This window comes from Lagopus leucura, unplaced genomic scaffold (assembly GCF_019238085.1).
Source record: "Lagopus leucura isolate 7727_CA_CO unplaced genomic scaffold, USGS_WTPT01 Super-Scaffold_100009, whole genome shotgun sequence".
Lineage (NCBI taxonomy): Eukaryota > Metazoa > Chordata > Aves > Galliformes > Phasianidae > Lagopus > Lagopus leucura.
The window spans coordinates 7,720,148-7,862,938 of record NW_024962266.1 but is presented as its reverse complement, the minus strand read 5'-3'; the positions used below and the strand labels follow the sequence as shown (position 1 = coordinate 7,862,938).

At 39.4% G+C, this 142,791-nt stretch overlaps 5 protein-coding genes across 12 annotated transcripts; 4 read left to right on the top strand and 1 right to left on the bottom strand.

Moving 5' to 3' along the window:
- Positions 1-24,386: 24,386 nt before the first annotated feature.
- Positions 24,387-42,106, top strand: ZBTB41 (zinc finger and BTB domain containing 41). 4 transcript variants are annotated; one of them, XR_006179446.1, is made up of 12 exons: positions 24,387-24,458; positions 25,099-26,334; positions 27,621-27,828; positions 28,548-28,617; positions 30,791-30,938; positions 31,585-31,714; positions 33,558-33,653; positions 34,214-34,320; positions 35,745-35,850; positions 36,952-37,040; positions 37,718-38,488; positions 38,683-42,106. XR_006179446.1 is itself a non-coding variant. In XM_042874020.1 (11 exons), exons 2-11 carry the CDS (start codon positions 25,215-25,217, stop codon positions 38,359-38,361), a joined length of 2,718 nt encoding a protein of 905 aa, XP_042729954.1. In that variant the 5' UTR covers positions 24,387-24,458; positions 25,099-25,214; the 3' UTR covers positions 38,362-42,106. The 4 variants fall into 4 exon arrangements, 2 of the variants coding, with proteins under 2 accessions (XP_042729954.1, XP_042729955.1); XR_006179445.1 differs by having other exon boundaries at positions 37,718-38,761; positions 39,619-42,106; XM_042874020.1 differs by having other exon boundaries at positions 37,718-42,106.
- A 1,191-nt stretch (positions 42,107-43,297) lies between these two features.
- Positions 43,298-73,332, top strand: ASPM (assembly factor for spindle microtubules). Its single transcript, XM_042873725.1, has 29 exons — positions 43,298-43,600; positions 46,546-46,689; positions 47,657-49,010; positions 50,604-50,705; positions 51,340-51,486; positions 51,653-51,898; positions 52,055-52,122; positions 52,631-52,772; positions 52,850-52,980; positions 53,505-53,680; positions 53,780-53,925; positions 54,002-54,087; positions 54,830-55,048; positions 56,031-56,247; positions 56,334-56,479; positions 56,571-56,699; positions 58,078-58,272; positions 59,156-63,781; positions 65,124-65,273; positions 65,587-65,753; positions 66,120-66,279; positions 67,263-67,412; positions 68,155-68,253; positions 69,089-69,280; positions 69,725-69,917; positions 70,690-70,844; positions 71,691-71,867; positions 72,841-73,013; positions 73,093-73,332. The coding sequence occupies exons 1-29, from the start codon at positions 43,298-43,300 to the stop codon at positions 73,196-73,198; spliced, it is 10,299 nt and encodes a 3,432-aa protein (XP_042729659.1). The 3' UTR covers positions 73,199-73,332.
- A 3,636-nt stretch (positions 73,333-76,968) lies between these two features.
- Positions 76,969-81,555, top strand: LOC122181196. Its single transcript, XM_042873573.1, has 9 exons — positions 76,969-77,008; positions 77,117-77,568; positions 77,697-77,878; positions 77,953-78,442; positions 78,715-78,751; positions 78,868-78,970; positions 79,716-79,768; positions 80,331-80,418; positions 80,576-81,555. The coding sequence occupies exons 1-8, from the start codon at positions 76,969-76,971 to the stop codon at positions 80,351-80,353; spliced, it is 1,380 nt and encodes a 459-aa protein (XP_042729507.1). The 3' UTR covers positions 80,354-80,418; positions 80,576-81,555.
- Positions 81,556-89,181: 7,626 nt separating this feature from the next.
- Positions 89,182-98,567, top strand: LOC122181457 (coagulation factor XIII B chain-like). Of its 3 annotated transcripts, none has more exons than XM_042873953.1 (12): positions 89,182-89,427; positions 90,384-90,584; positions 91,034-91,219; positions 91,641-91,817; positions 91,929-92,105; positions 93,750-93,929; positions 94,206-94,295; positions 94,918-95,100; positions 95,555-95,758; positions 96,254-96,436; positions 96,805-97,016; positions 98,063-98,567. In XM_042873953.1, the coding sequence occupies exons 1-11, from the start codon at positions 89,358-89,360 to the stop codon at positions 97,014-97,016; spliced, it is 1,863 nt and encodes a 620-aa protein (XP_042729887.1). In that variant the 5' UTR covers positions 89,182-89,357; the 3' UTR covers positions 98,063-98,567. The 3 variants fall into 3 exon arrangements, with proteins under 3 accessions (XP_042729887.1, XP_042729886.1, XP_042729885.1); XM_042873951.1 differs by lacking the exon at positions 98,063-98,567 and adding an exon at positions 97,845-97,997 and having other exon boundaries at positions 89,184-89,427; XM_042873952.1 differs by lacking the exon at positions 98,063-98,567 and having other exon boundaries at positions 96,805-97,997.
- CFH (complement factor H) lies at positions 96,928-132,458 on the bottom strand. Of its 3 annotated transcripts, XM_042873948.1 has the most exons (24): positions 132,274-132,458; positions 127,695-127,877; positions 125,648-125,753; positions 124,253-124,329; positions 122,971-123,165; positions 121,543-121,713; positions 120,077-120,256; positions 118,770-118,961; positions 117,328-117,507; positions 115,794-115,970; positions 114,561-114,740; positions 113,200-113,373; positions 111,646-111,828; positions 110,227-110,409; positions 108,849-109,022; positions 107,978-108,154; positions 105,080-105,286; positions 104,410-104,586; positions 103,588-103,764; positions 102,405-102,581; positions 101,650-101,832; positions 100,729-100,929; positions 99,775-99,962; positions 96,928-99,512 (listed from the first exon to the last, which is right to left on the bottom strand). In XM_042873948.1, the coding sequence occupies exons 1-24, from the start codon at positions 132,332-132,334 to the stop codon at positions 99,489-99,491; spliced, it is 3,927 nt and encodes a 1,308-aa protein (XP_042729882.1). In that variant the 5' UTR covers positions 132,335-132,458; the 3' UTR covers positions 96,928-99,488. The 3 variants fall into 3 exon arrangements, with proteins under 3 accessions (XP_042729882.1, XP_042729883.1, XP_042729884.1); XM_042873949.1 differs by lacking the exons at positions 96,928-99,512; positions 99,775-99,962 and having other exon boundaries at positions 100,841-100,929; positions 101,650-101,849; XM_042873950.1 differs by lacking the exons at positions 96,928-99,512; positions 99,775-99,962; positions 100,729-100,929; positions 101,650-101,832 and adding an exon at positions 101,856-102,318.
- Between the last annotated feature and the right edge of the window lie 10,333 nt (positions 132,459-142,791).

Below are 142,791 nucleotides of genomic sequence, written 5' to 3'. Positions count from 1 at the left end.
TGGAAGTGCTGGTGCTTGTGAGTGATTGCAGAAAAGATGCAGTCATCCATGAGGAACCAGCATTCCTTAGCCTGATTCAGAGGCACAGTATAAAAGATGTGCAGGGCTAGAAGAAGACAGGAGAATCTGTTCCTCTGTTGCCTGGATGTTTATGGTTAATAAAAGTAAGGAAAGAGTTCTTCTGTCTGTAGTAAAGATGACACCACGAGTCTCAATGAGGCATAATTAAATAGCACTGGCAAGTTGTCCTGTGGGTTTCTGCTAGAATGGCTTGTTTCTATGCAAACCCAAAGAAGAAATGATGCAACTCAGGATGCAAACATGTTTCCAACTGGTTGCTATGCATGTTATACAGAAATCTCTGTGAATTGCAATGACAGTGTCTTCCTGATTTTAGTAGTAGTGGTGATTTTTCCCTCAAAGTTAGATTTAAGAGCTGAGATCTAATGAACAAAGCCTCATTGTCACAAGCAAGTTAAGCCTTAGTGAAGATTAAATAATGTAGTGCTGTTTATGATCTCAGGTATCTCAAAGAACACCATTCTCAGTCAGCTTGAAGTGAAGCCATTCTTGACAGCAGCCACAAATCCCTGGTGTTGTAAAGCAGAGCCATGCAGGCCCTACTGGACAGCACAGCAGCATCTATACTGAAGCCAGAAGGCTTTTAAAGTTAAGCTAGAATAATCAGAACTGTAATTAGCTCTGTTGGATGCTGTACGTGGAATATAAGTACTGAAAACATATGCAACTCTTACTGGAGTAAAATAACTGGGAGGCAGGGATGAAGGTTGGGGATACAGCAGGTCCACTGTCAGCCATTTCCACTGGGCAGCAAGAATGCTTGCAGAGGTCTTCAAGAACAGAAAGTGCCCATGTGAATGTCATCAGGCATTTCCCCAGACAAAGTGCAATATCTGAAGGTTCTTATATGGCTGGCAGACTGTAATGATTCATTTGGTCTAATTCTGCTACATGTGTAGAGTTACGACCTCTTCCTTCTTTCCATTACTTGTCGGATCACTAGGTCAGTCTGATGAAAAGACTTCTATCCAGATTCCTTAAAGGTTTTTAGAGCCAATCCTTTCTTATGTTTCTACTCAAGACTTCCCCCTAAACACATCTGTTTCTTCACCATCATGGGCAAAGGCAGAAGGTCTGGGATGTCTACTTTTTCTTTGGAAAATTCAGTGTTCTTTGGAAACAGTCAATTGAATACAGAAATAGAAATAGTTTTAGGCATCTTACTCCTCTTGCACTTGTCCATGCGTTCCAGAATGCGTAGATGTAAGACTAAATTGAATCAGACATTCAAGGCATACTTAAGAGAGAAGAGTACAGATAGTTACATCAAGCAGAGGGCATTTTTACACACACTGAGGTATGCAAAATGTTCAATACCATTAGTAGTGAATAAAGAAATACAAATGTCAGCAGTGTTTAATGTGAGAGAAGGGATGTGTTCAGCTGGAAAGTCTGAAATGGTGTTTCTTGCAAAACGTGTGCCAGGTATTTTCTTTTTGCAGTTGCATTGTAGAGAAACCTATTTTCTTTCAGTTCTCATGGGATATATTTTCCAAATAACTACACAGGTAGTGAGCAAAGAGTTTTGGGATTATTGTTCCTACCAACACATTTCTTACATTTTCCAATATTTTAGGATAGAAACAACATGGAGCTTTAATTTCAACTTCATTTTAATTACTGTTTTGTAGGCTGTACTGTTTTGTAGGGACAGAGCCTACAGGAGCCACATGTGTCTTCTCACTTGATATCTCTGATGTAATCTCACATACATTGATGTCATTCTCTGGCTTGGTGTATCCTTTCTCTGCACCATAGCTACCCAAGGAAGGCAAGGGGCTGCTGGAGCAGAGCAGCTACAGTTGCACTGCTGTACATTATATCAGACATCTCCAGTGTTTTTGCCCTTCTTGCAATTATAGGAGTCAGCTGACTCTAAAGAGAACTGTGAGCCCCATGGCCTATAGACTTGTCCATTGCAATCAAATTGCATCTCATGTGGCCCATATTCTACACTATGCATGTAATCCTCAGCTCTGCTATACTTCTTTATCCCATCAAGAGAATTACATGCATAGTTCTGCAGACTTGTTGCTGATAACAGACCCTGTTCTCTTTTTTCTGCAGTGTGGGCACTTGACTAAGATCAGTTCAGGTTCATGTATGGCCAGCTACAGCAAGAGCACTGCTACAGTTGTCCCTACAAATTGTAACAAAGCTTAGTAAAATACATTTCAGGGTATTGCTGCATACAGATGTCTTCTCAAGAGCAGATTTTTATAATGGGACTTCTGGATTCCGTGCTGTGATTAGTTCATCAGTGGAGGTTACTTAACTTGCAGTTATTGGATCCTTACAGGCTGATGGCTGTCTAGTTTTCTCCATCCTTGCCTTGACTCTCTGTCAAATTGTTGTTTTCAAAGTTTTCATGTCACAATCTAATTCTGGGGCTTCCTTGTGGAAGGAGAGCTAGTGAAGTGCTCTGCACTGTCCCTGCTAGGATTGTCAACAAGGGAGAATGGGAAGCTGTCAAGGACGGTGTGAGCAATATACACTGTCTTTCATCTACTCCTATAGCTCCCTGGGCAGCCTGGATGTGAATCAGAGCTGTTCTGAGCTTAACTACTTTAGAGAGCAGTTGTGGCATTCCCACAACAGAGAAAACACAGCAGTACCTCTGAGAAATAAAGTAAGGGGAATTTCAAGCCGTGCTGTCCCTAGCCAAGTCCTTAGGCTGGGCTATGCCAGTTAGTGTGCTTCCCACAGTCTTGCTCTCAATCACTGTGATTGAGAACACTTTAAAGGAACGCATCCTGTTTTCAGACTTCCTGAATAATGCAATTGAAGATGCTTTCTCTGTCTCTACTCCAGGAAAGGTTAAGGGAATAGGATCCTAGTATTCGGAGCCTTGGGCAGCCAAGCAAGAGCAGTGAAAAAAAACAAGGACTTCTCCCCTAAGCATCCATCCAGGCCACAATTATTCCAGCACAGCATTTCCCAACAAAGGCTGTACCAGGCAAGAGCCCTGCCTGGGCACTGCCTCTGAGCCTTGTCTGCTGGAGCAGGGACGTCGCACACAGCGGGTTAGCATCCCATGCCCCTTTTCTACCCACAGAAATATTTAGCCTTAGAAATATTTTGCTTTCTGTCCCCGTTGATGAGATTTCAGGCAGGCAGAAGCTGCCCTAACCCTGAAGTTGCAGCAGCCACCGTGGCAGACTTGTTTTGTTGATGCCTGGAGAGGAGAGTGTGCTGCCTCGGCCCCCAGGAGCCCCGTGGAGCTGCAGTGGCAGCTGCGTGGTGCGTCACCGCCTGCCAGGCTGCCCGCAGAGTGCCTTGTCGCTCGGCGTCTTTGTCAAAGGGCTGGGGCGGTTTCTGCTGACCCATTTTATGGGTGAACAAAATATAATCAATATGAAGTAAACAGAAGAGTCTCGTTGGGAAAAGGTTTATCTGAGTGTTTTGCTGTTTGCTGGACTGTCGACTTTCACGTATTATCGCACTGTGAATGGCTGAAAAACAACAGAAAACTACAGTGGGAACTGATTGGTGAAACATGTTGGTTTCTAAAACCAACGGATTAATCTGTAGTATCAATCTAGAAAATAATATCCATACCTTGTCTGTTTGCTGCCTACCCTCTGTGACTCCAGATGAGTCAATTACATTTAAAGGCTTTCTGTAGAAAGTAATGTTAATACCAGGGCCTTTCTTTCTCTTCTTAGCACCGCAAAGAGTAAAAGGAATAATTAGGGTTGCTTGGAGATGGAGGCAATCAAATTCTTTTTTATTTATTTATTTATTTATTTTAATACTGGGATGTGAATTATAAAGGAAACAAAAAGAAATACTCTTGAGTCCCTGGCCGCAACCTCCTGTGGTAGGATCAAAGGCACTTAGACTGCTGTTTCTCAGTTGTATTATTGGATGGAGTATGATGTGTATCCAGGGTCTAGGAGAACAGTCTAATGTGTATTGCTTGGTAGCTGATGCAGTAGATATATTTGTTTGTTTGTTTTCTAAACTTCAGTTTTTAAAAATATGAGTTTATTATCTAAAAATTAAGCTTTTCTCAAATGAAACATTATAGTGAAGAATTCCTGAATGATTATTTATTATTGCATGTCAGGAAATGCCATTTGAGTTTCCTAGGAGTATTCCTGGTTTCTGTATTGCTGCAGTAGATTCTGGTCTTGAATCACGTATTTATAAGGAATAAGGAGCTGTCTGCAAAATTAAGGTTCAGAGGGCAGTCAGTTTTCTATTCCTCTATAGGCTTCTTGCCATAAAAAAATGTTCTATTCGTAATCTATTTATTAGTCTTTCCTTGCATGGTATTGTGAATTTATTCAGTGTCCTTAAATTGCAAGTAAAAGGATAAATAATTTGATTAAAAAATCTGGAAGTCACAGTGTATGGTTTCTAGCACCGAGGCTATCTACCCCCATAGAAATGAGTGCTTTTGATATTTGAAGTGCCAGTTTAAATACCAGAAAATTAAGAGTAGATACTTGCTATCTCAAAGGCTGGGAGTGAACTATTTCCTTGCTGAAATTTCAAAGTGATGTTGTAGTCCATGCACTGAGCAAGGCTGGCACAGGGCTGCCCCTGCTTGGATCAGCACTAATCCTCGGTGCAGTGCCATCTGCTCACCCTGTCCAGGAGCTGTGCCCAGCTGGGTCTGGCCGTGGCATGGCTTATGTGTCCTGGGGCAGTAGTGCACTGGGTTCCTATAGACACCCAAGTTGGTGCTGACTGCCCCATCTGTGTCACATCAGCTTTAATCAGCAGTCTGGACACTCTCTGACAGATATTTATCTAATCTATTCATCAAAAAGCTCTGATAGAGAGATTTGATTATCCTGCAATTGGAAAAGTTCACTGCAATCTCACCACTGCTTGTGGAATCTATGGCTGCAGAGTGCCTGCCCTTCGGAAGGTCATGGCAGCAGCCGATGGGTGTTGATTACTATTCTCTTTGGTGTAGGAAACACTGTAATCACACCCTCTGCCAGGCTTCTCTTGCTATGACCCTTTCTTATAGGTGACATCTTTCTAAATGTCTCCCTACTTCTGCTGTCCCTCTTCAGCATTTCCCTAATTGCTTTTCTTTCTTACAAGCTGGATGTAGTCAGTACTGAAGGGTGCACTGATTGCTCACCCTTGTCTTGCATGTCATTTTCCTGTTACCACGTAGTGGTAATATATTTGCCTTTTCATACAGTTTTTCAGTAGGAAAGTATTTGATGTGGTCACAAAGACTGTTTGTTCAAACAGTTCAGTTTTGTAGTACTTTAAAGAAATACTATCATTATAGGTGTGGAAAAGTTCCAAAATCTAACAGTAGTTAATGACTGCAGATTCCTGTCTCTCGGTTCTGTAACTGAGACAAGGTAATAGGCAGGAAAGAAGCAATCCATCTATACCAGAAACATGCACTTTAATCCCAAAATTAACTAATAAAGCTAAAAGATTTTAGAAAATCGAGTGCCTCAAGACTGATGTTGGCTCACTCTTGCTTCCACTGAGATAAGAGATGCCAACAGAGCTATGCTGTTTAAGCTCACTGAGGGCAGCTGTGTTCTGGTCATGGCTAAAACCTGCCCCACTGCAGAACTGGAAGAGTCTGGCTGACTTCTCAGTCTGCAGCACAGATCTGTCCTTATGTGTCTATGGTAACATTGGATTTAGAGACCTCTACACCTCTTAAGGACAGCTTTTTTTTCCTTCTTTTTTTTAAAAAAAGAAACAATAAAATAACATCTGGGCCATCTGTAGAATGAATTAAAGAACAGCTTGGGTTGGAAGGAACTTCAAAGTTCACCTAGTTACAAACCCCTAGCTGAGGGGTTGTTGCCAGCTATCAAATCAGGCTGCCCAGGCCGCATCCAACCTGGCCTTGGCACCTCCAGGGATGGGTCAACCACAGCTCTCAGGGCAGCATGTGCCAGGGCCTCACCACCCTCTCTGTGAAAAACTTGCCCAACATATAATCTGAATTTCCATCCTTAATGAACTTTCCAAATTATTTAAAAAAAAAAACAACTGGGATCCAAAGGTCACCAAATTCCCATGCCAGTGCTCCTGGGGCTAACTAGTTGTAGCTGTAAAATTTGGCTGGGTGGGCCTTTTGAATAGTTTATGTGTCTATTAAAACATTGCTTATGTCTTCTGTTCACATGGCACTTGAAGTGCCTGGCACCAGATTCTCCTGTACAGTGATGCTGTATCAGTGTTTCAAAATCAGTCTGTGCAGCTAGCTGAGCACAAGTGACACACGCCCTTTTGCCCAAGCTCTTTTCTTTCCCATCTATCCCTTCCCTAGTAGATTGGTCACAGGGAGCACTCAACTTGGAAGCTGCTCTGTTGTTGAAATGGTAGATCCAGCCTTAAGGATGCCCGTAAGAACTGGAATTAAAAGTCTCAAAAACAAGTGTGGTTGGAAGGTTTTTAATGTCATGTTTATGCAAGTGGAACAAGGTTGAAGAAGTTACTTCCTTGTTGAAAAATGATAGGGCATTAATCTCACTTAGGATGCTAGCAGGCCTCTAAATAAGATTTCCTTTTCTTACGCAATACGGGAACAATGTACAACAGCTAGAACAGGGGGAAAGCTGTAGTGCTGCTGGTGCTCAGACATTAGAGGCTGTGGCCCTGGTGCAACACTGCTCAGTGCAATAATGAGGACCTGCAGAAGTACAGCATCTGCTATGAATGCATTGACTGCATCTTAACAATAATCCATTGGAAAGCTACTTGCATCATTGATTGTGCAGGAGGGACTAGTGGTATGAGCAAAACCACAAATCTCTTTATATGAAGAGCTTTATTCCTAATGTAGTAATTAAGCATTAATTGGAAGTTTAGTGAGTAATGGGAATAGTTGCAGGAAACTAAAAGAACTTGTCCACGGGGAAAAATTGCATAGTGCCAGCATCTCTGGGGAGCAGAAAAGAATTGCAGAGAAAGCTTGGATGTTTTTTTCACATTAATCTCAGATGAAATTCCATTCCTAATTTATTAACATTTTGGGGAAAAATTATGAACGTGTATTGAAGGCTTACATCCAGTACACAGTACTCATAACCATGGGAACAAGGCACAAATGAATTTATAGGGCTGTAGCATCATTCTCACACTAAGGGAATGGGAAGGACTACTTCACAATGGCCATTTTAGACATCACCTGAGAGTAAAGTCTTTCCAGGCATACCGCTAATCAATATACCAACTGAAGTAAGAGATGCTTGAGAACCTTAACTTCCAGGAAGATGCATTCTCCTCTATAAGAACCTTTAAACAACCTTATTAGAGATAAGTCAGCATTGTGGTGTTCTCTAGGACTTGACTATTACTTCCTTCCTTAAATCCAGAAGTTGACAATTACTTCGTTTTTTCATAAATCTGATTTATTGATTGTCAAAAGCGGACACAAATAGCAGCTGAAAAAAGAGGCAAAATTAAATCAATTCTCTGGTGCATCAGGCAGCAGGAATTGTATCTGGTGTAAATTCACTTCCAAGAAGCTAACAAGATAAAATTTAAGATGGCCAGAACCCATTTTCTTTAACACCGCAGCAAACAGGAATCTTATAGTGATACCTTAGAAAGTGGGTTGATATTTCAGGATGTAATTCTGCATCACAATTAAATGTCAAATGTTTTAATACATGTATAATTAAGGAGGAGGAATTACTGCTTTCAGACACCATTGGGTTTATGTCTAACACTTCATTTGAAACACTAGCACAGTTATGATTGTTACACTGTCCTTAAGAGACAAGAATGCCAGTGTCTCTCTCTAATAAAGGTTTTGCAACAAGGCAGTTTACTGCTCACATCTATTAATCTGTTGTTGGGGGTACCTGGGACAAGTCAGTGTCGTAAAAACCTACATCCAGATGTGAGTTCAGTCTTGGGTTTTCCTATGCATACTTCAAAGCTCTTCTATGATAAAACAAGAACAAGTAAAACCTGAAACTTTCTTCTTAATGTATTTCTTAGGACATGTTACTTTCCCTTTTTGATAACTTCACTTAGAGGAATGGGTTTGGAACCAGCTGACTTTAGTTCCATCCCTACAAAATTCTGTTTTGTCAAGCACAAGTATTTCTGGGAACTTATATTTGTTGTACCTGACAGCATCATGCTGGGGCTCTGGGAGGTTAACTTAACGAGCGGCCTTTCTAAAAGCATTTTAGATAATTAGAATTAAAGAAAAAAAAAACTGTATTGCTTGTTGGAAGACTGATTTCCAGGTTGAAATCCTGTCACTGTACAGTTTGATGTTGTGTCACATAAATGTAAGATATTTTTATACAACTTGTGATTTCAAAAGGAACCATGTGTGACAGCGCTGTTATAGAAGCATTTATAGAAGCATTATTTGCAACCAGAAGTCTCTAATAAAAGCTTATAGTCTATTTAATGCTAAATATTGTACAGAAATTAAAGAACATTTTCTCATAATATACACCTGGGTACACATGAACTATTCTGATTGGACAATTTGTTCAAATTTCTTTAGTTCAACCTATTATATTTTTGCTATATTACTTAGAATATTTTGGTTTAATGTAAGAGCTTTCCTGCAAAATGCTTTAATTTCATTGCAACTGTTATGGAATGACCTATCACCCTGTAGTGTCCTACCTGTATGGGACACCTCAATTCTGTGTACCATTTTTCATCTCAGGAGTGTGGATGAGAAGGAAGAAATGTTATAAACCTATATGAAAATGTTTTAGATAGTCTTGCCTTCTAAATGCTATTTATTTCTCGAGTCATTTAAAATAGATTATGATGAGAGACTTTAAGATGCACCTGTGATTAGAATATTTTAGGGAAAAACTAGTCCAGTCAATTGACTTGCAAAAAAAAAAAATCTAAAAAATAACAGCTTATATGATGTTTATACACATCATAAAAACAGCTACAAATGGTTTTTAAAATTGCATCTCTGTTCTGCTTCACATCGTTCTCAGCCTTTCTCAGCTTCTCAAATAATATTTTCTAAATAAGTAAGTAATAAAAATCAATTCTTCTGCATAGACCTGGTTGGTCTGTTCCCAATTAAATTTTTATTAGCAGAAACTCAGCACTTTCATGTAACATACAGATTCTTGAGAGAGAATACCTATCAAGGTGATTATGTGCACTGCACAGATACAGATGCTTCTGAGCTTGATTCTGGCTGCTGCTGTAGCTGCTCTATGCTGGTATATCAAGTTGTATTACATCAGTTTGCAACAGGCACAAATGTACCTAGGGAAAAGTGAGTCCTCAAGAGTGAAAAGCCTGTAGCTGGAGACTGGCCATATGGCCATATACCAGAGACAAAACTCATGCCACCTCTGAAATGTCACCCAGCCAGCTCCTGTGTTAAGAAAAAGGTGTAATACAACATATCATTACTTTCTCTCCTTTGGCATCCTGTGTTAAGCAAAGCTCAACCAAAGCCAAGACCTGTAGTTACCATTTTTTGTTCACTGGTGCCTGGGGGGCTTTTTTCTTGTTTACATCCTAGCAATGTCTTCTTTGTGTCTGATGTTTTCAATGTGAGCTTTTCAATTTTATAAACATCTAATTTGTTACCTTCCTTCCCATGGCCTTTATTTTGTTCAAAATTCCATGCCTCGTTTATAAATGAAATTTAATTATCACCGTTCCTGTTTGTAATTAGACAGCAGAATTTGCTTCAGACTTTCCAGTTGTTCATCTTATAGTAGACTGATTTTTAAAATTGCTATTTATTAGTGCAGGATCTATTCTCTCTTTCCAGAAAATATCCTCTTGTGAGATAACTCAGAACATTTTGGCTTAACAGATTCATATCAGTATATCTCTAAAGAAAAGTGCAAGAATAAAGCTATTTTTCTGTGACATCTCATATGTCATTTTTACTACATTTTAAAGTAGGTATTTTTTCAGTGCCTGTTGATCTAACTGCATCTGTTTGCTTTTCATCCTCTAATTTAGCTCAGGCTGTAAACTGTCCAAGTAACAATTTGAGTGATGCAGCAACAGAAGGTGACCCAGATTACACAACACTGTACGCTAATGCCAAGTCTTCTTGTCTAATGGCAGCTGCTCAAAGCTTTGTCTTATTGCAATTCACATTCAGCATACACAAATCAAACAGCCTCCTCAGACAGACACGCATCCCGCCTGTCTTCATTTTAAGCATGTTTAAGAGCTGCTGCTTTACATAAACATACACCAGCTGAGGCCACTTAGCCTCCTTGGATTTGATTTAGCCAACATCTCTCAGCCCTCTGAGAAAATTGCCAAGGAAACCCGCTGCCATTCCCAGCACTTTGCATGCTTCTCTTTTTGTGGAAGTTTGCTGTAAATATTTTCTCTATTAAAAGTAGTTGAGTTTTCATACTCTCTCAAATATATTAGTTGTTTAGCAACTGATTCCTTTGGAGTTTTAATCAAAAAGTCAACATTTATATCATAAAATAATGTGTACTGCTAAAATACGTAACTTGTACAGATGTAGTAAAATATTAAGTATTTAAAACAGCTAAGTTTACGTATACTGGGTGAATGGTATCAAAATGCAGACTTCATAGCTAAAATTTTATCAGAACGTTTTACTGCTACGCTTTCAGTATGTGAAACAAAATAATAAAAAATGCCTTCGTTCTTTTAAGGCAAAATATTAGTATGAAAATCAGGAAAGCCAACGCACAGTGAATTTATGCAACTTAGCTTTCTAGAACCAAATCTTTTTGGCATCTCCATCAAATGTTTAAAGTCTTCTGACAACAGAAGCTTCTTGCTGGAAGCGCACGTCTTCCAGTCTACCCAGAGGACATGTCAGAACAATAAGAAAAAGAACCAATCTTACTTTTTAAGTGAAGGAGCAGGAAAAAACTGAGGTAGAAGACGAATAGAGAGTTAATTCTTGAATGAGCCATGTTCATCCTGATAGGACATCCTCTGACAAGTTGTCTCTTCTCCAAAAGGCTGGTGCTGATCCTCACAGCTTTCTCCTCATCTCCAGCACTAAGGTGCCACCAGCAGCACCGAGCCCACCACAGCCCATCGTTGCCCGTGGCCCTCAGCAGCCTGCTCCCTGCAGACTTTGATTTGGAAGGCAGTTGTTCTTGTTAAGGTTTTACTTCAGCAGGTCCGAGTGATTTTTCAAACCTGGTGCAGATTTGTGTGCGAGCTGGACTGGAGTCTTGCCCGGCTGTCAGCAGCGGGAGTGTCACAGTCTGTGCGGTGTGTGGCTGGCAGGGCAGGCAGCACTCTGTGCATGGAAAGATAAAGAGCCTCCTGCATCATCTTCTGCTGAAGCTCCATTACATCACGTTCCTTCTGATTCAGAGTATAAACGCTTTGTGCCTTTTCACATGAAGTCTGCTAACAAAAACTTTGTGTTTTCTGCATTTTTTTTTTCTGTGTCATATCTCATTAGCAGACGAAGTAAAAAGATGAAACACTCCCACTTTCAGTCTTTTTGTAGTCATTTATTACTTGATTCTCTTCCAGAATCTTAGTTACTTAGTTAATTTGTTTGTTGGGGGAGGGGAAGGGTCATTGTGGTTTTCTTGTTTGTCTTTTAAACTGCTTTTAGTTTGTTTAGGGGTTTTGTTGAGATTTTCTTGTTTATTTTGTCTTTTAAGTTGGTTTTAGTTACTTTTGTATTTTTTTTTTTTTTTTTTTTTTAACGAAAAAATATAAAAACTTGGAAGCACTATCAGGACCTGCTCTCTCACTGTAATTTTGAAGTAGGAAAGCCTTTCATTTGCAAAGTCAGGGAAAGATGGAGTTAGATGGATAAGAGAAGGGGATGGTGCCAGGGGCCAGACCACTTCTTTCTGGCCACATCTGCCTTCAGTCAGCCCAGTGATGCAGCAGGAGCCTCCCCCCAGGCTGCTATTCCTTCCTTGCTGCACTGCAAAGGCACAGGCGATGCCCTTTCTGCTCAAAGGTGCCTCCATGTCTGATGCTCATCAGCTGACCTGCAGCTTTGTTCACAGAACGCAACAATATCGTGTAAATGTGTATGCTGATGTTTAAGTTCAATAGTCTGAGTTGCCTTTAGGATAGCCAAAAGAGGATGCCAAAAGAGCTGCTTTTTCATCCTGTTTGAATCTTCATTCTGCCTTTCTCAATGCCTATTTCAAATTTTTTTTCTTTCTCATGAGCGATTCATATCCCAACGTTTAATGATGAGCAGATTAAATTAACTTACCACTGCTCCAGAAGTTGCTGAAAGAGAAGGGTTTGAATTTCTGTGGTGTTGGTACTTTGTGAACATCATTTGCATGCAGTGAAATGTAACATCCAAATGTATTTTTGATACTTTCTCAATATCTCTTCATTTTGATGAGATTCTGCAGTTAAATAAGTTGTAGGTTGTGCCACTTTCTCGGAGAAAAGGTCTTGTGTTGAACATTCTACTTTACCTAAGTGCTGCCCTTTCTGTTCTGATTGCTCCCTTACAATAATTACAGTGCAGTGTGGTATCAGACTATACACACCAGTGTCATGTCCTCCAAAATATTTTGCTGCGTCTCTGGCAGGCAAACTTCATCACCTAACATTTTTTGTTGCCTGATACAAGCACAGTTTTCAACTTTCAGATGACAGCAGCACTAATTAATGGCGTGTCTTTTGCCTGTCACTGCTAGATGGTGAGACTGTTTACTCGTCCAATTTAAAGTGCAATTTTTATTAATGTGATTCTGTGCCAAATACAATTACAGGTGATTTTCTTAAGTAATTAATCTTTTCTAGTCTGCAAAATGCTGCAGTATTTTTTAATCTAAACTCTAAAGTGAACAGAACTAGTGAAGCTAAATATCCCATATAAAATGTAAAATTCCCTTGAAAGTAGTTGATGCAAATTTACAAACCATTTGTAGCTGATTAACCTGAACTTTTTTTTAGAAGGCGCTTTTTGGTCATTGGCAATGAAAACACAGGTAAATAGTCAGAAGCAGATGGATGATTTCATGGAAGAGTGAAACCATGATACAGATAATGTTGCCTAGAGAGACACTGTGGATGTGCAAAACTTGGTGGCACAAGGTCCTTCCCGGGCAGACTGTTTGAGCTGAGCCTACTTTGAGCAAGTGAATGAACCAAAGATCTCTGGAGGTCCTTTCCTACACATATCATCCCGTAATTTTCTCAGCATTAGATTTTCTGCACAAGCTCCAGCCTGTTTTAGATCAGTTCCCAGTTTTGTATTCCTAATGCAGAAAATCTTCTGCTTTATAATATGCTCTTGTCATTGTTTTTTTGTTTGTTTTACTAGAGTCTTTGGTTTTCTTGCTAGTATTCAGCCACACTCTTTATTTTCATCTTCTGTTAAGTACTTGCCAAATTTCATCACAGTTATGTGCTGCTGTTCACCATTGGTAGAATTTCACTTTCTGAAAAATCTATGAAACATGAGGCATGAAATCATCTCACAACTCAGTTGTGATGTCCCTTGGGCCTTCAAACCACTAGCAGACTTCTCAGCCTACACTGATTCTCTCATTCAAGCTGCCCTGTTGAATTCAGATAAACATATGGAAGATGCTTTGACACTCGTATGAGAAAAATGAGCAGAATTTGATCTATAGAACTATAGCTGTGTCTAAGGTACATTGTGACAGATTTATTTTAAACCACACATTTTTAAGAGAAAAGCAGTAGAATTATATTTATCTCCAGCTAAATGCAGGTGCCCCCTGTATGAATTTAACAGCATGTATAGATAGTGTCATCATGATTGGGGCATTAGAACATAGTTCTTATGAACTTCTTGGGAACTCAGGATAATGGAGCCTGTTAGAACAATGAATCTGACAGTCCATTTTCCTGTTCATGATATTGATACCATCTTTAATAAGCACAGCTTACGTTATGTTTAGACTGCAGTTCTTAGGATGATTATGAATGGACAAACCAACATGAATAAGGTTAAAGAGAGAGTTGCATTGTAATAGGAAGTTGTTTACTTCATTAACAAAACTGCTACAGATTTATTTGCATTTTAATTAAGCATCTTGCATCAAGAACAATTCTACGTGTGTGAATTTCACAAAACACTTTCAAAGTTTACTGTCTTTAAGATACGTTAGGAAATTTCTTTGGCCATAGATGCTTTTCCACAGATAAATTCTTTATAATTATATTTACCTTAGGTTAGTCTGTGAATATTAGCTTTGAGCTTCCCTTGCTCTGTTGTTAGCATGTACCATTATTTTTTGTCCCCTTTGTGAAGTCTTGCTTTGCTCTTTTGCTCCTCCTTGGCCTGAGCAGAACACATCCTACCTACCAGAAGGCCCAGGCAGAGCATGGGCTTTCTGTTTTACCAATCTGCAGACTATAAATGGCTTGCTGAAACTAAGGGGTTGTATTTTACAATGCAAAATTATTTTGCAAGCTCTGCCTAGCCTTTTGCTTCCTTAAACACAACATACGTTTTGATGTTATGAGCACTTCGTTGCTTTTCTGTTTTCCACATAGCCATTTTCCAGCAAAGTAATCTGGGATTTCTACCTGCTAACGTAGAACATGAATGAACCGGAGATTACAGAATTGTCAAGCCAATTCACTCAGATAAATCTTGTTTGGGCTGTGACAGAAATGGTGGGAGCAATGATCCAACCACTGCTCTAACGGTGCATTCAGCCACAGAACTACAAGCTGTGGTTGCTGGCAGCGGTGCATGCTTTGGGTCAACCACTAGTCCAGGTCCTGCTGTTCAAATCATTGCATTTCTGGAGAGGATTTTAAGCTGCTTTATTTGGGTTGGTTTGTTCGTTTGTTTACATACAGAGCCTCTCCTGAGTATTTTACACTGAGCCAAAACAAACGATTCTGTAAGGAACTGCAGGATTCTCCTGGGACTCGCGGAGCTCTGTAGCGTGTGATTCACTTACCTCCATCTTTGATGAAATTTGCCAAATAACATCTATTTATTGTATAGCGTGTGGCTAATACCACCAGGGAAGCAGTTTCACTGGCAGATGAATGCAAGGTCGGGCCTTGTCAACACAGATGAAAATTTGCAATTAGTATTCTGTATCTTACTGCTAATGGACCATCTAATCAGGAAGTTTGTCAGTACCAATAATCTTCCTGTGAGCTCCACGGTTACAGGAGTACTTGAAAAATGAAGCAAACGATGTTTTTACAACAGCACTGATATGTTAAGTGCTAAATAGTTAGTGAATTTATATTTTACCTCTGTGCTTTTCACTCTAGCAGAATAATTTGCAGGTAGTGCAGTTTGCAATGGAAATGCAGAACACAGTACTCATCAAAGAGAATCAGTTGTAACAGGGAAATAGAGAAGTTTCTTAATTTTTTCCAATCTCTAATATCAATTTTTCCCCTTTTTTCCATTCAGTTATTGTATTGCCTATTTGCATCAACGTTTTTAAAAATGTCTGATGATTTGAGGCTTTTTAATTTACAGGTTACTAGTTGAAGGATGTGACTTCCAGAAAGTGCAAAGCAAAACTTCCCTGCAGGCATCTCTGAAGTATCTCAGCATGGGTCTTGGCAAGTATTAAATTCCTCTTGAAAATGTTGGCCTCTGTGCTAAAGCATTGGAGAATATTGTAGTAACAGTAGGTAGTAGTAAGTGCCCCAAAGGGATATCAAGTTCCTACTAAGTATTGGTTAAGACAGCATTCATCTTAATGCCAATGCACTTCTTATATGGCTGCACTTCTGTACCAAACTACATTCTGAAAGACTGTCAGTTTGAATTATATTGTTCACAAGGTAAAAATGAAATATTCTGGCTTCCAAACTTGTGTTGATTTAGAATATTTCACACCTATTTTATTCACTAAGTGTGACTCTGACTTCAGTGACGAGGACATACATGTAGGTGACATGATGTCACCCTGTTCCCATACCACTCAAAGAAAAACATCCCCTGGATGTAGATGGCACAGCTGGACCTCTGAGCATCATGTTGGATGTGATGGGGCAAAGAGTGGGTATTACTGTTATAATTTATCTATGTTCTGGCAGTATCCAGAGGCCAACTTATATCACCAGGTGGTTTGCTGCTGACTTCAGTCCCTTAACTGCATCTTAAATTTTCTGGGGGGGGGGGAAGGGAGGATATGCTGATATCTTTGCACATGCTGAACTTTATCTTGTTTTAGGTATCAAGATTTCTTTTGGTAAAAAACAAAACAAAACAAAACAACCATTTTTATTAGTAACTTCTTCCAAAACAGCTGTGGTTACTATGTTTTTTTTGTGCCACCAATAGCTGCTGAGAGATTTTTTGTCTTAGAATCCGTGACTTTAGCAGCTGTGTTCACCACACACTGCTTTGTGGAAATCAGACTTCTCCCTACAAGACTTTTGAAGACTTTTGCCTCAGGTCCTCAGCTAACCTTCAGGAATAACTCACATGCTTAAATAATGGTAGGTGCTGAGCTCTTCTGAAGACGTTGTCCTGAATGTTGCTAAAGAGTAGAAATGAACTGTAGCTTAAAGACACAGTTCATACAGCTCTCTCTTTTCTTAAATAAGATTAATCAGAATGAGTGATGAGTGGCAGAATCTGACCACTGAAGAAGGGGTCAAATGAGCCTTGTCAACCCTGACCAACTCCACTCAAGTCAGACTTCAGTATTAATTTAATGAAGTAGATTATTAAAATATATCTGTACACAATGCTCTCTTTAAGTAAGGCGAGAAATCAATATCTCAAAGTAAATTATTGCTCTGAATTGCATTTTGATATGATCATCGCAGCTGGCTAACTCGTTAAGCTATGGAATTAAGTTTCTGAGGGCCATGCATGCAGAACTTAACGTACATGTTGTTTATTAGCAGCTGTGCAGACCAGTAGTCTGATAGACTGCACCATTTGTGACTGATTAACGTGATTCTGTAAGAGATTCTGTAGCTATTTGGCATTTATCTAAGACTATATTCTTCTACGTTTCAGAAGTCCCACTGATTCTTAAAGTAGTTGTTTCACTTGTAATTCGAAACGGGGAAAAAAAAACCAACTTTTGTACGTGGGCAAAATAGATGCAAATCTCACAGGTTCTCTACTGATAATAAGTAAAATGTATCCACCCACATTTATGCACAAAAGTAAGCACAAGTAGTTTGGGCTGTATGCTACTGTAAATGGGAGTTGTTTTCCAAAAACTGAGCAACAGTATGAACATATGCTCATCTCTCTCAACAATACAGTCTTTGAAGCAGAGCTGATGAGGGATTTTTGGAGCCTTTTAGAAGGAAGAGGTGGGTTTTGCTTGTTTGTTTTAATGGTCTTCTATTCAGAATTATCTGGAAAAATGTTTTCGCAATTCTAAAAATATAACCTTCTGGCTCATTGTTTTTTCCCTTTTGGGCAAGTAAAATAATTTTTCAAGTGCTTTCAAAAATTTGAAAACTAAGTTAAGATTCCTCCAACCAAACCTTTCAGTTAATCCAAATCACTTCTTATGTGAAATATTTTCAGGGTAATAAAGATTTCATTCTTTGGTTTAACAACAGGAAAGTATTTTCAGAAAGAAAGAGAAGCATCTCACTTTTATTTGGAAGTATCTTCTCCCTGTCTTGCTTCAAATGCTCTACTGTAAGCCAAATTTAAAAAATGCTCATAAGAAGAAAGGCGTTAGCTGTGGGTCTTTAAGAAGGGCACCCAGGCATCTGTCAGCCCTTTCACTCCCAGAACAACATCTATAGTCATTGTGGGTGAGACTGGTGACACAGCACTACTGTTAACAACAGAAGTGTTGCACAAAATTTTGCACTTCAAAATAATCTGAGAGAATTCACATTCATTCTTCCAGAAGAAATGTTGCTGGCCTTTTATTTAGAGGTGATACAGTGCTGTGTGAATTTTTCCTGATAAAATAAAACTAAAACCTGGTTGTCTCCATCAGCTTTTTTACTGGGGAAGTATGCTTTCTGAAGTGAAATAACATCAACCTTGGGAAAATAAGTAGCCACAGCGAAAGAGACATGTACAGCTATCCTGAAAACTAGAATGCACTGAAATGGATTTAGACTCAGCATGCCACGTTGGTACATTCTTGTTTGTTTCATTCTTATTTTTATTTTAATTTAGGAATGTCACTGTAACAAGGTGATTCTTACTGAACTGTTCCATAGTGTTGTGCTTTGGAATGACAGAATGATGCCATTATACTGCTACTGCATCCATTTTCACATTTTACAAACTCTGCTGTTATGTGTCTTGTTTAGGTTATTTTTTTAAATACCTTTTCTGTAGAGATTTTGTGTGCAAACTGCTTTGGCTATTGGATGCATATTGGATTGCTGTCTAAGCAGAATTAATTAACATTTTTCTTCTATACTGCTTGCTTGCACAATGCATATGGTAACTACTCCTTTTTGACTCAAAGCAGATTTGCTTTTTTAGGTTTTTGGGTCCTCACTTATACCCTAGTGATGCTTCAGAAACAAATGTAATACATTCATTATGTGGCTATTTTTTTTTTTTTTTAAATCATAATGAGCAAAGTAATACAAGGCATAAGCTTTCTAACAGCAGCCTTTCATCCTGACTGTAAATGCACTGGCAGTGCATCATAGCTTATGTAAGTTGGGCTCGGGTGAATGAACACACACAGCTAGAAACACTCATATAATCCTAAAACATTCTTCAGTTTTTAGAATTGGATGTCTCTTGGGGGAAAAAAATGTGTTGTAAATTATACATAGCCTTAACTTTATAATTCAATATAAAAAACATGTAAAAATTATATGGATCGTGATTAGGGAGAGTACAGAATAGCACTGTAATCTCCTTCTACACCTTGAAACACCTTGCTTCTATAACAGAAATGGATCTGGATTGCCTGACAACCGTAACCATGTGAGGGCTCAAGACAAGGGAAACAAGAAGGGATCTGAAAAGCCCCAGTCAGCACTGAGCTGATAGGCCTGTCTGACTACATTTTACTTCTAGCTGTCCTTGTAATTACATATTGGACATTATCAGGGGACAAAAGGGCTTAAATAATGTTGGTAATTTTGTCAGTTTCACATGCTGCACTTCTAACAACATACCACTGTTGTCCTTCTCTTTTTTTTGCCCCAAATTCTGTTTTCTGCCAGGCAATGTAAGTGTGGTGCAACTGTGTGACTGAGTGGTTCAAATACCACAAAGCATCTGTCACATCCAGGCCAAGCAGCCACAAGTTGGCTCTCATTGCACAACAGGTGCTGCGTTACTTGTATAGCAAAAGTCATTTTGGAGACTGTAAAGGAATTCTGTTCTGATATCATGGAGAGGCATGTGAAAGAGCTGCTTTGTGGAAAGAAGCATTACTATTTTATTTGTAATTGAACATGTTTATGTCCAGGCATAAGTAAACTGCGTGTGTTGCTACATTCTCTAAACAAGTTATGCTGGATAACTGATGTGCGGTATTTAGCTCACGTGAAACTTAGCATTAACATGAATAGATTGCTTATAACATTAAAGACAGGGCTAATTTAATCTTATTATAAACTTGGTTATTCAAAATTAGTTCTGTACCTTTTCCTTCTATCATAAGCAATGCACTCTTTAGACCCAGGAGGGCCACAACTCAGTAATAATCTGAACAAGAATTGGCCTCGGCACACTCAATTATTCAGCTCTGAATCCTTACAGTAAAATATTTAATCCTTCGGTGCATCAGTCTAATTCTGTGTTAAATATGCCCTCAAGTTTCAAAGTAACATAAGAAACTCCCTATGTCTTTGCAAGAGTACTAGATAAAGGACCTAGGATCCTAAGTGTAAATCAGCACAAGACCTTCACATGAGGCTTTTCCTGGCAGAACTCCTAACTTCATGTTCTCTGTAAATCTGAAGGGCTAGTCTGACCCTCAGGTTTCCACAATGACAGAGAATATATATATTAAAAGATTACTAATTTTTAAAGAAAAGCAACTACTTTTCTTAGGGGTGAAAAGCAATGTCTATGGACAGCATGGAAAGACAGAGACCAGAAAGGCTCTGACTCTTATTCTATGGCCCAACAAACACCACCAGGTCTCACTGCAAAAAAAAAAACAACACTCCAATTACCTAGCACTTCTACCCAATGATTTAATTGGGCCTGTCAACTAGGGATAATTGGTTTCTGGTTGACTGAAAAAAGTGACAGTGACAACAGCTCTCTGCTTCCCTTCATTACTGAAATTCTTGTACTATATCAGGGCCTCACCACACAGGGCATTCCTGCAGCATTTACAGGTCCCTTGTTGTGCAGGGCAATGAAAACACAGCAATGTCAGACATGCAGAAAACATTTTAAGCTGTTTACCACATAGTTTTTCATGATGCAAGGATTTTTGAGCCAAGATTGTTTCTGTAGAGTGAAGTCTGGTTTTGCTTGTTTTACTGGAAATTTGATAGTACTGTTGCAGCTGTGACAGTCCAAGGCTATAAACAAAGCGAAGTTTATAGGGAGAGGCAATACCTTCCATTAATCCGGCTGATATCACTGGAAAAATAAAGATAATTTGGAGCACATTAACTCTTCCTGAGGTCATATACCCAAAGCTGGTCTGGTTTTACTTCAGATGGTCACGTATGCTATCTGAACTAATAAAAGTTGTTGCATTTCTCCCCAATTCTTGCCTTGCTTATAGGAAAATAAGACTTTGATCCATCCACTAGTGATGAATTAGCACAGAAGCTCTAATTTGTTCTTTTGAAAACATGGTTAAAACAATTGATGTAAATCCTTGCTTCTTTTCACGGCTTCAGAATGGGGACCACAGCTTTAAACGACAGCAATTTTTGTAGCAATGCTTGAAGTTTTCCATCAGCAGAGGAGAATACCAGGTATTTCTTCTGCTGAGATTTTCTCTCATTCAGCTTTTCACAAACTCTCCTCCTTTCCTGTAGGCTGTCAGGCACCAGAGGAGCTGGTGGAGCAGGGAAAGGCAGCAGTGCCACAAGTACATATACAGGTGATTTCTCTTTATCTTAAGGCTTCTATGACTGGTGTATTTTTCAAACTGCAAATGGAATGCAGCAAATCCTTAAATCTTCCTGTAGACTTTGAATCCATTGGTTGCTTAGTTTTCCAATGGGCTGACTTTAGGTTTTCTCAGTTTCATAGTTCCACATACAAATCTTAAGTGTAAACAACAGTGGAGCTATGATGATGATGAGTCCTAGTCATGCATTGATGTATACAACTACTATTCTTCCACAGCATAGCTCTAAATAGAAACTGAGAACAAGCCTAATGTTGAGAAACATTTCAGTACAGACTTTAAACTTCTGCCTTATTCTGACAGCTCTGAATTTCTTGTTCCTTCTCCATAATAATGGTCTAAGGTCTGTGCTGGATCAGAGTTCCATGAGGAAGTCTGCTTGGTGGGGTCTGTAATAGCTTTCTGCCACGTCCATACTGCACTGACCCCTCACAAAAAAAAAAAAAAAAAGAAAAAAGAAAAAAAGGAAAAGAAAAAAAGGAAAAGAAAAAAAGACAGCAAAAGCCAAGTCTGTTGTTATTAAATCCATACTTTTGATAACACATTTGAGAGTGAAGTCTCCCTTCTCAGCAGAATCTGGAGAGAGCCCAAACAGGGGTACTGATCTGCCCTTCTCTGATTCAGCTCCTTGGATGGAGTGAGGCAGGCTAATAGAGTAGGAGGCAAATCTGACCTCCTCCTTTACACATTTCAGTTGTTGCTCTTTGAAGAGGAGATGAGGAGAAGCCTGATCAACTGGATTTGCATTCCAAACACCTCTAACAGTATGACAAGCCTCCAGTTGATTAGCACCCCACAGAGACCTGAATTGAGAGATTGGGGTGGTAGTTTCATGGCCTACTTGATCTTTCTTGGCAATGGTTCCAGCTTTATTCAGCACTGTTGGCTAGAAAAACTCTTGGAGTCTCTAGACAGTCTCATAACCCTTTCACTTCAAGACTAATTTAAAACATTTGTGTGTATGTGGTGGCTGTCGATAAAATACAGAAAAATTTCAGACTAGAGGAAATATAGGTTTTGTGGGTTTCCCGTAGCCCACACATTACTGCTGAAAGGAAGGGAGAGAAGACATCTCTGGGGTACAAAAAGCATGACTGACAGTCTGGGTCATGTTTCAACAATGTCATAGGAAGTGAACCCACAGCAAAGTAGCTCTAAAATTCCCAGTGAAATAGGCACTTGCCTAAATAAATGTCACAGCCAAAGCGAAGGCAGCAGTTTAGAATGTTTATGCTGCTAGATTTATAACTGGGTATTTGCAGTGGATAGCTGTTAAAGAATATGTTGGAAATAAATGGGAATTTCTTAGTGAGGTCTTAAAACTTGCAGCTCGATTCTTGAAATCAGAGATGATTCTCTTTACGCTTGTTGTTTAAATTGCACTTGATTCAAGTATCTGTCATAGTTTCGTATCTTAGAAATGAAAGTTTTGAGCTGAAGAACAGGTATTTTAAGATGAAATTTCATCTTCTAACATCAAACTGTCTTGCACAAAGCTACTTCACAATTTCCAATATTTTAAGAATGTTTCTGATTAAAATACTATTTTCTTGGAGAAATCTATGCGTGTATTTGCAAATCACAGCCTCACAGACGTGAGCGAATGCTTTTTCTTTGACACTGTTTCTCTTTATTTAACATAAAAGCCAGTCTTTTTGTCTACGTGAATATTCCAGTAAGTAGCAAGAATATTCAGCATGAATAGGTACTGGGACAAAAAGGATTAATACAGTTAAATTTTGCCCTTACCATTTTAACTGTAAAAGAATTCATGCTGAAAGTACCACCATGACCTGAAAGTTCAAGAACATTTTGTTTCCAGAAGATAATTACTGTAGCAGTGCCAGCCGCTGTAATGGATCACTTAGCGCTACGTAATTTTCTTTGAACTAAATCCTTCAGGTAGCATAAAACAGGAAAAAAGAAAAAGTGTTATCTATATTTCAGCTAAGTCAGAACTTCTGCTGACAATTAGTCTGGATGCTCTGCAGACTTCCAAGAACCCATATCATGTTCAGCACAAAGTAAATAGCAACCAATATCTGAGAAGGTAGTTATCTAGAGGAAAAACAAGGCAGAAGCACATGCTAAAGGCATTGAATTTAATTATTAAAGTGGAATGGGAAGAACTTTTTCTGACTTTAGACCAAAGTCAGAGGTCCAACTTCTGCTTTAAGGAGAACACTGGAAGCCAACTCTGAATTCTGCTGGTGAAAGGAATCATGCCCACAGTATTTTTGGTTGGCCATAATTCTTTATGTTTACCTCTCAAACCAGGCACTAGTATTGCTTTCAAATGAGAACATTACTGTAAATGACCTCCAGTAACAATCTGACTTTTTGCCATTGAAACATCTCTCAGGTATACACAGAAATATAAAATCTTACATAGAAATAAGGATGTTGACTATCCGCATGAATATTTCCACGCCAGGCAACAGGAATGGAAAATTCTGGTCTTTGATAATTCAGTAAAGACTGAAAAACACCGGAATCCCACTACCACAGGCATGGACAAGCAAGCACAGCTCAGACCTGCTCTGCACAAGTCTCCGGCCTGGTTACTCCTCAAGGAAACGTACTGCTATTGGCTGCTCTTACAACTTAACGATGCCTATTTTTATTCACTTCAGAAGCAGCCTTTGAAAGAACTGACAGATGAAATAATTAAAAAACTGACTTTACTGTGCAATTACAGTGAGAAACGAATTTGAGTGTTGGATAATTCTAGACTTCAATTACAAAGCGGGAGGGTTGCGAGCACAGCACAACAGCCACGAGGTGACGAATACTTTGAGAATGTCCGGTATTTTTATTGGAAGAAAGAAAGCAGTATAGGAAGGTCACGCACAGCTCCTGGGTGCCACCCACGGCTGATGAACAGCTGCTGCGGAGCGGGACAGCTGCTGGGCCCCAGGTTCGGATCCCGCGCCCCCGTCTCCTTCGTGGTAGCTCGTGATAGCGGCGCCGCTCCCACAAGCTGCAGCCAGCCGCTGCCCGCCGCTTCTAGCCCAGGAGAGCCGTGAAGGAGTGCTTAGGAACGCGTAGGAGACGCTGTAGCCGCCAAGTGATGTTACAGAGAAAACGCTATTTGTAGTGTGGAAGTTTCAAGTCACGCGCGCGGGGCAGCTGTTGAAGCAGAACGCCACTCGCTTTTTCACGGTATTTGAACGCTGGGGCTCCCCGCTGTCGGAGCAGCTGTTTGAGATGTCACCGCGCCCACAGCAGCCCACCAACCCAGCGCCGCCAGCAGCGCGCACCGCAGCCCGGCCGGCAGGGGGCGCCGCGCGATAGATGGCATCGGCGCACGCTCGATAGCGGCAGCGTCGCTGCCTCCCGCCCGCTGGCGCGGTGAGCGCGGCTGCGCGCTGGGCCGGGACCCGGAAGCGGCGGAAGCGGTCGCGGGGCGGTGCGGTGCGGGAGCAGCGGCGTTGAGCGGCCGAGCGCGTCCACGGAGCGCCCGGCGTCGCGCTGGTGCGTGGGGCCGCGGCGGCGCGGAGGGGGCGCGCCGGAGGGCGAGGGAGGGCGCGGCCATTTTGTGCCGCTCTCGGCGGGCTGGGAGAGCCGGTGAGGGGGGCGGGCCCGAAGCGCCCTCTTTGCTCCCGGGCGCGGTGCCTTAGGGCCCCGTCGCCGTCCTTCGGGCGAGGAACCTCGGCCCGAACCGGGGCTTCGCGGCGGGTTTGCCAGAGGGGAACAAAGGCGGCGGGCCGGGTGGGGCCGGGCGAGGCGGGGAGCGGCCTGGCGTTGGCGGTGACAGGCGCGGGGACGGGGCCGCGCCCGGCGGGACGGTGTTGGAGGCTGCACTCCGTGCGGGGCTGTAATAATAATAGCGCACTTGGTGCGGTAAGAATAGCGCGCTGCCGTCGCGCAGTATTTCACGGGTTATAAGTGTCTGCGAGGCTGCGAGCTGGCCGCGTCGCCTCCCGCTTCTAATAATAGGCGGCAGCAGCGCGCTCGCTCGGAGCCGTGCGATGTGGCGGCCTGCAGTGGGACGGGGCCGTCCAGGCTCCGAAAGTGCTTCAAGTGCATTTAGAGCTGAGTGCGGTGTGGAGGGCCTGAACCTAAAGGGAGTTATAGCTGAGTGCCGAATGTTGTTGATGTAATTCTTTTGCAGATTATGAAATTGCTGTTAGGAATTTTCTCGAGGAGGTCTGGCGTGGAAGCAAGTCTCCAGGGGAATTCTTTGTCAGTCACCTATGAAGCTCCTGGTTTTAAAGTTGTGCTTCTGCAATGAAGAAAAGGAGACGGCTCGCTGCAAATGTAAACGAAAAGGTTCGCCTCGGCCATGAGAAAGTTGCTTCGGATCAGATTCTTGTAGTAGACTGTGCCCAGGAAATTGTCTCCAAGTCTGCAGAAATAGCTCCTGCAGATCAGCTTGAATCTGCCCCAGAACTTTCACCCTCGTCAGAACAAAGGAAGCTCCTAAGCTCCTTACAGTACAACAAAAACCTGCTCAAGTACCTAAATGACGATAGACAGAAGCGTCCGTCATTTTGTGATTTGCTCATAATTGTAGAAGGAAAAGAATTTAGTGCTCACAAAGTTGTAGTGGCTGTTGGGAGTAGTTATTTTCACGCCTGCTTAAGCAAAAATCCAAGCACTGATGTCGTCACGTTAGATCACGTAACTCATTCTGTCTTTCAGCATTTGTTGGAGTTTCTGTACACCTCTGAGTTCTTTGTATATAAAAATGAAATTCCGCTGGTGCTGGAAGCGGCAAAATTTTTAGATATTATAGATGCAGTGAAGTTGCTGAATAACGAGAGTGTTTCTAGCATACAGTCCGATGTGGTAACTGACACACCTACACCTGTAGAAACGCTAACCGAGCTGACTGGTAAACTGTTGAATAGTCATCAGTGCACTTTCTGTGGTCGAAGTTTCTGTTACAAGAAGTCTTTAGAAAATCATTTGGCTAAAGCCCACAGATCCCTTTCACTGGAGAGAAAACATGGGCTAAAAATGGTTGAGAAAGCAGGCTTTTCCACTCGACGGTCCATGAGAAACCGTAAGTGTCCGGTTAAATTTGACGATAGCGATAGTGAAAGTGATGATGCATCTGACAGCAATTTGGAAAAAGTCAGTTCTGACAAGGAAACATCTGATAGAAGTGAATTTGAAGACAGTGGAAGTGAATGCAATGCTGATGAAGAAGGACAGGAGGAAGAAATGTCAGGTGAAGATTCAGACACTGAAGAGCAAAGTGAAAAAGAACATGATACTGAGGAGGGTTCCGAGGTAGCTGATTCCGTGGGAAGTATTCCTGAAGGCTTAGCTCCGGTCATCATTCAGAGCAGTAACAAAAAACTGCTGCAGTGTCCCAAGTGTGACAAAAAGTTTGATCGAATAGGTAAGAACAAGCAAGTTGGGTAGCTCTCTTTCCATTATTCCGTGTGGGAATGCTAATTGTACAGGGGATAAACAGAGCTGTTTCACGGGGTGAAGATCAGAAGTTTTGGGTGACACCCTTTGGATCACGGTAAGTGGGAAAAGGAGCATTCCTCCTAGCAGCGGGACTTTTTTTCTTATAATAGCCGCGTTGTTTCTTTCATCATTTTGAAAGCTTATACAACGGGAGGTTTGTGGTGTGTGTTAGTTCCTACTTAGAGCAGTGTGTTTAGCTTGCTCTTGTTCTAAAAGTTGTTCGATACAACTCTTAGAACTGATTTGTTGTCCTGATCTGTTTGTTTGCTTTTAAATTGACTATAGCATAAAAAACATACTTGTGAATTATTTTGACTCTTCTGTGCAACTTGTCATTTTGAAAGTACTTTGGTTAGTTGAGTTTATAAACAGTTGTGTCTTTAGTGTTATCCACATTTTATAGAGGGCAACTGAGGTGAAATTAATTTCCCAAATCCGAAGTTACAAAATAATAGCTGTTCAGTATTGGAACGGCAAGACTTAACCTGTACTTCAAATGCCATGTCTTAAAATTAAAGGAAATCAGGAAAATTTCTTGAGATGACACGTTTTCTTTAAATATTGAGAAGCTATTGTGCAGAAATAAATGGCTTGTGAAGATATAGTGTTGTGTGTTTTGAACTTTCGTGCATTGGAGGCTCTTTCTGCCCTTTTGTGACTAAAAATTCTAGGTTTTCTGCTCACAAAAAAAAAAAAAAGCATGAGAAATAACATTAACTCAAGGGATATATACAGTATTTCTTTGTAAGCTTGTATTTCCATAGGTTTTATTATTTGAAAATATCTTTTTTAAAAATACCAGTTTGCTGGTAAGGTGTTTCTTGTTCTGAAAAGGCACTTCACAGTCAGTGTAATGAAAGTACTCCATATGTCTGGTGCTTGGGGAGTAGAGTAGGCATTAGGGTTGAACTGGTGGGATTCAAAATTCTTGCACGTGTTTAACAGTAATACAGAGCAATTGTATTTTTACTCTTAGTTTTACAAATAGCTGTGATGGAAGTGTATGGAGGAACCTTGCATGAAATCCATAAGTGATCATCGTGCAGCTTTCAGTGGTGTAAACCAATAGAAATCTGTAGATGTGTGTGGGAGGTACCTAGACCTTGACTGAATTATTCTAGAATTTAGAATCAACCCCCAAGCTTTTGTACTGTACATGATACCTCTTATATTTATGCTAATAAATATATATTTTTTTCTGTTGTTATGTAGGTAAATATGAGAGCCATACTCGTGTACACACAGGTGAGAAGCCTTTTGAGTGTGATATATGTCATCAGCGCTATTCAACGAAGTCCAACCTGACGGTGCACAGAAAGAAACACTCTAGTGATACAGACTTTCATAAAAAGGAACACAAGTGTCCCTACTGCAATAAGCTGCATGCAAGCAAGAAGACGTTAGCAAAACACGTGAAGAGGCAAGTATGAGCTAATTTGGCACATGTTTCTGAGGAATTGTTTGTGCAAACAGCATTTTTTTGCTTTATTTATATAATTGATTCTAAGCATCTTTTCAAAGGCCCTAGGGATTAGCAATGTCAAACTAATTTGCCATGTCGACTGCATGAGAACTGATTAAATAGCAGTTCCACAGCAGTTCTGTAACTATTACAGTACCGTAGATTTTTAGGTAAGTATTACAATGCTCAGATTAGCTATTAGAGTCAGTCAGAACACAAGTCTTCATAATTAATTATCTGTTTGTTTTTGTTTTTTTTTTTAATTTGAAGGAAGGATGAAAGGCCATTGATTTTATATGTTAATACTATACTGTTGGTGATAATGGATAAACAGTTTCTCCCCAAATTCTTTTAGATTAATAAATTGTTTATGACAAGTCTAATTAAAGGTGTTCATATTTATGTATCACTTTTTTCTCTTTCTTTGTAAATATCCACAAAGTGTTCTAGTTTAGATGTCCTTTGTATCACCAATTGTCCTATGAGATTCTAAAGGAGTCTACAGTCAACACTGTTTTCAAGATACTTGTGCTTTTAGAGCTGCTTAATTACGATTGTCCTGTTCTGCTGTTTGGCCAACTTTTATGGCATACGGAGTTTAGAAATAGATACTTAGTACTTGGGTGATCTTCATCTTATAAAGTTAAGAATGCTTTCTGCTGCTGTCCTTTCCCTAGGTTTCATCCAGAGAATGTGCAAGAATTTCTTTCTATTAAAAAGACTAAGAGTGAAGGTTGGAAATGCGATGTAAGTAGTACTGCAGTTTTTTCCTGTAGGTACTAAGCTGTTTTGTAACCTGAATGCTGAAGTGAAAATAAGGTACATGTTTCTCTGAAATTTCAGCAAGCTTTATAAGTATAAACTACTTCTTTATATGTGGATTTAGAGGCTGAATTTCGTTCTTTGTGTTCAGTTTCTGTCTAAATAGAGCACCAAGCTGAATTCTAAAATAGTTTGAAGGGCCTGTTTTTTCATGTGATTAGCTATTACTTTTATTGAAGTACATCAATTTGCGGATGATTAAACTTGAGAGTTATGAATACTTAAACAATGGAGTATTTGTTCTTCTGTTAATTACACACTTCAAGCACTGACCTTAAAGTATATGTTTTAGGAATGCTTTGAAGGTGTACGTTAAGTATGAGATGTTTTTTCATTTAGCTGCACATGCATGTCAAGACAATTGTAAATTTGTGTGAAATCTGTTTCTAGATTTAAAATCATAGGATACTTTCCATCATTTTCTGCAAAAGTGTGTGTATGTGAATTTATATCTACTGTAAAAAGAAAAGTGCAGAATTTCCATGCATTTTCTATCTGCTGCAGATAACATTTTAAGGTTTTAAATGTGGTTTTCTGTTTTTAAGGTAATCATTGTGCGTACATTTTTGGTCAGGACAGTTGTTTTTGTTTAGCTAGCTGCTGTAAGCATCTATATGTCTAATACTAGGTGCTGTAACACGATATAATTACTAGTCTTGCTTTGTTTATGAACTTTGGCTTATAAACATACAGGAGAAGGTTGGGAGATGTTAGCTGTAAGGATCAGTAGTGTTCATTCTGCTAGTAACTGCAGCATGGTTGGAGGTATTGCATGGCTGCCTGAGGGTGTGCTCTTCCAGACGAAGTTATGTTGTATGAACATATTACAGATTCCATTTGCTCCTAAATAAGAAACGTTTTAAGAGCAGGAATTAATCGTACAACTGGGTACAGGGAGATGACTGCCTATCTCTGCTCTGCCCTCGTGAGCCCCCATCTGGAGTACTGTGTCAAGGTCTGAGGCCCCCAGTGCAGGAAAGATGTGGCGCTATTGGAGAGTGTCCAGTGGAGGGCCACGGAGATGATCAGAGGGCTGGAGCACTTCTGCAAATGACAGGCTGAGGGAGCTGGGTTTGTTCAGCCTGGAGAAGAGAATGCTGTGAGGAGATCTCACTGCTGCCTTCTAGTATTTACAAGGGGATCATAGAAAGGAGGGAAATAAACTTTTTACTAGGGTAGTCAGTGATAGGATAAGGGGGAATGGTTTCAAGCTCAGGGAGGGAAGGTTCAGATTAGATGTTGGGGAAGTTCTTTACTGCGGGAGTGGTGAGGTGCTGGAACAGGCTGCCCAGAGAGGCTGTGGATGTCCCATCCCTGAAGGTGTTCAAGGCCAGGTTGGATGGGGCCCAGGGCAGCCTGGTCTTGCACCAGATCTGGACATTGTTGGACCTGCCTGCGGCAGGGGATTGAAACTTAATGATCCTCGGGATCTCTTAGAACCCAAACCATTCTATAATTCTATTCTATGATTCTGTGAGTCTTACTTTAATAACAGCTAATAATTCTTACTCCTTTAGGCTTTGATTATTTTAAAGTTGCAGATATTCTGTGTCTCTAATGCATATTTTGAGGTTATATTTTTCTGTTGGGATTTGTGTTCTCTCTTTAAAAACATGCTATCAGACAATTTCCCAGTCAAAATAGGGAACAGGTATGACACTAGTTCTACAGTGGCGTATGCTGCAGAAGAAGCTTTTATCACTGTCCCACATAGGTGTGTGTTTTATTGTCTGAAAACAAACCAAAACTGTTTGTTTTGTGTATATTTGTGTGTATATATATATATATATATATATATATAAAATATATATATATATTTTTAGTAGAGTTGATTTCTTTTCAGGAAAAAGAGTGCTAAACATTAGAGTTGGTAGAAAGAGGGGAGGGTGGAGTGTATGGCTGTTTACAGGATGCCAATATGTTAGTTTGATTTCATTTGACCTATGTCCTAATTTGCATAGCGTAATATATTAGGATTTATGTAGACTCAGGTTTTTCTCTGCAGAGAGCATGTGGAGTAAGCTGTTAAAAGTTGATAAATAAGGAAAAATCCTGATGATAGTGGAAGAATTTTTGATAAAATATATTATCGTTTTAGATTTGTAAGAAGTCCTTCACTCGCAGACCTCATTTAGAAGAGCATATGATCCTTCACTCTCAGGATAAACCATTTAAGTGTACCTACTGCGAAGAGCACTTTAAATCCCGATTTGCAAGACTGAAACATCAAGAAAAATTCCATCTCGGTATAGAAACCTCCTTCTGACATGTAAACAATAGATTTAAAGTAAAACTTCCTCCACCACTGTATGTCCTGATCAGTTTGGTTTCTAATTCATCCACCCCTTTCTTTTCCAATTCCTTCTCTTTTGGATTTTATTTTTTTAACTTTCCGTTCAGCTGTCTTTTTGAGATGTTGTATTGTATCTACATCATTTCTACTGGGGGGGAGGATTAAGTTTTCTTCTGTGTTTTAAGAGCGTTTTGTTTATATTGGTTCTCGGCTGCTGAGTGAGATTCTCCCTGAAGTTTTCCAGAGACCTTCTTCTTACTACCAGATATTTACACCAGCTAGGAACTAGGGAATACATGGTGATAGCAATGGGAATTTGGGTTTTGGAGCAGTTAAAGCGAGCTTGAATATTTTGACTAATCATTCTAATTTTTGCTTTACAGTCATGATACTTTCAAAATAACTGGTATTAGGAATAAAGGGGTAATTCAAGGAAGTTTAATTAAACTGCACCGACTGTACTAAACATCAATCAATTTATTAAATATTTTTTTTCTTTGATTTGTAAATTGATCAGGGTTTTTACGAGTCACTAATGTGTGTATCTTGTTTGGTTTAACTGACAGATAACAATACTGTGTGTGTCTGTTTACCATTAGGGCCTTTTCCCTGTGACATTTGTGGGCGACAGTTTAATGATACAGGAAATCTGAAACGCCACATAGAATGTACTCACGGAGGAAAGAGAAAATGGACATGTTTCATCTGTGGGAAATCTGTTAGGGAACGGTAAGGAAGTGCATGACATTACAGAAATACACAGCATAAGTTCTAGCTTTGACTTTTTAATGTAAAGGAAACCATGTCAGAGGGCTAGTAGGTCAAAACTCAGTGTAAGAGGCACAGGTAACACGATTTACTGATGACCAGTGATAACTGTGCGTAATGTAGTTATGAAGCAGAATTTTATTAAAGATGTTTTACCTCTCACCCACTTCAGTTAGGGATCCTGTATTTGCCAGAACATCTTGCATTTGTTTGGGAAGAGTTTTCTGCCATAGATCTCTTGGTAAATGCAGTGATGAGGACAGGAAGGCAATGAGCACTGGTGAGAGTGGCTGAGAAGGAATTGGACTTCTGCAAAGAGTTTCAAGGAAGATGGAATAATAAACTGCAAAACCTTTGCTACTGTTTCTCTCAATGGAGAAGAATGTTAGTTTGGCTGTTTGGCAACACTGAAGTCCCAAATGTTGACTAATAAATTCTATTTTTGTTCACATGTGTAAGTAGCATGTAGTAGCAAATGCCATAAACTTAAATGCAGTGCAGTCCCTCAGTGCCTTGTTTCCACTTGGAAACCATCGAAATTAAACACGCATTTCTCTTCCAGGTATATGAATTTAAAAATGTAAGTTTTCATTAGTCATTATCATTGCTTCAGTGCAGGTATTAATCAGTGCAGTTTTCTATGAAAGGATGTCATCTTCAAACGTTTCCAAATAGTGACTTATTTGGGTTCTGAAACCAGTCAAATGAAAATAATTTTCATTTGAAAAAAGCAAGCTTCATGTCAGTGAATAAGATTCCAGTGAGTTGTCCATAGAGTATATCTGTTGAAAAGATTGAAGTTTATCTATGCTGGAGCCTGTTTTCTTGATTTATTTTCTTAATGTCTGATAAAGTTGTCTGGAATAATTAACAAGAAGAATGTTTGTCCCTAACAGATTTTTGTGATGGTGTGTGTTATCTAGTACTTTAATCAGTAGGGTATACATATGTTAAAACATTCTAATGCAATAATGAAACAGTGAACAAACTGTGAAAGACAGTCTTACAATTCTGTGAAGTTCAATTTGAACTGAAAAATTTTTTTTTTTTTTTTTTTTTTAAAAAGAAAGTCAATATATATTTATACATTTCAAGTTTCATTTAAGTTATGCAATGCAGTTGAATATTGAAACATTACTGCTTTAATTAGAAATAACTTTTTTTGTGTAAAATGTAGAATATCCTAGACTAATAACATTTTTAATAGGAACTGTAATAGATTGAAGAATTTTCTTTTTTGTTTAATTCATACACATACCAGTTCTGTATACTGAATTTTATTTTTCAATTCCTTTGCTGAAGAAGGATTGCTACCGGCATGCACTTGTAGTTCTTTGCTCTTTGCAAAGGCAATAGTAAAATAAACCTGCAAACATATGTACTTACCTATATACACAAAGTAACTCTGTATGTTAAACAAGCTCTGTGAGGAATTAAGTTAATAGATTTCCATGATCTGGATGTCCTTCCATTTTGATAATAAAGCTTAGAGATACGTAGTGACATATTACTTAGAAGATACTGTCAAAATTGATGTTTTTTTCAAAGTATGTCGCCCAAGCGTACGCTGGGATGATGTTTTGTTTCTGTGGTGATATTGTGTCCAAACTCAGCTGCTTCAGCAAACTGTAGAGGTCTGGGATACTATCTTTGGATGTATGCGTGTGTGTATTTGCATAAATTGAGACAGTTATTTGGGTATGTTTTGATCTATCCGAACTAAACTGAGAAAATGAAGACCTATTTTACTTCGAAGTGGCAGTGACATTGCTTAAAATTGAATTCCACTGCCTTTTTAAAACAGAACAACTTTGAAAGAGCATCTGAGAATTCACAGTGGAGAGAAGCCTCATCTTTGCAGTATTTGTGGGCAGAGTTTTCGTCATGGAAGCTCTTACAGGTACAGATTTTTATCAGATACATTGCTGAAGTGTCTAATCTGGTGATTTATTCACTTTGTCAGCATAATAATTTATACCGTGTTTTGATGTATTCTAAGAGCATTAGTACATGCTTTAATCGTGCTTAAATTTTGAGTGTGCATTAATAATATGTGAGAAATCATTCATTTTTTAAAATACAAAACATCTGAGTGGTTTCAGCACAGAATCTCATACGAATTTTGCATTAAAGTTGAGTATTGTGCATTTGTGAAAACACTTGAATCTTTGTTAATCAGAGAGAAATTAAGTGGAGGACTGAAATGTTGTGTTAATTAATTTTGAATGTGAGAGTTGAGCTCTGTCCTCTGTTGCTTTTTCAGAGTCATTAAGAATATTGCAACTAAATGTTATTTCCTGGTATTTGCGAGAAGCTTTAAAAAATGAATTTTCTGATAATTCTGCATTGAAGTAGCAGGACAGATTATATGAACAAAGTTGTGTTTGGTGGCCGTATGACTATAAATTTCCTAATTTTGAGCAGCGACGTGAAAGTAAATTTGTCTCCGTTGTAATACAGACTTCACCTAAGAGTCCATCACGATGACAAGAGGTATGAATGTGAAGAATGTGGAAAAACATTTATTCGGCATGACCATCTGACAAAACACAAAAAAATACACTCAGGTAGGCATGTGCTTTGAAGATAGTCTCAGAAACAGCTACTTTCAACTGAATGTATTACAGATTCTCTTCAGTGTAAATCTACGTGGTGGTTTTGACCAAGTGCTTTTAAGGTCTGCTTCAGTAGGGTTAACCTTACGTGTTCTCCAAGTTTAAATGCTAAATGTTTCCTCCATGTTAACCTAGAAAGCCAAGGGACAGTCAAAAACATGTAACACCGAATTGCTTTAAACTATAATAATAATAAAAAAAGCAAAAGTGAAAAAGGAGGATTTTTTTTTTAATGAGTTCAGATTTCTTTTTTTTAATAGCAATTTTGTGAAACTTTAATACCACAACAAAGAAGCTGTCACAGTCTCTATCATAGTTTGCACGCTGATCACTTTAATGTAAAAGCATCCAAGAGGTGTTTCTAAAGTTCTCTGTTGTGGAGAAGGAGGAAGAAAGGAAAGTGGTGGTTGTCAACCCTGAGAACAGCCAGAAAGAGATTATCTGAAGGAAGAAATAGAAATAAAAATAAAAATAAAAACATCTCCCAAATGTATTAAGTCAGGAAATGTTACAGGATGTATAGGTAGAACAAAAATTCACTAGGCACTTTCTTAAAATGGAGTCCAAAGGGAACATGGCCTTCTACTAGGCAAAATAATTCATAGGCAGCATGAAATTTTGAAAGTGATCAGAGTCCAAGCTTCCTGAGCCTTTTCTTTGAAGGACGGCTTCTTTTTTAGTGTTCAAAATCATGTTTGCTATAAAATAAAGAAATCTTTTTGAAAACTCAAGTACAAAAAAAAAATCCTCTTTTCTACTCTATTTGCTTTTTCCCCCTCTAGAAAGTTACATTCTTTGACTGTCCACACTCCTCCTACTTACATGAGAAGAAACATTCTGCCACTATTTGGAAGATCTCAAGATGACTAAAAAGAATCAAGATTCTTTTAAGCAGCAGAATAAAAGAAAAAGGTAACTATGTAAATCAGGATAATAAGATAAATGCTGTGAAGCAATTCTAAGTTCTGAAAATTAGCGGCTGAAAATATGATTAAATAAGCTTTTGTAGCTTCTGAGTTATTGAATATACTACATTTTGAATTGTAAAGAAGAGAGTAGATTCCTAGTCATTCGTTCGTACCTCTTGTACAGTGAGGTGAAGTGTCCCTTAACTCATGAAAATGAATTTGTATGTAGGAACGAGGATACGGTCAGTTATACTCACGAACAAGAAATGGTAAAAATCTTTGCTCTGATAGAAATATCCTACTTTTTGAACTCTGTTCTTTGATAACAGATAATCCTTTGGTATAAAAATCAAGGAAGGTATGGAAGAGTTTGATGTGGATCTACTCTATTTGTTACAACTATAACTCTTGGACAGTTAGTAAGTTCCAGAAGGTTTAACCAAAATGTATTGAATTTTGCCTTTAAAGGTGAAAAAGCACACCAGTGTGAAGAATGTGGGAAATGTTTTGGCCGTAGAGATCACCTCACTGTTCATTATAAAAGCGTTCATCTAGGAGAAAAAGTTTGGCAGAAGTAAGTGTTGGCAATTCTAATAACTGCATAAACGCTTCTGTAACATAACTGGTTTTGTTAAGACTTGCATGTTTGTGCAGAACTGTAGTTATCTATGTGTCTGTTATGGCCATTACCTTTGTCCTTGGTAAAGATACCATTATAGTTTGAAATGGATGTCAGAAAATTGCCTTTGCAATTGAAGTGAGTCCTTTTCTTTGTAGTGTAATGAAGTGTTAAAAAAAAAAAAAAAATTTAAAAAATTTAAAAAATCAAATTATAATTCCATAGAAGTGTATCAGATAATTGTTGTTTCGGTGTTGTTCTAAATTCTAAATGAATGGTTTGTTGTAATATTTCTCACTATCATTACATACTAATTAAGAGTGAATTATTAGACATCATTTAAGCACTGTAATAACTTCCACTCTGACCTATCTAAGAAGCTGGAAGTAGACTGTTGATTCTGAAAGGAGGTAAATACTTAGAAAATCTACATATTTCTATACATTTAAAATGCAGCAGGGTTTTTAAATTATTATTGAGTTCCAAAAATGAGCTTTTCAGAGATGTCCAAGTAAACTGAAGTTATTTGTTTTTCAAATCATGTATTTCAACTGCTTGTACTCAGCAGTGTGTGGAAGCCTTTATGTCTATGTTGGAAGCACAGTAAATTGTCCTATCATTCTATGCTTTTTTTGTGAGGAGTTTTTTGGTCTTTTTTTGTTTTTCTTGGTAGCCTGTAGGCTGAATCATTCCTAATAATTAATTTATGGCATAATCGTACCAGAGTGAAAGCCTCGAGTGGGTGTTAGTCAAAAATGGTATTGAAGGACGTATTTGGGAAAAGGAAAAAAAGTTTTAGTAGTCTTTGCTCCTTGAATGTTAGTTGTCAATCCCAGGAGAGAATATGAGTTTTAGTCTGGGAGAGCTAATTGGCTTTACTGTCACTCAGATGATGAAAAATATGAATATAATATAATATGAATGTAAGGAAGTTTGGAAACTTGGATTTCCATCTGTTTTGCAGTTAAAGACTTCACAAAGGACTGTGCACATAGTTTTTTCCAGAACTACTAACAGTAAAGCTATCTAACATGAAACATATATTTTTCTTTAAAGATATAAAGCAACGTTTCACCAATGTGAAGTCTGTAAGAAAGTTTTTAAAGGAAAATCAAGTTTGGAAATGCATTTTAGGACACATTCAGGTAAAAAACAAAAATGCATGGGAACTTATTTTTGTACTTCAAAATTAATGGTATTGCTTTAACTTACTACAATTGTTAAGCATTCAGAGTAAGAGTAGCAGAATGCTGCCGCACTCACTCCTCATCATATGTGTTGGCTCTTTCTGAGTACTGCCTTGTGAATACGTGTAACTTGATATGTTGAGAATTGTCAGCACAGGTTTGTGGTATGTCTCCACACCCAGACTGCCTGATCAGTTTAGGGGTACAGAGAATACTGTGTTCCTACTGGTAATCTGAACAAGGATCTGAAATCCATTTGTGGTAGGGTTTATGTCTTCAGAGAAAGTCATCGTCCTTTCAAAATGTGAAGTATAAACTAAGCTTATTTAATAGTGGTGCTATAACTGTTGAAAGACAGGTTTTTTTGGTTTGTTCTATTTTTTCTTTTGTAGTTTGCTTTATATTCTGATTGTTTTTATGACAGAAATCCCAAATATTGGGAGAAGGGTTTGTCAGTATAACTTCCAAACTTTCAAGGGCTCCCTTGATATCGGAATTGTTGTTGAAATATGCTCTTTGTTTTCAGCACGCTCATTTTATGCTGGGTTTCTATGCTACGTACAGCTCATCTATTTATGTATAAGGTGGAATTATTCAGTCAATTATCTTTACATCTTTTCTTTGCTTCTTCGTAGGTGAGAAACCATACAAATGTCAAATCTGTAATCAATCTTTTAGAATTAAGAAGACGTTAACAAAGCACATGGTTATTCATTCAGATGCTCGACCATTTAATTGCCAGCACTGCAATGCAACATTTAAGCGAAAAGACAAGCTGAAATACCATATTGACCACGTTCACGGAACAAAGGCAGCAGAAGAGGCACTGACATCTTCTTCAGAAGAAAAACTAGTCTCTTTACCAGTACAGTACACTTCCGATGACAAAGTTTATCAAACTGAGGCTAAACAGTATGTGGAACAGTCCAAAACATATCAATCGGAAGCCAAAACTTTGTTACAGAATGTATCTACAGAAGTATGTGTGCCTGTGACTCTGGTACCGGTTCAGATGCCTGATCCTCAAGCTGATCTAGTACAGCATACTACTCAGTCACATGGCATTCTTCCTCCACAGCATGAGCAGGCAGATTATCAGCGTGCGACAGATCTGTCATTTTTAGAGAAATATACTCTTACTCCACAGCCTGCAAATATTGTTCATCCTGTGAGACCTGAGCAAATGTTGGATCCTAGAGACCAGTCATATCTTGGAACTTTACTGGGGCTGGATACAGCTCCTACTGTACAGAACATTTCAAACAATGAACATTCGTGATCAGAGCATAACATTCCACCTAATTTACTAAGCCATTAGCCAACAGGAGGCTGATATGGCAATTAAGATTTATATTTTGTATTTTATTTGGACTTGTGAGTCTTCTGCATAGTTTTTGGAAAAACAGGTTTGTTTACATGATATTTGAACATTTAGGCACACTGATGTATACAGAGAGTGTTTCTTGTGATTTTAAGAGTTTATAAAATATTATAGATGGTCTTTTAAAAATTATGCTCTGAAATATCTTTTAAGGATAGTTGCTGAGAAAATGTAATTATGTACCTGCCTATTAATTTAATTTTTTTTTTTGCCTTTCAGCATCTCACTGAGTTAAAGTTATAAGTGTAATAGAAAGCATACTGGAAGAAAAAGGATTGTATCAAATTCATTAGAAATGGTAAGCGTAGGCAGTAATACAAAACACAAACTTCAAATTATGTTTCACGTGTAAATTATAATTGAATCCTCAGGCATCTTTGGAGAGTTTTTAAATTTCTAAAGACTGCAGCCTTTAAGTTAATGGAGGGAGCTAGATAATTCTGGAAAGTGATTTAGATATTTCAAGAACACAAAACATGGAACTGTAAAGAACGCCAGAAGTATAATTAGGCTACCTACATTTGGTCTGTTACTTGTTCCTTGGTCTTAATATTGACTTATGTATGAAGATTTAGACAATACTTTTGTCTAATTTTCTGCCGTTAGCCCTATGCAATTTTAGTATACATTTTTCTTTTTCAGTCATGTTTGTTTTCTAAAGTGTGTCCCACACTCTTAAGTTTGAAAGAAATGTCATGTAGCCAATAGACAGTCATAAAGAACTGGCATGACTTATCCTTGTTAGAGCATCAGTTGTACCAGGATCCCCCATATTCATTTTCAAATTATCTGTGATGAAGTTTAAAGACAGTTATTTCCAGTACAGCACTCAATTGTTTTCTTTAAAAAAGAGATAATCACCAATCATAAATCTTTTGTGAGTTGCTAGTGATTTTTTTCCACTGTCTTGTGTTGTTTATAAAGCAAAATTAAGCTCTAGAGAGTATGCTATTTCTTCAGTTATTTTTAGCTTTTTCTTTACTAGAAGTAAGGTTAAAAAAAAATAACCTATTTTTAACTATAAAGTCTAGTGTAATTTACCATGAAATCTAGTATAATTTAATCTAGTGTAATTTAAGATCATTAAGCTTTCTATTTTAAGCCTAATTTAAGTCTTTCTTCTTTGTTTGTATTGTGAAAATTATGCCAAAGAAGATATTGGATATCATTTTATAACCTTCATTATTGCTCACAAGAATTACAGTCTAAGGTAAATTTTTCCCCAGCCTCCCCAGTAATCTGCTATTATTAAATTATTATATTAAAGTATCTTTAAAGTGGGTAACTGGATCTATATGAATTATTGTAACTGTTGGATTTTTCCAGTGACCTGAACACAACCAGTCTGTGTTGAAAAGCTCTTCTATCATCCCTTTTCTGTAAACTGTAAACACTGAACCTTTCAAGTCCTATTTAAATACTTTGGTGTGAGATTATTTTAGTTCCCATTTACTTCAGTGTTGAGCAGTTTGCAGGAGAGGGGCCAGAGCTGCCTGAATGTTCATACTTTGAAGCTTGTGCCCTATCAGATTCTTAACACACCAAAGATTTCTGTTAGCTGTTCAGTAGTGGCAGAGTTATAGTATTTTAAGTGTTACCGATACTTAAATAGGACTTAGCCAAAGAAGCACAATGAAAGTCCTAAACTTTAAAAAGTTCAGTTTTTGAAACAGGACTATGTATGTTTAACTGTTCTATGTTTGTATCTCTGAAGTAAAATGTGGAGCTGTGCTCTGGGAATGTTCAGACTGACGTGCTGTAAATATATCTGGTAAGAATCGGAATACTGGCAAATATACAGCAATAATGAGGCCTTTGAATGCCACTTTCTGAAAGGACACTATCAAGTACTATACTTCCTGCTTTCTAACTCCACCTTTATCTCCTCTCCTAAACAAATCATTTTTCATCTTTACACTCCATGACTTGGAAACTACTGTTTTATCTGTAGTTTTCAAGTTTACATGTATATGTCATATTACCATGTGTTGTGCAACATGAGTTCCATCATTTGTAATTGTATGATTAAAAGTAAACTGACATCAGTGGGGTCAGTGCAGTTCTCATAGTTAGAAGCCTGTTTATTATTTCTTGTCTCTTCTGGCCTACTATAGAAGTAGGTATTGTAGGATTTCGATAAAACAATGACTTAAAATTGGTTGGTAACTTATTTGTTTCCTTTCAAAGTCCAGTTCTTTTGCAGGGCGTTCTAGTAAAATACTAAAAGAGAATTTAGAGCACGTCTACTTGATAATGTCCTTTTAATTTGTTTTGTTTTGTTTTTTGGTGATTGTGCCTTTTATGTATATTCTGATAATGGCTTTTTTCTGTAATTAGTTGATTATTCAGAAGGAGTTAAGGTCAATATCTTCTGAAGGGCTTCATGTTTTTGGATGCCCAACAAGGAACAGATTATAAAAATGACTTACTTTTCAGGAAAAAACGAGCTCTGTCTTCACTGTTTGGATGGCCAGAAATACTGGTCATTCCTGGAAAAGAAAAAACAACACAATATACTAGTTCTTTGACATTCTTTTGTTTGCAGATAATCAGACTAGTTAATGTTTTAACCTGCTGGTCAGGCTGATTGTTGCCAGTTGACAGTGAATAAAAATAGGAAATATTACATTGTTTTTATTTTTAATATCATTAGCTGCAACTCTTACGGCTTTACATCTATTCATGTATAAGCTGTGTAAATTATCATGGACTGGTACTTCATGTGGTGGATGGAAGTAGCTGATCTCTAATGGCAGATGGTTCCTTTTGTTCTGGAGTTGAAGGACAGAGCTCTGAACCTCACATCTGTGTGGGTCAAAACTCCTTAGGTATCTAGTACCTCCATTTTAATACGTGTGTGTACTCTTAACAGTAGTCATATCCTATTAACCCGGAGAGCATTTTTACAATACAAGCTGTGTTGTATCTGACAGTAATTGATTCAGTTGACTGTTAATTGCCAAAGAAGGAAGCAGGTCTCTCAAAATGTCTAAAGAATGATGAGTGGCACATTGAAAGATGTTGGTCTTTTCCACGTGCTGACCTTTGGGGAGAGGGATTGGACTCCACAGCGGTGCTCCAAACTCGTACGTAGTTCTGAGAACTTAACTGCACTCATTCTGTAAACACTGAATTATGTGCATTTTGCTAGACAAATTTAGTAATTTTTAGCTGTTGACTGGATTGCTGTCCTTTCCTTAAAGTGATTTGTCTATTCAGTTTTATTTATTTATATTGAAATTACTGCTTGAGCACTGACACTTTTCCTACAGAGGTATCGTTGTCATGGCTTGTTTTTGTTTTTTTGAGCATCAGTAATTGTAATGGTGATGATACATCTTCTGTAAGGTTCTGGTTTCCTTAAAATATTTAGTGCTACTTCAGTCCGCATTGTTATTTGGGTAGCTATTTTTCAAGATGGGTCAGGCCAAAACACTACTGCAAAAGATGGACTTGCCGTCATTAAAGAGCTAAACTTATTTTCATAGTAATAAATATGAAAGAGTATTTGGAACGCTGAGGAATGACTCTTCAGTTCAATTAAAAATGGTAATAGTTATATCAGTGTAGGAACTCGCACAAAGCAAAATGACTGAATTTTGAGAAGGTTAATGGTGGCGATTTTTTTTTTTTTTTTTTTTTTGCAAACAACTGCAAAAAATGTTATGTTTTTTTTTTCCTATGTTGAGCATACACACATACTAGATTGCACTCCACACGTAGTGCATTTATCATAGCATATTAGTGCATTGTCCTTTTTTTTTTTTTTTTTTTTTTTTGGACTTTATCATCTCACTATGATTCGGTTGTTTCATCATATGCATCAAAGAAGAAACTTGCAGAACATAGTGCAGGGCAGTCACTGTGTTAAGCCCATAGCGATCCTCTGCATAGTTTGTAAGAAATGGTTTGGTATAAAGGGATTTGAAGCATTAAATGACTTTTCTTTTTTTTTTTTTTTTTTTTTTTAATCCCCCGGTACCATTTTGCTCATATTTAAATGTTGGTCCCTTTATATGAAACGATAAGGTGAAAGAAGCTCAATATTTTGTCACTGGTATATGAAATACTGTGTTTTAAATGTGGTCTGTATAGGTTGGTAATTTAGGTGGAAGTCTTTAAAGTTGTCTTTTTAGGAGAAATTCTTTGCTGTAAGGAAAAGTTAGAAAGTGTACTGTAAATGTAGGGGTACTCAGTCCAACGTGTAATTTTGTTTGTTATGGAAAAGTAAAGTTCTTTTGTCTTAACATTGCTCGCTTCACAGGGCTTCTTGCAGTGGTGCTTGCTCTGTTTTGCTTTCTGCCTTTTCACTTTGAGCAGCGTAGGAACACAGTATGGAAACAACGCTCTGCGTGTCTTTTTACTTTTACAACTCCTGGAAGATAAACAGAGATGAGGCAACGTTTTTGTCACTCTTGTGTGTGTTACTTTTTATTTTAAAATATTTTGTAAATTAAATTTATTTAAAAAAAAAAAAAAGCTTCTGTTTGTTCGTATGGAGAAAGCGGGGGGGTACTTTAATGTAATGTTTTGTCGATTTATTTCTGTTACTGTCCCATTTTTAATTAACCCCCGGCGCTGGGTCTGCCCTGCCCCCACGAGGCGGCGCCCTGAGGAGCCTCCCTCTCGCCGCGCTGACCGGCGCTCTCGGCCGTTTAAATAAAACGCCCGGCGCTCATTGGCGGAGCGGCGGGAAGGGCGGCGATTGGCTGACGCGCCGGATTTGAACCGGCGGGCGGAGGTGCGGCGGTTGGGGTGGTGACGCAGCGCGGCGTCCCGTCCCCGGCTGTGAGGGGAGCCGCAGCCCGGTCCCGCTGCGTGACCCGCGCAGGGCATGGCCGCGCGCTCGTTCCCCGAAGCGGCGGCTTGGCAGCTGAGCCCCGCCGGGAACCCCCGGAGGCGGCGCTGGGCCGTACCGCGGCCCGAGGATGACTCGGACGAGGAGCCCGCCGTGCTGGTCCTCAGCCACTTCTCGCGGCCGCCGTACCTCAGTTTCGGCAGTCTGCGCGTCGGCTCCTCGCGTACTCGGCTCCTGGGGATCGACAACCCCAATGCGGAGCGCGTCGAAGTGCTCGTCGATCGCTTCCCGGCCTCCGCCACGGGCTTCAGCCTTGAGCGCCGCCGCTTCTCTGTGGAGGTACGGGGCTGCGGGGGGCACGCGGGGGTTCCGAGCCGTGCTCTCGGGCGGCTGCAGGCGGAGGGGGCCGGGCTTCTCTTCACGGGAGCCTCCGATCGGCGTGAGGTGCTCCTGCGAGTCGTGGACTCGTGCTGCCCAGGGAAGAGCTTCTTTTCCCACTCGTCATAGAATGGGTTCGATTGGAAGGGGTCTTAAAGAGTATCGAGCTCCGATCTGCTTGCCGTCTGCAGGGTTGCCAGCCCTCGGGCTGCCGAGGGCCCCATCCAACCTTGAACAGCTCCAGGGATGGGGTTTCCATTGCTTCCCTGGGCAGCCTGTGCCAGGGCCTCACTGTAATTCTATGTCAAAATGTAGGATGTATTCTGTATTCTGTCTGTCTGCAAGATGCACAGATAGCTGATTTCGGAGAATGTGGCTTTTAAGACAGAAAAGACCCCTAACGTCATCACATCCAAATGTCCACCTATCACCAATGTTTCCTCACTAAACCATGTCCTTTAGTACACATCTAAAAGTTTCTTGAACGCCTCCAGGGATGGTGACTCCACCACCTCCCTGGTGAGTCTGTTCCAGTACTTGCCCACTCGCTCTTTGTGAGGGAAGGAGGTAGCTCTCTGAAGATCACCTGCAACAAGAAGCTTACAAAAGCAGACTGAAATCTTGCTGTGAAGTATTTAAAAGATCCTGTTGAAATTAGTAAGTATTAACTATTCATAGAATCATAGAATGGCCTGGGTTGAAAAGGACCATAACGATAATCAAGTTTCAACCCCCTGCTACGTGCAGGGGTGCCAACAACCACATCAGGCTGCTCAGAACCACATCCAGCCTGGCCTTGAATGCTTCCAGGGATGGGGCATCCACAACCTCCTTGGGCAACCTGTTCCAGTGCGTCACCACCCTCTGAGTGAAAAACTTCTCCTAATCCCTAACCTAAACATCCTCTGTCTCCATTTAAAATCATTCCCCTTGTCCTATCACTATCCACCCTCTTAAACATCCGTTCCCTCTCCTGTTTATATATTCCCTTTAAGTATTGGAAGGCTGCAATGAGGTCGTCCTGGAGCCTTCTCTAAGCCAGATGTGCCCAGTTCCCTCAACCTTTCTTCATAGGAGAGGTGCTCCAGCCCTCTGATCATCTTAGTGGTCCTTTTCTGGACCCATTCCAAGAGCTCTGCATCTTTCTTGTACTGGAGGCTCCCGGCCTGGATGCAGTACTGCAGATGCGGCCTCTCTCCCCAAGCAGAGAAAGACAATCATCTCCCTTTCCCTGCTGGCCACCCCTCTTTTAATGCAGCCCAGAACAGAGTAGGCCTTACAGTCTGCACGTGCACACTGCTGGCTCATGTCCAGCTTCTCGTCTATCAGGACCCCCAAGTCCTTCTCTGTAGGGCTGCTCTCAAGGGCTTCTTCGCCCAGTTTGTATAAACCTGAGATTGCCCTGGCCCCATCATTATGTTCACATGGGCCCACTTCTTCAGCTTGTCTAGGTCTCTCTGGATGACTTCTCTTCCTTCCAATGTATCAGCTGCATTTCTCTGCATGGTGTCATCTGCAAACTTGCTGAGGGGTCACTCAATGCCGTCTTCTATGTCATTGATGAACATGTTGAAGAGCACTGGTCGCAAGACTGACCTCTGAGGGACACTGCTTGTGACCGGCCTCCACCCTGACATAGAATCATTGATGACAACTCTTGAGCTGCAACCAGACAGCCAATTCCTAATCCATTGAACAGTTCATCCTTCAAATCCACACCTCTCCAATTTAGAGAGAAGGATGTGGTGAGAGACCATGTCAGAGGCTTTGTGTAAGTCCAGAATAGATGACATCTGTCGCCCTTCCCCTGTCCATTGATGCAGTCACTCCATCATAGAAGGCCATCAGATTGGACAGGCATGCCCTTAGTGAAGCCATGTTGGCTGTCTCGAATCACCTCTTTATCTCATGTGTGCATTAACGTAGCTTCTAGGAGGATCTGCTCCATGCTCTTTCCCAGGCACAGAGACCAGTAGTTCCCCTGGTCTTCCTTTCTACCTTTTTTAAAAATGGGAGTAATATTTCCCTTTTTCCAATCACCAGGGACTTCACCGGACAGCCATGATTTTTCAAATATGATGGACAGCTGCTCAGCAGCCACGTCAGCCATATTGTTGATAGATCTTGCAGTATAAGCATGTGTTGAATTAGTGTGTTTTCCGGAAATGGATCTGCTTAAAGAGGCAGAACTCCTTGTTCAAATGCTCTAAAGATTGGTAGCTTTCACACTGTTTTTCAATTTGACAGTGGTATAAAAATGTTTTGATCTGTTTGTATTGATACCTGCACAGAAGTGATTTGGTAGGGCACTCTGCATGAGCAATCTTTACAGCACACACAGAGCTCTGTGGCTTTCTTCTTTATTTGCAGATCAGACCCTCGGTGTTTTCACTTTTATTCAATGAATTATTCAATGAACTTGTCTGTGTAATCATATCTCTGCAGATCGTTTGACTTAAAAAAAAAATGATGATTGTGTTTACATTCAGCTAAGGTCCTGAAACTTAGCCTCAGATTACAAGTCCAAATACCATTCTCAGAAAATGACCTTATTAGATTAATACGTGCAAAAACATCATGTAATCTCTTCCATCTACTTTTACCCTAGTATTATCCTTTCTGTTGTGTTTTACATTTATATGTGTTCTTGCTTGCTTTCCATTATAATTTCTTCAAGAATTATATGCCTCTTGAATAAAATGACATTTTTGGTTGTTTACTTCAATTAATATAATATATTAGAATATGTAAGGGTGAGCAGCTGACATTTAGAGATGGATTATCACTTCACAGTGTCAAAGCATGCGTTTCTTCTATATTGTGCTTTCATTTGGTTTGATTATTCTTATATTTGATGATAAAAAAGTTTACATAAGCGCTTTACATCAAGCGTTTCTTTCCATTAGTCAGGACAAAGAATATTTGTTTGTGTAACGTGGACCCCGTCAGAAGAAGGCAAGGTCAGAGAACTGGTAACATTTGTTGTCAACGGCATTGTAAAGCATCAGGCTGTGCTTTTGGGCGTTGCTGAACAACCTGTGAAAAAAAAGGTGAGTATGTTTTTATTGTCTTATCTCATTTCATTACTTTAATGTAGCTGAAACATACTGTTTTCATTAGTCAAAATTCAATGAAGGATTAAAAATTCTTAATTGTTGTTTGTGGGAGGCCACATTGTATTTCATTTTTTTTCAGCAGGTTTGAAAAATAGGTACTGATATATTGCTGTTTAGAGAATAAAACCCTATTTTCAATCATGGAAATAAATTATAGTGAATTCTGGACTAAATGTGTTGACTTTGCCTTCTTTTTTGGACTATCTTCTTGTTGGTGCTTTTAGTACAGTTATGTATTTAGCTGCTTATTTTATGGCAATCGCAAAAAGGTTTTGATTGGAAGTGGTGAAAATTTTCTGTTCCAATCTTCTGCTAAAGGAAAGCTTTAGTCTAGCTTGTGTCAAGCCTTGAGCATTTGTGGTGAGGGAGATTGTAACTCTACTGTGGACATCCTATTCCTATATTTAATTTTCTTCATCATGAAGATACATGCTTTCCCCTACACATATACATAAACAGATTCAATCTTCCTCATAAGCAACTTGTGCCTGCTGCCTCTTGCTGTACTACCGTAGGTTCTTACCTCAGAATCATAGAAATATCTTGAGATAGACGCGACCTTAAAGAGCATCTAGCTCCAATTTGCCTGCCATGTGCAGGGTTGCCAGCCACTGGCTCAGGCTGCCCATGGCCCCATCCAACCTGGCCTTAAATGCTTCCAGGGATGGGGCATTCACAGCTTCTGTAATACCTTCTTCTTAGGTGTTAGAAAACTGCAAGTAGATCCCTCAAGCTTTCTCCTTGCTAGCCTAAATGTTCCCCTTTCATCATGTCTGTGTCATATGCCTAGGTATTCTTTTTTGTAATTTTAGACTTTAAAAGAAGGTACTAATGTTCACTTCTATGCATAAATGTACGCGGAAAGCCAACATACTAACATTTATTTATGGTTCTTTTTCAGAAGAGTCTTTGGGATACTATAAAAAAGAAGAACAGTTCAGAAACATCCGTTCCAAGGAAAATTAATAAAAGAAATTCAAAAGCTAAAAACGTTAATAAAACCTTTCAAGTTTCCCAGGAGGCAGATAGACTGAGAAGCCCACTTCAATCATGTGAAAATCAGAATGCAGTGCAAAACAGTACATCGCCAGTAAACGAATCTCCTGTTGGCTCAGAAAATAAATTGCCTATCTCTCCTATTGTACCAGTGCTAGAGGAACTTCGTACTACTGCTGGCACACCCCTTTCAATGAGAAGATCTACTACATTCTCAGATATTGCTGCTGCCGTAAATGAGGGGTTATTGCCTGTAATGGACAGCCACAACTTCAATAAATCAGTTGATGACCACAATGAACTGAAATCTGGAAGTGCATGCAGCTCTCCTGGATTAGGAAAACCACTGATTTCAAATGATGAAGTAATTCTCAATTGTACGCTCTCACCTGTTTGTACTCCAGAACATTCATCATCTGTGCCCTTTTTAAGTACAAGGAGATTTTTAAGTCCAGATTCTTTTGTAAATGACAATTATCAAGTTGATGGAGATATAGTAGAGCCACCCGTTCCAATTCTGTCACCTGATCAGTTTGTGAAAGACATGCAATTGTATATGCAGTCAAAGACTCCCAAACCAGAGGCAGCTTTAATATCTTGTACAACAGAGACTTATGTTGTGAAGCAATGTGTCCCCTCAAAATGGAAAAAAAATGGAGACAGACAGACAAGAACAGAGGTTCATGTAGAATGTGTGTTAAATGAAGCTTTTGAGGTGCATAGCGTAGATTCACAAGGGCTTCATCATAACAAATCCAAAGAAAATCACTCCACTTGTCCTTCTATAGGGGAATTTCAAACACATTCTTCTCAGATAGAGCAACCAAAAAAGCGCCCAGTTCTGTCTGCCACTGTCATCAAAAGTAAGCCCAGTGCTGATGAGAGGAAAAAAATGGGAATGCTTCCGCCCAAATCTAAGAAATGCCTTAATAGCGCAATAATGACATGTGAAAATATGGCGCCATTATACACAAAGGCTGAAATATCTGAACACCTTCCAGTGATAGGTCCAGTTTCAGCTAGAAATAACTGTCCCAGCGACAAAATAAGCTCATCTACCGAATTAACGTCTTTGTGTCGTAAGAGGAAAAATGAATTATCTATGGAAAAAAATAGAGTTGTAGGCCCAGTGCACGTGGAAGAAGTGGAAAGAAAAAGAGCTCTTACATCCAGCATGGACAGTAAAAAGCACGCTACCGTGAGACCGTCAGCCTTCAAACATACAACCCGAGAGAGAATAGGGCAGAACAAGAAAGCTGGTGAGCTGTACTTTCATTTATCACTTTTGGAAAATGCTTTTGTTTACAACATTTGCATAGCAAACGGAACTGTCTAGCAACAGTCAAGGATATTTTGTATCTCTGAAATGTGGGTCTTTGTAATTTCTTTCTGAGAAATTATCTGCACTGTACAAATTTGAAAACTAGATCTTTGATTATACTATTGGATTCAAATTTACTTCATTCTTTTCTAAATCTTGGTAATGACAAAAACTGGAAAAGTATCTGGCAATTCCTGAGCATGGTAATTCAAATTTACTAGAAACTTGCTCACTGTGCAATGTTGCTGTTAGGTGTACGCTTACCAGTGTGAATATTTGAATCCCTTTCTGCTGTAATGCATTTTCAAATAGTTCCTAGGTCTTACTTGTGCTGCCTGTTTTTTTACTGTCTGCACTGAGTATGATATCAGCTTTCTGTAGGTCTTCCTACCTCCGCAGCTTACCAATACTTCGTTGCTGGAAGATCAGAACAAGCTGACTTCTTGTGTTTCAGTGTGCTCTTATGGTTTCAAAGGGTTCCGCTCCCAGATACATTTTGGAGTATGAGAGGAGTGGTAACTAAAAGAAGCGTTTCATTTGCGAATCTTCCTGCAGTCTCTGTAATATAACTACCAGGAAAAAAAATTATCATGGCTTTGAGATTAAAATAGCATATGCTGTTTTCTTCAGTTCTTCAGACGACCCATTCTGTGATCTGGAATTAGTTTGAGGCTTTCAGTAATGTGGTTTGAGTTCAGGCTCTTTAAGACAGCCTTCATAAAAAGTCACCAGGTTCATGTCCAGCAGGAAAAAGCAATGCTACCCACCAGATTATTTCTATTCATCCACAGGTGTAATTGTAGATGGCATAATTTTTGAATTGCGTTCTTTTTAGTACAGTTTATTTCAAAATATAACATGTTATTTTAATTGCACGTGTAGATAGTGTAGTAGGTGCTGCTTCACAAAGAAAAATCATATTTCACTATAAAAGTTACCTTTGCAACCAGCCTCAGAATAATCCACGTTAAACCCATTTTTCTTATTAACAACCAAAATATGCTTAAAACTTATCAGAATAATAGGAGAGGTTGGAATAAGCACAAAAAAAAACACTTCAGCTAAACATATTGACACAGTCTGTAAACCAGCCTCTTTTTTTCTTCCAAGATAATACCTTGTCATTGGGTGTAAGCCAGGAACCAAAGTCCATTTGCAGCGTGATACCTTTTTTAATCCTTCATTTGATGTCACCATGACAAAGAGTTAGCTCTGAAAGTGTTTGTTTTCATACGTTCAGAAAATCTAGGTCTCTTAACCCTAGGTCACTTCATCTGTCAAAGCTCTATCAGGATCCGTTAGAATCAATTTTAACAGTACATTTCTTTGATGTTCTGAAGAACTGTGAAATAAAATCACCCTTCCATGCTCTTAACAGTTCTTCCCTTATTGATTGTAGACTAGATACTCTGCTTAACTTTCTTCATCATCGAGAGATTACTGCTATCTTATAGGGGTTGGGGGGAATTACGAATCCTAATATGGTAAGTTTCACTGACATTTTTTATTGATACTTGTGTGCTCTTTTTAGGTTCTTCCCTTCAGAAAGCATCAAAAACTACCAATAGAATTAACAAGCCCATTGCTGGATTGGCTCAGTCTCACCTGACATTTGTGAAACCGCTGAAAACAGGTAAACAGAATTCTGGTATTCAGTAAATCCATTTCCATTGAACTAATTGCTCAATTGCTGCTGCTTGTAGTTGAGACCAACTGGGTAGAGTTGGGATGAAATAGAAGATTGTACACACAATTAAATAGTAGAAAATTTTGTACCTTTTACGATGCATCTCATAGGAAACCTGTTGTAACACATGGTCCTTTCCTCCTGTTTTGAATACAAGAAGTAAATGCAAAAGGTACTTTATAGGTGTGTTCCCTGTATTGATTTAGCAAATCTGGTACTAGTAAGTTGATCTGGTCAGAAAAAAAATGTGTGTATGAAATGGTTGTTCCTGAAGGTAATATAACTCAACTGGATTTTGTCCTGAGATATGTGCCAGAAATGACCTATGATCCAGAAATCATGTCTTTGTCACAGTGCTCTGACTTTATCCATGTTTTGTGACTGAAATTTATCTACTGGTGGCTGATTCACAAGTCACTGGAGATTCTGAAAACCTAGTTTTTTTCTGCTGTAGTGCTAGATGGAGTATCAGACATTAATCTTTTCCATAACTTGCTTGTCATACATTTCAAGAACTGCTATTCTTTAAATATTGATCGAAGGAGAGACTGACGTTTTGATTTTATTTATTTCTTTTAAGTCATTCCTAGGCACCCAATGCCTTTTGCTGCTCAAAACATGTTTTACGATGAACGTTGGAAGGAGAAGCAACAACGAGGTTTCACTTGGTGGTTAAATTTTGTGCTCACCCCTGATGACTTCAGTGTGAAAACAAACACCTCACAAGGTAAGTGCAGGATTTTCACTTTTAAAGTTCTCAAATTTTTTGTTCATATTAATGAATATCTTAACACTAGTCTTACTTGTCATTTTACTTTGCATTACATTAGCTCTTATACAAAGAGTAGATCTTGTTATTTCACAGTTCTTATATTTACCTGTGTTTTAAACAGTAAATGCAGCTGCTCTTATCTTGGGAGAAGAGAACCATCATAAAACCAGTGTTCCTAAAGCACCAACAAAAGAGGAAGCATCTCTAAAAGCATATACTGCTCGTCGTAGACTGAACAAGTTACGTCGGGATGCTTGTCGTCTGTTTACATCTGACACAATGGTTAAAGCTATTAAGAAGCTGGAGGTTGAGATTGAAACTCGACGTTTGCTAGTTCGTCGAGACAGGCATCTTTGGAAAGATGTAGGTAAGAATACTATAAATTTTCACATGCTCCTGTTTTGTGAGTAGGGAAATGATTGCTCATAATCTTAGTTGGTTTAAACTAAAAGCAATTGTTAGTACGTTTTTCTATAATATCAAGTATTTACTGAATGTAATATCACAAAATGCTCTTTCGCAGGAGAGAGGCAGAAAGTCCTTAACTGGCTTTTATCTTACAATCCCTTGTGGCTGCGTATAGGGCTGGAGGTAAGTGCAGAACTTACGATCTGTAATCAAAATATTTAGAAAATCTAGCAAGCTTTCTAGAAGAGAGTGTTTCAGGTTTCTCTTTTATTTTCTGTTTTATTAGTCTAAGTGGATTTGATTAAGTTATAGCACATTTTCTTTCCTTTTGCTTTACTATAACCAACTTGCATTAAAAGTTGTTTATTAAAAAGGAAAATATTTAATCAAGGAAAGTTGAACTAATTACAGAAGAGCAGGTTGCAGTTAGTTTCACTCCTCAGTGACCTATAGGAAGATGCCTCTAAGTGCAAATTCTCAAACATGTTTTTATATAAGACAGAATGTTCTGAAATTTCCTTTTGTTTAATCTTTTAGTCACTGTTTTAAAAAATGATTTTTAAAGACTAGCTACCACTTGCTGTTACAGAATACCAGTACTATTTCCATAGTGTATGACATTCACATGAGCATATAGCGTTTAAGGCCATTTTTAATGGTTTTGTTTTTTTTCTTCTTTCCTTCATATTAGACTGTTTATGGGGAACTGATAACTTTGGAGAGCAATAGTGATTTTATGGGTTTGGCAGTATTTATTCTTAATCGCTTGCTTTGGAACCCTGACATTGCAGCTGAATATAGACATCCCACTGTGCCTCACCTTTACCGAGAAGGTAACTAGTATTTCCAAAAATAGGCCATCTTAGCAATTAATTTTTGAACTGCCACTTAATTAGTTCTGTCATTTTAGGCCATGAAGAAGCCTTGTCGAAATTCACACTGAAAAAATTGCTGTTGTTAGTTTGCTTTCTGGATCGTGCTAAACAGTCCAGATTGATTGCCCATGACCCTTGCCTCTTTTGTAAGGACGCAGAATTCAAGGTAAGAGAGATATGATTTGATGTCTGAGTCAAGCATTGTTCTACATATGAACATTCTGTGACTGAATGTATGTTTGTTTGTTTTTTTTAATATCATGTATTTTTCTATAATGAGTCTTGGCTCTTCATGCTTGTGCTTTTACCTGTGCTTTTATTCTCAGTGCATGACTTCATGGTTCTGAAGAAGATTTCCTATGAACGTTTTGTGTCGCTTCTTTAGGAAGGACTCTTGTTATGTCGCATTACCTTGCTTCCCTTTCTAAAGCTAAGCTGCTGCACTGCTCTTAAGTATTGCTCTAGCGTACTGCACTGCAGCTGGTCTTAAACCAGTTTGTGGGTTTCCTGATTTTTCTTCTGTTATTTTGCTGTGATAAGGGAATATGCAACATCTGTCATACAGACTCTAATAAATGTCTTTGCTACGTTTAATTTCCTGTACTTTTGTACTGCGCAGACAAGCTGTGCAAGACATTTATCTTTTTAAATATTTGTATCTAACGTATATCTGTGTTTGTTTATTTTAAGACAAGTAAAGACATTCTGCTGGCTATTTCTCGTGACTTCCTGAGCGGTGAAGGTGATCTTTCTCGCCATCTTGGTTTCCTGGGACTACCCGTCAGCCATATTCAAACTCCACTTGATGAATTTGATTTTGCTGTAACAAATCTGGCTGTGGACCTACAGTGCGGCATTCGTCTTGTGTATGTTGATACCGTATTATTTTGAACCGTTCATTTTCCTTATAAAATACTTTATTTGAGCTAAGTTAAGGTATTAAACTGTGAAATTCCCTTTGTTAGGAGAGCAATGGAACTTCTAACCAGAGACTGGAATCTTTCAAAACAGCTGAGAGTTCCAGCAATTAGTCGTCTACAGAAGATGCATAATGTTGATATTGTTCTCAGTGTTCTTAAACAGCGAGGAATTCACTTGAAAGATGACAGTGGTAAGGCCTAGAAATCAGTTATTCTAAGCCCATTGCAGGAGTAGTGCATGTTTTATTTCTTTCTTTTATTTAATAGGTGCTTCAATTGACTGTAGGGATATTGTGGACAGACACAGGGAACGAACATTAGCTCTGCTGTGGAAAATTGTCTTTGCTTTCCAGGTATTACTTCTTTGTGTTTGTTGGGTTTTTTTTTCCACTAATTTGAGGTGAAAGGTAATGAAGATATCAGTCCTTTAGCAATTATTTGTTGTCTGTGTAGGCAGACCATAGAACTATTTACACTGTAAATTCTAAGTGTCATAGAAATGCTATCTAATAGCCCTAACGGTATATTTTAACATTTTTATGCACTTTTTTTTTTTCTTGTATACAGTCATAAAAGTTTTTGGAGGAAAAAAAACACACAGATACTTCTGAGCATATGGTGTTAGGCTGTCGGAGTTGATAATTAGACTAAAATAACTTTGGTTTCCAAAAGCTGGTAAGATCTTATTAACTGGAAAGTGAGAGGAGAATCGAATTTTCAATTAGCTTCTGAGGTTAGTCTGACAGGCAGTATAGAGTATTTAATGATATTTAATGAAGTTGTAAACATTCTTCACTACTGTCTTCTGCTTGCTCCATTGCCCGACTCCAGCACCCACTTCTGCTAAACTGCTCTGTAACCTTTTGCCATGAAAAGGCTGAGCGTGGGTTTAAGTTCTCTGCTTCTTAAGTTCTTTACTTGGTGGAGGATGTTGCCACCTATGTTGGCAAGTCCATATTAATCACTACTGACTTAGTGTGGCAGGTAGTAGAGTAGTTTCTCTTTCTTTAAAAGGCAATACCTACAGCTTCTGCATCCATTCAGCTGTTTTAATGATTACGTAAATAAATTCTTTTTTTTTGTCTTCCATAATAGGTGGATATTCTTCTTAACGTGGAACAGCTAAAAGAAGAAATCAAATTTTTAAAGAATGCACGTAAGATAAAAATGCAGCTGGGTGCTCTCAAGCTTTTTTCAAGTTGTTGCAGAATACAAGAAGATAACAGCAGTAGCCCCTCACCTCAAAGTCACAGTGAAAATGTGAAGCTGCTGATGGCATGGGTTAATGCTGTTTGTGGATTTTACAGTATCAAGGTAAAATGCTTATTCTTTAGAGAGCAGAATTCTTTAAGCTATGGAATAACATCGTTACAGGCAATACTAATTAGTTTTAAATATCCTTCTCAACTTTACATAGTCTGATTGGGAATAACCATCTGTCTGTGGATTGACCTGCAGCTCTCCTTTTTTAAAAAATGTGAGCAAAAGCATATTGCCTTCTCACTAGTCTCATGCATAAAAATGCCTTTTAGGAATATAACATTTTAGTTGCAGTGGGTTTTTTTGTTATTATCTTCTGGTTTTTTTTTAAATGAGTATTCATCCTAAATGTATTTGTGCATAAATTTTTTACTGTTCACAGTAACTGTGAGAATTAAACTAACGTTTAGGCCAAAAAGGATTCCTCTCTTCAGAGATGTCTGTTTAGAAGGATTATGTTACCAGTTGTTCTCTCTGAGAACAACTCTCTGAGAAGCCCTGTTAAGACACTTGACTTCACTCCGAATCCTGTCACACCTGATAATCCCTCTGAAGGGCAAATTACAGTCTTTGAAGCTCATGCAAGTTCATTCCTGATTTCTGCTCTGAAGACCTACATGAGAGCCATCTGTAGAAGTTTCCAGAGATCCTCCTGTAGAAACCGTGCTTTCTTTTTGAAGCGTTTCCCTTGAAGTTTCACTGTACAGCAATTCACACTTGTTGCAGGTTTCTTACAGCTATATGACAATGCGTAGTGAATGTTCAAAGGAAGCAATAGTTTCTGTTCAAAATAAGCGATCAGAATTCATGTCTCATCTAGGGCCAGATGTACTGGTTGGCAGCCCCACCCGCAGCAGGGAGTTGGAACTAGATGATCTTTGTGGTCCTTCCAATCCAGGCCATTCTGTGATTGATTACTTTCAAAAGTACAAGATATAAACTGGGTGTAGGATTTTCTATCAATGCAATGGCATTGAAAAACCAAGGAAACTGTATCTTTTTTTTTTTTTTTTATTTATTTTATTTTATTAAACAGGTGGAAAATTTCACAGTCTGTTTCTCAGATGGAAGAGTGCTGTGTCATTTAATTCATCATTACCACCCGTGTTATGTGCCTTTGGAAGCTGTGTGCCAGCGTACAACTCAAACAGTAGAGTGCTCAAGAACTCATAAGGTGGGACTGAATTGTTCCTCCTCATCCTCTTCAGAGTCTGATACTTCTCTAAATGTTATGGAAGGACCATTTGACCAAAGTAAGTTACTTAATGTTCAGAAGCACTTGTTAAATCCATTACTCTTATGCTCAATCTAATCTGACAATTTTTTTCTCTTTGCAAAGCTGTAACTGCTTCAGTCTTGTACAAGGAACTGCTGGAAAATGAAAAGAAGAACTTCCAGCTGATCAATAATGCAGTTTCTGACCTAGGTGGAATACCAGCAATGATTCATCACTCAGACATGTCAAATACAATTCCTGATGAGAAGGTGGGATAGTTGTCTTTAGTTAGAGTTGATGTAAATGTGCCCAGATCTCTTTACTCAGTCCTTAACTCGGCTATGTTCTGTGTTTAAATAGGTTGTTATTACCTACCTGTCGTTTCTGTGCTCACGGCTTCTAGATCTACGGCAGGAAACTCGAGCCGCTCGTTTAATTCAATCTGCTTGGAGGAAATTCAGGCTGAAAAGGGAACTGAAACTTTTTCAGGTACTCTATCTGTGCAATGCGTGGAACTCGTACTTTGAGAAGTACTAAGTAAAGAATATAAATTCACTGTTAATAGAGTACACAGGTTTATTGGAATAATATTGGCATTAAAATTCATACAAGCAATATTATTATCAAATTATTTGGACTTCTTGGTAGCATAATCTACTAAAGATTAGTTGAAAACCATTTTAAAGTAGTTACATGTTTTGCGAAGTGGATGCTCCTTAAAAATTAATGTCCTTCGGGAATTATTTTGTGTTCTAACTGAAATTCAGTTCCCCTTAAATCCTTTTCCGAATTCAGGTGTGAAGTTGCTGCACTGCTTCCTTGAACTGAAAAGAGCTGTTCCTTTTAAATTCCTATTAATTGTTATTTTGTTTAATTACACTTTATGGCTTGTAAAATTAAACTTTCACATGGTTTTACTATTTCTGTAGATGCTAAACTGCTAGACTTCCCCACAGTGTTCTGAGTCAAGCTGTGTATTATTTTGTTTCTTGCTTTTCTAGTAGTTATGCCAGAACTTGTGATGATCGTGAAACTATTGATACCATTAAGGTTGATAAACACCTTACGTGTATCTGAGATCGATATTAGAAAATCGAGCAGTGTCCAAATTTAAGAATCTGTGGCATACGGTGGGGAATTTTTCATCTCCAGCTTCTTTACCTTATTAAAAGAATCAATCTCGATGCTAAGATAGAAGTGTTTCCTTTATAAATAACTTTTAAAATACTTTATAGCAAAGCTGATTGTGGGCGGGCGGTGTCAAAAACAAAAGCCACAGGCACTGCAGATGTTATTTTGAATTTAATCTTGCAGTATGAGCAACCCTGCTCTGTTGTAGTGCACTACGGATAGGCTACTAGTTAGGATTCTGACTGCATGGGCTTTTTACTTAGGTATTACATTGACAACTTCCTTTTCTTGTTGCCCTGATGTATACAAGTCTGTTACTACTGTCACTGGCGTACTGTAAAAACACTGCTCGGTCTATGCAGACAAAACTCTGGCTAGATGGACATGATCTGGTGAGGCCGGTTTTGTAATTTTATGTTATTTCAGTATAGCTGGATACCATTATTATGAATATCTTGAACTCTTGTGAATGAGAACTAAAATCAAGGCTTAAAAACAGATTACTTGAGGAGCACTAAAAAACTGTAACAGATGTGATGTACTGTCAAGGCAGAAAGATGTGTACAAAAAACTTGGTGCTGAAGTAAGCATTCTGTCTCAGAAAATTTTTTTAAATAGGATAAAGAAAAGCAGTGGAATCGACAAGCCTAATTTTTATAAGATAGTTTTTTAACGCATCCCAAATATGAACAGAATTCTCAGTCCTGACTGTTCAGTGCAAATTCACTCTTTGTAGGAAAGAGACAGAGCTGCTCGGATAATTCAAAAATACGCAATAAACTTCTTGTCTCACCGACGCCTTGTGAAGAAACACAACGCAGCAGTCATCATCCAGAAGCACTGGAGAAGACACTTAGCTAGGACGATTTTTTTAAATCTAAAAAAGACAAAATGGGAGGAAGCCAGAAGTAAATCTGCCACAGTAATTCAGGTAATTTGTTTTAAAGTGAGATTACGCAGCAGCAAGGAAACCCTCTGAAACCTGGAAGAAACAGTGTTGCTCAGCGTCATTTGTTCTGCTTACAGCAACAGATATCTTTTCAGAGCAAAATGGTAATATGGCTTTAAATCTCTCATTGTTCCTTCTTAGTAAATATTTTGTACCGGTATATCACAAATAAGCCCACACTGGGCCTTAAACCAGACAGGACCTATCAGATAATTCTGCTTTGCTTTTCTGCAGCTGTTGAAGCTAGAGATGGTTTGTCTCCTAATGTTATGACACTTGCAGTTGGCACTTTCAGAATAGCGGAAATTAGTTACCAGTTCATAGCTAGTGATTGGATAGTTAATTCTGAGTATATGTTCCCCACTGTTACCCAAAGCATTCTTAAGATTCTTTGGAATGGATGTTAAAGAGTCACTGATGCATTACATATTTTAACACGTAATCTTTCGTTGACATGGCAATTTTTTTAATTTTTTTTTCTCCCAGAATATAAAGCGCTTAAAATAGTGAAGATGGAAGTAATTAGCTGTTTAAAATTGCTTGTTTTTAATATACATATCTGGGCATTGGAGAATCACGGGGATAGGAAATGACCTCTGGAGATTCCTGATCCTCCAGTCCAACTGCCATGCTAAGACATGTTCCCTGGAGCAGGTTGCACAGAAAAGCATCCAGGTGGATTTTGAATGTCTCCATAGAGAGAAACTCCACTGGGCAGCTTGCTCCAGTACTATGTGGGTTAAGTAGGAATACAGAAACTTTAAAACATCTGAGGTCAAGAGTTATCAAATTTAGACTTAAGTCAAGCTAATTCACTATACTGATACACTAAGAATGTGCTAAATTTTCTATTTTTTCCCTATAGGCCTATTGGAGGAGATACTCTGCAAGGAAAAGTTATTTACAGCTAAGATACTATGTCATTTTTGTACAAGCAAGGATAAGGATGTTGTTATCCGTTGCTGCATATAAACGAATTCTTTGGGCTACTGTTACAATTCAGAATCATCTGCGTGCAACTAAACTGGCAAAGGAACATCGGCAAAGATATGAAATCTTAAGGTCTTCAGTACTTACTATACAGTCTGCTTTCAGAAAATGGAGAAAACACAAAATTCAAGAGAGAATTAGAGCTGCTTTAGTGCTCCAGAGGTATTTCAGAAAATGGCAATCTTCAAAACTGACTAAAAGAGAGGGAGCTGCCCTTGTCATTCAGTCTTGGTATAGGATGCACAGAGATATGAAACAGTATCTACGTATTAAGCAAAGTGTTGTCAAGATTCAGGCTTGGTACAGGTGTCAGATAGCTAGACGTATTTACCAGGAATACAGGGCACAAATAGTGACCATTCAGCAGTATTACAGAGCTTATAAATTAGGAAAAAAAGAGAGAGAGAACTATTTGCAAAAGCGTGCAGCGGTAGTAGTTCTCCAGGCTGCTTTTAGAGGCAAGAAGGCACGTATGCTATACAGGCAAACAAAAGCAGCTTGTGTTGTTCAATCACTGTGGAGAATGAGACAAGCAAAACTAAGATTTCTACTATTAAAAAAATCTGTTACTTTATTGCAATCACACGTGAGAAAATACCAACAGGTGAAAAAATACAAAGAGATGAAAAACGCTGCTTCTGTAATTCAAGCTTGGTATAGGGCATGTGTCACTTCTAAAAAAGCAGCCTCATCTTTCCAGAGGATGCGTCTGGCTGCCATTGTCCTTCAGTCTGCCTATAGAGGAAGGAAAGCCAGGAAAGAAGTTCACATATTGAGATCTGTGATAAAAATTCAGTCAAGTTTCCGTGCTTATGTCATCCGAAAGAGGTTTAAAGACTTGAGAAATGCTACAGTGAAAATTCAAGCTTGTGTAAAGATGAGACAAGCTCGTAGGTATTACCGTGCCTTAAGGGAAGCAACGCTTTATGTCCAGCAAAGGTATCGGTCTCGTAGATGTGCTCTTCAACTTAAAGAAGATTATAGGAAATTGAAGGGAGCCTGCTTAAGAATTCAAGCTGCAGTTCGAGGCTATCTTGTCAGGAAGCAAATAAAAAGGTGGAGGGAGACTGCAGTATTTCTCCAGGCACAGTACAGAATGAGGAGGACCAGGGCACGTTATTTAATTATGTACAGTGCTGCTGTTGTCATTCAGAAACACTATCGTGCATACCACAAGCAACTCTGTCAGAGGCAGGAGTTCCTGCAAGTTAGAAAAGCAGCAGTGTGCATACAGGCAGGCTACAGGGGTTATAAGGCACGCAAAAATCTCAAGCTGGAACACAGAGCTGCTGTCAAAATTCAGACGGCTTTTAGAGCTCATGCTACAAGAAAAAAATATCAGGCAATGATTCAAGCTTCTCTTGTGATTCAGAGATGGTACAGAACTTGCAAGACTAGTAACAGGCAAAGACTGGCCTTCCTGAAAACAAGAGCAGCTGTGCTTACTTTACAAGCAGCTTTTCGTGGTTACCAGGTTCGAAAGCAAATTCGAAGACAATGTGCTGCTGCAACTGCAATACAATCTGCCTTCAGGAAATTCATGGCTCTGAAAACGTTCAGACTTATGAACCATGCTGCGCTCACTATCCAAAGGCGTTACAGAGCCAGCGTCATAAGCCAAAAACAACGGCAGGAGTACGTTGAGCTGCGGAACTGTGTAGTACGTCTTCAGGCGATATGGAGGGGAAAAGCAGCGAGAAAAAAGATTCAAAAGAGGCACAGTCTTGCCACAATTATTCAGTCCTACTACAGAATGCACGTCAATCAATTAAAATTTAAAAAACTAAGGCGATCCACTCTGGTGATTCAGAGGTACTTTAGAGCTTACCGTATGAAAAAAAAACAGCGTGCACTTTATCTAAAGACAAAGGCGGCTGTGCTAGTCTTGCAGTCTGCGTACCGTGGAATGACTGTGAGGAAACAACTGAGGGAATTAAGCAAAGCTGCGACGACAATACAAGCAGCCTTCAAATCCTACCTGGTAAAGAAGGACTATGTAAGACTGAGATCTGCAGCAGTAGTAATTCAGAGGCGCTATCGTGCAGTTAGTCACGCTAAATGGCAAAGGCAAAAGTACTTATCTTTAAAAACAGCTGCAATCAAAATGCAAGCAATTTACAGAGGCGTAAAAGTCAGACGAGAAATTCATTCTATGCATCAAGCAGCTATTCGTATTCAAGCCATGTTTAAGATGCATCGCATAAATATTAGATACCAGGCAATTAGAATGGCAGCAATTATAATTCAAAGACAGTATAGAGCATTTTGTTTAGGCAGAGTAGAACGTAAGAAGTACTTGGAGCTCAAGAAGTCTTCCATTGTCCTTCAGGCTGCTTTTAGAGGCATGAAAGTTCGACAAGACTTAAAAATGATGCATCAGTCAGCAGCACTGATACAGTCTTATTATCGAGTGCACAAACAACAGAGGGATTTCAGAAACTTGTTGCTGGCAACCAGACAGATTCAGCAATGGTATCGTGCTTGTAAGGAGAGAAATAGGCAAGTTCACAACTACATGACTGTGAGAAGTGCTGCGCTTTGTCTCCAGGCTGCATTTCGTGGCATGAAAACAAGAAGACATTTAAGAACTATGAATCAATCTGCTGAGCTTATTCAAAGAAGATTCAGAACTTTTCTCCAAAGAAAACGTTTTATTGCCCTTAGAACAGCCACTGTTGTAATTCAGAGAAGATACCGAGCAACAAAACTAGCAAAAATTCAACGTCAACAATATCTCTCGTTGTTTAATGCTGCTGTTATCATCCAGTCAGCCTATAGAGGCTTTTTGGCAAGGCAAAAAATGAGGCAGATGCATCAAGCTGCTACGGTCATCCAAGCAACGCTAAGAATGCGAAAAATTTACATTTCTTACCAAGTTCTCAGACTTGCTTCAGTAATCATACAGCAACGTTATCGTGCTTACAGGGAAGGGAAGCGTGTCAGAGAAATGTACTTAAAAACATACAAATCTGTTTTAGTTCTTCAGGCTGCCTACAGAGGAATGAAAACAAGATGCTTCTTGAAGAAAAGGCATGAGGCAGCGCTTATAATACAGAGAAACTACCGAATGTACAGGCAGTACCACCGCTACAGACGAGTTCAGTGGGCAACCCAGCTAATACAGAAGAAATTCAGAGCGAATAACCTAAGGAATATTGCAGTACAGCGTTACTCCTCATTGAAGAGAGCAGCAATTTGTATTCAGAGGGCTTTTCGGGACATGCGCTTGAAAAAACAACATCAAGAAATGCACCGTGCCGCTACTGTGGTTCAGAAAAATTATAAAGCTTTTCGAGAACATCAAAGATTTCTCTCTCTTAAAGCAGCTGCTCTTGTCTTTCAGAGAAGATACAGAGCTTTGATTCTGTCTAGGCAGCACGCTCAGGAGTATCTGTATCTTCGCAGAGCAACTATTCGTCTACAGGCTGTGTACAGAGGAATCAGAGTGCGCAAGAGCATTGAGCACATGCATTTAGCTGCTCGTACAATACAATCAGCCTATAAAATGCACAGAAATAGAAGTGCTTATCAAAAGATGAGAACTGCAGCTATTGTTATACAGTACTACTACCGTTCCTACGTTAAAGCAAAGAATCAACAAAAGGAATATCTGATGATTAAGAAATCTACTCTTCTTATTCAGGCATCTTACAGAGGCATGAAGGAACGACAGAAGCTGAAAATGATGCATGGTTCAGCAATTGTAATACAGTCTAATTATCGGATGTACATACAGCACAAATATTATAAACAGTTGTGCTGGGCCGCCAGAGTTATACAGCAAAGGTTCAGAGCCAAAATAGCAAAAGAAACTGATATGGAAAACTATGCGAAAATAAGGAAGGCCATCATTTGCCTTCAGTCTTCTTTTCGTGCTAAAAAGGCAAGGCAGTTGCATAAAACCAATGCTGCTGCACTATGCATCCAATCATTCTTACGAACGCGTGTGGAAAGAAGGCGTTTTCTTGTGAAAAAAGCAGCGGCAATAACGATCCAGTCAGCGTTTCGATGCCAGAGAGCTAGGGCCCGCTATAAATCCGTTCAGAATTCAATAGTTGCTATTCAGAGGTGGTATAGAGCGTGTCACGCTGCTCGTTTACAGAAAGCAGAGTATTCTCTTCAAAGGCAAGCGATAATAATTATTCAGTCTGCCTACCGTGGTATGAAAGCAAGAAAACTAGCGAGACAGATACGTGCCACAAGGAAGATTCAGTCTTTTCTTCAGATGGCTGTGCAACGTAGAAAATTTATTCAACTTAAAAGAGCAGCTGTTAAATTACAAGCCTGTTACTTAATGCACAAAGCCAAATCACAGTATGCGAGCTATAAAAAAGCAGCTGTTGTCTTACAGCGATGGTACCGATCCCACTTAATTGTAAAACGCCAAAGAATGACCTACTTGCAAACCCAGAAAAAAATTATCCTTGTGCAGGCTGTCGTCAGAAGATTCATTGTAAGAAAGAGGTTCCAGAAAATGAAAGAAAGCGCAATAAAAATTCAGGTACTTATACAGGCATGATATTATTTGTTCTTCTCTGCTTACTTATTTGTTTTGGAGAACTGCTACGATTTCAAACGATGGCTTAAAACCATATATCTTAGAACGGAATCATGTTCTGCAGTGTATTAAGTGTAAAGGTAACCACAGCGGGGCTCGGAAATGAATCTGACTCCGTTTTGTCTTTCCTTCCTGAGGCATTCGTCTGAAAAGTCATATTCCTTTTTTCCTTACGTTTCCCCTAAAATGGTACGGTTTAAAATTTGATCTCTGATATTTGTGTGTGTTTCCATTGTTCTTTTAAGAACCTTTTTGTCCTAACTGGCTTTCACCTGCTGAAATATTAATAGCTTAATGAATATTTTCTTTGGAATGCAAATGAAAGCCATTTAGATGTGTTGAAATAAGTGAGTTCAAGTACTGGATATCAGGTGAAGTAAAGGAGGAGGGGTGTGACTGCTGTGATTTGCAAGACTTTGATTTACCTGTGCCTTCCTAAATACTCCACATTAAGATTTTGGGTGCTTGCTTTTTTTGTTTATACCTGTTAAATAGCTCCAGACTAATTTTGGTGCCTAGATAAAAATATTTTGAAGAGGAATATGAGGAGACATATTTCATTCTTATTGCATGCCACAGCTGGTACACTGGGTGTGAAACTGTAGTCTGTGATGTCTCAGACGTGCTCTAGGAAGGCGAAGTTTTGACACTTTTTCCTTCCTTCTTTACTGGATAAAATATCAGCAGGGTTGGCAAGAAGTAATCGAGAGTTAGAATTGCTCTCCAACTCTGACGTGTTTTTTTTTTTAATCTTGTTTTTGAGGGTAAAGGAGGGAAAGTTTCTTGCTGTTATTTATATTGGTTACAATTTGTATGTATACTGAGAACACAGTCTTTCCTTCTGAGAAAAGCTTTACATGACTTCTCGTGGTGTTCTTAGTTATTTTACCCTAAGGTAAAACGGAGTCTTTCTTCAGGGTATTACTGAAATGAAAGGATTTTCAATTCAGAAAGGAAAAGGAAATAATCTCTCGTAATTCCTCACTGCTGTTTGCGGACAAGAAAACAGCTGTGCCTTCCTTGCCTCCCTTTTTGAGGAGAGGGTGCAAGTGGCGGCTTTTTAGTAATTATCTTTATCTATGTATGTCCTAAACAAGGTGATGATTTTGCTTAAAAAGTAGAAATAAGAATTAACTGGGGAATCAAAGCCGTTTTAAAATTAATTATATTGTTAGTTTTAAAAACAGGTTAGTGACTATAGCAATGCTTAAAAATACGCAGTCGTGTTTCCTGTCAATACTGTGCAAGTGGGGAAACAGTCTGAAATTTGTCTTTGTCTTTCAAGGCACTTTTTCGTGGATTTCCTCAGAGACAACGATACCTTCAGTGCAGGTTTGCTGCTGTAGTAATACAGCAACACTACAGAGCGTATCAGATGCGAAATGTTGAACAACAAAGATTCAACCGAAAGAAAAGAGCTGCTATCAAAATTCAGGTAATCCGGGAAGGTATTTTGGTTTTGGAGGAGGAGGAGTTGATTTTGTTTTTTTTTTCCTTCATGTTTCTTGTACTTAGTTTTTTATGACGTAATAATTTTTACAGGTGTGAGTGGCATTTGTAGTATTTCTCTAGCTGCTTTTTCTGTTTCATAGAAAACAACTTCCAGATATGAGGAACTCATAGATACTTCTAATATTGTACAGATAGGAATCGTTTTGTGCTAAAGGGACTTTGTCTTTTAAATTGGTTTGCTCTGTTATAAAAGAAATAAAGGTGACATTTTTGTTTTTGGTTTTTATATTTAATAGGCCTCATATAGAGGATTTAAAGCCAGGCAGTTGGCTAACAAAGTGAGAGCAGCCCAAGTAATTCAAGCCTGGTTTCGAGGCTGCAAAGCACGGAAGGAATATGCATCTATGGTAGCAGCTGTGCACATTATTAAGAGTCACTTCAGAACAAAACGGCAGAGGACCTGGTAATGCTTAATTTGACATAGTTTTCTCTACTTCTAAAAACTGTTGTTGTCTTATTACTTTGTACTGCTTTGCACTCTGACAAACACTTACAGATTCTCAGTTGTCCCTCAAGTGTGTATATAATGTGTATAATGAGTGTAATCGTGTTGATGTCAGTGGAATTATTCTTTTGCAAAGGATTTTTCTTATGTTTGAATATTTTTCTGGACTAGAAGCTACTGCGTAATCTTAAATGTTATGAATTAGGGATCTGGATGGAGTAGGGCTTGATCCTGTAACTTGATTCTTCCTTCATGTTCCACTTCAACTTAAAAAGGTAAGCGTTCTCAACTTTTAGAAAAACCTAAAATGCATTTTCTTGTCAGGTTTTTGAAAATGAAGTTCTGTGCACTTACTATTCAAAGAAGATGGAGAGCAACCCTTGTTGCAAGAATGGTTCGGCTTCAGTTTCTGGCAACTAAGAATGCAGTAGTCAAGATTCAGTCGGCATACAGACAGTACAGGGCTAGAAGACTTTTAAGAAAGGTATGTTTTCACTTGCACTGTATGTCATGGCTGTGTTGAGTTTGCATTGCTTTTGAGTGAGTTTTGTCATCAATAGGTTGATGGTTTTGAGCAATTGAATTGTCCACTTATGCCAAAGAAATGAAATGTATAAATGATCCACTGGCTTTCTTGCTTACAAAGGATTAAGTTAAAGCAATAGCTTGACCCCACTTAGGCAAGGGAAAAGACCTTCCCAATTGTGAAAGTGTTTTTTTTTTTGTAGAGTATTGCGATGTTCGTTTGCTCGTACTTCCTATTTGTTTACTTTTAAGTTTCATTTCTAGTAAAAAATTTCCATCCTAAGATAAAACTAAGACATATATGGATTGCAACAGGAATGAACCCCATTTCAATTATCAGCGAACTCTTTAAAATCTTTTCTAGAAGCACAAAGCTGCATGTTTGATCCAAGCAACATATAGGCGTTTGAAGGAGAGGAGGAAACTTGATCGACAAAAAGCTGCCGCTGTGACTATCCAGAAACATCTGAGGGCTTGGCAAGAGGGCAGGCTTCAATTTATGAAATACAACAAAGTCAGAAGAGCTGTCATTAAACTGCAAGCGTTTATACGGGGTTATTTAGTCAGAAAAAAGGTTAGTATACTTCACTTTAAAACTACGCTTGATGTAAAGTATCTCTGGAGCAATTTTGGCATTAATTTTGGCTGGCAAAAAAAGAGCTCAGATCATTAAACTCTGATTCCTGTTGACTGCTTTGAGAATTATGTGGGCCAGGGGTCAGATTATTGTTGCCTACAATGAAACTGTTCTGGTAAACATTTTGCTGTGCCTCAGTTCAGATTAGAGACCCAGGACTGAGGAAAGGTAGCGGCGTACTTAGTTCTGAGGTATTGACTTTGGAGGGCATTGAATACATTGCTGTGTGCTATGTTCTCTGCATAAATCGGCTGTCTCTGGGTATGAAAATTAATGATACTCTTTGATCTATTTTCTTCCGACAGTTTTTGGAACAGAAGCAAAAGAAGAGACTACTTTATTTTATAGCAGCTGCATATCATCATGTTTCTGCGATTAAAATTCAAAGGGCTTATAGGATGCACCTCGCCTATAAGCTAGCAGAAAACCACATCTCATCAGTTCTTATAATACAGGTTAGTCTAATTAATTTATCTAATTATGGATGAATAGTTTTGTGTAATGTAGACTGCTGAGCTGCAGCACTGCAACACAGTAGTTCCTTAATTTGTAGTAATAAAGCCAATATAGAGATGACAATTTATTAAACAATGCTGCTTATACTCAGCTAAGCATAATAGAGTGGGTGTTAGCAGACAGTAGAGGCTTCAGCAGCTCAAAGCTGAGGGTGGATAGGAAAGTTTGTTTTCTTTTGTCCCTCAGTCTTGCTAAGATAATCTAAGTGCTGTCTTAGTGTAGTGGAAGTAAGAAAGATCAGACACAACCACCTGTAATGCTCATGAAGTGCGTCTACTTAAAGAAACAGCCCTCGGGATGGATTTGCAGGACCGTAGCGTGGTTGGGACCTACAAGGGACCTCTGGAGGTCAGCTAGTCCAATTCTACCTAGTAGGTCCATCCAGGAGCGTGTCTAGTTGGCTTTTGATAGTCTCCGAGGAGGGAGATCTACAGCCTCTTTGGGCAGCCTGTTCCAACGAGTAGTCACCTGCACGTAGCGTTTCATGACATTCAGAGTGACCATCTTTTGTTCCACTTTGGGCTCATTTTCTCCTGTCTGTCACTGGGCAGCAGAGAAAAGAGCCTGGCTCAGTCTACTTTCCACCCTACCTTTACTTTTATGTCGACAATGATAAGATCTCCCCGTAGCATCCACTTTTCTTAGGCTGAACATCCCAGCTCTCTAAGCTTCCTCTCGTAGGAGATGTGTTCCCATTCTTTTATCATCTTGGTGGTCTTATGGTGGACTCTCCAGCATGGCCGGGTCTTTCTGTTGCTGGGGGGTGCAGAATTGGACTCAGTACTCCAGATGCGGGCTGGCAATGCTGAGTAGAGAGGAAGGACCCTCCTACTGGTGATACTTTCCCTGATGCAGCCAGCAGTGCTGTTAGCTTTCTTAGCAACGAGGACATGTTGCCGAATGATGTTCATTCAGCTAGGTGTCCTGAGGCACTCCTAGGTCCTAGCAAAGCTGCTTTCCACTTGAATGGCTCCCAGCATGTACTGGTGCCTGAGTCGCTCCTCCCCAAGTCCAGGACTTTTCACTTCTCCTCGTTGAACTTCATGGGGTTCCTGTCAACCCACATCCCCAGCCTGCTCAGGCTTGTTTGACTGACAGCATGACCCTCTGATGAATTAATCACTCCCAGTCAGTTTTGTGTCATCGGCAGTGCTTTGTTTGGTCAGATTTTTCTGACTTGTCAGTGGCAACTAAACATGCCTAAGTTGCAGTGTCTGTAGTATAAGCAAGTTTAACTTTTCTAAAAAGCAGTGTTAAAAAATCAGATCTGTAGTGCAGCATAGCCACGTAGTAAAAATTACATTCAGGATTCCAAACCAGTCACTTACTTAGTTCCACTGATGGAAGGAGTGCAGGGTTAAATAAATGGGGAGTCTGAAACGTGATTCCTGAAATAGCTATTATTAGTCAAGGATATTTTATCACACATTTCTGCATCCACTAGGCCAGTCACAGCTGAGATGTGTTGTGAATGTTAGGGATTTCTAGAGCCCGTATTTGTCAAAAGTTATGTTACAATAATTTTTCACTTCATAAACAGTGCTTGTTTTGGAAGAGAAATGGGGGTTTAGGGAGAGGTCTTAACTAAATATGAAGCTATTTTAATTTTAAACAGAAATGGTTCAGAGCAAAAATGCAACAGAAAAGACTTCAAAGAGATTTGCAAAGAATCATTCAATGTCAACGTACGATCCGAGGCTGGCTAAATCGCAGAAATGAAGCGGCAACCGTAATCCAGCGACATGTACGGAGATTCCTTGCCTGCAGGCGTAAGAGAAAAATCGCAGTTGGAGTAATTAAATTCCAGGTGAACACCTCTTACAAGAGAACAGATCTCTTTTGGTTGTTGTTTTTTTTGTTGTTGTTGTCGTTTTCTCAGAAAAGTTTACTTTGGTTTGTGAATTTGTCAGTTAAATTACAAGCCAAATCAGTTTCAATTCAATTAAATACAAGCAGACCATGAAGTAATATTAAGCAGGTACCGTCTGAGGTAACTTAGGAGGCAGTGTTTTTTGGGGGTATATTGCATACTTGCTGGTATGCTTTGGTCTTCCATCTTGCAGATCAAGTGTTTGGAAGACTAAACACTGAATGTGATTATTAGGCAATTATCTAAAAATGAAGAACCAAAGTATTTAAATACTTGATTAGACTTACGTAACATTGATTTGGAACGCTAGTAGAAGTTTTATTATCCGTTCTACTTACTTACAATTTTTTTTTTTGTCTTTGTGAAATTCCTTTTCTGTAGGCACTGTGGAGAGGATACTCTTGGAGAAAGAATAATGACACAGCGAAAACTAAAGCTTTAAGGCTCAGCTTGGAAAAGGCTAACAGAAAGAGCAAAGAAGAAAACAAATTGTGCAACAGAACCTCAATTGCTATTGAATATCTTCTAAAATACAAACATATTTCTTACATTCTTGCAGCATTAAAGCATCTAGGTCAGTATTTCACTTTATTACAGAACCATAGGATGGTTTAGGTTGGAAGTGAACTTCAAAGTTTCAATCCCACTGCCGTGCGTCGGGGTCATCTTCCTCTAGATTAGGTGGGCCACAGTCCCATCTAATCTGAGTTTGTCCACTTCTGGCGAGCCACATCTCTGGGCAACCTGTTCCATTGCCTCACAGTAAAGATTTTCTTCCTTATTTCTAATCTAAACCTATTTACTTTTAGTTTGAAACTGTTATTCGCTTGTCCTGTCACTACAGCCTGTGGTGTAACCAATAGATTTCCAGGATGACAGTTAGGAATTTTTCTCCTGGGAGATGTTCATAATGACGTTTATGCTTTCTGTATGATTTTGAAAAGCGAGTGAGTTGTATGTGATAAAATAGATGCGATTTGTTTTTCAATACTAAAATTAGATAACTGTGTTATGAGCAATATTAAAAGGCTTTTGTAGGGAAAGGAAGTCCTGTGCGATCGCTCTGATTTACAGGCGGTCCTTGTAATGTGTTACAGTAAAGTCAGCTGTATTTACTGTCAGTAAATGTTCTGTTTGGATTGTTTTGTGTGCTTAAATTTTAGTCTGGAACGCTGCAACTGTTCTTCTGGAAATACTTGCTTAAATCAAAGTTATGGTTCTTACTTCCTTGCAAGTTCAATTGAAACATAGAAAGAAAGCCCAGTTACTTAGAAAACGAATCGCGTGCGCTTCATAGTCTTTTGCAATTTATTTGTAGATTTTTTTTTTTTTGCAATTTGTTGTAGAGGTTGTTACCAGGCTCTCCCCTCTCTGTTGTGAAAATATGGCCCAGAGCAGAGCGATCTTCACGATTTTTGTTCTGATTCGAAGCTGCAACCGGAGTGTTCCATGTATGGATGTGATCAGATATTCAGTTCAAGTTCTACTTAATGTTTCGAAGGTAATTTTTTTTTTCATTAGCGGGTTTATAAGCAGCAGCCTACTTCAGTGCAGTTTTTACTTTTCTGCAAAATTTCTGAATGAATTTAAAATAAAATTTATAATTTTGCAGAACAAAACAATATCCGAGTTGTAATTATTTCCTGGAGAAAATTAAATCATAATAATTACATCTGGTAACAGAAAACGTTTTCATGGGCAGAAAGTAATGAAATTTACTTTTAAGAGATTACATGGCAGGATATCCCCCCTGCTTTGCACGAAACCGTGGAAATGTGTAACATTTTGTACGAATGGGATAGGATTTGTATGAACTGTGTAATTTTTAAAGAAAAAAGTATATGTTGCAGAAGGTACACTACCTTTTCATGTCCATATCATAGAATAGATAATTTACAGAACTGATTATTTTCATAAATAATAAAGCTGGAGTAGTTTTGATTTTGAAATTAAAAGTAAATTTGTCAAAAATAGGTTTTCAATCTCATATCCATCCTACAGACATTTATGTTCAAATTCTTTTTTTCTTATTTCAGGACAGAATAGAATATTGCAGCTAAACTTATTCCTAAAGTATTCTATACCCACACTGATTTGTTGTTGTTATTATGTCAAACGTAGAATCCATTTCTGGGGACTTTTACGTAAGGGGCTGGGAAGCAAAAAGCGTAGCTTTTTGTGACCTGTTAGAATAGCGTAACGCGCAAAAGTGATTTTTGTCACTTAGATGCCAGACAAACCACAGACTTAATCAAGGGAAGAATATGGATTTTGCTTTTTCCTCTAGTTGGGAAATTAATTTGAGGATCGGTGTATATGAAACCTCTTTTTCTTTCCGATATAACAGTATGAAAGAACCACTCAAGCGGTATATGAAGTAGATAATTGTATAGATACATTACTAGACCTACTGCAAATGTACAGAGGGAAAGCTGGGGACAAAATTTCGGAAAAAGGAGGAAGTATTTTCACGAAGACTTGTTGTTTGTTGGCCATCCTTTCAAAGGACTCAAAGAGAGCTTTGGTAAGACCCGGCATATTCTTTTTGATAGTTTGACTTACACTTGCCTTTTGCTTTTCTTGTACGTTTTGGCGTCATTTGTATTTGTGGGTGATTTTTTTCTTCTCCATCTTGCCTAGTACCCATTAGCTGTTGTAACTAAACTTTGTTGGCAGGAAAATGCATTTCAAGGTGGTAAAAGCAGTCATTAGCCAGCAGTGTTTGACTTTGTCACTCAGAGTATCACACCGAGTTTTTGATCCCACGACATCTGCAAGATGATGAGGTCGTGTTTGTTACTTGAAAAAGTTTTTTGATGAATTTCTATCAGTTTCTTCGCAGTACATGAAGTTTAGTTGTTTAAAAAAAAAATAGAAGACATTAATTTACTTTTTTCCCCCTACTTCTGAGAGGTTGCCATTACTTTTCAGATGAAGTTAAAATCTTTATTGCCAGTAAAAAATAGCAATACTGTGTATGCCTTCGCGTGACGTACTTTATCGTAACAGAAACAGCCTGGTTTTGAAAAAAAACCAACGTGTATTCGTTCATACTTCTGGATGGAATGGCCAACAAGAGCAGTCTGGGTTCCATGCTATAAATAGGCTTCATCAGATTTATTCAGGTTTATCCATCAGATATGAGCACTTTGGTTGTTCAGTCACTTCCAACTACGGTGTTAGTTTGTTTTGATATGAAGATGCATAAAAACACTGATTTGTCTCTCTGTAACGCTTGTTAGAGACACGCGCCTCTGACATAACAAAACTACCTGAAATGAGAAATTATTACCATCTGAATTGCACTTCTAGAATGTTCTGAAGTCTCAGGTAGTGTTCCATGTATATATTTTGATAGCAGTAGTAGTCAGCATGCTGGTTTTAAAAAAGCATTGCCGTACTTTGGGGTAGAAGTTTGGTTTTCGAAAAAGATTTCTAAGTTTAAGGTAGTATTAAGTTTTCAGTATTAACAACGTATTGTTTTCACCTTTTCTCAGGAAATCCGAAGCATGCCAAGAGTTGTTACATGCATTCAAAGCCTCTATAAGCTTACGGCTCGTAAGTGCAAAATGGATGCAGAGAGAACGCTTGTGAAACAGAAGACAAACACTTTAATTAGCGGAATTTCCTTCATTCCAGTAACTCCTCTAAGAATAAAGACAGTTTCAAGGTACGTGCCTAAAAAGTAGTCTGCAGTGTTTACAGTGGCAATACATTGTTGTAATGATAAACCACTGTTATTTCCGCAGAATTAAACCGGACTGGGTTTTGAGAAAAGATAACATGCAAGAAGTTGTGGATCCGCTCCAAGCCATCGTGATGGTGATGGATACACTTGGCATTGCCTGCTACTGAAATGTAAATTAACGTATTTGTACAGTAGGTATGCAGCAGGCAGCTGAATGATTTTAAAATGGAACAAATAATTGTCAAGCTGCCCTTGAACATGTTTTTGTAATTATCTTTTTGGTATTGTATAGCTTTTGAAATCCTGCCAAAATCAATTGTACAATAAAATCATATGTCCTTGTCTATTTTACTGTTGCATTGACGTGTCGTTCTTGTACAGCTCTGAATCTTACCAGTATCACGGTATTTCTCACCATGACCAACTGTTGCGTAGCTGTTTGCATGCGACAGTTATGTTGGCTTGCCTGATGTGGAAGGGTGTGGGAAGAAGAGAGAGCGTGCCGACTTGAAAAGTGGCTCGTGATTTCCTGGGGCTAGAGATCGCCTTCTGGTGAGCTTTGAGGGATCCCGCGTGACTGTAGGAAACCTTAAAAAAATTTGTTTTTCAAACTACAGGATTATGATGGAACAAAGGGTTCTTATAAGGATGAATCTTATAAGAAACTCTGACCTGCTATTTTAAGGGAGGTAGTTTTGTGAGATTTTACTGTCATATCATCACTACATAATAGCGTGCATCCCGTCCAGCTGAACAGACGCTGTTCATCACCGCATCTCCCTGAAATTCAGTTCGGCCGTGCCTGGCAATTGCGTTTTCTTAGAGCACGGTCAAGAAAACCAAACCCATAAACCAATAACCTCCCACTCTGTTACCAGATGGATGCATTCCATGTTTTGACACGCTGAGAAGCGAACACTGAAAATTCAACTGTGGAATGTTGACGCTAAAGATTCCTGAGCAGCAGCACTCACGGTCTTTTTGTATTCCCTTCCATTTCCTGATAAACGTACATCAGTGTCACCAAAGCGTTTCACTTAGAGGGCGTAACGGAAACACTGTACCCAAAAAACTGAACGTAGTTTCTCAAAGTTATCTCGCCTAGGCCTCACGAGCAGAACAGAACATCACTACTAATTTTTTACTCGTTTCTAGCAAGTGCAGCCACATTTCCTTCCAAGCAGAAAAGCGCAAAGGTGGAAAAGAGGCACATTTCAAGTAAGCAGACAAGTCCAATGAAAAGCATTTCATCGATACTAAGACAGACTTTCCGGTGCTTCTAACGTGTTCCTGAAGTAACTGTAAAGGCAGCCTACATAATTGCAATAGCAGCTTCCAGGCCATCAGATAATGCGTGCACGTCTATGAGCGTGATGAAGTAATACTGTAGAAATCGGCTCTGAAATGAGAGCTGAGACCAGGAAACTCAAGCGCTTTCATTTAGGAGCTTACATCTTAAGTGTAATTAGTACTGCATATTAGAAAATTTAAAATCGGTACTAACTGTCGATATTAACTTGCTTGTTTTGATGTAAAGCTGTGAAATAGTAGTGTGGAGCTTTCTTTTCCTTTGGCATTTCATTTCTGTCTCCCAAAGCTATTTTAAGCCTGCTGGTACCCTGCTTAGACGAGCACTAAGAGAAAAGCCTCTCTCCTGCATGGAATTGAATGCAATCCACCTCATTTTAGTTACAAACTTCAAAATGCAGCTATCCAAGGGAAGAAGGGAAATGAAAACAGTTTCCTAACTATTTGTTACGAGCAGGCACATTAGTGAAATTCCAATTATAGGGTCAGTGTAATTAGACAGGGAATTGAACACGAGCGTCCAAGCGCTACGATATCACAAAGAAGCTCGTTCTCATTTTATACAGTCCAAAAATCATCAGATGCAAATTGAAACAAATTGAGGAAGTGATGGTAGTTTATTACTTAGATGCACTCAAACTCCTAGTCTGACCAATAATGGTCAGATTTATGAAACCATTTATAATGCTTCAAGCATAGCGAGCACAGGTACAAAACTTTGTGCTGCATATTCCAGATCCACTATTTTGATTGAGGCGCAGGTCAAGATTTGTCGTCGGCACGGTCATTTCTGTATTAATAACACGGCAGCCTTACACCCCCTCTTGCTAGAAGCATAACAGACGATACCTGTAAGGGTATTGTTCGGATTGCATGGAGGAAAACAGTCCGCACGAAAGAGAAGGGAAGCAGCGCTCCGCTTCTCCTTTACCGACTTCAAGCAGCTACCTCAGCAGCCGGATTAGCTCAGCGCTTCCGAGCGGCTTTTGACCGCTAAGGGAAGACCAGTGTCTACAAATCACATTGCTTATGCCTTCATCATCACGAATTTATGAACCTAGGTACAGCCACACTCTTCCCCTCTATACTTTTTGTCCTCAACCTGAACACAGCTGTGATTTACTGAGGCAGAAGCAAGAACAGAGCCAGTTATTTTGCACGTCCCAAGACAAGCTGAGGTTAAATTACTTCAATAGCCTGCATCATTAAGCCCTTCATAAAAACGAGCGCTTGCTTCTGGAAACAGAGGGACACGCTTTTTCATTCAGTAATGAAGTGTTCCGATTTAAAGAATTCAACGAGTAGAAACCGAACAGCAAAGTTCATTAAGCACTTAACCAAAATGAGTATTGGAGCGCTCGCTGCTCGAAACAGGGACGTGCTTTTTCATTCAGTAGTGCAGTGTTCTGATTTAAAGAATTCAAAGAGAAGAAACTGATTCGCAAAGTTTTGTTACCATTCTGTTACATGAAAGGCACTTGTTGACTCACCCTCGGCATGCATTAATCGTAACTCAGAGTTCCGTTCCTCCTATCTTCTTACCATCTGACCGTTAGAAAAGTGACGCGAGGCACATCTTCTGAGAGTCCAGCAAAGGGCTCTCTCTAAGAAATACCAGGTCTTCTCGCAGCGTACTGCAGCTAGTTCAACGAAGTTTGTTGTGTCGTTTACTCACACAAATAGCTGTAAGCCCTGTGCTACAATGCTTTTCATCTCCCACGGCAATTCCCTTATAACATTTGAGTAAATTGAAGCCTTTTGCACAGCTGCAAGACGATCCGTCACCAAACCCTGCTCCTTCTCCCAGAGCACGTTGCAACATATCGCACAGACTCAGCGAGACCTCTCACCTCACTCATGGCACAACGCCGCTGTTGGCTGTGAAAATACATCTATAACAGTGTGCAGTGAAAACATTTGCAGTTCTGCAAATATAAATAATACAAATGAACACAGTCCCACTCTTGGAGTTTAAACGTAAGAATGAAACTGCTACATAAGGTGAACTTCATCACTGAAGCCTTTTCGTAGCGCTTGTGTCCATTACTGGAGATAGCTAAAATCTCACAGAAAGTTATCCTGCCGATTTATAGGACACGAGAACGTAACTCGGAGCAGCGCAGCACAGAACTGTTTGCAACGCTCCCTTTCTAATCCACCAGCCTGCAATTGTTTTTGCTAACCCATGCGGCCACCAGTCACGTTGCCGGTCCCTTATTTCCACTGCCATTTATTTTGGACGAGGGGCGAGAGAAACCGGAGCGCAAACCGTCACGGCCGGGGCGTTCTGCGGAGCGTCATTCTGTCACGTCATTCACGTCAAATTCCAACCGAGCCGTTTGAATTAGGTACAACTACTGAACTTATTAACAAACCCAACAACGAGGCGAGAAGGAGAAGCGCTTAACAAACTGCAATTTGAAGCACAAATTAAGTCCGTGATTCAGATCTGGAACGCACATGTCGAGCCGTCAGAGCCCCGGGCCGGCCCTAACGAGACCTAGCCTCGCTAACGAGCGCCAGGTGCCGCGGGGCCGGGCCCGCTCACGCACAGCCGCGCCTCGTCGGGAGCTCGGGGGCGGAGTCCGCCGCAAAGCCTCTTAAGCTCCGCCGGAGGCGGCTGGGAGGCATGAGGAGCTTTGCGGAGGTCCTCCGCAGACCGAGAGCAGGTTCCGTTCCTTCGTGCTGCCGGGGCCGAAAAGCTACGTGAGGGGCTGCTTTTAGAAGGAAACGTTAGGATTCTGCGTAACGTTCTCTGTTGTTTTGTTTTGTTTTAGGTTGCAGCGAGACCGCGCGCATTGAGGATCAGCCCGACCCGGTGAGCAGTTCCGGAGGTAGCGAGACGACGGACGCGGCGAGCCGTCCGGCTGCCCTTACCGCTGTTTTCGGGGCCGGCGTAGGACTGCCGCCGGGCTCTGCCAGCTTTTCAGAGCCGGAGTACCGTTTCCATCGCACCTTCGGGAGGTGCCGCCGCTCGCTTCCTCGAGTCCCGACGCGGCGCTCTCAGCCGCGTCGGGTTTTTTGGCGGTCGCTTCGGTTCCTTCCGCCGTCATCGGCGGGAGCGAGCGGGACGGGGCCGTACTGTTGCAGCCTTTGTGCTGGTGAGGGTGACACGCGACGCGAAGGGCTGCTAAGACTCAAGTTTACGTTTTCGCAGGCGGAGCGAGGGCCTCTTGTCGGCCCGATCCGGCGAGCGTTCGGGGTCCCAGGTAAGCGCTCTGCGCTCGGGGTTTGCTACCTCAATTTCTTAAGCTCGGCACGGTGCCGAAGAAGGATCGGCACTGGGCCGCCGCGGTCCCCGCGAAGGGTTTCGAGGGCGCTTCAGCACATCCCGCGTCCAGTGTTAGCAGCGAGTAGGACGGGACCTTGCGTGCCCTCCTTCCTCTCCCCCAGTTACGTGTAACTTCAGGAATACTCTTCGTGGCAGCTCGTGTGGCTGGCGATGTTCTTTTCAGGACAGACAGACGCAGCGGTTCACGCGAGGAAGCCGAACGGACCGTGCTGCGCCCGGGGGCGAGCGGAGGAGCGCTCGGCGGCGGGTAATGCGGCAAACGTCCTAGGGGCGTCTGTTACAGAGCGGGACGAGAAAGTCGGTAAGACCTTCTTCACGCAGCTGGAGTTGGCTTCACCGCTGCGGGGAAGAACCGTATGACAGGAGCGGCACCCGAAGAAGACTGCGGTCCCGGCGAGTGAGAGGTACCGCGGGCCGGCCGCGCGCCCTCGTGGCCGATGTTATCCCGGGGCGAGTTAAAAGGAGCGCGGGCGGCAGGGCGAGGGAGGGGACCTTCCGTGTTCCACGTGCCCCGGCGGGGCCGTATCTGCTTCTGGACTCTGCAGGTCGAGGAAGACGGGACGTTTGCGGAGTCTGGCGGAGAGCGGTGAAGACGATGGGGGCGTGGGAGCGTCGTCTTTCTGAGGAACGGATGAGAGATCAACGACTGCCTAGCGCCCTTCTCTGGGAGTGTGGTGATCTCCGGAGAGCCCTTTTCAGTCCTACAGCTCTAGTTCTGATCTTGCTGTGGGGTGAGGGCAGCGGTGAAGCCGTTTTTGCTGGCGATTGGCCTGAATACGCAAGTGGTTTCTTCAGCGTTGGAATGAAAGATGTGAGCCTTCAAACCTGAGTGCTGTCTGCTTTGGTGTGGGGCCTCCCACCCGGGTGGCCCCTTGATGCCCTTCCTGCACGTTTAGGGCTGGAGAAGGATGCTATGGAGGGATGGACTGAGGTGAGTTGTGTCCTTTTATGTCTGACCTGTATTCCTGGGATGGAATTGAAGGGTAGGACTGGGTGCTAACAGACAAAAGCCCCTTCTGTTTGGGTCCTTGCTTGAGGCGAAGCTTCACTGTGCTTTCCTTTCAGCCTGGTGGTGTGTTGCAGGTCCTCTCCTGGAGGGATGGAATTGATGGAGGGAGAGGTGAGAAGTTCTGCCTGCCCTCCTGTGTGGGGAATCTAGAGTCCATTTCCTGTACTGGGGCAACCTGTTGTCTGCCTTGGTGAGGTCCAACACTGCAGAGCTCTTTTTTTCTTCAGGTCTTGGTGCAGCTGGTGTTCTGGGAGGATATTCAACATCCTCAGTTGGTAGCTGGGCTCTTGTGAAGCTGCAGAGGTGGAAGCAGAGAAGCTGTCCTGAGAGGTAAGCCTTGGGTGTTGCTGTGTGCCCTGTAGGTTGTGTGTTAGCTGTGGCAGACCCCCCCCCCCGCACTGGATTCTTTGACAGCTGATATAAGTTGCGGTTTCTCTGGAGGTGCAGATTGTAATTTTGTATCAGTGTGGTTTATTGGCCAGTGAGGTTAAGGTGGACCTGAGTTGTGGTCTGTGTCACTTGGTTTATTTGCTTTTTGTTTGTGGTGGCTTATTTGTGGTCTTCACTTGGTTTACTTTTTTGTGGCTGTAGTAGTTTTGCTTATTTTTCTGTGAAGTGATGGTGAGTTGTTACTGAGTTTATTTGTTTTTGTGGTTGTAATTCTGGCTCTAATTGTGTCATCGTGTTTGAGGTGGCTTATGTTGATGCAGAGATGAGTTGTGGTCTGCCAGTTGCCTTTTTTTTTTTTTTTTTGTGGTGCTATGACTGGCTCTAATTGTGTAAGCCAGCTTGAAATGAAGGTGCCTTATGTGGTGGTATGATTTTGGCTTTGTGTATTCATGTTTGAGACTGACGTGGCTTATGTGGATGAGTTGTGGTTGTCACTTGATTTACTTTTTTTTTGTGGTGGTAGTGAGTTGTCACTGAGTTTGATGTGTTGTTTTTTTTTTTTTTTTTGTGGTGGTATGACTTTGACTCTTGTGTGTTCATGTTTGAGATTGAGGTAGCTTATGTGGATGGACTTGTGGTCTTCACTTGGTTTACTTGACTTTTTTTTTTTTCTGGTGGCTGGAAGGGAGGTGGAAGCCAGCAAAGCCAGCTCTTCTTGGCCCTGTGTTCTGCCTGAAGGTAAAGTACAGTTCACTTTACCTCTTGGGTAAAGTGTGTTTGAATGAAGCCTTTGTCTGGGGCTTAAGTTGCTCTGTGCAGTCACTTAATGCGCACTATGGAGTGTAGAGGGTTTTACCTTCTGAAAGGGCTTGGGTAAGCAGCTGGAGGTGAAATGTTCCTGTGGTGAGTGTCCATCCAAGTATGTGTCCTGTATATGCTAGGGCTGTTCTGCAGTACCTGCAACCTCAACAGACAGTCAAAAAGGAGTAACACTGGTGCTCTTGGTGACCTTTGCCAATTACTAATGGGGGGGAAAAAAGTGTAATAGGAAACTAACAAATGAAAATGCTTAGCTTTTACTTTCATAGAAATGCAGAAAACTATCTCCTTGTGGGGATAAGGCTTTACTTTGCTTGTATTTAAGGCAATGCCTCAACATGCCTACCTACTAACTCAATTTGGTGCAACTTAAATGGTATGTTTTAAAATTATATTAGTAAAATAGGCTTTTTCACTTTATCACCTTGCTGAAGCAAAACTGTGTAGGAGGACTTGTAACCAACTCTGTTTGCATTTCAAGGTATGTCCCAAAGATACTGGTAGCAACCATGTTTACTTCTGTGGGGTGGGAAGCAAGTGATGCATCAATTTTGCAGAGGAATGATTAGGTCAGTAGGGTTACATTTTTTTTATAAAGACTGTTCTGCCTAAGGCAGAAGTGCTCTGTGGTACATGTAGCCATGAGCACGCCAAAGAATAAAATGGAATGATTAGACTGAACTAGCTGTGTGTTTTTTTTTGTTTTTTTTTTTTTTGTTTTTTTAGGGTGAAGTAGGTACCTGCTTGTCTTCAACGTAACTGGAAAAAATCTTCACTTACCACAAAGAAAGGGATGTACCTGCTCTTCATGTGCTCCTGCCTTATTCCCTTGCCACGTATGTTAGCTTATTAATCACAGGGAACAGGAAAGGGGAGGAAAAAGTCCCCCTCTTGCGATCGGCCACTTGGGTGTTCTGTAAAAGATTCAAAAGCAAGACTTGATTACAAATTCTACTTATCTACTTCAAAGCCACAATTCATCAGACTTTACTTGCTGACTGGAATTGTAAGTATGTTTCCAGTGTTTGTATTGTTACAGCTGAATTTCAGAATATCAGTGTTTCTCAAATTTGGTAGAGTCTTACTGAGCTTGAAGGCAGGTGTGCTATCCCAAAAATAGAGTGGCATTGAGTGTCTTGCAATAAAACCTTGTTTCCGTTCTATAAAATCAGCTCACTGAAACTTATCTGGTTTCTTGCTAGGTAACTCCAACTAATGTTTCTTGGTGAAGGCCTTTGTGTCAAATCTTAGTAAGTTAGCTTCTGCAAGCCTTCATCCCATACTGAGTCCAAACTCTAATGCAAACAACATTGTCCTATTCCACATTTACCTTTTTACAGGAAGAAATGGAACTGTGTTTGGATTCTGCCATTGCATTAAATGTTGGTCCAGGCTCTCTGTTTAAGTGCATTCCTCCATTGGTGAATAGTAGAAAAGGTTTTATTTTTTGGATTAACTCCTATGGAAAAATTAAACAGAAATCCTAATCTTAAATTTACGTGGGCTCTGTGACAAAGAATGTGTCCATTATTCCTTTTTTGTTTATACATAGCACTGATTTCCACTCACACAGTGTGTGATAAAACTCCAACCTTCTCCACTTTCCATACTTCGGTGTTGTAATTGTACACAGTAAACTCACTTGCGCAGTGACTCAGGTTGCTGTGCTGAAAAGATAAATCCCTCCCTGTAAGCCTGTATGATACATGTCAAGCTATGTTTTTTAGTTTGAAAACAAAAATAAACTACAGTAACAATGTACGTTGCTTTGACTTCACTAACTTTGGTTTGTGGGTTCTTAAGTACTTGATGTGACAAAAACCAGTGGTAGAAGGAAGAAGAGTAAGAAAAGAGCAAGGTTTTGGATGGGGTCTCAAAAAACTTACTGCTTATGCTATGAGCTATTCATACTACTTAGACACACTAGTCTCAGGTAATCAGGTGGAAGTGCTTACCCTTCCAGCTGTGTTTCTAAGAGACAAGATCCCATAAGCTCTGTGAGCCTAGCAAAAAAGCACAAGAATGGGCCAAATGACTCCTGTGGAAGAAGATGGAACTGCTGGGGTGAAAGCCAGGTTGGCATGCTACTACATAGTTTTGTTTTTAACTGGAGCTTAATAAAATCAAGTGATCAAGGAGATAAGTGCATGCATGAAGTCCTTGTGTGACTTGCTGAACCCTCATCTCAGTTATTTACGGTAAGTTAGGATGTCAAATCTGAGGTTTTGCATATAAAAGCTGCAGGCCCAGTTTGTGCAATTCCAAAATGGGGCAGTTATCTATCTTGTGCAAGGCATTTAATTGCTGTGTACTTAAAAACAAACTGGCTCCAAAGCCTGTCAAGAATTTCAGAAGTTTTTAGAAAGGTGGATTTATCTTTAAGATTTTCCAGGCATTGTGAGAATAAAATTTTTTCCCTGTTAAATGTCTTAGAATAAATGTCTTAGAATTAGACTGATGCTCTCCCATGATGTTGGAAGTAACCATGCGCTCAGATAAGTGGCTGTTTAATGACATCATTGTGCCATCACAGTGCCCCACATGCTTTCTTCATTTTGCAAAGCAATTACTGTGTTCTCCAGGCAGCATTTATTGCTAACAGTAACTCTGTAGAATGCTGGCTTTTAAGAACAGAGTGCATTGCTAACAATTAAATAACCACCTGGGGAAAAAAAAAGATATGTTTCAGCTCTTTGCTTTTCCATGTGCTTTTGCAGAACATTTGAGCTCTTTTATTTTCAAATTCAGAAGCCCTATGTTGAAGTGCTTAAGTTCTCTGTGCGGTATAAAGCCCCTCAGATTGCCAGTATTTGCTGTCTTCCACAAACTGCTCTAATTGTGATTCTGGGTGTATATCCTACATGGTCAGAACTTAACACTCTATTCGCATCATCCTGTGTGGCCCCCAGATAACTTTATGAATGGGCAACTGGCCAACTAGGGAATGGGGGGAGCTAAAAATTGAATCTGCTGAGGAAAAAAAAGGAATTAAACATGTTTCACTGCTGTGCTAAAACTCACTCACTTGTACTCGCTCCCTTTGTCTCTGTGTTGAAAGCAAACCTCTGCCTTTGTCCTCCAGTTTCACAAAAGGCAAGGAGACTGAAGCAAGCACTTTGAATGTGGCTTTCCAAATGCTGACTTACCGTATCAGCTTAGTTCTCTATCAAGCTAAAGACAGTCAGATCTACATTTTTCCCCTGTCTAGAAGAATACCTCATCTACCTTCCTAGTAACTTACAGGAATTTCAACCAAGTGGACAAAGCGTTCACCTTTGGAGGACAAATCTTACCCTTTGAAGTGTCCTTAATCTCAACGAGGTGATGAAGTACATGCTGAGGAGGCTATGAAATTACTACAGAAAATAATACAGCAGACCATGTATGGAAGAAAAAAATACATGTAGATTAGCAAATGCTGAGATAGAAAGAAGTATAAGAGGAACTCTTTAAGGATGCCTTTCTGAGAGTGCTAGAGTTCTCCAGCCCCTGTGTTAGACAGCAAGCAGAGGGGGCACAAGACCAGGGTGTGACAGAGCAATTACCTTCTGGGGAACAAACAAGGCAAAAGAAGGAAAACAAAATGAACAGGCTGAGGAAACAGGGACATGTAACCTGGAAAGAATACACGGATGCTTTCCAGATGGGCGGAGATGAGTAAACTGACAGGCAGATGAAACTGAATTTGGCACGAGACTTAACAAAAAGCAATTTCTTTGTGTCAGAAAGACAAAAGCCAAGGAAAACGTACTCCCTCTGATAAGTGAGAAGGGAGAAAAGGCAATGACAGACGTAAGGAAGGCTGAGGTGCTCAGCGAGTCCTTCGCCTCAATCTTGGATGGCAGTCAGCCTTTCTGTATCTCTCAGGTCCCCAAACCTCTGGATGGTGAAGGGGGGATCTAATCCCTCCAGCCGTAAGATAAGAGCGAGTCCGAGCCCACCTGAAGAGACTGAATGCCTACAGGTCTATGAGGCATGATAACATGCACCCCAGGGTCCTGAGGGGACTGCCTGATGCAACTGCTGTGCTACTCTCCACCATATTAGATAAGCCGGGGCTGTCAGGCAAGTCCCCGGTGACTGGAAGAACATCACAGCAAAGCAGATGAATGCCGAGCCATAACCTCGATGAAGAACCATCACCTGTGCCACGTCCAAATGGACTGACACAACCAGGGGAGTATCCTGCACTGCTCTCGAATTTCTGTGCATCTCCTTACTGAGAACAACTGATTTTACAAGCTGTAAAAAAGAGCTCGCTGACAGACCGAGAGGCTTGGGCTTAGTTCTCCTTCACAAGCCTACAGTAAACACGTGGAGAGGGTTGGTGATTTCCCAGTACCTACAGTACTGTGCAGCACGGGTGCTTTTCCAGAAGAGAAGCCTACAATGTCCACTGCAGCACGTAAGGTGACTAAGCGTTCAACCCGCGATGAACTACTTCCGTTCTTTGGCTTTACTCTAATCTTTACACAATACAATTAAAAGCAAACAAAAAAAATCAAAATGCTACCACAAAAAGTTACCTGATACATGTTCCCATGATTTTCGGTGTCTGCACTTCCAGGATGATGTTTGCCACCACCAAAATCCCAGCAAGGCGCGGTGGGAAACCCTCTGTTCTCAGTGTTTACAGCTCCCGCAGGTGCCTGAGCTGCCGCAGATCCCACTTGTGCTTGACAACGGCGTCCACATAAATACAAACCTGAAAAAGCAGTAATTGCCTTTCACTGCGTGCTGTGATGCTGTCGAAGGAACTGCCCGAGCTTTAACGCACCGCTGTTACTTTGACCTTTCATCCCTCTCCCTTTATGCTCCATTTCATCCTGCTTTGAGAATAGGAGCAGTAACTGCCCTCCACTGAAACTGCCCTTTTGTAAGGCTGGCATGGGGTGATAATAGCAGGGTGGCAAAGCCTTTGGTTAAAGCAGACAAGAATGAACTCAAATGCAGCAGACACAGAAAGGAAAGGAGGAAGGGAGCTGCTCAGCTTTAGAAGAGCTCAGGCAGGCAGGAAACTCTGGAAAGTGATGCCCTCACCTCCCCTGCCGACCCTTAAATGAGGTCTGGGAATGAGTGGATCCTGGCTCCACCCCTGCAGGCCTCTCAGCTGCATTGCTTGCACCTGAGCACCCCTGAATCTGCCCTGCTGAGCACCAGGTGCTCGATTACTGCTTCAGGCCGTGACTTAGCTTTTCTCTACACCTCAGTGTATCAATTACAGATTTTCCAGACGCTTACTCCAACACTGCTGCTTCTGGTCACCTTGACTCTGAACTCCTTTTCATTGTCTGATCGACTGCAGATCTTGTCGCTGATAGGCTGGTATCTTTCCCCACATTAGACATAATGTTTTATCACTGCCTCTGATTTCAGCGCACAGAATCGCGGTCAAGCTCATTTCTTGTTTAGCTAATGCAGCTAAAGAACATCTTACTATCGACATTAGATCTTATAGGTCTAAAATGTATGGAGCATCTTCAGCTTCCGTAGACTGCTATCTTTCTTTTAGGTCCTTGTAGGATTTGTGACTCGAACATGTTAAAAAAAAATTGGGAGTGTCCGAGTCATACTGGCTATGCAGTTTCAGACCATCATCATCATTTATACCTCCCGTTACCATTTAGACATTTCGAATTTCAAAATCAGAGTCTGAATTCTTACCTTTTTGAAGTCGACTGAATTTTTACGTTTACTTCAATGCCGCAAATTACATCCCAAATGAAATTTCCAGGTGGATTAGTGCCACGAGGCCCAAAAAACTGAGGCATTTTTCGTTTCAGTGAACACTCACAGTCACATTAGATATTTCAAGTTACAATTACTGAATCTCGACAGCGTTTCATATTAAGGCTGCAGGGTGCTGCTTTAAGTTGGAGGACTGAGCGTATGCTGAGAACTGAGTGTCCCTGTAAAAATATGCATGTCAAGTCAACTCAAGAAAATAAAAAGATTGCCTCCTGATAAATGAAAGGCTTGGCTCCTGCAGAAAACCATCCAGTATTTAGATCTTTCAGTTCATCTACAATTGCCTTTGCATCCCCTGGCTACATACGCTTGGCAGCGTCGATCCGGAACCCAGCCACATCAATATCTGTGGGGTACTTCAGGTATTCTGCCATTTTGCAGTGCAAGCAGATCTTCTCCAGGGCCAAATCAAGGAGATTAACAAAGTCGAGCAGCTTTCAAAGCTTACGTTAGGCTACGTGGAATCTCATTTCGTGCCCTTCATGTTTAGAAAGCAGAACAATAAAGAAATGCTACCACAGGGATCTGCCACACACAAAAGGTCGAACTATTACTTTCAGCAAGTAACAGAACAAAATATTACTATTTCCCCCTAAGTACCCATTCATCGTAAAAATCTCTCACGACTCAGAAACGATACAGGATAAGGAGGGAATAAGGAGATTCCTGGTCAGTTTCGCCTGGGAAACATACCTAGCTTTGGTGAATGCTTAAAGCGCCCTCTGGTTTGCTACGTTCTCCTAATGTGATGTAGCCACTGAGCCTTACCGGCAGGGAAACTGCTCCATGCCTTTGGTTACTCAAATGAGAAAATCAAGCGTCAGATAAATTTCCCAAAGCAGTAGGAATAATATATTTCGCCCCAAACAGCGTCAGGCCTAGCGTTTAAGGCGAAGACTGAATGCAGGGTCTCATTCCTCTGAAATAAGCCTTGCGGCTGCTCCAGCTTCAGCGCGAGCAATAACAACGCAAGGGCCACGTGAAATCCTCAACGTGCTCGGAAGCTTCCAAACGGTTATTTTCCACGCTTCAAGACAGGTCGAGAAACAGCAGCCACCCCCCATCTCCCCCGCGGTGCTTACCGGGCCGTACGGGACGCTGCCACGCGCTCCTGCCCGGCTCGCGGCGCCGCCCCTCGCGCGAATCCGAGCGGCCGCAGCGCCGAGCGCGCCCCGTAGCCGTGCGCGTGCCTGAGGGGCTGCGCCGCGGCGGGAACGGGGTGGCGGCGGGCACGTCTGAAGAGCGAGTCATCTGCGCGTTCTTTTTGTTCCTTTGTAATTTAAATGAAGTATTTCGGCTTTTGAGTCTCGCAGCGTCGTCCTTTTCTCCCGGTCCGGCGCTCCTTCCCGCAGGTAGGGCACGCGGCAGCGGCAAGGCTCGCGCAGCATGCTCGCACAAGCGGTTTATGCAAAGGCGCCCGTGACCGAGAACGTGACAGACTAAACCGTGTCCTGCTCAGGGACAGCGGAAGGCCACCGGGCGATCTGCCGCCAGGCGATCTAGGGAGCTACCCGAAATGTAATGTAAGTGCCCTTCGTGTACCGCACCGACCCGTCAGTCACACCCAGCACGTGGCCCCAGTCCCGCGGGCTGCCCCGCAAAGATGGGCTGTGACCCTGGGATGTGGTCCCGAGTAAACCGCGGTGGTAATTACAAAGGAGACAGGAATTATACATCGAAAACTCATGCCCGTGCACTGGTACTGTTTGGTCTCCAAGACAAGTAAAAGCATTTACACTGAAATGAGACTGTTCTTGGATTTACTTGCCATTTAACCCCGAGCTATTAAGAGCCGAACATCAGACTTAGGGAAGTTCATACCGGTGCCTGTGAACGTACACCCCGAATCAGCTCGAACACGTTGTCCACAATGACAGTGAAGGTTGAGCAAAAGGTAAAAAATAACAAACAAGCCCTAAATCTCAAAGAATTGCAACAAAATATTTGTGTCTTGCTCCTCCTTCCTGTTCACGAACCTCATAACAACAGGAAAACGTAGCATTAAGAGAAAGGAAATGATTCATTAGAGATTTCAAAAGCAAACTAACATATATGTATCATGTAAATCTTCTGACCACATTATGTAACATACATAACATAACATACGTGGAATCGTTAAGATGAGGAAGTTTATACTCTGCCTCAAATACTTTAGGAATGCTCTAGACACAGTTCCAGAGTCCTGATGGTGGTACTGCTTCCTCCCCAGGCTTGGGAACTCTTGTGTGGGATGGAATGCAAAAAGGAACCTGGAACATCATGAAGACGTGTTGCCAGCGTGAACAACCAGAACCTAGCAGTGCTTTCTTTTGACAACCGAATTGGAAGATGGTTCATGTGATAAGACCTCTGAGTATCTGAAAAAAAAACTCAGCGGGTATAGGCTGTATTAATTTTATATTACAATAAATGAAAAATGATAATGTAATACTAAATCCACACACACACACACACACACACACACAAAGTCGCCAACGTTACCTCATTGAAGAGAGTGATGGAAAGAACGACAGAAAAGTAACAGTGACTAATAGTTCCATTCTGAACTCTGTTCCTGCATTGTGAGACGCTGTTGGATTTTGGTCTGCTCAAAAACAAAAAAATGTACAAACAAACTCAACACAGATGGTTGCTCATTTGATTGATTCTATGCGTTCTATTTTGAATGATTCTATGATTCTGTAATTCATACGGTAGGACAACAGTGATCAAACACATTCTAAAAACACATCCAGCCTTTAATAACATTAATAATGGCTTTGTGACATATTTTAAACCAACATATTATTCTAATGGTTTATTTAAAGAAAAGGACGACGTCCTCAGTGTGAGCCCAGCACAGCTCCACACACGTCGGTGAAACACTTCTAGCTCAGACAAGCTAAGGAATTGTATCAAAAGTTAAATAAATTAAATTAAATTAATTAAATTAAACAGGAACGCTCGTTGCAACTGTTCACCCAATTGATAGCTCCTCTTTTTTTTTCCCTTGAAAAATTGCTACTTTTTAAATCACTAGATTAATTCAGGCTCTAAAATGCATGAGCCCTTCCTCAAAAGGAATAAGAAAAAGAAGGGAACGCTTTTGTACACCCCTGTTCCTAACAGCTTAAAGTCGAGGCTCATTCGTCTGCTTTCAACAAACAGTACAGAACGCCTGTAAAAACAACTCATTTAATCTAACTTATTTAATCTAACTTCTTTAGACAACAGTGTTGTTCCATTTTTCTTTGCTTGAAAGAAAGGTGGATGGCTATGCTACGGAACATAAGGACAGGAAAGAGCAGTGGCTATGTGGTTATGTTCTCATAAATATTAGGGCCTCCAGAATGAATTACAGATAGAATGCAAAGGAGTGTGTGGGAGGGAATTTTTTATTTCTTCTTGCTGCAGCCAAGGTAAATAGTAACCTGATAACGGAATGCCCTTTAAACTTGGAATTCGAGCGGTTCTAATGGGAACAGTGTTCAACTGGTTTAAATTGTTCCATTCGGTTTGTTGCCTAGTTTAACTGTTATATAACAAGTTCAGTCCCATTTACTGATATACAGTATGTCCAGTGGGAGCAGAGTTCTGCACGTCTATTTGTGGTTTGTGGAGAATTAAAACAAAATTAAAATTTTCGGGGAAGAAACTTGAGTTACAAACCACTCTGGGCATTACAGCGTTTGTGAGTAGCATTGAAAATTCAGTTAATCATTTACAGAAGTGATAGCTGGGGAGTTTTTGCAGATGATGGAAACTATTGACGGGGACGGTAATGAAGATGAGATTTAAAAGCTGTCTTTTCTTCCTAGTTATGATGAATTCAGGCAAACTCTTTGCAGAAGGTAAAAACACCGAATTCTTTTGCTGATTAATATGCATTGAACGTAGAACGTGCAGTTTAGGTTTCTAAGGCAGGGTGTCTTTCATATCTTAACCAAGAATGAAGACTGCTTTTTAAATACGGTTCTGTTGCGAGATGGCCGATAATCGTGGATCAGTTGTTGCTGCTTGTCATAGCTACAGATTCACACGTTGAAGCTGAATAATGGAAAGATCCAGCTTTCTATTCAGAAGAGTTTCCTCGGGAAATGTATCTGAGCTACTTTGGGGCATTATACGAATGGAAATTTGCCCTCCTAGACATTACGTACGCTGGCACGTCTCAGTAATTGGGCTGTTCTGGCTAACCATCGAGCACAAGAGCAGAAGTTAAATGGTGCCTGCAGAGGTTAGCCTCGGGTGGTGTTTCACATTTCCTATCCGTGTTTTCAGTACCGTTTGAAATTCCTGGGTCTGTCTAGAATGCGTCCTGCTTGAACTGCGACTTCTGTTCTTAACCTCCCTTCCTTCAGCGAGTCATCTTCTGTGTTACCTCCTGTTGGTTTGTTGTGCTGAATGAGCAGCTATTGCATAGCTAATTCTTGACGCTGTTTCCATTTCATTTCGGTCTGTGCATCAGAATGTTTTTTCAGTAGAAGGTGCTCGTTTCATTCCACTGATTGCATTTCTGTGAACCTAAAGAACGTAGTCAGATGTATTTTCGATGTATTGTAATTTCAGTGGGTGTTATAAGACTCTTCATGCGAAGGATGAGATTTAGTAAAAACGCATAGTAAGTATGATAACTTTAGAATAATACTATTTTCATTTAACAGTGACTGCAAATACACAGCTTTCACCTTGTAAGCAGTGTTTCGTTCCCTTTGTAAGCCTGAATCACTCCAACTGTTTTTAAACAAATACGTTCTTAGATGGGGTGAGATTTTTAGTGAGCAATACACGTGTTATGTCTTTGCAGATAAACTCTGTGATTTGCCACATGTAGAAAATGGAAGGATTGCCCCATATTATTACAGCTTCAAAAATTACTATTTCCCTACGCGTAAAGGAAAAAGCCTTTCCTATTCTTGTGTGGCTGGTTATACAACTGAAACCGGGACTCAAGACGGAAGAATAATTTGTACAGCAAAAGGATGGTCACCAGTGCCACAATGCTACAGTGAGCTCGCTTCTTCATTTCATTACTGCCTCTAGCAGAAAACTATTTTAGCTCAGTTTCCTAAGCATTATGGGGACAAAAGGTGCAGAATAGTAGAGATAAAAATGCCTAAGTCAGGTCGAGGTGAAGTCTGCTATGTATATTCGTACGTTGAACTGTTTAACACTAGTGTATGTTCTAAGGACTCTTACCACATATGCTTTTCAAGAATTTCAAGAAAGCTGCCTAGCATAACTTAACCGGGGAAAAATAATTGACATCTGAACCTCCTTAGCTCCAGATTGACATATTCCGCGGTACTACTGTCTGTTCAATGATCGCGGTAGCTTTTTGGTAAAACGAGAAAATGAAATGAGATGGAGATTATTTTAAAACCCCACTTTCTTGCCCATCAGAGACAATACTACCTTAGTTATTTATTCCTAACCAAACCGTCTCTTTTCATTTAGAAAAATGTAATAAGCCTCTTCTGGAACATGGCATTTTTTACGGTACAGAAACGTACTTCAAAATACATGAGAAATTACAATACAAATGCAGTCAAGGTTACCACACTCCCAGCGGTGGCACTGAAGATACAGTACAATGTCAATCAGATGGATGGTCTTCCCAGGCAAGCTGTACTAAGAAAGTTGGTAGGATTGTGTTTCTCTCCTTTTTATTTCATATATGTTTATAAAATTCTGCTGTCTTTCCCGTACCTGTAAGGTCAAACTGCCTTTGTTAGGTTACTTGAATATTCTTGAAGTAAGTTCCCGGCTGTATCTCATACGATGAAGTTGTCAGATGTTTCACGCTGCTTGTTTTGTGAATTGGTATAGGTAAAATTGCGGAATCGGTACAGGTGAGATAATTTTGTTTCAAATAAACCCATTTCTGTCCAAACTTTGCACCCAAATGAACGCTAGAAAACCTATGTAAACTGTTGCGTTTTTAATTGTTCATTATTTCCAAAGACTGCCTCAGATACAATCACTTTAAAGGGAAATTTTAGATAAGTAAGCTCACAGGGAAAAAAAACCCCCACGGCAATATTACACGTCTTATTCATTTAAGAGTCATGCCAAGTACCCGAGTTACATCATGGCAACTACCTAACGACCCAGCGAGAGCTCCGAGTGAATCAAGCGCTGCTATATACATGCGATGAGGGATACCACACTGCAGGAGGAAACACTACCGAAGAAGCAGTTTGTCTCGCTCATGGATGGTCCCTTACTCCGAACTGCTCAAGTACGTAGTGAAATGAATTCGTTTTGAAATGTGACACAGCCTACAACTGAATAAAAAATTTATGTTTTTTAAACTGTTGGGATAAAAAAGTTTTTTATGTTTTCTCACTAGAAAAAACCTGCCCCTCCTTGGGTGTAATAGAACATGGAGGTTTCTATCCTGTGAAGAAGATCTATGAAGAAGGAGATGTTGTTCATTTTTTCTGTGAGGAAAATTATTCTTTTCATGAATTTGACCTGATTCAATGTTATTACTTTGGATGGTATCCAGATCCTCCAGTGTGTGAAGGTACCCTTATTTTTACATTTGTGATATGTAAAATTCTCCCGCGCTTTCATGAAATGAAATGCCTTCTTTATGAACACAAAATAAAAATAAGCTCTTGTACCAGTTTTACAACCTGAGCAGAAATAAAGTGTTAGCAGAAGAGCACGAAGCCTAAATGGTGGGGAAGAGGAAATGGCGATTGGAATTAAGCTGCTTCCGCCTGTTCTAGGTGGAATCTAACAATCGAGCGGGTACTGTTACCTGCTGCTTCTTCATGTGTTGTTTCTTGGAAAAGCAGGAAGAAGCAATAGAGGGGAAGCTGCTCAGCCTTTGAGTTCAAGGTAAACTGTATTCAGATTATTCGAAGGATTATTCAAGCATGGCTTCCTGAGATGAGAGCATGCCTCTCGAGGTACTAAGAACAGTTGTTTTACAGCATTTCTGTCTGATGCTTGAGGAAGAAAGAATATATAAGTATGTCTCCTTAAAAAAACAAACAAAAAAAAAACCCCAAAATACCCCACTACTGTCTTAAGTGCATTTTTAAATAAAATTGATGTTTTTGAATCATTTAGGTTGGAAGAAAGACCCTTAAGATCATCGAGTCCAACTGTTCACCTAATGCTACATGTCCATCCGTGTCCCTAAGCAGCACACCCACACATCTCTCAAATCTGTGACTCCACCACGTCCCTGGTGCAGTGTCTTCCAAAACCTAACTGCTCTTTCCATGAAGAAATTATTCTTGATGTCCAATCTAAACCTCCCCTTCTGCAACTCGAGGCTGTTCTCTCACTTTCTATCACTTGTCACATGAGAAGAGAAATGGACAATGTCTTTGCTGCAGCCTGCTCCCAGGTGGTTGTACAGAGTGATGAGGTATCCCCTCAGCCTCCTCTTCTCCAGAAAACAACTCCAATTCCATCAGCCATTTCTCATATGTCTTGTTTCCCAGTCTCTTTACCAGCTTTCAATTAACTCAGTATCCTTCTTGTAGTGAGGAGCCCAAAGCTGAGCACAGTACTGCTTCGTAGCCGATCTTGTAGAAAGTAATGTGATTGGTACAAAGATGAAATTTACGTTCCTTTCCTAGCAGTTATGCTTGGGTTTAAAATGCAGTAAAATCTCTCTCAAAAAAATGACACCTTAGTACATTCCTCAGCCCTGCATTTGTTCAGAACTGTTTCCTGGGTGAGCGCAAAGAAAGAGCAGTGCTCAGAAGAAATGAAAATGTGGCCTAAATCTAGTTTTGAGGCAATACTGACTACAAACTTCATGTGAGGATAGGAAATGAGTCACTGCTTTCACTGCTTGTGTAGTGTTAGAATTGCTACATCGGCTGTGTTAAGTACTGTATTAATGGAGGGTGTGGAAAATCTCTGTTACCTGCATACTTTGAAAGGACATTTTACTGAGTACACAAGAGATTATTAGTTTGTTTATAGCAGTGCAATATCATAATACCTCTCTTTTATATTTGCTGAAAGTAAAATCCCATTTTTGTTCTAAATCTTCATTTTAGAAAATGAGTTGTGAAGCTATGAGGTTCCTCTGGTTAACCAGAAATGTCTTCTAAAAACATAGACTCGCACACTATATGGTTAAATGAATTGCTCTGCTTACAGGTTTGCTTAGTGGGAAACAGAATGTGCTTTTTATTTTCAGATGTAAGAAATAAATGTCCTCCACCACCACTGCCTCCTCATGCCCATATCGTCGCAGTTAGGAGAACGTATCGCAATGGCGACAGAGTTCGTATACAGTGTCAGAGTGAATATGAAATAAGAGGATCTGGGGAAATCCAGTGTGAAAAAGGAAAATGGACGCCACCTCCTATCTGTATGGGTTAGTACCTCTGGCAGCTGATGAGAAATAATTCTTAAACAGTATCTTAATGTTCTTAATAGTCACAGTTTCCATACCTGCAAAGCTATTTGTCCTCCTCTGATAAATGCTTGAGAGTTTAAGTGCTGCACATTAAGAAAGAGGATGAGCTAGATTATTTCTTAGTGTTTTTTTTTCTGTTTTTTGTTGTTGTTGTTGTTTGTTTGTTTGTTTGTTAATAATTGAGAATGAATTATTTTCAAGGAATCTGGTTCTAAGTTTCTGCTGTGATTTTAGGATCTATGGATAAAAGGGAATCTGAGACACCAGCATTCGAGGCAGATGCATCAATAAGGGCAAGCAAAACATATCACAGTGAAGAAATGAGTAGGTGCTTTTCTATTTAATAAGAAATCCAATGCTCTCTAGTACTGTTACAGGTATTTTATGACTAACCTTATTACTCTTTTGCGACCCTACCATTCCTTACTCTTGTGGATGTTTGCATATTCTTTGTGTACTGTTTTAGCAGTATGCTTGAAGAACATTCTTATTTCCAGAGACTGTGAACTAAAACGATATTTCAGTGCTGTATATGTAATTTTTTTACATGCATTAGCATTTAGCTGCAATCACTTTGCATTGCTTCTGTTGCTATTGTCTGAATGTGCAAATTCAGGAGTATTTTGCTGATCCTTTATTTAACAGTTCACCGAGGTTTATTTTGAACTCCATGTGGGTTTAACATTTCAAGCAACAAAACAGACGGTCTCAGCACACCCAAACAGCTAGTCCATACCAACTGTAAACCAGCAGGAGTTAAGAGTGGACATAGATGAGAAGTGTAGAATGAATAAAAATTGCCTGCACTTCAGTAGGGGAATTGTGGACCTTGTCAGACACTTTATTTATATGCAAATTTTGGATCAAACTCCATCGCTATTCAAACACTTCACAGTGCTGACATCATTTTAAAGACTTAATTACGTATCTTCTTACCTTGTATTAGAAATACAGCAAAACTGTACCTCTCCACCTGTGATTAAAAATGGTGTTCTCCTTGGCCCTTTATTACCGAGTTACAAAAATGGCAGCTCAGTAGAATACAGTTGCCAGCGTTACCATTTTTTGGATGGACCCAGTACTGTTTACTGCGAACAAGGAAACTGGACAGAACGGCCTACTTGCTTGGGTAAGCCTTGCAGGAAAAAAATACAATAGATGTATCCTTCTTTCCTTCCTGTAAAAAAAATGATCATTTTTCCACTAGGATCCACTGTTAAAAGGTATTTACTTTAGGTTTTTAATCTATTATGATAATGCAAATAAATAACATGTCTAAGATTTAGTTATTTATTTCAAAATGAAGCATGCCAGATGTTTAAAAATATTTGTAGAAAACGTATCAGAAGTTTGTGTTTTCTGGGAATTACTGTTCTGAGTTGTTTTGGGTTTTTTTTGCATATTAGTTTTGTTACTTTGGTCCATTTCTTTACTTTTGTATTCTTTTCCTTTTTTTAATATATTCAAAATGTTATTTCTCACAGAATTCCAAAATATTTTAGTACCATGGGTTTATTTCCTTTTTTTTTCCCAAATCCTACAAAAAAGAGTTAAGAAATCGCTTGATTGTTTTTATTTCCTAGATCCATGCATTCTTAATGTAACTGATATGAATAGTAACAATATAGAGTTGAAATGGAGACAGGAAGAATTCGTCTTCCTACACGGTGATCTCATTGAGTTTGAATGTAAGCGAGGATACAAATTTCCCCATGCTACCATGCCATCCCCTGGGAGAACTCGGTGTGACCATGGAAGGCTGAAATACCCCAAATGTGTTTTGCAAGGTAAAACCGTCCTTTCCATTTGTCTTTTTGATTTCATCAATCTCAGACCTATTCAGAAACTTTTGCTTCAGCAGTACAGGCCTAGAAAGTATTATAAATAGTAATAAAGTTTAGTATCTGACTGATATCTTTACCCAATACAGATAAATTGTTAAATTTGTGTTGAATATAGTTGTTAAATATATACAAGCATAATAAAAACAATATGCCTTCCTGTGGTGGGAAGGCAATAGAAGGGAGGGAGGAGCTGTTCTTCAAGCTGAGGGAAGTGAAAGCTCTGCTGTAGAAAGACAGCTGTAAACACTGAACCGCATACAAGGGGTTTCTCATGGTTCAGAAAGAACTCAGATTTCATTCCGATTTGAGACGTAATGTAGAAGTATTGAGAATAAACTGGGTTGATATTTATGTAGTGCTGACAGCAATTTAAAGCTGCTGACTTGTTAGTTTCTTTGGTAGCTGAATTTTTCACAAAGATTTTTGACATTATTCCAGTTCCCACGGAAAAATGTGACTCTCCACCGTCTGTTGCAAATGGAGCTCTTACTCTCCCACCTCTGACCCAGTATGACAATGGCTCTTCAGTTCAGTATAGTTGCTCTGATTATTACTTCTTGCAAGGATCTGAAAGAATTTATTGTTCCGAAGGCCGGTGGACTTCACCACCACTTTGTATAGGTAGGCACAAGAAGATATATAAGATATATGAGCATTTATTTCTGGTTGTTAGATGTGAACCATTTATAGATTGATGCTCAGTATTTATAGATTTTGAGTGTTATCAGCTGGAACATTATTAAGATCTCGACTGCATTTTTCAGTTAGAGAGGAATGGCCTGTTTTAATAGGAGCAAGTAAAACCTTGATTGGCTTTTTTTAAGTAAGTACATCTTACGTGCCAGCTGTGTCCAAAAATACAGCGATTTCATGTATAATATCTTAAGAGAATGGGGAATAACCTGCCTTTTGAGCATCAACTCTAGTCACAATAATCTGATTTCAAAAATAATTGATTTCTTAACACTGAATATATCTCTATTCGTTAGAGCCGTGCACTTTGTCAAAGAGTGAGATGGAAAAAAATAACGTGCTGCTGGAAAGTTTTTATGAGAGCCAAGTTTACTTTTACCATGGAGATTATGTCGGATTTTACTGCAAACAGAGCCATGTTGGAGCAGAATCTGGTGCGACTTTATTTCAAGTGCAGTGCAAGAGAGGACAGCTAGCGTATCCAAGATGTGTTGAAAGGAGAGAATAGGTAAGTATGACTTTAAAAAAATGTATTGGAAAGATATGCATGTATGTGTTCTTTATCTAGTGTTGATTAAGGTGGCCTCCTACCTTCAAGATGACTACAGTTGACTTTGAGAAAGGAGTGTTCAGTGGCATTGTTGAATCTGAGTCGAAAAGAGAGGGAAATGAGAAAATGTTCTATAGACTGAGGACTGAGTATACAGCAGTACAACGCAATATTAACAGACCGTGTGTGCAAATGTTAGGAAGAAGAATTCTATGAGGCTTATATTGCTTCTGCCAATGCATCTGTACACAAGAGAATGTCAAAAGGAGTATTTGTGTTTGTGGAACTTGGATTTTAGTTACTTTGTGTAGGCAATACAGGTGATGAATCGTATATCACTGTATTCAGCTTATCGCTGCATTTTCACTAGGACTGTTTTCATAATACTGGTTACTATTATTAATGTTGCTCACATGTTGCCAAGATTTCTTCTCATTCTGTTGCTGTCATTGCATTCAACGTTATGCATTTGTTTTTCTACCAGATCTTCAGCTCTGGCTGAAGCCGGGGGGGAGGAAGAGATCCCCTTCAGTAACAATACATGGCAGATGAATGCCATTTTGTAAGGCTGCGAAGATGAGCACATAAAGTAAATAATAATGCGCTGCAGTAGCCTATCGCTTTGCACTGAAAGTACTGGCAGTGCTTTTCCTGTCATCTGGATAAGGTTTTGAAACAAGAGGCTTCATCAAAGTTGATAAACAAACAAACAAACAAGCCCAACACGCACTTCTTCTCAACATGAACGTTTAAAATACAGTGTCTACCTCTCTCTCATTCCCACAGTCCAGACAGCTAAATGGAACCCCTCCGCAATATGGAGCACCAGCTCTTCCCCCAGGACACTTCTCTGCCTTATATGATCCGTGGTCCTCTAACAGAGTAACTGAGTGAGATCACCGCTGTCAAATCTGTACATTAAATGGCATTAAAGCTCAATTTCTTCTCTTTTTCTTTTCCTTTTCTTTTTTTTTTTTTTTTTTTTTTTTTTTTTTTTTTGATAGTCTAAACAGAAGCTTTAATAGCTTCTTGCTACTCTCAATGGATTTATCTTGTGCAGGGGGACTTGCACCCTACACTGGAGCCCTACTGTTCTATTGGACCTTCAGCATTGATTCATCCCAGTCTTCAGCTGAAAGATTCCCTCTTCTCCAAGTTCCTGCAACAAAAGACCTGTCTGCAAGGGGAGTCAGCAGGCCTTTGTTCTCTTGAGATCTTATCCCAAGAAATCATGTCCAATTATTTGGTGACTAAAGCAAGGTTTTAGCTGTCCTGTAATTTCCCTCATCAGCAAAAGCAACAACAGGAAAATCAGGTACTACTTACTTGCTCTATTTTCTTAGAACTCAACTCATGTTTATACCCCTCTTGAATACCGAGACTGTTAGACTCCATTAACAGTACACAAATGCAGCATATTGCGTTGGTTAATTTTCATGAGCTTGGCTGAATGAATTTGGTGAAGTTAAATAAAAATCTCTCTGTACTGAAGGCATCTCAAGGTCAAAGAATCATCCCTTGCCGCACCGAGCTGCGTGTGCTGTGCACACTACCTTTCAAAAAATTCTTAGAAAAGTGAACTTCAAGAAAAATGAAGAGCGTATCTTCTATGAAGCTCTATCAAGAAAGGCAGTAAACATGCTCCCCAACGAGCAGTAAACCAATGCCACATAAACACACTAGCTGTTCCTATCCATCAGCTGCAATATGTCACCATTGGATCAATTACCAAAAAAATAAATAAAGCACAAGCGTATCAGATCCATCAAGACAGCAATGCAAGCTCACCAAAAAATGAAAAGGATGGCAGGTCTCATTTCAGGACCTGGACAGAAGGAGTTGTGCCTAACTACATCCAGAAATACCAGTTAGTCACTTGCATCCCAGCATCTTGCCTTTCCACCAAATAACATGGAAGCTCAGGTCCTGAGTAGGAATTGGGTTCTGTGATCCAGAGATTCCCCCAGTTGTTTAAAGAAGACTCACCCTGACTCTGCCATCATTCCCAGGCTAAGTTCCAAGCATGTTCATGGAGAAAAAGCTAGAAGCAGATGAGGCGAAATACACTGATAATCAAATTACCTGCAGGCTTTTTAATTCTTGACTCAATATGCCACCGAAGCCAGCCTACTTCAGGATGAAAATGTAAATAAAAGTAACAGGGATCAATGCAGAATAGGCAAGAGGCAAGTAAGTACACTCAGGTGGATGAAATGTAAACACAATTACAGAATGTAAATAAATTTACAAAAAATGGTTAAATTTAAACAAAATCATCCAATAATATAAAGAAAATGAATTAGCACATTCCAGCAGAGAACACTGTCTAAGCTATAAAGCACAATAAAGCAGGAAACTCTGGGAAAACTTGAGCTCAAATCACTGGATTTGTTGAAGGAGAGTTCATTTCTCCAGCTGGACTCAGTCATGTCATTTCCGTATATCCAGATGCTCCTGCATTGTAAAGAGACAGAAGGGGAAATAGAGATCTGGCTGACATATTGTCACGTTTCCCGAGAGCAGAGAAAAGCAGTTGCCAACCACGCTCCCTGCTTGAATTCAATTCCCCAGGTCCCTTGGAACAGGAGCAGCTCCTCCATGACAGATGCAGGCTGGTATGCGATTAAAGGAGTCTGACCCTCTTTTTACAACAGTCCTTGGCTGTTGCTTACAGTTCTTTTACAGCCCAATGTGCCCTCCCATATGAGCTACTTACTGTGCATTGAGGGTACTCAATTACTCCATCCAGACACTGTGGGTTAAATTTCTCCGGTCTTGAAACTGCCCTACGAAACCACTTGCATGTAAAGGAAATACGTTCCTTAGAGCGATAGGTGTAAGGCTTTCTCCATTCTAGTTTAATGTTGTTCTTATCCATTTCTGACTCAAGCACTGTGCAGTCACCTGGAAAACAAAAAGCTCCGCTAACCACGTGAAGTATTCTCACGATTTGCCTGTAGATCTCACACTGGAAGCCAAGTCTCTGAAGAAGTTGGTACCAATTATTGCCTCAAACACTTATTCTGCTTCCCTTTTGTGAAATATAATGCAGACTGTGAAGGAAAAAAGCTCATTTCATACTCTTTAGCAATGATCCAGTAAGGCCTGCTCATGGAAACTGTAGAAGGGGACAAGCAGAGATTTCCCTTCTGAGAAGCCTACAAAGGCTTGCAATGGGCATCAGCTGCTGTCTCTACACATATCAGAACATGGTATGAGCAGAGAGGAGCTGAAAAGGCCACAGAGGTACAAAGGGGGTCACAGCATGGCAGCAACCCAGGAGAGAAGCTCACTGGAGCAAAACCCTGCCTAAACAGGCTTGAGAGAGACTGCAATGAAATTGTTTGCTGTCCCGCCACGGTCGGGGAAACAATTTCAGGGATATCACTTTCAGGGAACTCACGTGCTCTTCAGTCCTCCCTGGAATTAGACAGGCAGTCAAAGAACAAATTACCCTAGCGTGCAACTTGGTGATTCCCTTCCTCTCAGATACTCCTGTCAGCAGCACCTGAAACACAACCCACCATGGCCTACAGCTTTATGGGATTTCCCACACCCTGGTTCTCTGTTATTACTTCCCCAGGCACACTTGCTAAAGGCTTCCCTTTCAGTTTCTGCACTAACTATGCAAAAAACAGCAGCCAAACAATGGCAAATGGAGAAGACTTACGTCCTGGATTGCACCGTGGATATTTAAATGTGCCATTAATACACTGTACTCTGAACGGAGAAGAAGTTGGGTCTTTCACATTTCCTATTTTACAATCAAATTCGATAAAATCACCCGATTCGGAATACAGCTTTTTCTCGTCCCTCCATCTCAGCTCAATGTTGTTATTGTTCATATCTTCTTCAGCCGCTGTACAGGCCGCTGGGAAAAGGAAAGAGAACATTGTCACCAATTCATACAGATGCACCACATGTAATTTTTTTCTCCCTACAGAGGTTCTTCACATCATAAAATGTTTCCAGGACTTTGCTCTGAGCCTCTGCTTTTTGCAACAGGAAAGATATCTTCATCAAAAATGAAGGGGAAAAAAGGTGATGGTTGAATCAACGTGCAGTGCTGCGGAGAGGCCGTTTCAGTCTGAGAGTCACACGGGGCAAAGGGGAAGCAGAGCCTGGGGCAGGGGAACTCAGCAGGCAGCATTCAGCTTTCCTGTAGCTTTTTTCAGAATCCTCCTTGTCCCAGCATGTCTTTAAATTCATTTTCTCATGGTCACATCACCCCTGGATTTACCGCATTCAGACAGACCCAACTTCCCCATTGCAGACTGCAGACTGTGGCAGTGTCCTCAACACGGGAGCCCGGCACACTGATAGAGATCTCCTCACATGGGCAGCTCAGCCAAACTCCCCTCCTTCTGTGGGTGAGAGGAGGCAAGGAGAGGCTGCAGGCAGCAGTGGGGACCACACAAGCTGACATTGAGAAGAAATTCCTTCTAGATAAAAGGAAGACTTGTTGCTGTCAACCACAGCAGAAGTGCTGTTTCACAAGGGAAGTGCATTGGAAACACCTTCAGGATCTGAGAAAAAGTCAGCGTGAGCAGTAACACAGCTCTTGGCCATGCAGCACATGCTTTAAACCTACCTAAGCAAACCGGTGGATTTGTCCACTGCCCATTAATACATCTGATCTGCGAAGATCCTTCCAGGATGTAGAGATTCGGGCATTTATATTGCAGAGTTTCACCTTGTGAATATTCTGACTTTGGGAAGGAAAGAATATCTCCATTTTCAATATCTGGAGGTGGGCCACATTTTCCACTCTTTCCTGGAAGAACGTTAACGCTTAAAGAAAAATGCATCAGAGTTTAATTGCAGGAGCAGCCTAGCCTTGAATATTTTGGTAAATTACCTTGCCCATACTTAGAAACACTCAGAGGAAAGCAGAGAAAATTGCCACCTTGACACCAAATATCTGGCAGATGGAGAAGAGCGAGAGTTTCTCATTTTTCCACTGCTGGGACTCATAACTACCAGTTCATCCATCTGTCATCTCTGGAGCATTTGCTGCTTTCTGGAAGACTTTCACTGGTCCTACACAATAGTGCAGGATGTTTGGCACAGCTTTTTCTGCAGAACTGGATGCCCACCAGCTCTCTGTAATGCCTGAGCAGGGACAAGTGTGAACCTCTCTGTAAACTAGAACAAATGACACTGGACGATACAATTTCAGTTAATGGTGGGGCAGACCTTGGGCTCTGAGGAGTCCTTACGTGTCAGATGCATCGCATTGCACTTGCTTGCAGCTCAGAGACTGAAATTTGGAGAAGTAAATACCGCTGAGCCAGCTCGATAGCAGTCTCACCAACAGGCTACCAGATGGAAAGACAGGAAAAGTACCTCTGCACGTGGGCAGCTCTGTCCAGTTCCCATTCTGACAGCTTATGGTGGAAGCTCCAGTCATACGAAAACCTTTCCAGCACTCATATTTAGCTGTCTCCCCAGGCAAATACTTGGACTTCTTAACACCTTGAACTTTACCACCAGTGATTTCTGGAGGAGGTCCACACCTCATATCTGAAAAGAGATACTTGTACAGTTGCAGTTATAGTCATTGAGGTGTTTCCCTATGCCTATTTTAGGTAAGGGAATTGATCTCGTTACTCCCTAGCTCACACAATTTCTGTCCAGAGCTTCTAATGCCTTCACAATAATTTTTTCATATTTTTCCTCCTGGCCACAAGAGCGTACCGGGGTAAAACACTGTGAACACCAGGAATGTGGGCAGGAGTGTTACTTCAAATGACAGCAGCAGCAGAACGCTTATTTGTGGACTCTCAGGAGATGGCAGTGTCAATGAGAGAGTCTAAAAAAAGCCAGCATTTCTGTAGCTACACCTTATGGCACAAAAGTTCTTTTAGTTAAGCCACAGCCCTCCCCAGAGAACCCCGGCATTTCTGAAAAATCACAGATGTAGCAGCCAAGCTGGCCCTCTGATGAACTGCAGAGCTCTGGAAGAAGTCGTCAGCCTGCACTGCATGGGCAGATACGTGCAGTCAACTCCTCAGAAGTATGTGAAAGCCAAATAGCAGCAGTTCACCCTCCAGCCACAGATTTTGGCAGGTAAAGGAAGACAGCACATTGTCTTTTTGTGGGAATGCTCTTGCCATTTCAAGACTCTAGCAGATCTGCAGTTTTTACATCCTGAGATTCTAGTGGAATCTCTATCAGTTAGAGCTGACCCTCAGAAAAAATGGCTGGATCTCTCCCCCACTACTTCCATTCAGACAGTTATATTTTTCTAGAGAAGGCCAATAACACAGTGTATTTTGGGGAATAACAAGTATCATAGTGGAAAATGAAAAATCATCATTTTTTTTAATGCCCTTTTTCTTTAAGAGGTTTTTGCTTTCAATGAAAATGTACATAGTATTTCCAGAAGCAATAAGTTCAAGTGCTGTGCAAGAAAGCAGTAGTAGGTGCAAAGCTGCGGTACAAAATTAAAATATCAAGTTTTCAAGTATTTAGGTAAACAGACCGACTCCTCTATACTAAGGGGCAAGATGAAAGCACGGATTCCTACCTTTGCAAGTTGGTGTTTGTGACCATTGTCCATTTGTACAAGTGACATAATTTACACCTGTAATCTGAAAATTTCTGTCACATTCATACTGTACCCGAGCACCAGGCAGATACTTCCGCTGTTGAGTGCTGATAATATTAGCGCTATGAATTTCAGGTGGGGCTTCACAGGTAACATCTGAAAAGAGAGGCACATTTAAGAATACTCGGGCAGTAATGTCATGACCGTAGAATATTGCGTTCAGAGGCAGCATTATTCACGATGAGGGCAGGCAGTTTGCATAAGGCAGGTTTTCCACAGGTAGGAAAGAAAGATACTGTGGTCTTTATTCTGCAGTGCTTCACCTGACAGTATACTTTTTGCCTAAAGTGACTGAAAAGCAGAAAGGAGTTGTAGAGATTAGCTGAACATGGAGGCTGGTGCTCTACAGCGTAGTGCACCAAAGGATCAGAGAGTATTCTTTTTAATATTTTGAAGGTAACTTTCATAATGAAAGTCACATGCCTAGCGATGTAAAAATAAGTACGTTAGCTTACCAGTTATCCCTTTGCAGTTAGCACCCTTTCCTCCACAACCTTCTATCTGTTAGATCTAAGAAACGAGTTCAGTTGCACCTACTAGCTTCAGCCCAGAAGGGGAAAAGATTTCAGTTCTACTCAATGGTTCTCAGGAACCAGACAAAAGGTGTTGTAGCATCCCATTCAAATCAATCCAGTGATTGACTCTATTGTTTTGACTCACTTGTATGTGTGGGTGGGTATTATTTTAATGAATGTCTTAAAAGACTAAAAGGATTACAGACTTTAGAAATAGAACACGCACCTTCACATAATGGGGGTCTTGACCAATTTCCTTTTCTGCAAATAATTTCTGGGAGACCAACAGCCTCGAATCCTTCATCACACTGGTAGCGAATTGTTTCGCCAGGCTCATACACTTCCTTGTTTCTGCCTTCAATTGCAGAATTTAGAACATTTGGAATACTTCCACATGACATTTCTGAAAAGATATGCAAATCAGATGCTTATGGTAATATGATACACACAGGATGAGATTATTTTTCTGACCAAATAGATGCTTTTTCTAACTAGCACAGTCAATAACAGCAGATTTTGTATAGAAGAGAGCATGAAGAAACTTCCATGTTAGTCCCCTAAATAGGCATACACTTTAGTCACTGTAAAGATTTAGATTCTCTTCCTATCAATGCCAGAAAAGTTTGGTAAAGTCTTCTGTCCCTTTCTACACAGAGGTGATATCCATCGCTGAAGCATCAAAGCAACTCCCAGTCACTAGTGGACCCTGTAGAAAACAGGTCCTTGTGTGATAAGGATGTGCCCATGACTTATCTGGTAGAGATAAACAATAAAGATTGCAAAAATACCACAGGAGTACTTAAAATACTAAACTGTTGTTACTAGTCAACTCCAGTTTAAAAGTATTTCAAATTCACTGCTAAGCACATTTCAGGAAAAGTATTATTTGACATTACCTGAACACATAGGAGATGAACTCCAGTTTCCCATTGAACAACTTATCTCTGATGGTCCTTCTAACTCAAATCCAGATTGACAAATGAACTTCACTATAGCACCAGATAGATAAACTGTTTTCCCTTCTTTTTCCAGTTTTAAGTTTTGATTTACCAGCCTGAAATCATCAGCATGTTCTATAAGTTGTGGTGGTGAACAGGGTTTTTCTTTAAAACACAAAGATAAACAATAAGATAAAACAATTAATATTACAAAGATATATGCAGTCTAAGACTGAAAAGAAAATCCAAATTACAGAATTACAGAATTGTAGGGGTTGGAAGGGACCTCCAGAGATCATCGAGTCCAACCCCCCTGCCAAAGCAGGTTCCCTACAGCAGGTCGCACAGGTAGGCATCCAGGCAGGTCTTGAACATCTCCAGAGAAGGAGACTCCACCACCTCCCTGGGCAGCCTGTTCCAGTGCTCCGTCACCTCACTGTAAAGAAGTTCTTGTGCACATTTGTGTGGAACTTCCTATGCTGCAGTTTCCGGCCGTTTCCCCTTGTCCTGTCTTTGTTCACCACTGAAAAGAGTCCGGCCTCGCCATTCTGCCCCCCACACCTTAGATATTTATAGACCTGGATCAGGTCCCTTCTCAGTCTTCTTTTCTCAAGGCTGAACAGACCCAGTTCACTCAGCCTTTCTTCATAGCAGAGATGCTCCAGGCCCTTCACCATCTTTGTGGCCCTCCGCTGGACTCTTTCCAAGAGATCCCTGTCTTTTTTGTACTGGGGAGCCCAGAACTGGATGCAGTACTCCAGATGAGGTCTTACCAGGGCAGAGTAGAGGGGGAGGATCACCAAATGAAAATGAAGTGTCTTGAAAGACAGATAAATAAATATAAACGGTTCACAAAGCAAAACTTCTTTCCTTTCTCCGTCCTACAAGGGTTTTTTGTCTTTTGATTTGACCCAAGTTAGAGCCATATGCCACTTCATACAAAGAAGATACAGTTAAAACTTAGTAACAAGAACAGGTTAAAAATCATAGGCAGAGAAGCAAAAGAAACTGTCACATTTTTGGGATACTGAATGTGAGTTTCTAGAATTTTAACTAAGTTAAGTTTGTCCACAACTCACAAAATTGTACCAATACCCTGGAGATTTTCTTGCCGAAGCGGGGGAAAAAAAAAGGAGAGCATCAGAGCTTAGCAATCTACTTTCCCAGATATACAATGGATCAAACATCTACTAAGCCTTCCTGAGTCAAGATTGTGCCCATACTTTATTCACTTGCAGAGTGAACATAAATTATTCATTTTCAGTTACCAGTAAATTAGATTTATTAATTGATGCATCAAGTTGAAAGCATACATTTCTACTCAATTCTATGAGACAAGGATCTAATAATAATCAAACTTCCTGTTCAGCAACTGGGACTGAAAATTTTATTGCAGAACATTTATTTTATGAACAGCTCAAACATTTTTCTCTATTCTTCTCTATGTCTGCCACTTATCAGCAGAAGTGGAAACTCACAAGCAAGAACAGAGAAAAAAAACCAGCACGATGCACCAAAATTTTTCAGTTTAAAGACTCACTTGGCACGTTGTGCACGAGTCACTATCTTGCACCTCATTTGTCCCGTATTTCTATTTCCTATCCACTTCTGAAGACACTTTCTTCTATCTCTTAACGAACTTCTGCTTGTAAGAGATTATCTGTATTGGTAATGTTTTAACCATTGGCCTACAGATTCCTCAGCATATGAAGCACAAATACAGGCTAAGTGGAGAACAGACTAAGAGCAGCCCTGAAGAGAAGTATTGGAGGTGCTGGTTAATGAAAAACTTGGCAACGTGCGCTTAAAGTCCAGACAGCCAACAGTATTCTGGGCTGCATCAAAAGAAGTGTGGCCAGCAAGGCAAGGGAAGTGATTGTCCTGCTTTACTGTTACTGCATTCAGCCCACTGCATTCAGCTCTGAGGCCCCCAGCACAAAAAGGACATGAACGTGTTGGAGCAGGTCCAGAGGAGGCCACAAGGATAATCAGAGGGCTGCAGCATCTCCTGTGAAGACAGGCTGAAGGAATTGGGCTTGTTCAGCCTGGAGGAGGCTCCGAGGAATTCTCAGTATGGCCTTCCAATTCTTATAGGAGGAGCTGGGGAAGGGCTCTTTATCAGAGAATGGAGAGATAATGAAAGTTCGGTAATGGCTTTAAAATAAAAGAGGGTAAATTTAGATCAGATATTAGAAACAAATTCTTTACAATAGAGGTGATGAGATACTGTACAGTTTGCTCGGAGAATCGGTGGGTGCCCTATCCTCAGTAATGCTGAAGGCCAGGCTGGATTTGGCTTTGGGGAACCTGACTTAGTGGGTGATATCTCTGCCCACGGCAGGAAGTTAAAACTCGATGATTCTTAAGATCCCTTCCAACAAAAAACATTCTGTGATTCCTAAGGACAGACATACAGAGTTATGTCATATTGCTTATACTTGTATTTCAAGAAGAAGACACAAAAAATAGAAGAAAAAAACAAGAGTAAAGACAGAAAAAAAGAAAGTGCTACCACTCCATCCAAAATTCTCAATTGATTCACCAGGACACAATTTAAAACCTCCTGCTCAACAGACACTCCACACTGATGTACGCTACACAAATAAACACACAGCTCTTGAGGAATTGCCTGAAAATGTTATGTGCCATCTCAGATACATCTGTCTGAATAAAAAAGCCTACATCTTAACAGTTTAACTCCATTTTTTTTTCAACCAACTTACATTCCATTGCTTATCTGTACAACTACCTGTGACAGTCCTAACAAAAACAACAGCATCTTTTCGCTAATGATGACTGCAAGTACACGACACAGAAGTTCATTATAAAATAAAGAGAAAAACAAATGCTACTGACCAACGCAGTATGGTGGTGACTGCCATTTCCCATTTATACATGTTATTTCACTTGCACCAATGAGATGGAAACCCTCCAGACATGAAAAAGCTATTTTACTCCCATTCTTGTAATTTCTTCCGATCGGTATCTTCTTAGCATTAGGCAGCTGTGGTGGAGGTGGGCATGTATTCTCATCTAAAGATATGCATTCATTTCATAACAGAACAGAAGATGAAGTGTAACAGTTCGTCATAGATTGCAGTAGTAACCAACAGCTAAGAAAACAATAGCAGTAGACATCTCTTCAGTAGCTGTCTCAAGTTTTAATTAGTACCATGATCATTTTGCTCTGCTTGAAAAACACTAGAGCAGCTCTCAGATGCTTACAATGCTTTCAACATGTTTTCACAGAAAGCGTGCTCAGAAAAATATACACCATGGGTGTCTTTTTCTTTCTCAATATTGCCTTCCTATCATAAACCAGTAACCTCTCTTTTCTGTTTCACTGGGGGAGGAGTGGGAAAGGGGAAGGAAAAAAGAAAACTCAGCAATATAAGATCTTTGAACTTTTCTCACATCAAAAGTGACAGTGATGATGATTCCACTGTCAGAGTAGATACTATTAAGTCTGCTTCACTAAATAGAGTTTCTAAATTTAATTTGCTGTTCAAAGGATTTCCTTAATTAGTTCACATGACTATGTAATTATACATACATATATATATATATACATACATACATATATATATATATATACATACATATATATACACAAGAATGTAAGCATTTCTGTTACTGATCATGGCACAGAGATGCTAAGAATCTTCAATAACGAGCATTTACCATGCCTACAAAAAAGAAGAAATTGTATGCAAATCTAAAATCATACCTGTACACTGAATCTCTGGAGACCATTTTCCGGACACACAAGTTGCCTGTTTAAATTGTCTGTCAGCTGGCTTACATTTATATGTTAAATGCAGCCCAGTCTCCTTTGTTTTCCTGGGAGAACCAGTGCGTACAACCACAATATCCTCTGGACGTACACACTGATGAAATGGGGCTGAAGAAAATCAACATAAGCAGTTAAAGAACAGATTTGGTTCAGATAATATGTATGTACGCATTCATAACGAAGAAGTCACCATTTTCCTAATACTTATCCATATGAAAATGTTTTTTTGTGTGTGTGTGTGTTTTTGTTTTTTGTTTCACTATTGTGGTTTGAAGTAACTCTTAAGACTCCTTCAGAGGTGGAGCACCTCTTCTATGAAGAAAGGTTGAGGGAACTGGGCTTGTTTAGCTTGGAGAAGAGAAGGCTCTCGGGAGCAGTGTGTGAAAGCTAAGCAGATTGTGTTTTGTGCCAAATACAGTCCTCAAAATAATTGTAAATAAAGTACAATGTATTCAAATCATCAATGAATAAAAAAATCACTTCTAAAGAAAGGGAGAACTAATAATATAATATCATAAATGAATATGATGCCTAATAGTATAATGCTACTAATACTAATAATACATAATAATACTATAGCACTAATAATATCATATTGATCTTTGTTAAAGTCCCAGAGTAATTTAAGCAGCCAAGACACTTTCTTATACAGTATCATTTTTTCTCACTTTTTTTTTTTTTTTTTTTATAAACAAAATCACTGACTCCAATGCATCTTTTCCTCTTAAGGCAGAAGGTTTGTTTTAGACAGCTTGCTTTTAAAAGTTTATACGCTGTGAAACTGCATGAGAAAAAAAGAGAGAAAACCACTGACCAGAAATGGACTAATCTACATAAAAATGACAAGGATAAGGTAAAACCAGCGCACTGAGGCTATTAATATTATTTCTAATTTCCAGAGATATAAATCTTCATTTATTTAACACAACATGCACATGACTTTTTTTGCTGGTATGTCTGAAGTTTTTGAAGGGTCCTTATTGCTGGGAAACACAGGCAAATGACTACAAAACTACTGCTGTAGGGTGAAAGACGTGGAGCAGCCATATTGGATTTTAACCACTGTGTAACCATCCATTCCCTTCCCCAAAACTACTCAGTGTTTACAAATTTGTAGCTCCATAGTCTTTCCAGGATGAAGGATGTGTTATGTTAACTTTTAAAAGAGAAGGAAATGAAAAAAACCTTTTGTTGAGATGTGAGAAACTATAGTACCTCAAGTTACCTATTGATTCCCGAAGTCCTTGAAACCACGACTATAACAATGTTAAACTCATAACTGAAATATTACGGAAATACGAAAGAAGATTACCGTTACAAAGAGGTGAAGGCTTCCATTCCCCATTAAGACATTTTGTTCTCATTCTGCTAGCATTCCCAGAGCCTTGCTTACATCCATAGGTTACTTCATCGCCATGAGAAAACTGGACTCGATCTTGCTGGTGAAGAACAACATTCAAGAAAGAAGAAGGTGATCCACATGGCATTTTGTCTTCTGTTGAAAAGAACAGAAATATTCCACAAAGTATTGATGTCACATATGAGTGTCCAAAAGAATTTAGATAAAATAATTCATTTTGCATTTGGTGAGTAAAACCTGCTCCCATTAATTAAACGTCTTGAATAACCTTCTACACAGCTGGGGTGCATCTTTAATTTAGTCAGTTGACTAAATTTCTTTCCTTTCCATCACTGAGATAACTCCAGGATGTACTCAATGAGTCATTTCAGCTAAGGTTAATTTCCCAAACAGTTTTACAAAGGTACATGAACCCTAAAGTGCAAGAAAACCTTCAGTTAATCCAACTCATCTGGATCCTTTATTCTGGTCAATCAAAAATTACATTCAATCATATACCTACACATTCGTAATGTACAATTTCAATTAGCATTACTACAAGAACTGTCTAATATCACTTAGAATTGATTAGAGGGGCTGCAGAGTTGTCTCCTCTCTGTGATAACTGTAGTTCGTGCTGCGGGCTGCCATCATTGCTGTGCTAGGAACAGTGAAGGTTGGTGGCTTGCAAAGATGAGTGCAGCGTATGAGTAGTCCTTGTGAGGAAGGAAAAGGGTGATGTAAATAGAATAGATGCATAAAACTGTCTTCCACCGGAGGAAAGGGAAGACCCAGGGCAAACTTAGAAACTGGACTTGAAAAGTTCTGCACTCATGCTTGGATCACACACTTCTCAGCTTGTGCACAAAACCTGTTCTGTGCGGATCAAGTATTGAAAAAATGTGAGCAGTCATACAGTTTTTAAACATAAGTGTTGCTTTTGGAAGATGTGTCAGAATCCAGAAGCCAGAGATTACCAGATTTCCCAAGGTAGTTGCAAGACTTTCGAGACCTCTGTAATACTGAAGAAGTTTGCTAATGGATTCTAGCTCCGTTTCTAAGGAAAGATATCCATGTGATGGCACATTCCTCTCTGCCTGTTTCCAGATCTTCACCACAGTTAGCTTCAGAATCTCCTGAACAGTTCAATAAAATAAATACTTGTGGAAGCGATTATGTTCTCACAAGCTCTGTGAAAAACAGGGGCAGCTGTATCAGGGGAATCCTTCACTGAAGAAGTTTCCACAACAGCTATACAAGGTTTTTCTTGTTTTTACTGTAGAAGCAATTTTTTTTTTTTTCCTAGTGAACAGATGGCTATAGTTAATTCACATTTGATTATCTTTGTATTGCATCACCATAGTTTTATATACATAGTAGAAGGTAGATTACCAATGCAAGAAGGAGGAGGTGACCACTGCCCATCCAAACATTCTATTTCCTTTGATCCAACCAATTTGAATTGAGTGTCACATTCATATTCCATTCTGTTCCCATGTGGATACCATTCCAGAAAGCTGCCAGTAACATTTCCATTGGTGATTTCAGGTGGAGGTCCACAGCCTCTGGGATTCTCTGAAATCAAGAGATCAAAAATATACACTACAGTCAGGACTATTAGCACACTTACATATTAAGTGCAACAACAACAGCAACTAATTCATTGCTTAAAATTAAAAAAGAGATATAGAAAAAGTTGAACAGGTCATTATTTTATGCCTGTGTCTGTTTAGATACATGCTGGGGTGGAGCTCACAGAGATGAGTTACGCTGGCTCAATCTTCTCTCTTACTTCTGTGCACAATCAGTTTCCAGCTATGATAAAATAAGTGGTTCATGAAATCAATTAATTTATAATGGAAGAAAAGCATCACATGGGCATCGACTCCACTTACCTGTGTTACACTATTCTCATGGAATAAAAAAGCAAATATTCTACAAGTAACAGTGACACGCTATTCATCCATGCAGTGCTGTGCACTGTATATTAAAGGAATTCACATCTGATGGAGTGAACGCTTGCCAAAAGAGCTTAATATGTTTTGAGCTAAAGAGTCAACTACATAAAAAAACACTTGTTTTCAAATGCAAAAATTTGAGTGAAAAGAAGAGTGAGGGCATGAAAGGCAACAACATAAATGACTGAGTAAGCAGGAAGGAAGAGGGATGAGAAATTTGAAATGCCCTTGTCATTTTGATCTTTCTCATGGAAGGCATGGTCTAAAAAAATTATTTTCGGATTCCACCAAGTTGTGCTTTGTCATCAGCATGGTGAGAAGAGTAGGGGCATATATCTTCCCTTCTGCAGGAAACTGTTAATCCTACAGGATGAAATTGAGGAAATTTGTAACAAAAAACTTTCACCAAATTTCTTTCCCTTGGGTTCAGCTGTGTGTCATCTCCAAAATCATTTTTTCCCCTTTAAATGTCACATGATCAGAGAAAACAGCATAGAAAAAAAGTCTTTGATGATCAATGCTAGGCAGTGGCAAAAGTTATTTAGGGTGCAGGAAGAGATGGTTGTACTCAAATAATTTCTGGCAGTCATATCGCACCCTATTTATGCCTTTTTTGATAAGCAGTATTTTACACTTAATAATCTGAGTGAAGTTTTGTGCAAACCATTTAAGTGAAGCTAAGAGGATAAAGACAACAAGAAAAACATGTGGCTTGATTATCAGAATCAGACAGATGTTCTAGATACATTCCATGTTTTGACATGCTGAGAAGCGAACACTGAAAATTCAACTGTTTGGTTTCTTCCACATAAAACAGCAGAACACTAACAAACGATCTGAGGAAAACCAGTGCTCGCCTTTTTAGAGATAACAATGCAATAATTGTTCCTGGGTGTGAGACTGACTTAAAGAACGTGCCCACAAAAGTCTTCAGGACCGAAGTATTCGCATACGTATCCTACCACAATAAAGTCAACAGAGGAATTACCTTTACATGTTGGCGGTGATGGGAACCATCCAAAGTAATAGCACTGAGCAGAAGCAGGGCCTACTCTTACATAATTACGTACACAGCTGAATTTCACAACATCTCCATTGTAGTATCTGCTCTTTGCAGGTTCAACATCTCTATTGGACATAACTGCCAGTTCACATTCTATTGCTGTGAAGAAAGAATATTCCATGGTATATTGCAAAACCTACAAAAAATATATGAGCTACTACTAATGGAAAAGTGGGAAACAAACTAAATATACAGAAACATACAGAAATATACAAAATATACAGATCTGACAAAACAAGCATGGAGACAATGATGAAACTTGCCTCCCAGTTACATTAATTGATTGGATATCAAGAAAATACAGGCACCGCTTTTGGGACAATCTATCTAGACTTTGCAGCTGATAAGACCCTCAGCTAGGGGGACCCCAGATAAGGAGCAGTGTGGAAATCAGCACAGCTATGCAAGTCCACGAAGGGTCACGCAGAGGGATCCCAACAAGTGGAATAAACAGAAAAAGGCATTGAAGTGTCAAGTAAACTGTGCAGGTCAGTATGCTCATCTAGTTGAGCCCTGAACCTGGCCACCACAGTCCACCCTGTCATCTTTTATCTTCTCGTTACATCTTTTCTTGTCTATCTTGCTGCATACTCTTACTTTCAACTCCATGTGTTTGCATGCAGCAAGGTCTGGGTGCAGGCGACTGGTGAGACCTGTATATGTGTCAGTGAAAAAATGTTGACAGCTCCTTAAATCAGACCAAGGGAGTAGGCACTCCTGGCTTCAGGTGCCAGATATCAGAGCCAGTGGGAGTCTTTAAATTCCAGCTACTGTGGCATCCCAAAAACCAGCCACTAGAGAAACACTGGTGTGAGGGAGGCGAATGAACGCATGCATGCTTGAGAACCCAGAGTGCTGCATTTGTGCCTTTGCTGGTAAACCTCTGTCTCTTTCATCTGGCAAGGAGGAAGAAAGAGGACATAGCTGGTCTATGTTTATGTTTTACTTGAGTCCTGTATGTAAGCACTGTAGAAGGCAGCCTCCTGTCTGTGGCATCCTGTGTGGCTGTGTCAGAGCCCAATGTCTGTGAGCCTTTGGGGTTTGTGCTCAGCTTCATTAGTAGTTGAACCCACTAAGATGGAAGTGACACCTGCAGCCCTTGGGTCTGGGCAGAGGCCCCCTCCCCCTGGGACGCTGGGCTGCACTACAGCAGCCAGGCAGGAGAGGCGGGAGGAGGCAGCCACACTTTTATCATCACTTAACACTAATTAGAACAAAAGCACAGGAATGAATAAAGCTTCACAGTGTGCACAGTTACAATGGTTAGTGAGTACAAATGTATTTACCGACACATTGCAGTGCTGGCTTCCATTCACCATTTACATCACACCTGGTAGTACCAGTTGGCATGTTATCTGCAGTCTGATAATGCTCATGACATGCATACTCAATTATATCTCCAGGCAGGTATATACTTTTCCTTGCATAGTCAGTCAAAACGTGAGTTTGTGGTGTTTTACAGGATTCTGTAAAATGAAACAAAGTTAGTGCATTTGGTGATCCTGAAATTTGCTCTTTTGAGCCACCATTTCCATACTGCAGTGGGTGCTGGTTCTACAGAATGACCGGGGATATTTAAAACAATAAAAGTTCTGCAATGTCAGCACATAAATGTAGAATATCATGGGTAGTGTATTCACATAATATTTATTGTATTCATCTTCTTTTCCTTCTACTATTTCTTCTTATTTTAATGATGTAAAATCAAATAGTTTTACTTATTTTGCCCATGAACATTTGTGAGGGCATAATAAATAAATAAATAAATAAATAAAATTCTGGGTAAACATAGTCTGAAACTAAAATATAAGGCAAAATATTAGCTAAAGTTGGTCAACATGGCAACATGGTAACACTGGAAGATCAATTATCTTCTTTTTTTATCCTATACTCCTGTTCAGGAGAGGATAGGGCTTCTAAGAGAAAGTCAACAAGAACGAAACTATTTTCATAAGAAACTACTCCAGTCTTTTTTAAAAATGTAGTTTCTAGCCTCAGAGTAGAAAGTACAGCCTAACCTTTTTTTTTTTTTTTTTTTTTTTTTATGCACAATGATAATATCTCTTCAAATAATGAAACATGTTTCTCACTAGTCTGCTGACTTGTTCTTGGCATGATCGCTTGGCTGATAGGCATTTCTTCATAAATTGTCCCTGACAAGTGTGAAAGGTGTTCATCTTCTTGTCAACAAGATGAAAGAACTGGGATTAAGTTTGTGTGCATGCACCTAAAATCACTGGAAAGGTCTGTGAAACATACTTTATGCCACTGAGGGTCCAAAAAGGTAGCTCACCTAGAAGACAGCAGATACTTTTTCCTGCTTACTCACTTTTGCTTTCTGTCTTTATTTCTTGGAGCCTCAGAAAAGTTCCTCTCTGGAGGCTCAGTCCTCTTTTTGACTCTCCTTCCATTCAGTAAGAAAACTATACCAGTATGGATGAAGAAAATCAGAGTGCGTAGGAAATCTCATTTTTACCAGCGGCAGCAGCAGGGAACTCTGAAGCCTGAGTGCTACTCACGGATGCACTTTGGAGGCGGAGACCAGCCACTCTTTTGACATTGTATCTCTCCTGTTTCTTGTCTTTCTGGAGTTACAAAGCCACTGTAACAGCTATAGGTGACTGTTTCCCCTATATCAAATGTTGCCTTTCTCTTCATGAAATAGCCGTTCGTCAGATCAACCCACTGGCACATTTCTGAAAGAGAAAGACAGAATTCCTTCTCGTTGCTAAATGGCATACATGTAATATCTAGAATAAGGAGGACAAATGAAGACAGCAGTAGGATTTAGAACATTTTTAAGAACATGATTATTTCTGCCTCTGCATTAAGGTCCCTTTCTGGGATCCAACCAAAACGTGTAAAGTCAGAATTCAGTGTTACCAAGTGGTGCAAGGCTGGGCAGGGATTTCATTTGCAACTGTTCTTCAAGATTCCAAGACTATATGGCTGCATTTGGTTTTCAGCAGAAACAAAATTCTTAGGCATGCATTTTGCATGCATCAGGAGGACGTTATGCCCCTATTGCAAGTGGGACACTCCAGAGATCATCATCATGTGCAACTAAGATCTTAGTTCTACTAAGAGAAATCCCTCAGAGTGCACATACTGCAGGACTAAGCAAACTCTTATCAAAGGATTCCATCTTGCACAACAAACCACCGCTGCAGATGGACTCGGTGTTGTGCCTGATTTCACATCACTTGGAATACCTTGTTTCAGCCAATCTAACTGGGTGGAAATCCATCCTCTTGTTTAGAAGTTATGGCCTTGTATCTGGGAGAAAACTTCTGTAGTATACTGAATTGTGCACTAATAAATCATTCTGCAAAGAGTTCCTTCATTTCAAGAAATGAACACAATAAGAAATGGCAACAATGGCACATTAGAGTCAAGTAAATAAAGATAAAGATAAGGTGTACAAAGCCTTTGAGAAACGCTACAAGATGAATTTGAGTGTTGGGAGCAGAGTCAATGATACTTCAGTGTAACCATTTCAAAAGTTTAAGTTCCATTGATAATTTGTTGATGTTTATTGCAGTAATGTCCACTACTGGCTAACAATAGGAATCGTAGTTTTATTTTGCTTCCTCACTGCTATGCCAAAATATTAGCGAGTGGCTGTTCAGAGCCTTCTATCACAGGTATCTCTTTCATGCTGGAATTGTTTTCTAAAAAAATGCTCTGACAGTCTGAGAGATGGAATTCGTGCGCATAAAATCATTATCTAAGGAATTCATAATTCTGGTCAGGCATTCTAGCAATTTCAGGCTTGGTTCAAGTCAGGTTCAAAAGCTGGAAACAGTTCTAGAAGAGGTAACTTTCCCGTTCCTCCCTCCTTCCAATATGATACCAACTGGATAGCAAACAAGAGATACAGGGCTCAAGTGGCACAGCTAGAGACTGAAAAGAGACAAGAAATTACAGATAGGCTGTACAGAGGCACCTAGACTTAGAGTTTCACTGATTAGTGGTGAGGAATTAAAATGGGTAATGTAATCATAGATTTATTGGTTTCAGTTAGAAACTGTGACAAAAAGTAAGCACACTCACCTTTACGGATACATCTTGGAGTAGGTGACCAGCCATTCTTTGTGCACATAATTTCACCATCTTCATTGTCAGTACGATAATTTGTATTGCAGGAATATCTAGCTCTTTCACCTTCTTTGTAATAACTTCTCCAATTATTTTGGATAACACCATTTTCCACACGCTTGACATCACATATCTCTAAAGAAGAAAAGTAAGTACATTTAACCACATTAATAAAAACAGCCAAAACTGCAGTAAAACAATTCCTAGGAAGAGATTTACCAAAAAAGCCTCCTTCTACCCTTGTGTCTATCCCCAAAAGAACATCAGTTTTCAAATCTGAATCAAAGCATGTTTCCTTTCACTGCCCTGTAATCACTGTATCACAAAAACAGGAGCTTCATAAAGCACTAAGAACTGGCCTAGTAAACTAAAGTCCTTACTGTAGTTAATAAGCAAGGCTGGCTAACTTCACTGCCTCTAGTGTCACGTACAACAACCCTGGTATACTCTGCTAAGTCTCTCAAATTTTGATGTCTGTGCTGAGACACATTAGGCATTTGATCCCAGGCAATTTTACTATCCCTGTGCAAGTGCATCAGCCTCTCAAACCAGCTCTAGAGAATTTATCAACAGCTAAGCATGCTGTCCCTACCGCATCCTGTATCCCAAGAGCTTGGACAGATGGAAGGAATGTTGTGGCAGTGTTACTGGAGTAACTGGTCGTTTCCACTGGGCACAACTCTGCTCATTCCCTGCATTGATTTCCTGTCCACCGAGGACAAGAGAAGAAAATTCAACCTTTAGTTGATCCTTCAGGTGCTATTGGTAGGTAGGAACTGCACTGAGACTGAAGATATGCGTTGTGAGAGTTATGGGTTATGGGTGAGTCCTCAGCTCACTGGTTTAAATTTGTTTCCCATAGTTGAATGATAATTCAGTGCATCTTGATCTCTTATTTGCAGACATTCTTACTCTCAGCTTATTTCAAAAGTGTTCCACCTTTCCCCAAAGGTTATCCCAAAGGACAAGGCAGTGGATTCCAGATAATAACCTCTAGACACTGCACCTAAGCCACTGAAGGAATAATACATTTACATGGAAAAGAATGTATCTGTATGTGTCACTGTGTGTACAAAAGAAAGCAGATGCATGCGTGTGACCTGGACTCTAGAGAGGAAAAGCATATCCTAATTCTTACTCTCCTTAATTTTTCTAAATCTCAGGTGTAAAGAATGACCCAAATCCAAATGTTTAATTTCAAACTTATTCACTTTGTAGTATCACTTTATCCGGTGATTTTTTAAGCCAAAAAGGTGGGAAAACAGTCTGAGTGCAGTTCCAGGGATCAGCTAAAGCAGTTACAATTTAATAAGCTGCTAAGCTGTACAGTACAATTTCTCCTGCACAGACCATTAATAACCAAAATAGAATTAAGCATATTTTATAAATGTACTTACTGAGGCATTGTGGCTCTGGCTTCCAGCCCCCTTGAGAACAGACAATCTGAACCCAGTATTGTTCAGTTGGGGTGAAGTAGCCTTCACGACAGTGGTAGTAAATAGTCTGCCCAATCCTCATTGGAAAGTAATTCTGTCGCCAGCTTCTACTCAATATGATATTATCTACAGCTGGGTAGTCACATGGTTTCTCTTTAAAAAGAATTTAATTGCAACAATATCAACACATGCATGTCAAAAAACGTGGCATACAAAGTTCTAAATATTAGTCCAGATATGACTCCATGGAATGCTTCCTGTAACTAACAGAACAGGGACTACATACACTGGTAGATTCCATGGAGTACAGGAACAATTGCACAGTGCTTCTGAATTCTTTCTCAGTGTCGATAGCTATGCAGATAGTTTCCACCTGAAATGCCCTGGCCTAAAGCACAAATGCTGGAGGAAGAGGGGTCATCCTGTGAACAGACCACTCAACAGTGAATGAGGTGGTCTGAGAAAAATAACTCAGTTTCAGAACACAAATAGAGAAATGATTAATCTCTATAAGACCAGTGTACTTTTCTTGAATAGATCTTATCCAAATGTTCATATATATGATTGACCTCACCAGAGATTCTTTCTCCTCCTTCTGTTTTCTACACTTTTAAAAAATATATTATTTTTAATGACAAAAGATCAAAGATTAACAAATTATGAAATTAATTGCTGAGTTTTGCTTTTATACTGCTCATATTGGGCAAAAATATAATTGTAGTTACGAGAAAGTGAAGCAAAAAAAAAAAAAAAAAATAAATAAAAAAGCTCAACCTCATAATCAATTGAGAATATTTTGTTTTGCTGTTTGACAGATTATAATGAAGTTCTTTACATACTAACACACAACTGCAAGTAAATAACTAAAACTACGGTAACCACGGTTAAACATACCTTGCAATCTGTACTTTGGTTTAGATACTTTAACATTCATTGCATCTTGGTAACTTGGCTGGCCCACTAATCTGCAGGTGTACCACAAATCTTCCTGTCTGGGAACCCGCTATTGCAAATTAACACAGTTTCACAGATACAGTGACAAATAATACTCATGCTCATAAACACAGTGTGAATTTAGATTATACCAATATTTTTTAAGTGCTTCTTCCACATCATCACATTAAGCTTCATAACACTAAGAAACACAACAAAGAGGCATTTTTATTTCCTATGTTTCTTAAGATTTTTCTCTTGAGTTCTCTTTTCACTGAGATATTTCCAAAATAACAATTCTGTGTGTTGTGTCTTTGTTCATGAGAGCTACTTACCAACACAACCTGGAGCAGGTACCCAGCCACTGCTGGTGCATTTTGCTACGCTTTTGGCAGTCAATGTGCTAAAATGATATCCAGAATCACAGTCTATTGTGATTGTAGCTCCTTCCATGTACCTGTCTTTTTGAGGTCTGAAGTTTCCATTGCGAAATGTTGGAGGAAAACATACAACTTCTACATGGAAAGAGAAAAATAGGCGCCAATTGAAAGAATGCCTTTATGTAGTTCTTATTTTCATGGTACATTGACTAAAACTGCATACATTAACAGTCAAATACAGATTTCTTAGGGCAAAGATAAGGTTACACTTCTCTCCTACTCTTAGAAACGCACAGCTCTGTAAGAACAGACTACTGCAGAAGGACCTTTGAGAGATCTTATATATGACTATAGTCCACTATGTCAGTTCGTAACTATAGGAAATGAATATTAATTAGTATAATTGCAAATCCTGAAACAGAAATTTCAAGGACCAAATGAGCAATAGGGCTGACTACTTTTTACTTCTAAAGAAGTCCTTCTGGAAGAGATCCCAGGAAGGTGGGCAGTACATAATATCCTATAACACTGCCCTACTGCCAATGTATTTTTTCAGTTTAAAGCATCCTTTGTCAACTTCTTGAACATGATTCAAGCACTAAAGATTTTCCCCAATTTTATATCAAATTAATTTAGCTAGGACATGGTTACAAGTTCCTATTTGTGGAATTTAGAGTTCTAATTGAATTCTTTAAGTGCTGTAGTGAAATGATACTAAACTGAACTTTCACTAGTTAACATGTTAAACCCCATAAACAGATTTCACTGAAAATGTCTTCATGTGAAGAAAGAGGACTTCAATAATCATTATCATTACTCTGAGAAGCTGATTTCAAATTTTCCCATGCTGTTAAAAATTTCAGATTCTTCCTTTAGCTTAAATTTTTCCAATATTAACATTTTTTCCCCTATCCTGCTTGCTTAAAAATTGTTTTCAGTGTCTGATTTTTTCCATTCCTTTGCTAAAATATTTCCACTGCATTTTGTAGGAGGCAATGAGATTCAGTATTATCCTTTCTATTTGTTCAAGTTAGGAATTCTTTCTAACTCAAGATTTTATGTGCTATGTTTTGTCCACTAGTCCAGATTTCCAGAATAAAAAGAACACAGTGCCTTTCTGCAACTGCTAATGCTCCAGTATTTCAGCATCAATCTATTTATGCAGTATACACAAGAAATTCTACTTTCCTAGTCCCATGCACCTACGCTTGAGTAATGAAAGGCTGAATTAACTATTTTTGCCATGTCCCTTAAAGAAAAACAAATATCAGGATCTTTGGCTGTTTTAACCCTTAGTCCTGCCAGATCTTCATGGTGTATTAGTCAGATGCCAATGAAATTATTATTTTTATGAACAAACTAACATTTGGCAGTACTAATCTCAGAAATTACTCTCAAAACAACTTAAGGAAATGGCTGACCAGTGCAATAGGGGGTTGGATACCATCCAGATTCCGTACACTGTACATCTGCTCGTTCACCATATGTGTATCCTTTGTTACAGACATAATGCAGTTGCTCAGACTCCCTGTAAGTCTTCTGCGAGGAATGTACAATTCCATTTGGAATTGGTGGCACGCTACAAATAATATCTGAAGTTGAAAAAAACAAAATCCATAAATTCATATAATTTTATACAGTTTTATTTGCTGAGAATAAATCCCTACTGGAATAAAAATTAGTGGGATTTTTTTTCCCTTTTGAATTTATTGAAATTATATCAATAAAAACACTTGCACTCAGAAGCTATGTGGAACTTAACTGAGAACTCTTCAGTGACATGATTGTGGGTGCCAAGTATGCTGTAGCACAGCAGGAGTAACAAACTGATTCATAAGACAGCTTTCAGGACTATGATTAATTTTTTAATTGCTTTTAGAATTGTGTACAAGATAAGGGATTTTCTAAACTAAGCAACTAGGCTAGCTGAACTTTAAGATTTTTTTCATTTTTCTCATAATTTCATTTCCTTGTAATTTCCAGCAAATCTAAAGCTCTCTCATATTCAGCAGATAATCAATAAAATTATAGCATTACCAGAAAAAAAAATACAGCATTAAAATACATGGAGAACTGACACTAGGATACCTGACTATCTATAGAAAAACTCAACATTCTCAGTTTCTTGCCAAACTCAGAATATCACCAAGATTTTGCACTTTCTAAAATTTGCATTCATAAAGCCAGATAAAATATAAGATTTTGTTTCCTAGGTCATAGAGCAAGACACCAGAGGGTTGTCTTAGATTTTTTTGCTGGATTTATTTTATAATTAGAATGAAATAAATCTCAGCGGAATTGTCTTTGTTTAATAAAAATCACTATATTCTACAAATAGTGCTAGCACGTGTGATTTAGATCACTTTATCCTTGCACTCTACTCAGCACTGGTGAAGCTGCATGTAGAGTATTCTGTCCAGGTCTAACCTCCCCAGTAGAAGAAAGTCATAGACATTCTGGAGCTGGTCCAGTGATAGGCCAAGAAGATAATTAATTTGCTTAAATAAACACTGAAGTGACTAAATCTTTTATAGATTATTATATTATACATCATATATATATACATATAAATAATATTTTATATTGAAGTTAGTTTCAAAGAAATTGAGTGCAGCCTGGAAAAACACAGTTTGCAGTGAAAACGTGGAACAAACAGGTGTGGTTCACTATGACTGTACTGATACATACAATGCTCTCAGATTTTACTTTCTTATCCTATTTCTGCAAATATACAATGGAGACTGTTTAGAGGCAACCTATGCTTAATTGCTGTGGAATGAAATTAAAGCTTTGTAACAGTTCCTAGAAGTCCATGAGAATAAAGTTTCTTATGGATAATAGTGTTTTACCTTGGCACTGAGGTACATCACTGTCCCATTTTCCGTTAGAAGAGCAATGTATTGCTTTAGATCCAACAAGCTTGTAATGTTCATTACATTGAAACTCTATGACCTGGCCAAAGGTATACTCTCGGTTTAGCTCAAATGCACCACTTACAACTATTCTTCCATTTTCTGGTGCTTTTACAGGTAAACACTTTGCAACTGGAAAGCAAAACAAAACAAAACAAATAAACCAAAGGGAAAAACAACCACTTTGAGGCCTATCACTAAAATAAATTGGTACACACAACAAGTTAAAATATAGATAGATCACTGAGATTACCTTAAACATTTTTAACAAGTGTTCAGACTTATTATGCATTCTAATACTATTTGCTCGCTTTCAACTGAATAAAAACTTGTCAGTCACAAAGGAAGAAGTTTGTGAGGACTTAGGAATTGCAGTACTTTGGCGACATGTGATGAAAAATATTGAAGCCATTGCTCTGAATTAAGCAGAGAGCTAGGTGTATGCCTAAATTTAAGGACACTCAAATTCCAGTAAATTGAATGTGGAATACCTGAGACCAGTTGTTAGGAAACATCAAAACTCACATATCTAATATTAAAAATTACTTTTAAAAAGTTAAAAGTTATCCCTGGGGAGAAAGGATGATTACTTCCATAATCGTACAGGTTTGAAACTGGTGAAAAGGTTTCCAAATTCAGTAACTAGTACTATCCAAGCCAACCAGTCTATTCAGGTCTGAGGACTAGGTCTTTTATTCTCTTTATTTCTTACTAATGTCAAACTTCTAACAAAATCTTAATGGACACAATATTCATAAGGACAGAGGAGAAAATAAGCTACAATACACGTATAAACATACATGTAAAATGTCTTATCCCAGCTGACTTTTATAACTATGCTTTGCAGATACTTACTCTACATACAGAGTCTGTACATGAGGTAGAGCTTTAAGCTGTCTGGGAGTGACAAGACTCAATTTTATGAGTGATTTTTGGTAAAAGTTTGAATAATTATTGGATTAAAAAAGCTGAGTGGGTATTGTATGAGTTTCACTGCTGCATAATTTGAGTTTAGACATACGTACATCTGTGCAAATTAATATTAGAAGTTTGATCAGTGAATATTCTTGAGTAGTTATTTACAACATAAGCAATCATAGTAATCACAATAGACAATAGAAGTGCCACAGAGAGTAGTGAGATCACAGACAAGTTCTAGATAGCATCAGACAGATAAAAAGTCAGTTTCATAAGGAATGAAATGTCAATTTCTCTTTACCTTCACAGTGGGGGATGTCATTGCTCCATCCCTCTGCAAGACACTCACGGTAATTTTTCTGGCTAAGCATTCGGTATCTTACAAAATAAAGTGAACAAAAAATTACAGTCTTAGCAGTGCTGCTGCTTTGGAAACAAGGGAAGTAGGTTTCAGATGTTCTAGCATAGACTAACCAAAACACGATTAAAAAAAAAAAACAAACAAAACAACACAGTTTTCCTGCCCATCTTCCCTATTTTTGTTTCTTTTACTTGCATATGGTAAAAATACAAAAAAAAATAACACTCATAAAGTAGCTTTCTAATAGGAAAAACATTCATTACAGAGGCATCAAGCTCTACCTAACAAGTAATCTAAGGGTGATTTACACAGTTATTAGCAAGGAGATTAAATTTCTTGTTGCCTGTGTTCCACTAAGACTGAAAGCCATGGGACAGCATCAAAATCAGACATAACCCAAGCCATATGCATCCCATGCTTCACTGAATTAGTATCATCTTAGGCTTGAGGGCACCATAGACACAATGACACAGCTTCTGCCTAGTCTGGAATGTATTCAGAAGATTACAGCTAGTCTAAAATGACTATGAAGAACTGTCTGCACTTAAGAGATTAAGGAGAATATTGATTTCCTAACTTATATATGTACATCTTCCAGCAACACAAAGTCTTCAAAAACATGGCTAAAACACTGTACTATGGTTATAGCTGATTTGCATTTCATGAAGAAATAATCCAATTATCAGCATACTTACCTAAACACAACACTGTACATCTGCCTTGCTGCAGCTTTCATTGGAGAAGATGAACAGAGAGAGATAACAGAATTTCTTCCAAGCAGTAAGTGAAGAGATGTTACTCTATCTACCAGAAACATCTTCCTTCAGTAACTCTCTCCTTTCATAACTCACAGAAATGATTTAAGGAGGTTTGATGTGTTGTAGTTTAGAATAGACAATTCCACTGTACAGCCTAATGACTTCTCCAACATAACTGCATAACGACTGCCTACTGAGAGTACTAATGGCAGTGCGTGGATTTGCATTTCCATCTGAACTGGCTACTTTCTCAAGTCATTACCCAGCTTTGAGGCAGAAAATTTGTTTTGCTTTCTACTCAGGCAGCCATAATTTCAAGTGAGCTACAACCTTATCTGAGACTTGGGATGACAGCTCCGTTTGTGTGAGGTACAGTTGTTCCAATACCACTAAACTTCTGACCAGACATAGGAAAAAGCTACGTTTAGTATTGTAATTACAGTATTTTCAGTTAAACAACAATTTCTTATTCTTAAATATGAGCAAGTTGGCAGCTGCTTTACAGACAACAAATTTATAACCAGTATTCTATTAACATTAAAACCTTAACTCCTAATATTGAGTTAAATAATATTACCCATCATTACATCTGTATTCAACTCTGGCACCAAAGACAAACTCGTTTCCAGCAGTAAGCTGAAAGGAACCAAACTCAGTATCTCCAGGATGTCCACAGGGCTTACCTGGTAAGAAAGAAATAGTTAAAAAGCAAGTACTTAACCAAACACAGAGAAATGAAAGTGTGAAAGGTAGCACTTTTCTTTTAATTAATAGAGCGTGTTTTGAACTATTCAATGCAAAATGTTCAGCATTACCTTGATTAACCTTCTTTTCTTTTAGTCATTGTTTTCAATAAGAACATAGTAGAATGAGGTTTTTTTTTTCTTTCTTTTAATCTAAATAGCAAATTAGGAGCCTTTGCTCCTTTAAAAAAGACTAATCTCATTTTAAGCTTTATGACACATTTTAAAGACAGAATGTAACATCAATTTTTCATATAACTTCTGACACAGACCATTCCAAACCTTCCACTACAGAAGCCATCCATGACTGGCATTTAAATATCCTCAGTCTGATGGGAATTGTGCTGAAAAAAGAGTGATTATCTGAAGCCACAGGAGTAATGTGGCTCAAGTTTCCCCTAGGACTGCTCTTATGGTCTGGCCTCAATTGGATTCCAAAACAGAATTGCAAAAATGAGAACGTGGTCTCTGTCATAGGTGACTTGAATACAAAACTTGAAGGCATATGTGTAAGTTTACAAATAACACTTAACTGGGAGGAGCTGTTGACCCCTTTGAGGAAAGAGAGGCCTTGAAGAGAGATCTTTGTCAACTGAAGAGTTGAGCAGTCCTCAACCCTGTGAAGTTTAACAAGAGCAAGTGCTGGCCAGGGGAATGAACATGGCACCAAACTGTCAGAGTTCAAGGAGCTCTGGGCACCTCTCTCAGACATAGGATTTAGATTCTGTGTGGTTCCGCATGGAGCCAGAAGTTGGATTCTGATTCTTGTGGGTCCTTCCATGTCAGACTATTCTATGATCCTATAATTCTCATTTATCTCCCTTAGATATTATAATAAGGACAGCAAAATAGATTGCACAGCTAAATTTTACTAGGCATCGTCAGAAGAAATCCTTCCTAGTCTCTATCAAACAAGGCATTTTCATTTCTTGCTACACATCAGCATCTCTGTTTTTTTGTTTGTTTTGTTTGTTTGTTTGTTTTTTAATCCAAATAAGATATGTTTGAATAGGCCCTAAATTTCTTTCAGTGTGATTCAAAGAAAATACATCTCTCCATTGTAAATTTTGCTACCTAGTGTGATCTGTCATGAAAAGTGAATATGAGCACATTATCTGTACCAAATCATCCTTTTTTCCTCCACATGTACCTTACCAGTTTCAGCATCAGTTCACAGGGTGGCAGTATTCACTAAAGTATGTAACTAAAAAAACTACACTAATTTTAGTATAATTGGAAAGATTTCTGTGCACCAAGTATTTATGCAAATGTATTTAGAAGTAAGAAAGTAACAAAAAAAAAATCCACCCCAATTTAAAATATAAAAGAAACTACCAACAAGTCTATTAATTATTTTTTACTTAAAATATCTATTGATCTCTGAAACTTAATTTTGTATGATTAAGCCAAGTAGTTGTATTGAGACAGACAAAATTTCTATGAAATACACGGGAGAAAAAAGCTCAAATGCCTAATATTTATTTGTGTTTAGTACTCATTCATTATAGAAAGTATCTTCTGACTAACAATAATTAAGTTCCACTTCCTCAGTGAAATCAGTATGAAAGTGTGAGACACTTCTAAACTCTTAACATGGTACAACAGAAATAATAAGCAGCAGCTTTTATCCTCACCTGAGTTTTCCTTTATAGTTTGAAAGAAAAGGCATGGGAAAATAAATTCTATAATTTTTTAATGCCAAAAAGTCCAATCAACTTCCAAGAAGCTGTATCCTTTAAAACAAGTTGAATAAACTAAAGACAAAAAAATAATTTCTTTGACTTGCATTCAGAAGATAGGTTAGTGCTTTATTTTGCTTAGACTTGAAGTTTCATCAACGTTAGACTTGTAAAATTCCGGAAGTGATCTCTCAATACTTACTCCTGCATTCCGTGTTGCCTTGTTGCTTCCACTCTCCATCAGCACACTTGACCACAATTCGTCCTATTTTCATATATCCAGGCCGACATTTGTATGTTACTAGAGTATCATGTGGATAGGGAGGGTTGTCCCATGCTTCAGTAGGTATTTCTTTAACTCTCCTTGGAGGAGGTTGTTCGCAAGCTAGAAATTATAAATAAAAATATTGGTGATTGAGACACATGCTACACCTCCAAAATAGTTTTACAATAGAAAATGTAGCAAGAAATCCTGGGTATATTTGTGATCAAATGCACATATCTTTTCTACTTCGTTATGAAATGGAAAACTGTTAAGAATCCACATTTTGTGGGCTACGAACAGACATTTTGTAGGACAGGATGAAAAAACAGTCAAGCCAATGGAAAATGCAAACACACACTGGGCAGCCATCATTCAAAATAAATTTCAGTTACGAAGACTGCAACCAGAGATTAGCGCCTCAGTTCAAACCAAAAAAATCTGCTACTCCTGCATCTGCAGAAGCTCCTCCATGCCAGTCCTTCTGCTGTTAGTACTCTTTTCCAGCTATCTTATTCTGCAGCCACCACCACCACCTTTGCTGACGGTAAGCTCATGCTCCACTTGGTCAAGATCTGTCAGACTTCTGTTTTAGATCCCCTAAATTTTCTGTTTGGCTAAAGTTATGATCTTCTAAAGCATTCTATAAGGTTCTTATGACATGCTACTTGTTACACGGTGTAATTCATTCTGTGTATTCACTTTAATCTTTGTAAGCTTTAAAGTATTTTGATTCAGTTTGGGCTGTGGAGTAGGAGATATCTGATGTTTTTCATTAACTCAATATTATGTAGTCTTCCCCAAAAGCTCCTTATGAGGCTTTCTTTGGTCTCTGTGAAATGTACAGCCCATATGAATTTTTAAAAATGGACCTGAATTAATTTTATTAAGAGAATTTTCAACAATTTAAGAATAAGAAAAGTGAGACTGAAGGGGGAAAATAATAAAAAAAAAAAAAAAAAAGGGAAGTTGTTAAGAAACATAACCTCATGTCAAGAATGTTAAAAAATATTTTTTGTGTGTGTGTTTGGAATCATTAACTTAATTTCATTGACCTAGTTTCAATCTCTCTGCCTAGATGACTGAAATGTACTTTAAAGACTGAAGTTTTACCTACAGTAACAGACTCTGGACAGTGTAGCTGATTAGTTATAACGCTGTCTATTTTACATCTGAACATCAAAAGTGAGAACTGATGAAAAGTGATCTCTGAGAAATTAAAACTTAGAAAAGAAATGGGAAATGTCTGCTAGAAATAGAAGTTTGTTGATGAATGAGATTCATTGCTAAGTATAGAGCTGGAACCAAAACCTAAACCAGTTTAGTTATAGGACTCCTGGTCTGAGAAAGCAGCAGTGCTGATGGTCCAAGGGCTGCCTGAAAGTGAGAGTACAGGAAAAATATTTAGGAACTTAAGGGGATAGAAGGGCCATCACAGTCAGAGATTAAGTAGTGCGATTTCTAATACAAAGTGAGCAGAAAAAAATCCTAATCCTTCTACATCAAAGTGTAAAAATTTTGAAAAGTGTAATTCTGTAGCTGTGGCATTTCGAAAGTATAAAGAAAAGAATGCTCACTGTGAGATCTAATAACTTTCTTTTGACTGGCATAAGTAGGTGGGAGAGGTAGGCGAGCTTTGAGGACACCGCTGAGGTGATAAAGGAAGTGTCAGACCTCCCACAGGTTCATCATCTTCCCAACTATTTCAGTTACTCTGAAAACAATGATGTTCCTTCCAACCAACCATCCTGAGAAGATAGCTCTGTCCACTAGAGGGTACTCTACCAACAAAAAAAGTGGCAGGGACTTCCACTCTCATTTGCAAGATACATTCACATTTTAATACCTTTTTTTTTTTCCTCCAAAGATCTAGGAGTAAGTTAAATGAAGAGTATTCCTCTAGGTGGCTCCATCTTGTAAATGTGTAAAAAGTGGTTATTTTGCCCAAGAAAGACTGTCTGCAGAGATGGAACAAGGGATTTTTTCTGGTTCTGCATAGAACCAGCTCTTTAGAGCTTGTTAATCTTGTTAATACCAATGCTTTCAGTTTGTGTGTAGAGAAAGTACAGACCAAATTCTACGATTTCAAGAACAGCTTTAGTTATACATGTAACTAACTTTTCTTGTCTTCTATGCATACACCTGCTTGTTAGCAACTGCAAGACTATTCAGACAACAAATCAACACCTCAATCATCTCACATTCAAACCAACACACCAATTTTAGATCCCATTTATAAAAAGTTCATAGAGAAATTGCACACGGGTGTCTTAGCTATCTCTTATTCAGACATCTAAATTTGTTGCTTTCAACCTCATTTGTTTAAAAAAAAAAAAAAAAAAAAGCTTATTTTTTTCAGGTTTTATACCTCATCATTTGACCTATTAGCCTATTTTTCATTTCATACCTACAATAAATAGTATGTAAGAATTTGTTCTAGGAATAGACATTTTCAATGTACCGTAATATCCTCCATTGTACATTTGAGTACTTGCTTAAAAAACAACCACATACACAAACAAAATCCATACAGTGTATCATGACATAGAATGCTGTGACATAATGACATCATTGAATTTGAAGATGTTATGACTTCTCCGAACTGTGAAAAATTTTTCATATGACAGCAAGTCAGTCAGGCTGAAATTGAAGATAGTATGGGGCAATGTTGGATGTCCAGACTGAACTGACTTCTGCAAGGACAGAATTCTGCAACAGTGCACATCTTGCACATCCATAGGCTAGGCAGGTGTTTTCAGCAGAGGAGAGCTTCTCTGCTGTATTCTCCTCTTATTTCTGATTTATATTTTCATTGTCTGTTGTGCAGAGTGGGGATTCTACACCTCCTTGTTTATGTTAAAAAACAAACAAGACAAAAATGATCTCCTGACAGTCTCTTAACCACTACATTATGTTTCTCCCTGGATTTCATTTCAACTCTCTGATTGTTCTTTACTATACTGCACTGATATCAGTCTATGTGACAGCAAGTGTTACTGCCAGGTGCTGTAGTATGCATATGTATTTCTGACTACAATTAGTTAATACTCTTTTTAAATGTGGTTTCTTAGTAGTTTGAGCTGGCAAGATGTACTTCAAAATTATATCAATTACATCATGCACTTTGATCTGTGTACTCAACAAAATTGGGATTTATTTACTTTTACATTAGCACGTACAGCTTAAATGCATTCCTTCAAACACTTCAGTGGGAAACCAGAACAGCTGTAATAAATCATTTATTAAACACATGTGACTTGATCATGATTAGAAATAGCTCAAATTACTTTCCCACCATTATTATGCTGGTAGCAACTTCCAGAACACCCAGCACAAACTGCAAATTCAGGTAGAAGTACTCAAGCAATAATCCAGCTCTCAAATGACTCACACAGTCTTCCAGTATGAAGACTGAAATAAGAAAGCTGCAGGACACATGGTAAGAGGTGCCCCAAAACAAACCAAATGTTGCTAAACTGCTGCCATTCCTTTGCAAACTTCTTGAGCTAAAGAAAGCACCGTGAAAAGGTAGTGCAAATTCAAGCAAACTCCCTTTACAAGTTCCAGGATCTTTCTAGACTAATTTGCAAATGAAATAGGCTTTTGTAGTTGCTTTGGAGCAGTATTTATACACTGTAAGTCCATATTAAAAATATGCTAAATTTCAGTAACATCCTGGGTTGTTTTTTTTTTTTTTTTTCATTTTCAAAGTAAAATGCATCATATTGTTTTGATTAATAAAGTCTTCATAATCTTCACCCAAAGTTAACAACAACCTGAACTGAACTAAGATATACTAGCTCAAAACCACATGGTGCCTTTTCCCCAGTCTTTGTACAAGAAAACAAACAGACAAAGCAAAACAAATTACTAAAAATCATATTAAGCAATATAAATACAATGTCAAGGAAAATAAATTCAACAGTGAAGCAGAAAATATTACTGCAGCCTTCTGGAAAGATACCCAGAATAGAAGCTACCTCTTTAAACAAGTCCCAGAGTGTATCTGCATGCATTTATCTTTTCAATGGATGAAAAATACCATAGACCAAACCTGTCATTTAATGGATATTTTATAAGCTTTTCAGTCAATCTAGTAACAGCTTCTTTTTCTCAGATTATCACACAGACTGTTTCAGACAGACAGAAATACATATTTATTGAATATAATCTATTTTAACCTACCAACTTTTTACAAGTTTTACATCTTAGAATAATTAACAAACAGAGCAAACAAATAATTCATCTAACTGTAGTTTATAGGGGTAATAATACAGTTTAGTAATAGCAGTAGTTATCCGACAAACAGATGAAAAATGACAAAATGACCCATGACAAAATACTAAATACTGAAGGTACTAAATACTACCAGAAGAAACCTCAATTATTGTTGTCAGAAGTTCATTAAAATAGGCTTCAATTCAAGCAGTTTATTTACAAATTGGTTTAATAACTATCTTTCCATACACTTTGTTGTCTTTCTTTTTTCTTTTTTTTTTTTCCTCAGATTAAAGCTTACCTCTCTCTGCAGTACAATACATCCAACATAGCAGGAGAACTGCATAGCCCAGGAAAGGCATACTAGTGATTCAGGAACTCAGAAGTAAGTGCATTTAGTACTGTAGCCAATTTTTTTTTTTAATTACTTTGTGTTATGTGCACTCCTAATTTACTCACTGACTGCCTCCAGGGACTGACCTTGCCCCATTTATACTGAGTGATTTCAGCAGTCACTTCCCCTAATCCTCTTGCAACACACACTTGCTGCTTTTTTTTCCCCTCTCCAAACTTTACTAAATAAATAAAATATGTCTAACAATTTGGGTTGACATTGTTCCTCCCTGCAGTCTGCTTATTCTTGCATCTTTGTAGTTGCACAACTATATACATAGTTTTATTGCCTGTGTTTTATATGCTTTGTCAAAAAAATCTAATTCACACTAAATGCAGATGCTGGGTCTGGTCTTGTTCAATATCTTGAACATAATGTCCGCCCTGATTAAGTATGCCAATGATACACAGCTGGGAGGAATGGTTGACACTCAACAAGACCTGGACAGACTGGTGAACTGAAAAACAATAAACCAGATGAGGTTTAACAAAGTCTTGCAGCTGGGAAGGAATAACCACGAGTATCAGTACAGGTTGTGACATGACCTGCTGGAAAGGATCTTTGTGGCGAAGGTCCTGGCGGATGACAGGTTGGTGATGAGCCAGCAGTGTGCCCTGGTAGCTAAGAAGGCCAATGGGATCCTAGGGTGCATTAAAAGGAACGTGGCCAGGAGGTTGAAGGAATTGATCCTCCCTCTCTACTCTGCCCTGGTCTGGTCAGGCCTCACCTGGAGTATTGTATCCAGTTACAATATCCAGCACAAGGAAAACAAGGATCTCCTGGAGAGAGTCCAGTGGAGGGCCACAAAGATGACATGGCCAATCTCTTTTCTGCAGTCTGTGGGAACAGGACAAAGGGAAACAGTCATAAACTGGAGCACAGGAAGTTCTGCACCAATATGGAAAGGAATTTCTTCACAGTAAGGGTAACGGAGCACTGGAGCAGGCTGCCAGGGGAGGTTATGGATTCTATTTCTCTAGAGATATTCAAGACCTGCCTGGACACCTACGTGTGCAGCCTGCATGAGGGAGCCTGGACTCAATCTCTGGAGGTCTCTTCCAGCCCCTACAATTCTGCAATCCTTTGAAAAATACAAACTGATTTACTAACCCTTTGGTTCATGCTTAAGACAGCCAACCACCCAGAGAAAAGAAAACATACTTAACCACGTAATCCTTGGTGACATTGAAGCATTTGTTTCAGTATCACATGCAAAATTTTATGATGTAGGAGATACAAATGAATATAATAATTGTAATAAGAATAAGGAAGCATCAAAAAGAATAATACAAACTGCAGAAAAAGAGGAACTATGTGGCAAACTGGACTAGCAGAGGAAGTCTTTGTGAATTTACATTAGCAACAGTCTTACTAATATCTTCCTTAAAATGCCTTAGCTTTAGAAGTGCACTGCGTTGGAAATGTGGACAATATAAGGGCAATTATTTGACACTTGAGAATTTGGGAAAAAGTGTAAGAGGGTGAAGTGTTCTTGAGAGCTGGATACAAAACAGCTGACCTCATATTCTGTATTGGTGGCATCTGACTCACATGCAAAATACACTGATTCATCTTCTGTATGCTCCCAAAAGACCACATAAAAGACCCTTAAGATCACTGGCTTGGTTAGCCTACTGATGTAGGTTAAAATTGAGTATATTTAGAAGACAGATCTCAAATCAAACCTGAAATCCAAATCAGTGATTTTTTTTTTTCTTCTCAAAATATGGTAAGAATAGATTTGTTTTTGCCTAGACCATGTTTGCAGTTACTGATTCAAAGCAGTAGTCTTCATGAAAAATAGCTTCCAGCTGTCTCACCTACAAGAAATCTACCAGGTATTAAAACATCTCTTTCCTTTCCCTTCCTCTTTCTCTTGTCAAATGACTCATAAGTGGAAGATGAACTCTTGCCCTGCTCCATGTCTCTGTGATGAGCACACTGAATCAATTTTGGACCTATTAGTACACATTTGATCAGTCAAGATAAATGTTTATGCACCTAAGTTAAGATTTATGAAATAGCTTGTCACAGGACAGTACTGAACAAATCTTAAATTCCCGTTGTTCTGTGATACAGAAAAAGGTCCTTCTGCAGACAGCAATGCTCTTAACTGCACCAGAACACTTCCATTTTTCTTCTCTGCACCAACCTTACTGCATGCATTTATGCGTTTCAGTACCAGGGAATTGTTAAGTACAAAAGCAAGTTTCCTTATGGTGAGAAGAAATGATATCACTGCAGACTGGGTGATGAGTTGATTGAAAGCAACACTGCAGAGAGGGACTGGAATACTGGTTGATGAAAAACTAGATGCAAACCAGCAATGTGCACTTGCGGCCCAGAAAGCCAAACAGGCTACATGAAAACAAATGTGGCTAGAAGGTTGAGGAAGAAGAGCAGGCTCTGGGGAGAACTTACTGTGGCCTCTCAGTACATAAAGGGGGCTTATAAGAAAAGTGGAGAAGGACTAACTTCCAGGCTTATAGTGACAGAGCAGGGGCAATGGTTTTAAAGTGAAAGAGACAATATTTAGATTGGTTACAAGGAAGACATTTTTATGATGAGACACTGGTATGGGTTGCCCGAAGAAATTGTGAATGTCCCGAAACTGGATATTGTGGATGAACTGGAAGTGTTCAAAGTTAAGCTGGAGGGGCTTCAAAGTCGAGCGACCCAACTTAGGAACGGATGTCCCTACGCACTGCGGGAGTGTTGAAAGTAGATGGCTATTAACAGTCTCTTTCAAAATAAACTATTCAGTGATCCTACTCTAAGAGCTTAAGATGGTTTCCAGTCACAGCTGCAGTAATAACTGCTTTTCAAATGTAGCAGCGTCACTGCTGTTTCCTAATTCCTTCATCTCTGTAGAAAGCTCAGAGAGCTGGAAATATGTTGAGACAGAGTGCTGGGAGACACACTCCATCCTAGAGACTGTGGTTCAAACCAATTACATGTAAAAATCTATGAGGGAGGCATAGGTTCTATCATTTCTGCAGTTTTGATGCTGTATCTTCTGATGTAAAAAATTTAAAGAAGATCAAGTTTATCAAACTGCTTTTGGGTTACTAGCTAAAGTATTATGGGTATGAACCACAGTCAGACAGGCATACTTTGACCTAAAGCTGAACTGAACCTGGAACTAAATTGAAAATTTACCATAAATTCATCACTTGCTCTCTATGAACACTGCGAATGTTAAAATATTTTAAAATGAAAGATAAAATCAGCACATAAAAGACAAGTATAAACTTACTACAAAAACATTTAAGCTAAAAATTTGAAGTAACACCTTAAAAGTGAGGCTCTGAAGTATTTTTCATAGAGGAATAAGGTAGGCAAAAGAAACAACTAATCACAAATTGGAGAATGAGACTCAATTCTTTCCAGTCTCATGCTCATGAACTCTGTGAGTTACTGACTAATCTTATCCTAACCAAGTGGAAATAAAAATTAGGAACTTAATCCTTCTTCTTTTCCTCACTCCTCTATAGTATATCTATTGATTTAAAAGCAACTTATTTTATAGTATCTGACTTACAGTCATCTCTGGCCTTTAAGAAGGTTGAACTGAATAAGCAAACACACTAACAAAGAGGTATCAGCAGGACCTCTACAGTAACGAGAATTAATCTCTAAAGTACACTTACCTCCTGTTGATAACAAAGGCAGAAACATTCAAGTAATTAGTCAATCAAAGGCAGCTGGATCTTACCTCTAGAAGAACAACTATTGCTAGGAGAACTTCCGTAACTGTGCCTAAATATTCTCTTGGTTATGGCCAGATAGACAAGATATTACCACATACTCCCTGTACTAGCAAAAGGGCATGTCTAGATACAGGATCATAGGAAGGTTCAGGCTGGAAAAGATCTCAGGAAGCAACTTTGTCTAAAACTCCTTCACAAACCAAGTTACTCAAGACTTTATTGATTCCCTACTCAGTCTGGGGACTTAAAACTACATTTCAGCATGTTTGCACAAACCTGATTTGTTTTGAGAGAACAGACCTGAGAAAGTCAGTCTTCCAGCAGGCAACTTGCGACGCTTAATAATAGGACCCAAGTTTACTCACTGCTGAAACAGCACTTCTGACCATTATAAGGTCAGAACGTTCTAACAGCATGCTTTCTGTATCAACTGGTTGTAATTATATAATTAGGGCCTGCAGCACTCCAGAAGCAGTCATTATTTTGCTCAAAAATATTCACAAAAGAGCCCTCAGTAGTGAAATTAATAGTGAAACCATCTTTTGTCAACAGTTGTCTCTCCCACAGTCAGACAACTTCAATTTATAATGACACTGTGTCTCATGTAATATCTGCAATTGCAACATATGGGTATAAAAAGGAAAGCATGCCCAGTTTACTGAACTTAAACCTAATCAGAATGAAAGTTGTTTACTGATTTATTAATAGCACATAATTAACTAGCAATAAGTGAGCTATACTTTCAGGATCAGCATCGGCAGTACAACAGAAAAGACACTTAACAGAAAAAATGCAAATGAACACCTAACACCTAAATGTAGGCCTTTTCATCACTAATCCCCCAAATTCATGTTCAAGCAGAGAGTTGTTGCCACCCACCTATAGAATTATATGCACAGTTCTCCTCTCCCATACCTCCTGTTGGAGATGTGGGATCTTAACGTGCACCTGTACTGCTTGCTAAAATCTGCAACTTCACATATTGTCAATTAAGTACCACACAAAGTCACATGCACACACAGGTGCACGTTAAGTCCCCACACCTCCAACAGGAGGTATGGGAGAGGGAGGCTCTGCAGCTAACTCTTTGTGCATGTAACTGCATGCATGAGTAGAATTCTTAGGGGAAGGACCTTCACCACACTTCCAATTACTATTAATAGCATCTCATTCTCCTAGTTTGAAATTCTTTAGTCAAAAGAAAAGTGAAAATCACTTTAAGAAAATGTTCTTCTCAAAAAAAAAAAAAAAAAAAAAAAAAAAAAAAAAACCCAAAACAAAACAAAAAAACCAAACCACCACCACCAACAACAACAAAACCAAACCAACAAACTCTATATAAATAGAAAAGTAACTGCCACAACCTTTAGTTTAAACAAAGTCCTCCTGCCCACAGCTGAGTGGAGATTTACTGGAAGGCAGTTCAGAGGTCATCACCATTGCCTCCCACATCACTCTCCATTGCTGCAGTGCTGCCATTCCTCTAATTCTCACAGTTGCTTTCCTAGTCAACACAGATGTCAGAACACTGTGGTGTACAAGGGCTGGGGGTAGCCCTGAATTGGATACACATCATTTTTTGGATAAAAAACAAAGATCAAGTCATACTGAGTGCCATGTCTGAAATAGTCTTACAGGGATCTTGTTTGCATCATGTATGCAATGTATGTCTTAGATTCATGTCTCTGAGACAGTCATACTCAAGGGGCTATGGAAAACATGCCCTCTACCATCAGTTTTGTTAGACAATAAAAATGAAAACAATGAAAACAAAACTTTCTCTAACTATTTGATTCTTTCAGAGGAATTACCAAATCCAAAATTTCTCCAGTTTCTTCTATCCTAGCTTACAAAAACCTTAAAACTCTGTTCTCACTTTGGGCTATTTCAGTCTGTTACTATTTCTGAATCACTATCAAACCTTCCTCTCCTTCAGAACAGTCTGTGTACTTCACAAACATAAAAAAAAAAAAAGAAAAAAGAAAAAAAAAAAGTGGAAAAACAGGAGGACTCCATGAACACTTTTTCTATGAAGTTTAAATAAATGCTTTCCTTGTAGTTTTTATATCACACACATTACAGCATTGTACTCTAGTAACTATATCAGACAGTAAAAAGAAGACATGGGCAACTTCTGAACGCAAAACATACAATAAAAAGTAAATAGCCTTATAAAGCTTTAAAGATACATAAGAATAGCCAAGTTTGTTTAGAAATAAATACCTTTTTTTTTTTTTTTTTTTTTTTAAGTAAGCTGGAATAATCTGCTGCTGTTTTTAGTTATGATTAACAGCTTTTGTAAAGCTTCATGCTCTATTAGTAATATTCTGCAAATAGCTGTGCCTTCTTGAAGGGCAATAAGATCTATCAGCAGCTATTCCCGTATATTCCCATTATATACAATATAAAGGTTAGATAAGCAATGTATATTGACTGCCTCCCTGCCCATCCTCCAGGAGTTCACTGTAACATTTAGAATGAGCCAGAAATGGACCTTATATCTAACAGCTAAGAACCCAATAAATGTACATTTGTTACATTTTAAACAACCAAAAAAAAGAGATGAAACCAACATAGCTCATGTTGACCTAACTTACCATCAACTTCTTTTTGAGAAAAGGATGTGAAAGAGATCAGGGTGGTATTGCTGAGGTAGTTACTTTGCAAAAAGGAGAAGAAAGAAAATGATGATGCTTTCAAATTATAATGTGTGGGAACAAAGGCTATTGTTAGGGAAAAATGCAAGACAGAAGTAAATATCTGAATAGAAAAGGACAGAATTGAATAAGGAATGGTCCAGGCAGTCTTTGGAAATGAAATGGAAGTAAGTAGCTGATTTTTAACTAACAGGCCTGATGTTATGGTGACAAAACTGGAGAAGGAAATCAGTGCTGCCCTTATTTGAGCAGCAATTTGTAGATAAAATGATGGGTCCAAGCAGAAATGCATGCGAGATTGTATAAAAATAAATGTACAAGAATCAGGTCTAACTAGATAAAAAATTACGGTCTCAAAGAATTGTGGGCTCTATAATTGGTACACCGCTCAGCAGCATGTTCTTAGCTTTCCATCAACCATAAGAACAAGTAAAAGAAAAATACAAGGCTTCAACCAACATTTAGAGGTCATTTTGTCCTCTTGCTACTTTGTAAGAACCCACTTAGGCATTCTGTCCTGAACTGCCCTGATCATCATTATTAGTATACTGTGGTGATATATATGTTTTTTTTAGAAATTTTTGTAAAAATCACAGTCAACAAGCTTAAGTCAGGCCAGAGAGGACAACCTTCCTCTTGCAATGTGGTAACGCCAAGCCCCATATCAGTTTGAAAGTCATGAAGCACATCGTGAATCCTGGCTGGGCTGTCTTAGTAAATCCCCCATAAAGTCCAGATTTGGCACCTTCTGACTTCCATCTGTTCAGGACAATGAAAGGGGGACTGCGTGGGCAACATTTTCCTAGCAGAAATGCTGTCATAGCATCTGTGAAACAGTGGGTCACCTCCTCTTGTGCAGATTTTTGCAAGTGCAGCATACAGACTCTTGTTCATCACTGAAGAAAATGCATAGGTAATGGTGGTGACTTTGCTGAAAATTTTTGTTTTAAAGCTGAGAATTTGATCTATTAAACAGTACTATTGTGCTTTTTGTATTCCTTATAGTTTCCATGGAAATAAATATGAGGCATTACTTTCAGATCAACCTAGTAATTTGCATTGTTTCAGCTGATGTTTTACCTATACTCCACCAGATATATGAGTAACATAAACAGGAAGCTTCAAAATTTTATTCTTTCTGTACCTCAATATGACCCAAGATTTCCACATAATCACTAGCAAAACATTCAGGAGCCCAGTTCTTTCTCCCTCTGCCTCCCTTAAACTTCAGTTAAGTGCTTGGGAAGACTTACTCTCCTGTATCTAGCCAGTTACTTTTTTTTTTTTTTTTTTTTTTTTTTTTTTTTTTTTTTTAAGGACACATTCATTAAAGTCTATTTTCAGTCCTCAATTCAGTGCCGCAGATGCTTGTGACACTCCTCAGGGCCAAAATAATTCCTTGAGAGTATGAACCTACATTTGTTCCCTGAAAGAACTGAGAGCAGCTCACAGCTTTTCTTTAACACATAAGCACTGCAGAAGGAAATCTTCTCTTGAGTGTAGTGACCCAATACAACAGCTTGTGTATAAGAGCGTTTGCCTCCAAGCAAAAGACTCAGTGTCTCTTCAGCTTCAAGACATCCCCCGGTGTTTTGTGTCACTAATCAAAACATTGAATTCAGCTAACTTAAATCCCATTTCTGTCCAATTTTATGTACCTAAGAGCATTTCAGACAGAGCAGGCCACATGCTGTCAGACATGAAAGAAAACAGTTATTTTATAATGCAAACAGTTTATATTACTTAGGAGGATAAAATTAAGCTTCTTTATAGATTGCACGACTATAGTTTCAGTTATGAGTTTGCTTTCTGTTTGCTCTGCTCAACTATTAACCCGGTTGCTAGTTTACCGGGTCAGCTAATGCCATTTTGAAATGCATTTCCATGGTAGAAAAAGTGTTACAGCTTCTATTTCTACTTAGCTCCTCAAGTATGAAAACAAATGCTAGAGTAATCAATTAGGGTGGAAAAATTAATGAGGCAGTTAGAAGAGACAGTAGACACACCATTAATTTCTCATTTGACCCATTTGACTCATTTGATGATTTATAGACTTCAGAAAAGGACTGTAGCCTAAGCCTCGTTTTACTTCTGTAGCAAGTCATTATAGCAGACAGATTTCCCACTGCCTCAAGTGAAGGAACAAATACAGAGAACAAGGAAGTTTTGGCAGGATGAAAAGATACTGGGGCAGAGTGAAGAAACAATATTTTCTAGGAGGAGACATCTTGTTCAACTGTAGAAGCAGCTGAGAAAGAGAAAAATCAGCTGCACGTAAGAAGTGTTTTAATGGAGAAAGACTCTTCTTTTTTTGAAGTTTTAGAGAGCTCTAACTTCTGAACGCAGCACAGTAAAACTGGCAAGAGAGTGACAGCAGGGTAATTCATTATTTAAGTTATTTTTCATACCAGCCAAAGCAAAGAACAACTTACCTTTGAACTTTTGCCACATAAGTGCATCTGTTTTGCTTAATCTAACAAATGCTTATGAGAAGCACGAAAGTAAACTCCGAATGCAACAAGCTGTGAAAGCCATGCTTAAAAACTGCACCACCGTTGTTACACTGTGTATGACTTCATTTTAATGAAGGAATTTCTATTTGGTACCAAAGCTGGTAGACAAAGGCATTAGATACTACGTATGACTGTGGTACATATGACAGTTTAGATTTTAGTAATTATAGGAAATTAAAAAGCAAAAAACTATTTGCTATTTCAATTGGCACAGGGAATTCAAACAGGTTCTCATATTGGTTGTCTATATTTCATTGGTCACATACAAAATTAAAGTGTTTCCTCTAGCGCCTCCCATTTCAGTCACTGACTACAAAGTTAATCTTCAGGCTTTGGTTTTCATTGTGCAATTCAGAGGCTGTAAAGGGGTATAACACGTTTATGCGTTTAAGACTAACATTTGAAACTTAGCTGGAGTTCAACAAATGTAACACTCAAATGTTACAGACTGACGTCACTCAGAACAGTTACCAACACAGAAAAGTATTTTGCTTGGGAAAAAACACATGTAGGACAGGATTTTTGTATTTAATCTTGAATTAACCTACAGGTGGAAATTAGAGTAGAAAAACAACAACAAAGGTTGAGATGGTAAGGAAGGTGGGACAGACAGCTACAGTGAGGAGCTACAAGACAGAAATATTTTCAGAGCTGAATCAACACAATTTGAAGCCAAGCTTATAGCTCACATAAGAAGGAAGGGAAAAGAAAGAAAGAAAGAAAAAGCAAAATTCTACAATTTTACAGTCATCACATAGCCAAACGCTAAAAGCATAAGTTGAAGACTACACTGAAAAGCTACAGAAAACAATGACAAAGAAAGGTGCAAACAAACGCATATAAGTAAGAAGCATTTGATTGATGCCGGTTCCCATAGAAAACAGAACTGTACTTTAGACTTACACAGATCTACTGCTGAAAGAAGTAGGTCTTCCCTACCTTATGTCTTGTTATACTGCCTCACTACTGCTCTGCAGTAGCTGCATCTTTTGCCAGCACATATGTCGAACTTGGGTTTAGGAAACTTATGGAAATGAAAACTAACCCAGAAAATAATTTTTTAAAAAAGGTTATTTTTCAGCTGCTTGTGTTCCAGGCTTTGTGGGGGTGGGAATAAGTAGCCAGGGAAAGAATAAATACATATAACCCCTTTCATAGCTCTGCCTATTTGTAAGGCCCATCAAGCTGAAGTCTAGGTAATAAAAGGAAATAATTTAAAAATGGATTCCAGGCACTGCTGAAGAATCTCAGCTACTTCCTGAGTATCCCCGTGAATGGATTACACTGGAAGTATGGAAGAACTTCATCTGCTTGAGAGGCTTCAGTCTTCGTTTGGTAGATTGACAAGGTCAAACTCACGGGTAGGTGGGCCCCTTCTGTTGGGAGTCAGCCACGTCAGCTGCACAACTGTGCATCTAAACAACCCAGCTTCCCTCGATATTTATGGGGCCTGTGCCAACACTCCTGAAATTCAAAACAAAAACTCAAATTATAAGTGCAAACCAATCAATGCCTTATCATGTTTGCACCTTAAATTTCAAAAGA

Excerpts from the sequence above, each read along its gene's own strand:
- ZBTB41 (XM_042874020.1), top strand. The coding sequence starts at position 25,215 with ATGAAGAAAAGGAGACGGCTCGCTGCAAATGTAAACGAAAAGGTTCGC. Across the intron at positions 26,335-27,620 it reads CAAAAAGTTTGATCGAATAG|GTAAATATGAGAGCCATACT; the intron begins GTAAGAACAAGC and ends GTTGTTATGTAG. Across the intron at positions 35,851-36,951 it reads GGAGAAAAAGTTTGGCAGAA|ATATAAAGCAACGTTTCACC; the intron begins GTAAGTGTTGGC and ends TTTTCTTTAAAG.
- ASPM (XM_042873725.1), top strand. The coding sequence starts at position 43,298 with ATGGCCGCGCGCTCGTTCCCCGAAGCGGCGGCTTGGCAGCTGAGCCCC. Across the intron at positions 51,899-52,054 it reads GCATCTTTGGAAAGATGTAG|GAGAGAGGCAGAAAGTCCTT; the intron begins GTAAGAATACTA and ends GCTCTTTCGCAG. Across the intron at positions 56,480-56,570 it reads ATACAATTCCTGATGAGAAG|GTTGTTATTACCTACCTGTC; the intron begins GTGGGATAGTTG and ends GTGTTTAAATAG.
- LOC122181196 (XM_042873573.1), top strand. The coding sequence starts at position 76,969 with ATGAGGAGCTTTGCGGAGGTCCTCCGCAGACCGAGAGCAG. Across the intron at positions 77,569-77,696 it reads GTAAGCGCTCTGCGCTCGGG|GACGGGACCTTGCGTGCCCT; the intron begins GTTTGCTACCTC and ends AGCAGCGAGTAG. Across the intron at positions 78,971-79,715 it reads CAGAGAAGCTGTCCTGAGAG|GGAGGTGGAAGCCAGCAAAG; the intron begins GTAAGCCTTGGG and ends GGTGGCTGGAAG.
- LOC122181457 (XM_042873953.1), top strand. The coding sequence starts at position 89,358 with ATGAAGATGAGATTTAAAAGCTGTCTTTTCTTCCTAGTTATGATGAAT. Across the intron at positions 90,585-91,033 it reads ACCAGTGCCACAATGCTACA|AAAAATGTAATAAGCCTCTT; the intron begins GTGAGCTCGCTT and ends CTTTTCATTTAG. Across the intron at positions 93,930-94,205 it reads GCCACCTCCTATCTGTATGG|GATCTATGGATAAAAGGGAA; the intron begins GTTAGTACCTCT and ends CTGTGATTTTAG.
- CFH (XM_042873948.1), bottom strand. The coding sequence starts at position 132,334 with ATGCCTTTCCTGGGCTATGCAGTTCTCCTGCTATGTTGGATGTATTGT. Across the intron at positions 124,330-125,647 it reads GAATACAGATGTAATGATGG|ATACCGAATGCTTAGCCAGA; the intron begins GTAATATTATTT and ends TTATTTTGTAAG. Across the intron at positions 113,374-114,560 it reads GCCAGCACTGCAATGTGTCG|CAATAGAATGTGAACTGGCA; the intron begins GTAAATACATTT and ends CTTTCTTCACAG.